We start from the raw sequence: 144,179 nt of genomic DNA, 5'->3' as shown, positions 1-144,179 counted from the left end.
TACCTACTGCAAAGCTGAGACCAGCTAATTAATGCATACTCTGTTATTTGTTCCCTTCTTTTCATTTCTTACTTTATTCTTCCCTCACTACTATGTTCCTGGGATTACACCACAAAAAAAATATATATATATAAAACATAAACTTCTGCCTTGAACCCAGTTTTTTAGGGACCCCAAAACAAGGAGATTGTGATATTTCTCCACATACCTATAAAACTATTTTTCTTTTCAAACTGAGTATATGCATGTTGATAAAAATAAAATACAGTTTAAAAAAAAAGATGGAAAGAAGGAAAAAAAAGATACTAAAGAATATCCTACATCTAAATGAGAAAGTACGCTGAGAAAGAAGAAATCTAATCCAAAAAAAACAGAATTCATCAGATGGGTGACAACAGGAAGTTTTGGGATGATACCTAAGGCATAATCTAGGAGGGTGGGGAGAGAGGGGAGAGAGAGAGGGAGACACACACATACACACACACACACACACACACACACACACACACACGGTGGGGAGAGGGGAGAGAGAGAGAGAGAGACAAAGAGAGAAAGAGAGAGACGGTCTGCATGAAAAAGGGCCGGAACAAAATGAAACTGATAAATTTTCTGATGTCTGTTCTTTTGAAAAATAAAGTCCAGAAGGTTTAACCATGTAGCTTTTAGAATGTTAGGGAAGAATTAGCTATATGTACATAGAGAACCAAGCGAATTTTAAAAAGAAGCAGCTATTAATTTCAGTAAAAGCAAATGGTGCTCATAAAGGAAAAGTAATTAGAACACAATGTAGCTTAAGAGTGCATAAGATTACATAATTACAGTAAATTGGACACTGAATGTGGATTAACCAAAAGTTGTAAAAATGTGACAGGCAATGAGCAGAAGGGACATGATGGAAGAGAGCTAAGTCCTCATCTTCTGTCACAGGAAGTCAGTGGATAATGTTTCATATGAATAAATGAAAAAAACTGCCACAAAAGCATATTATTGAGAAATATATAGTAAAGTCATGAGAAACTATTCAGTGAATTGAAAATAGTTGCCACTAGGACAAAGGACTTATGCTGATCATGGACCTGCTGCTTTTCATTTTAAGTATTATAGTTAGACTGATTTTTTTTCCTAGTCATCTAATTCATGTATACCATTTTTCTTTCCTTAAAAAGATGATTTTTAGAACAATTTAAATTTACAGAAAACTTGAGAAGATAATACAGAGTTTTCATATAGCCTGTAACAATTTCCCTTACTATTGACAATTTACTTTAGTATGAAACATTCCTTACAATTAATGAACAAACATTAGTATGTTATTATTAACCAGTGTCTGTACTTTATTCAAATTTTTAAAGGTTTTTTTTTTTTTTTTTTTTTTTTTTTCTTTTGAGATAGAGTCTCACTCCATCACCCAGGCGGGAGTGCAGTGGCACAATCTCAGCTCACTGCAGCCTCCAACTCCTAGGTTCAAGTGATTCTCAAGCCTCAGCCTCCCGTGTAGCTGAACTTACAGGGCATGCCACCACCCCTGGCTAATTTTTGTATTTTTAGTAAAGATGAGGTTTTGCTGTGTTGGCCTGGATAATCTTAAACTTCTGATATCAAGTAATCTACCCACCTTGGCATCCCAAAACGCTGGAATTACAGGCATGAGCCATTGCACCCAGCTGAAATTTTAAGTTTTACCCCATGTTCTTTTGTGTAACAGGATTCTATCCAAGACAATATATTATATTTAGTTGTCTTGTCTCTTTAGGCTCCTCATGGCTGGGACAGTTACCCAGACATTTTTGTTTTTCATAATCTTAAAATTATTGTTGTAGGAAATGCTGGGCAGGTATTTTGTAAGATGGCTCTCTCTTGCAGTTTGATGTTTTTCTCATGATCATGTTGGGGTTATAGGTTTCTGGGAGGAAGACCTCAGAGGTAGAGTGTCATTTTTATCCTATTATATCAAGGTTACACATTGTCAACATGGCTTATCACTGCTAATATTGGACTTGATCATCTGTCTATGTGGTAGTGTTTGACAGATTTCTGCACTGTAAAGTCACTGTCACCTATAACCCACACCCACCTTTTCCTGACTGTACCCTCCAATGACTTTTAGAATTACGTAAATGTATTACTTTCATTAAAACTAATGAAAATTTGTTGGAGTTTTCCAGATGCTTTATTTCTGAACTACGTGATATATTCCCAGAACTGTGGACAGCAGCATGCAAAAGTGTAAGACAAATAGCCAACAAAGAGCCATAGTCAGGATGGTGGAGCATGTGCCCAGGGAGAGGCAGAGCAGCCTGCAGGATGCCAGTATGACCTGGATGCAAACCATCTTCAGGCTCAAGCATAGCTATGGATCAGAGGTGCTTGGGTGGATTAGACAATGATGGGTTGTGTCCAAGGGTCCAGACAGAGGGAGGTGAGATAGACCAAGATGCCACAAAACACCAAATTAGATTGGGTAGAGATAGTTCTTAGGCAAAGGATTTGAGTATCAGAAAGTTGGAGATCTAACTAGATAATAGTGAGTCAAGAATTTAAGCAAAGAATCTTAATAATCAGGTTAGAACACTCCTGAGGAAAACAAACAAAATAAAAGTTGCTATTCTAAAGACATTTTGACTCAGGTCAGAAACTATTTCTGAACATAGAACCCAGCTTCCTGTATTATCTACACTGAGGCTTTCAGCTGGAGTCCTTGAGGCAAGACTGGATCCTTTGACTGGAGTAGAGAGTGTGGAAGCAGAATTCCTGATGTAGTATAAATCATATCTTGGTGATGTATGTCATAAAGGTTCAATAAAATGACACAGTTAACATTTTATGTGTTTGATAAATTGAAGCTGGTATTCCTCCATCTCCAGAAGTGTATAAACCACTATTTTGAGCCAGAAGGAATAAAAAAATCCATTTTCTTCTGGGATATTTTTCTAGAACTGATGGCCTCTACAACAATAATCAAAATTGCTTTCCTACATAGTTTGATAAGGGACAGTGAAGGGTGGCAGTGCTTGCTGCCAGACCTTTGTCTAATCAAAATTGCCCCTTCTGGGCTCAGATGTCATTCCTATGCAGAAGGAGACAAATAATCCCCATGTGATGTCCCCTCCCTCACTCCTAGTTCGTTCACCCACAGAAGTCAGAAACAATTTTTCAGACCAGTTGTCCATCTTCACAGGAGAAAAGGCTGGCTGTTAATTTAATTTAAAAATTAAGTAGTTATACTTAATTGGACTCTCAGTTGTCTTAGAACTCTATGAGGGATCAGGGGTGTGAGGTAAAGAGAGCTCAGAGCCTGCCCTCATAACTTCACATTCTAAAGTGCAAGAATGCAACCCTGTCTCCCAGTGTCATCAGTCCTCTAATTGGGATAATCACATTACATTATGAAATCCCTCAGAGGAGTAGCTAATGCAGTAGATACTCCTAGAAGAGTTACATAACCCAGAACTTGCTGGAGTAATGATATTGTGAAAGAAACACAAATCTGCTTAGATTAAAAGAGATTTTTCTTCAAAAGAGTTATTGTAACATGGAGAAGGGGACTATTGCAATAGTGAGAGTGTGTTGACTGTAAGATCTGCAAACATCTGAAAGGTCATGCAGGAAGGAACTTTCCTTTTACAGGGCGATAGAAAAGACTAGGAGGAAACAGGTATGGGGGAGTGGGATGAGCAGGTGGCATGATCAGACAGTTGATCGGGGAATGCTTTTTTTGTATCTGCTGATTAGATGGAAAGGCTGCTCAAAAGGGACTGTTCTGTGTTCCAGTACTCCATGGTGGGGGAAAGTTCAATAGTTTTGGGGAGGGAGAGAAGCCTGACTACATTTTGGTCAAGTTCAGTATTTTGTCCAGATTGGTCAATGTGGACAGCTTAGGCAAAGAAGGGGAATTGGAGGGTCTGTATCAGGCCTTGTCGTAAGTAAACAAGAAGGACCTCAGTGAGTTTTATCAAAGTCAAAAAAGTTAGTCTGGTTCTTCACAGTAAGGCTTGTCCTGGAATATAAAAGTATGCCTGGGGGTCAGGGAGTAGTAATTATCAATTGTAGCTGTTCCCCCAATAGCTCAGAGATCAGGGAACGTTCCATACTGTCGATATCTAAAATGCTATTAAGCAAATCAGGGATAAAGTAAGCAGCCACAGGATAGGACAGATATCCACAAGGTAGGATAAACAGGGCAAAATCAAGAAACATGAGAAATTGGTGCAGTTGCCTCCGAAGTAGGAGACTGCTAGCAGGCTAATGCAGCAATTTAGAAAGAAACATTCACTTGAATCGAGTGGTAGTTAAACACCCAGCTCAATGTTGTCCTGTGAGATGGAATAAAGCTGTCGTAAAGGGAAATCTAGGTAAAGTGAGCCATAAAACTGCTGAAGAGGCTTACCTGAGTTGAGGAAGCAGTCAAAGCAGTAATTAGATCAAGAAGTTGGGCATTCATTTTGCTATGTGACAGGATATCAGATCTTGATATCCAGAAGGCCAAGAAGTGAGACCACATGAAGCAGACAAATTTTAAGCCAATTAGATGATTGTGACGGCACTGCAATGTCATACTTCACTATCATGTTTATATTGTCACTATTAACAGCTTTGAATTAGGAAGCACATTCTTATGTCCAGTAACATTTAAAGAATTAACAAAGTATAATCAGCACTAATCCAGAGCTTTAAGTACATAGCTGGTAGAGATCAAATATTTCCCTGCCAGATTTCTTCTTTATATACAATCTGACAGTTTTCTCAATACCCCCATTCTCATCCTCAGACACTGTCCTTAGAGAATTTTTTCTAAACATTGCACCCAAGATATGAGCTTCCATTGTCCCAAAAGTACCACAAAATCAAGATTATGTTTTCCAAACAAGTAAAATGGATTTTCACCAATATCTGTTTAACATAGTTAATGTCAACAAGTATTAATATTAAACCAGTAGAGTTTTAGTTTGTTTTGTTTTATTTATTTATTTATTTTTACTATTTACAATAATGAAATTAACTGGGAAACTGTCATCTCTCTTACCATCGAACAGATTTTGCAAATGTTGTAGCCCCTAAGATTAAACTTTCTTAATAGACCTTCTCTCTTCCATCCATCTGTCCAATAGTTACTGAGTAACTGTGATGTGCCAGGCAATGTGCTAGGTTTCAGGAATACAAAAATGAGGGAGACAAGACACTATACTCAAATGTTTCACAAAGATAAAGAGAAGCATCCACATAGTTCTAATATAGTGTATATGTATTATGCACGAATTTACAAACTATGATATGAGCGCTTTCAACATCTAAAGTCAGATTGCACACTGGCTTGTTTTTGCACAGCTGGGGAGCAAGGAATGTTCTTTGCATTTTTAAGGGTTTTTTTTTTTTTTTAAACAACAACAGCAAAGAAGGTATGTGGCCTGAAGAAGCAAAATATTTACCAGCCACTTCTCACAGAAAAAAAATTTGCTTATTCCTGGGCTAGACCAGTAATTCTTTAGTGAGTATGTCCCTCAAAGTCATCTGTGGACTTCATTTGTTATTTTAATTATATATGCTACATGAGATCCTGGAATTGTTTTTTCGCCAGATTTGGGGGATTCTTATGTGATCCGTGGTTGAGAAGTTCTGCTTTACACACTTTCCCTTAGTTCTCAGAACACTTACCTGGGTTTATAGAGAATTTTAGCAAAGATTTTCTTCGTTAACACAACTTACCCTGTATATCATAGAATATTCCTCTCACCCTATTTCATGTGCCTTAGTAGGATAGTCCTCTTACCTCTTTTATAATAACATCTTAATATAGTTAGCTCTTTGAAAGGCATAAAACATTCATATCTGTTACATAATTTGATCCTAATAATAATAGGTCCTAGAATTACTACTTTACAGATAAAGAAACTAAAGTTCAGAGAAGTCAAACAGCTCAAGGTCATATGGAGCTTCTAACACCGACTCCATTGTTCTTTCTTGACGCTGTCTCCTACTTACTTTATCCGATTCTCCATTGAAATAGACTATAGTCTATTCTTACTACCCAGTAGCAAAATTTCATTACATTCTATAATCTGTTAGCTAAAGAATGTAATTCCTGTTTAACTTGAGAGCCTGTATGTCTTAAGGCAGACTTGTGTTACAATAATTCCTCTAATTTGCAAGCACTTTTTCACATATATTATGTACTTGAAATAAACTAGACGCTAACTCCTACTTGGGTATAAATGGAGAAAAAAGTATCTCTCTAGAGCATTATTCAACATAAAGCTCATGAAATAATTTGCAGAGGCACAAGGTTCATCCTGCCTAAGCAAATTAAACAATTTTGTTAACCCTGATGTCTTTTGTTAGAAGTGAAATTTATGATAACTGTATTGGCTCTGTATTACACAGCACCCAGAAGGCTTTGTTTGCTCTCAGCTAGAGCTATTTATACCCCAGGATATTGATATTCTGCTACTTAATCAAAAAGTACTACAACTAAAAATAAATATACATGCCACATTCTTTTGGGTATGCAAAGCGAAAACAAAGGAAAAATAATACTCAAAGAATTATTTTAAAACATTTTGAATATATTCTCCTTTTCTTCCCAAAAGTCTTTAATTTTTGACTAATCATTATATTCGGAAGATGTCAGAGGAGGTATAACTCGAACACATTCTTTATTAGATTGTATAATTTGTCCAATTTCACTTAAAAGTAAATTTGGATATTATTGATGGTGGGATTGAAGGAATAGCATATTTTAACCCTATATTGGCATATCCTGGGAAGATATTTGATACTGCTATGTAGGAAGTGTCACGATATGCACGTTTCTGTCCAAAGACGGGTGGAGGAATCATTGAGGAATAAATTTGGAGATTCATGTTTTTAGGGAAGCAGGAGCTTAGAAAAGCTAAAATAATGCCATTTTAAGTAAAACCCCATCTTAAAACTAGCAAGGCATATTCCTTGCCAGTAACAATCCATGGTCCTAAGATGTTTATAGCTAAGGAATCAGCTTAGTAATGCTTGCAAGGACAAACTCCTATAACAACAGAAAGTCCAGATGTTCCAATACCCATGACAACATATGCTTTCAGGATAATTATAGTTATGCTTTGATGTACTTACACACTAAAATGTCAAGGATATATTTTTTTTTTAATGAATAGAATAATAAATTTTGTCATGCTGTCAGCCCACCCGCATGTAGACACAGCTTAGTTTAGTTTTTACATTTTTCTTTTCTATATAAGAAAAACTTAAAACAAAGACAGTGCATTTCTCCCCTTGGTTCCTAAGGATGCCCTCTTCTGTAACAGAGAAGCTTTAAATAAACTGTCTCTTCTCACTCCTATGATGCCTTGAATTCCTTTCTGTGTGAGATCCAAGAACCCTCTCTTGCGGTCTGGATCAATACCCCCTTTTCTGGTAACGATGTCAAAGGACAGAGTGGAAAGACAATTCTGGAATGTCATTGTGTGCAGAACAAGAAGTTAGCTGGCCAGAGAATTGCTTTAAAAAAAAAAGACTATTTTTTAAAGCAATTTGAAGTTTACAGAAAGATTGTAAAGGAATTATACTCCTTCCCCCATGCTCTCCTCACCCCCACACTGTTTTCCTCTTATTAACATCTTGTTTAGGTGTGGTACCTTTATTACTACTGATGGACCAACATTGATACATCATTGAGTGCACTTTTTAGAGACAACAAATTCCAGGGTTACTTAAGTCAGCAAAGCTGTTCAGGGATAATAAGTAATTAATAACTGCATTTTGAAGAGCATACTGGAAGAAGTAAAGTATTATAAAGACTTTTTACTAATTCAAACCAGAGCAACATGAGTTTAACTTTTCTGGGAGCTTCTAGGAAAGCAGGTTCCTCCATTTTCCGTGGTATGTTTCAAAAGCTAGTCTTCTCTTTCTTTCTTTTCCTTTAATTTAATTTAATTTTGTAGAGACACAGTCTTACCACATTGCCTAGGCTAGACCTCTCTTTCTACAGTCGTTTTGCCAGGACAAGAGAAACGAACTTTAGAATGAAGATGATGATGTACAAGACAGAGAAGAGAGACCAACAAAACAACAAAAAACAAAATAAATCAATTTTATTTTGAGGTCTTTAAGTCATTGAATCAAACTTGTCCTGAAGCTTACACTGTACTACTTAACAATCTGTTGAACCAGTAAATCCTCTTTATTGTTTAAGCTAGTTTCAATTGGATTTTCAGTGCTTGCAACATAAAGCATTCTATATGATATATAATCATATTAAAGGTAACTGCATGGTTTTGTCATCCTCTTGAATGTTCCTATCAAACATTGTTATTGATAGACATCCAGATCAACTGCTACAATCAAAAATCTGTAAACCAGTGGCAGACTAGGCAAGCTGCAATCCATGTGCAAATTTCTCTTCCCTAATTGTCCATGTTTGTGTCTGGGTGTGCTGTCATATGTGTATTTACACACAGTTGTTGGCTGTGCTGGGAAAGATCATGACTTCTGAAGGAAACGTGGGAGTACAACCAAAGGCCCAAGATGTAAGGATATTTTGAACATTCCTTACACCACTTACCTTCACAAAAAGGCATAAGAGAGCTCACTGCCTACCACAATTTGATGTGAAAAATGGAGGTGATTACATATAGCATGATACTCTTTTTATAAAATTCTTCAACTACTATATATAAATTCCCAAAAACTACATAAAAAGAGAAACATTGGAATTATGAAATAGGATGCTGAATGATGGCTCTTTCCAGTTAAGATGGAACCACAAGGTTAGGTACAGGTTTTTGCCATGGTCCTGACTTGTGTCTTGTGTGGTGCTTTTGAAGATGCTTATTACATTATTATTTTAAAAAAATAACATCTTTAAAGATTAGAGGGTAAAGTTGTGTAAAATGCATTCATATATTTTGTTTCCCTTTTGGAATTAGACAATTTCAGAAATTAAACACAGTACATCAATAAAGGGTCCTAAGTAGAAGACCTGTTTCCAAAGAACTTCTCAGATATCCCATTTTCTGGTTCACAGCAGAAAATGTGATTTCTCTCTTCCTTCATTCACAGCATAAAGATTTTTCATTGATTTGCCTGTTTGCTTAAGTTGGAACATGACAGGTAATGGGTAACCACATTAGATTAGTCAGATCAAATCCCATGCATTCTTCCCTGCTCTACTGTCTCCGAGGGAGCCTAGGACCTTTTCAATGATGAATGCGTTGAAATTCTTTTATTCTTGGCAAAATTAACTGATGTAGTCATCTTAGTTCTCTAATTTACAAATTATAGGTCACTTTTTCATTTATAATGTCAGAGAACATTCTAAGAACAGTTTAGACCAAAACTTTTGACAAAACTAATTAGCTCAGTTTGTCTATACAGCAGATTAATTACAGTGAAGAATACATCTGGGTGTCTGTCAGTCTGGCCACTGTGTAGATGATGCCTGGATGTTAGCGTTGGTGGTCAAGACCTGCACTTCTTAGTGTCCAGACAGGGTCTAAGAGGGGAAGACAGCAGCGGGAAGACAACAGACATATAGTCTCAAACCAAATTTCATTCACCTATACTTCCACATGTGTTATTGGTATTGGTTATGAAATAGTCTTTTCAACCACATCTGCATGTGAGGATAGTAATCAATGTCGACATAACTTTCTTTATAACAGATAACTACATATGTACATTCATACACACACACACATACACAAGCATACATTTAATTTTTTTTCAGAAATCATCTTTCTTCAATAAATCATTCTTTTTTTGGCACCAAAATACCAAAAACCCTTTCATGTGATCTCAGACAAATTATTGTTTTTCAAATCTAGGGGGTAATAAACCCAGTTTTTAGTATTGTAATAAGGTCATATATGAATATTCATAAAGTCATGTCACATATTTTAGGCAAGCAAATGGCAGACTTGGGATTTCTCTTTTGACATCCAAGTATGAAAATTACTCTATTTCATTTATGAAATGGTTACTATTCCTCTAATGCTAACTTTTAATTTACTTATCAGTGGTGAAACTATTTTTCTTTTTTAAGTTAAGAATAAAGTTGTTGAGCAAAAAGTGGATTCTTGCTGAGAAATGTGGGATGTTCAGGAAAGACCTGCAGTGTGTTATGACTTGGTTTAACTACTAAACACCAATACAGTTTCAACAATAACTCTCAGAAGATTTTATTTCTTTTGAAATACATATGAGAGGTTTGGATATTTTCTTCTTCACATATATTTGAGTCAGTTATTTTATTTTAAAAAAGATTTACAGTTCAAGTACATTTAAACCCTTTAAAAATTGGTGTTTCAGAATGATAATACAAATTTAATTAACTTAAATGTAGTTTATTTTCTCACTTGTGGCTTGCACGTATGAAAGTCTTAGCATGATTATTAGAACTTAAAATTGAAAAAGGTGTTCTAGATTTGTACTGAAGAAAATGTGAAGGCCTTTTCAATATGTCTAGTTAATAGATGTGAACAATAGACTTGTACCTGCAGTGCATGAATGAAGGAAAGTAGCTTATGTGGGGTGCAAGAACAGGATCACTGAGGGTCCTGTGGGTCAGAAATGGAATTTTAAAAACACTCCACTGCTTCAGAGGAAAACCATGTAAAGAATAAAGTCAGTAGGATGTGTTCTGAGGCTGGAGAGTGAGCTAACAACCTGATGGCAACCGCCTTCAAAAGCTGTGGAGAAGTGCTCTCGGCCCACTCTCTAATGTATTCCAAGGCTGGGGCACAGCCTCTCCACCTACTGATCCTCCATTCGCACAAAAATACAGCCAAAGGACTTTGCTAACCCTGAAACTGATTTGGGGCCCCTGAAGTTAAAGTGTGAAGTTAAAGAAGCTCTAAGTCTAGACACCAATAAATAATGACCTGAGCCTCACATATCAGCATTTTTACAAACTGCAGCAGGATATTTTTGGTTTCTTAAACCAGCTAAAACTTCAGGCAGCCTTAGTTCACGGAAATTGTATCACCTTACCGCAGACTGACTTTTTAGAGTTGTTGAACTGGAATAGCATGATTACATTTAAGGAAGTCAACTTTTTTGTTTAACTATGGGGGACATCTTTTGTCCCTAATCAGTAAATTAATAATTATAAGTATTAATAAAAAATGATTTAGGAAGGATCTCCCTCATTAATAGGATTTATGTCCCACTGCTGTTCAAAATGCTTTGCTTATGCAACACTGTAACAGTTAGTGCTTCAGTGGGGGTCAAACAGAAGTATTTCTCAGTGATTAATAAATCAAAGCCATTAAGGATTTGAATAAGATCCCTTTAAACTTGGAGGAAAGACTGAAATGATCTGATGTGGAATCACTAAGGTCAAAGTTTAGATATGTCCAAATGTGCTGAAAATTAAATTAAGAGGAATAATTTAATTTCTTAAAAACATGAAAACATTTATGTTTGCCTGATAGTGATTTTAAAGTTAACCCTCACAGCGAACATTTGAGATAATATGGTATCTCATAAGAGTGATCAATAGCTACTGGTAAAATGAATAGCATAATCTAATTTCTGGCAAAAGATGCTCAAACATTTAATATTTTGTATTTTTGTGGGAAAAATACTCATTTATGGATTACAATTTAGTTTGGAGAGATCTTTGAAAAAGCAAAGTGCTTTCAATCATGCCTTGGGGTGTTATTTTGATTTAAAAAATAGCCCCTCAGGTAAAATTTAGATATATTTTCCAAGAAAGTCACATCAGAATATTTTTTAGCAAATTCAAACAATTGCTTAGAAGTACACTCATTGGTATTAGCTATTATTAGTAATAATGGTGAATAAGTTTTTATATGAACAATGAGTGCAATTATTTATCTTTAACATTTATTTGTAATCAAGCAAGCATACTCTTCACTTAATATTAAACTGTGCACTGGTGAGCAAACATTTTTTATTTAATATCCTTATTAACATTCTTGTTGATGCTTATTTGTATATTTCTATTGATGTAATAGTTTGCAAGAAAAAGAGCTCACGTCTCTGCCTGAAGGTGAAATCTTATGAATATGCAAATACAGTAATGTTTTGATGAGATAAAGATTTTTTTTGGGAATGGAACTGTTCTCTCTTAAGTTATGCTGAATATTAGCCATAGCTCAGGACACAAAGCACATGAAGACTTAGTTTTTAAAGAAAAATATCTAAGAAATAGTTGCTTTCTAGTTATAAAAAATGCTATGTTGTTGAATTGGTCTTCTCAATTTAGCTTAATACTTTGTTGTAAAAAAAATGCAATTTAATTTTCACTGTATAGAAGAGTAGAGAACCAGTAATATTAAAAGATACATGGATTGTCTGCCCTATATTTTATAGTGTAATTCTTAAAATGCAAATTCTGGAGGCACATCTTTTAACAGTTTTAATTTAACCTGGTATGATGTGTCCAGACGACTTAGAAATGTTCCTTTGGTGAACTCTTCAGAATAAACTCAGTTTTTTATAGTATCTTGTTCTGTAAAAATATTCTACTGATGTTCAATTTCAACTCTAGACAAAAATCTTGCACACAAACCCCAGTAAAGCATTAGGTTGAGAACTTAGTGAGATAGCAGCACTGGTCTCTGAAGCTATTATTGGTGTCTAGACAGGCTGATTGTGTTCTCTATTCAGCGTTAGATTGGCCCTCAGCTGGAGAGGACTGCCTCACTTTCACCTTTTCTCCAAACGCCATACCAGTGGTTCTCAAACTTTGGTTGGTATGAAAAACACCTGGGGATCTTGATAAAAATACAAAGGTCCATGCCCTATCCTAATTTAATGGGCCCAGGGCAGTGTTCTTTCTGGCTTCCTGAGATTCTGATATACACTGAAGTTGAGGAACCACTACACTAAACAAAAGCTTAAAGGAAAATATTATTAGGAAAATAAAAATAAATCTATGAAGTAGGTTAAGCAGTTCAAAAATATTTGAGGTATGGCTACAGTTAAATGCGGTGATTTTTTTAAAAAAGAGAAAGAATACTTAGTATAGTACTTTACGAAGCAACAATGAAGTCATGTCTTTCTTCCTTACATTAAGAATTTGGAATCCTACTGAGCTTTAAACTAAAAAATTTAAAGTTAAAGAAAGAGATTAGGCCCTTAGAAGTAATCCAAGATACTGAGTGTAAAAGTGAGGCGGAGTTCTGGAGAATTATGAAAACACCAATCAGGATAAATTAGGACAAGAATATGACCAATTAAAAAATGTGAAACCCAACTGACCATATTTCACCCTTAAGGAAAAACTGTGTTAAAAAGAAATGAGGCTAAAGAAGATATATAGATGGCAAATAAGTATGTAAAAAGATGCTCACCATCATTTGTCATTAGAGAAATACAAATTAAAATAGCAATGAGATACCATTATACATCTATTAAAATGGCTAAAATAATAATTTTAAAAAAACTATCAATACCAATTGCTGGCAAGGATACCAAACCACGGAACTCTCATTGATTGCTGATAGGATGCAAAATGGCACAGCTACTTAGGAAAACATTTAATAGTTTCTTATAAAGTTAGCATCGTCTTACCATACAATCCAGCAATCATGCTCCCAGGTATTTGACTGATTTGAAAACGTATGTACACACAAAAACTTGTATATGAATGTTTATTTGTAATTGCAAAAATTGGAAGCAATCAAGATGCCCTTTAAAAGATAAGTGGATAAGCAGACTGTTGTACATCCATACGATGGAAAACTATTTAGTGATAAAAAGGAATAAACCATTAAGCTATGTAAAGACAAAGAAAAATCTTAAATGCATTTTGCAAAATGAAAGAGACCATTCTAAAAAGCTATGATTCCATTTGCATAACATTCTGGAAAAGGCAAAACTGCAGAGACATTAAAAAAAATTCGTGGTTGCCAAGGGCTTTGGGTAGTAATGGTTGGGGGATGTTGATTAGGAGAAGCACAGGGGAATTTTTTCAAGTGGTGAGCTTCTTTTATATGATACCATAATGGTGGCTACCTGATTCTATGCATTTGTCAAAACCCATAGAATTAATTTTATACCAAAAAGAATAAAACAATGCATGTAAATTTAAAGATATTTCAGAGATTGGAGGATCTCAGAATGAAATGCAACTATGACATAAGAATCTAATTGGACTGCAATTATATGAAATAATCTCACTAAAGGTGTTGAAGAATCACTTGCTGACCTAAGGAATTTGAAAATGAGTGGAATCCATAAGACTAAAGGCAAAAGCAACTGTTCATAAGCACACTATTATAGTTGATCAGGTAGGTTTTTCTATGAGGGTATGAATACATATACACAGCATACATGTATACTGGAATTGAACAGTTCAGTAAATGCATGATTGCTATGGTTTGAATATGTTCCCTAAATTTTATGATTTGGAAATTTAATCCCAAATACAATGATGTTGAGATATGGGACCTTTAAGAGGTGATTATATCATGAGAGCTCTATCTTTACAAATTGATTAATTAATTCTGTTATTATTTGACTAGGTTAGTTGCCACGGGTGTGGTTTCCTTTAAAAAGTGAGTTTGGCCCTCTCTTGTCTTCTCTGGAACATGCTTCCTGGCCATGTGGTGACTTCTATTATATGAGATAGCAAGAAAGCCCTCACCAGATGTGGCCCCTTGGTTCTGGACTTCCCAGCCTCCAGAACCACGAGTCAAATGAACTTCCATTGTATGTAAATTATCCAGTTGGTGGTATTGTGTTATAGTAACACAAAATGGACTAAGACAATGATGGATGATAGTAGCCACGTTTCTCACCGTTGGAGTGGGAGCTTACAGATCAGCAAGGGCAACAGTCCAGAATGATCCATAGGGTAATTAATTACAGTTGGAGACTTCAATATGAAATCATGTTTAGCTTAACATGGACAGATGAAAAAAGAAAAATAATTAGAGGTACGTGCGTATACATGGGTTAGTATACACACATATATTTTCTCACTTCAGCTTTCCTTTTATCAAAGAGCCTAGAGGCAAGGAAACCCCAGAAGAAACTAGCACACCTAGTAGGCAGATCTTTTTTTTAAAAATACCATTCTCCAATGAAAGGAATCAGGGCTCCTTGGAGAGATGGCTGATTCTAGAACTGAGACAGAAAATATACAAGATGAGTATAGAGTATCTGGTAGTTCCAGAAAGTTAGGAAGTGCTCAAGAAACAAAATCAGAAAACCGCAATGGGCATATATCAAAGAGCCACAGGTACTAGTTAGAGAGGCTTCTGCAGGCTTTACAGGAAGCATAGAGCTGGCATCTGCTTGGCTTCTCTGGAGGCCAAAGGAAGTTTACAATTATGGAGGAAAGCGAAGCAGGACAGGCATGTCACATGTTCCTGCCATGTGATTTCTGGTTCCTTTAAAACATTAAATCCATGAATTGACACTTCCAAAGTTATTTAAAGAAATTTGTCATAGGCTTTGAATTATAAAGACAGCTCCAAAAATAGGGTAATTGCAACAACTTTGAACTAAGTGCCTTACTTCTTAAGATGAAAGCTCTGAAGGAAAACATTCATTTGATGTTTAAGTTTTGGTAAACTTTATTTTAAACAAAACAAAATGAACGTTATAGTGAACTTATGTAAGGTATTAATAAATGTATCTAGCATAAAAAAGTGAAACAGTTATCTAAATAATTGCTTTATTTGATCACTTCTGCTTGGGCTTATTTCTTTTGTATTTTGTAACAGTTATACATTCACAATGTAAAATGTAAAATATATGTATAAGCCTTGTTATAGAAAAATGGAGGTTCCTGCCTTCTATTTTCTGGTTCTATTTTCTCTTCCCCAGAAGCAGTTCTATCATTTTTGGCTGATATTTTGATATTTACCCTTATGTCTCCAAATGGGATGCTTGCATAGCCTCTTGGCTTTTTTTCACAGTTTTAGGTGTTATCTGTAGATCTATTGCAATCGAAGTTGAAGATCTAGCTTACTTCCCTCTTTATGTCCCTACAACACATACACAACTTTTCTGTTTCTTCACTCTCTATGTATTTTTATATCCCAACTTAGTGTTTACATTGTTATGACCATAGTAAATTATACATATTATACATTTGTCACATGTTTGCCTGTGTCATGTAGTAAATATCTGTACCACATAGTCAACAAGTATTTCTTTTCCTTTCCTGCACAACTTTTTGACCTAATTATTTTATATTATTGTTTGTTTTGGTTTTCTTCTGACTTGTTTATACCTAATGCAAGCCCAATCTCTGTCAATTATCTAAATTTCTCTCAAGTATATTAAGATGCAGTTCACATTCTATCAGTTTCTTCTCTTATTCTCAATTTCATCTTATGGAAGAAATCTTTCCAGGTGTGTTGCTTTGTCAACCCTGCATGATGATAGTTTGGAATCCTCCTTTACCTCAATCTCTGGATTCCCTTTGCCTTATTTTTATGTTAATTATCCTGTACTATTCTTTTGTTTTGCTTTCTCACCTTTTTAATAGAGCAAATCCTCAGGCATTCTTCTGGGAAAAGGTACATGGGCAATAATTGAGATCTTACGTATCTGAAAATGTCTTTATTTTATCCTGAAATTAGATAGGTAGTTTTTCTAAGTATAGAATTCAAGGGTAGATATAATTTTTGCTTTATAGTTTTAAACGCATTATTCTATTGCCTTTGAGATTAAAGTATTGTTACTTAGAAATTTAATGTCATTTCCATCTCTAATCTGTTTTGTGGCATCCACCCTCTTTTCAGAGTTTCCTGTAGCCAGTAGTTTTCTCAAAGTCTGGTGTGAGTCTATTTTCATTATTTATCCTGGCATTTCAACAAGTTATTTCAGTCTGAAAAGTTGCATGTTTCAGGTCTGAATAGTTGTCTTGTACTGTTTGTTTAATGATTCCCTCCCCATCTTCTGATAGCAGAATTCTAAGATCTCCCTCATGATTTCCACCCCATGCTATGCATGTCTTTATAGAAATTCCTCTCCTTGAGTATGAGTGAAACTTTGAACTTCTAACCAATAGAATACGGCAAAGGTACCACCAGCAGAGGCTGGACAACTGGCTAGCCATATGCAGAAAACTGAAATTAGACCACTTTCTTACACCTTGTAAAAAAAATTAACTCCAGATAGATTAAAGACTTAAATGTAAGACCTAAAACCATAAAAACTCTAGAAGAAAACCTAGGCAATACCATTCAGGACATAGGCATGGGCAAAGACTTCATGACTAAAACACCAAAAGCAATGGCAACAAAAGCCAAAATTGACAAATGGGATCTAGTTAAACTAAAGAGCTCTGTATGGCAAAAAGAACTATCATCAGAGTGAACAGGCAACCTACAGAATGGGAGAAAATTTTTGCAATCTATCCATCTGACAAAAGGCTAATATCCAGAACCTACAAAGAACTTAAACAAATTTACAAGAAAAAAACAACCCCATCAAAAAGTGGGCAAATATGAACAGACACTTCTCAAAAGAAGATATTTATGTGGCCAACAAACATATGAAAAAATGCTCATCATCACTGGTCATTAGAGAAATGTAAATCAAAACCTCGATAACATACCATTTCATGCCACTTAGAATGGCAATCGTTAAAAAGTCAGGAAACGATAGATGATGGAGAGGATGTGGAGAAACAGAAACGCTTTTATACTATTGGTGGGATTGTCAATTAGTTTAACCCTTGTGGAAGACAGTGTGGTGATTTCTCAGGGATCTAGAACCAGGGATACCATTTGACCCAGCAATCCCATTACTGGATATATACCCAAAGGATTATAAATCATTCTATGATAAAGCCGCATGCACATGTATGTTTATTGCAGCACTATTCACAATAGCAAAGACTTAGAACCAACCGAAATGTCCATCAATGATAGACTGGGTAAAGAAAATGTGGCACATATACATCATGGAATACTATGCAGCCATAAAAAGGATGAGTTCATGTCCTTTGCAGGAACATGGATGAAGTTATAAACCATCATTCTCAGCAAACTAACACAGGAACAGAAAACCAAACACTGCATGTTCTCACTCATAAGTGGGTATTGAACAATGAGAACACATGGACATAGGGAGGGGAACATCACACACTGGGGCCTTTTAGGGAGTAGGTAGATAGGGGAGGGATAGCATTAGGAGAAATACCTAATGTAGGTGACGAGTTGATGGGTGCAGCAAATCACCATGGAACGTGTATGTAACAAACCTGCTCATTCTGAACATGTATCCCAGAACTTAAAATATAAATAAATAAATAAATAAAAATAGAAAACAAATAAATAAAAATAATATGATAAAGGTGATGAAATAGCACTCCTCATGTTCATACGATTTTACTACTTTATATGGCAAAGGAGAGAAATTTTGCAGTTATAATATAGGTCCCTAATCAGTTAATTTTAAGTAAGCTAATTAAAAGAGATTGTCCTGGGTAGACCTGACCTGATCAATTGAACCATTTATTTATTTGTTTGTTTGTTTGTTTGAGAGCAGGTTTAGCTCTGTCACTCAGGCTGGAGCACAGTGACATGATTGCTGGTGCAATCATGGCTCACTGCAACCTCTAACTCCTGGGCTCAAGTGATCCTCCCCTTTGGGCTTCCCAAAGTGATGGGATTGCAGGCATGTGCCACCACACCTAGCAATTGAGTCTTTTCAAGGAAGGTCTAGAAGTGAGAGTTTCTCTCTTGCTAGCCTTGAAAATGCTGTCATGGATTCTAAAACGGAAAAGAAATGAATTCTGCCAACGAATGCATGAACTTAGAAGAGGAACCTTAGCCTCCAGCCCTAGCTAACTCCTTGATTGTAGCCTTGTGAGACCTTGCGCAGAGAATCCAAGTCAATGTATCTGGACTTCTTGCCAATGGAAACTGAGAGGCAATAAATACATGTTGTCTTAAGTTCTAGTTTGTGGTAATTTGGTAGGCAGTAATATAAGACTAACACATCCCCCGCCTTCACACACACTTTATTTTTGTTATTGTTCTCTGATTCTGAGACTCCTATTATTTGGACTTTGGATCTCCTAGGCTAATTATCTTTTTTTTTTTTTAAATCTGTTTTTAATATTCTACATCTCTATTTCTCTGTTCCACTTTCTGGGAAATTTCTTTAGAAATTTTTATCTTCCAACTCTCCTACTATGGTTTGAATGTGTCCCCAAAGTTTATGTGTTAGAAACTTTATTCTCAATGCAACAGGGTTGGGAAGTGGGACCTATAAGAGGTAATTGGGTCATGAGGGCTCTGCTCTCATGAATGAATTATTGTCTTATTTACGGAATAAGTTAGTTATCTTAAAAGTGGACTCCTGATGAAAGGATGAGGTTGGCTTTCTTCCTTTCTCTTCTGAGTGCTCTTGTGTCCTTCTGCTCTTCAGCCATGTGATGAACTGTGAGAAGGCCCTTTACAGATGTGGCCCCTCAGTCATGGACTTCCCAGTCTTCAGAACCATGAGTCAAAGAAATTTCTATTGTTTATAGATTACCCAGTTTCTAGTATTCTATTAATAGCAGCACAAAACAGACTAGCAAAATTTCTCATCTGTCTTCATTGCTGCTATTATACATATATTTTAAAATTCTAATAGATTTTTTCCTCTGAACACTCTTATTTATTAAATAGTATCTTATTCTTATGTTCTGGTTGAAATTTTTTTATCTTTCTGAATATAATAATAATGAAATTTCTGATTTATTTTGTTTTTAGGGATTTTTTTTTTTTTCCACGTAGGTACGCATTTGCTCCAAGTTGCATTTATCTGTTGTGTTATTTTGGTCCTTTTACCCTTCAAGATAAAGATTTCCTTAAAATTAAAAGGCAATGGGCCTCTCTGAGTGTTTTGGCAAGGGCTGGGAGTAATTGAGGCTAGAAGCGGGGAAGCAGCTTATCCAATAACAGTTTTACTTTGGGGCATTCTACCTTGGCAATTTTGTCGGGAACTTAGAATGTCTTGAAACTTTTTTTCTTAAGATGGTTGGATGGTGGGGAAAGACTTTCCAATCTCCAGGCTAACGGCAAGTCTGTCAACTAGTATTCTGAGAGCCGGGTAGGTAAAGGGGAGTAGAGTTTTTAGCATTTAACGTGCATTATTTTCCCTCAGTATCCTCTCCTCACCTTCAACCCCCACCAGCTAGAAGACTCTGTTTCTTACCTTGCCCAGAGACTAGATCTCTGATCCTTTGCCAGGGTGAGATGGTAGGGAGAGAAGGAGAGGAGAGTGGTGGTTGCCTGAATTCTGGGAGTTGGAGACATCACTGATGGCTCTCACTGCTGTTTTGGACTTTCAACCAATCTTCCTATTTTTCCGGAGACTTTCTGGTGCTGTCATTCCCAAAACCTTGTGCAGCCTTTGGTGTAAAACTGAATTAGTCCATAGCTTTTCCCTTTGCTGACTTTGAGTTCTGCATTCTTTTTTTTTTTTTTTTTTTTTTCTTTTAGATGGAGTTTCACTCTTGTTATCCAGGCTGGAGTGCAAAAAATTAGCTGGGCATGGTGGCACGTGCCTGTAATCCCGAGTACTGGGATTACAGGCACGTGCCACCATGCCCAGCTAATTTTTTTGTATTTTTAGTAGAGATGGGGTTTCAACATGTTGACCAGGATGGTCTCGATCTCTTAATCTTGTGATCCACCCGTCTCGGCCTCCCAAAGTGCTGGGATTACAGGCTTGAGCCACCGCGCCCGGCGGAGTTCTGCATTCTTAGAACTGTTATGCTCTTTTTTTTTTTTTTTTTTTTTTTGAGACACAGTCTTGCTCTGTCACCCAGTCTGGAGTCCAGTGGCGTGATCTCAGCTCACTACACCTCAAACTCTCCAGGCTCAGGTGATCCTCCCACCTCATGCTCCCAAGGCACTTGGACTACAGGTGCAAGTTACCAAGCCCAGCTGATTTTTGTATTTTTAGTAGAGATGAAGTTTCACCGTGTTGCTCAGGCTGGTCTCGAACTCCTGGAGGCAAATGATCCACCCATCTCGGTCTCACAAAGTGCTGGGATTATAAGCATAGGCTACTGCTACGTTCTTTTCACCACTAATTCACTTGCTTCTCCATTTCTACGTTGTTTGTCTTCTTGTGTCTTTGTTTCATTGTGTTCTTTTGTTCTCTCTGTCCTTACTGATTTGTGCTTCTTCAAAATGTGTCTTATTGCCATTTCTGGGGTTTGAGAAGAAAGTAAAAGTAGATGTACGTGTTCAGTTTGCCATATTTACTAGTAAGTCTGTTAATATTTTACTCAAATAATTTTTTGATTTTTCAGAGGAAAAGATACTTCAGAAAACTGCTTTGGTAAAAAACAAGCCAAAAACCTGCCCTGCGTTTTCTGGGATTTATATGAGATAGTATGTTCACTTTTTTTTTTTTCACCAAAGATTTGACTCAAGTCAGTAAGTAAGTTGATTAATCAATTTTAGAGAATAGTTATTTTCTCTGGAAAGATTTTTTCAAAATTGTCAAGAAATATATGGACTTTGAAAGAAGTAAATATCCTTTCATTGATAATTAATTTTTCATGCTCACATAAAATCAGTAACTTCCACCTGCAAATAGATTATTTTAGAAGACTGTTGCCTGAAGCTGACGTTTCTTTCTTTTAGCACTGGCTTCATCCCCTTGTTGACAGCCTAGTCCATCAAACTAGAAGAGCCTCTGACAAAAGTGACGAAGAACCAACATTGCGTCTTATTTTGTTTTTAGTACTTGTTTGCATAGAAAGTATCCAAGACAAAATTCAAGCTAATTTGTAGATGTGAATGAATGTTCATTATGTAAGACATTATCTCCCTAGAAATGTTATCATTTGTGTTTGGCAAGTTCAATGTTGAGAACATCATCAAAAAGATGATCACACTGCTATTCAAAAATTTATGTCTCTAGGAACATTATAAACATCTGTTGAAGTTTCCCAATTTTCCTAACCTTGGTAGAGATGACTCTGCAATATTTGTTTATGTTTTTGCTTGAAGAACTCCTATGAAATTCACCTCTCTGGGCAAAGAGTCCCAATATTGTTTTTGAGGGACACTCTCTAAGTTATAAATCTTCCGATATCTCCATGTAATGTCACTTTTTTCTGAGAGGCCTTTCCTGCGTCTCCTATCCAAATAGTTCCCGGCCTGAAGCCTACAATTCTCTCTTCTACTTCCTTTATAACACGTATCTGAAATTATGCTGCCTGTCATTTGCCTCCCTTTAACTGTCTAGATACCTTCTACCAGCGGTAAACTCCACAAAGGCAACGGCCTTGTTTTTCCTGCTTACTTTGCACCCCAGCTCCAGTATGGTAGTCTTTGCATTTCTTCAGCCTGACTGCTTTCCCCAGCTGTTCATATTACTTGCTCCCTCACATTCTTTCTGCCTCCGTTCAAATCTCAGCTTTTTGGAGAGACCTCCTTAACCCCAGTGTCCAAAGTCTAATGACTATTTTCTTCAGGGTCTTCAGTTGCAAGAGATCAAAGGCGGCTTCAGTTGGTCAAGCAGAAAAAGAGTAATAAAAGGATGTTTTGTTGGTTTACTGAATTGTTGAGAGGGCCAGAGAGCTAGGCTTGAGCTCAGCTTCCAGAGCAGCATCTAAAGCTATATTGCAGACCTGATGAAGGAGTAACTCTAGCTATCAAGGGGAAGTTGGCTGTTTTGTGCTGTATATTATCTTGTAGTCCCAGCTACAATAGTGGGAAGGAGAAAATGGGAAAGAGGGCTGGAGGAAAGGAAAGAAGGAGGAAGAGAGGGAGGGAGAAAGAGAAATTATCTGAACAATCCTTCCCTTTTGCATCAGTAGCCTCTGATTTAATTTCTAGCATGGCTATATTTAATTAGTGGAGACTAAGTCAAATACTTTTCTCTAGCTGGAAAAGAGACAGATAAATAACTCCTATAGGGGGAGCTAATCTTTGCCTAATACCAAAATTCATGCATTGGAGCATTCTCAAAGCATTAAAAAGTTGACAGATGAGTCCATTATATTCCCATTCACATTACTTCATTCATTTCCTTCCTACCTCTTATTAGAATATTTAAATGCCTTATTATTTATATTTATTTTTATTTTCACTAGAATACAAGCACAAAGAGGATGGGAATTGTATTAGTTCCCTATTGGCTGTTGTGATAAGTTACCACGAATTGAGTAGCTTAAAATAACACAAAACTTATTATTTTGGAGTTCAGGAGATCAGAAATTTGACACAGGTTTCACTGGGCCAAATAAAGGTGTTGTCAAGGCTGTGTTCCTTGTCTTATTGCTTCTCCCTTCACTTCAAAGCCAGCAACAGTGTGTTGAGTCCCTTACATTTTGTTTTCTTTTCCTTTTTTTTTCTTACTTACTTACTTTTTTTTTTTTTTTTTTTAATGTAGACAGAGTCTCAATATGTCACCCAGTCTGGAGTACAGTGGCGCAATCTCAGCTCACTGAAACCTCCACCTCCTGGGTTCAAGCAATCTTCTAGCATCAGCCTCCCTCGTAGCTGGGACTATAGGCATGTGCCACAATGCCCAGCTAATTTTTAGTAGAGATGAGATTTCACCATGTTGGCCAGCTGGTCACGAACTCCTAGTCCCAAGTTATCCATCCACCTCAGCCTCTGAAAATGCTGGGATTACAAATGTGAGCCACCGCGCCCAGCCTATTTTTTATTTTTAAAAACAGGAGTCTTTCTATGTTGTCTAGGTTGATCTCAAACTCCTAAACTCAAGTGATCGTTTCACCTCAGCTGGGACTACAAGTGTGTGCACTGTAGCCAGCTGAGGACTCTTGCCATTTAAGGTAACTATTCTCAGATTCTGACAGAATCGTGCACAGACATTTCGGGAGTCAGGATTCTGCCTATTACTGTGACCTTTTCTGTCTTCAGTGTTTTAGCCCCATTCGCAAACAATGTCTGCCACACACTCAATAAATATTGATGGGAAGAAAGAACCAAGATAGTAGCAGAGGTGGATCAGCTTCTCTATGCTCTCTGTGCCTTACACTCATTGGGACTTCTCTGGGGCCGTGTCTGATATTAGAGAGGGAAGTTTAGAAAGCAAAATTCTATCAACAGCCTATACAGGAATGGCTGGCAGGGATGCTTCATCCAGAATCATTTGACCTGAATGTTGGGTCCCATATTTTCTGCTTGTCCTGGCCATCTGAGCCAATATCATTGGCAGTAGATCATAGAAAAGTCCTTGGAAACTTGGAGTCCCAATAATAAATGGGAATCCTGAGACAGACCAATCACACTCTTACAAACCAATTCAAGGGACTCTCAGTTCAACGAAACCATGTTATTGTGACTGCTGAGACAACAGAACGTGTGTATGTAGGATCTTCCTCAACAAAACCCTATAAAACATCCTCATGCACTTGCCAAAGTGTGTGAGTAAACTGAGACCACACAGTTATCATGGCATATCTTCCCAGAGAGTCAATTTGAACCACAGTAATTTTAAAGCATTGCTTAAATGTAAAACAAACATGAGGTCAGGCACAGAGGCTCGTGCCTGTAATCCCAGCACCTGGGGAGGCCGAGGTGGGTGGATCACACAAGGTCGGGAGTTTGAGATCAGTCTGGGCAACACGGCGAAAAATTGTCTCTACGATAAATACAAAAAACAAAAATTAGCCAGGCATGATGGTGAGCGTCTGTCTCAGCTACTTGGGAGGCTGAAGTGGGAGGACAGCTTGAGGCTGGGAGGTTGAGGCTGCAGTGATTCATGATGGCGCCACTGCACTCCAGCCTAGGCAACAGAGCAAGACCTTGTCTGAAAACAAAAACAAAAACAATAAAAAACATGAACGTGTTATGGGGTAATATGTAATAACTGCTTAAACTTTTTTTTTAATTGCATTTTAGGTTTGGGGGTACATGTGAAGAACATGCAAGATTGTTGCATAGGTACACACATGGCAGTGTGATTTGCTGCCTTCCGTCCCCTCACCTGTATCTGTCATTTCTCCCCATGCTATCTCTTCCCACCTTCCCACCCCCTGCGCCTCCCCCATTTCCCCCAACGGACCCCAGTGTGTAGTGCTCCCCTCTCTGTGTCCATGTGTTCTCATTGTTCAACACCCACCTATGAGTGAGAATATATGGTGTTTGATTTTCTGCTCTTGTGTTTAACTGCTTAAACTTTTAAGGAAAACAACCACAAGATTTTAAATGCATTTCAGACTTCCTGCCTTGACTTACCCCTCAACAGTTCTCTTGTTCTCTATCACCACTGGTGTAATTCTGTTGATGGAGTTTTGGTACTCAAAACTTTCTCCTCTACTGCCAGTTAGGGGTACTTTGGGAAAAAATGTTTAAAAGAAAAAACAAAACTGTTCTAAACCTACCAAAAATATCAGCTATCTGGCTCATGATATGGTCTGACATAAGACAGTCTTTCTATCTGTTCTATGTCAGAACATATAAGAACATATAACAGTCTTTCTGTATTTTGGGGTCTAGAACTACCACTCATGAAAGGCTACTAAGAGGTGGTATTTTGTAGACATTATTCAAGGTTGATAACATTTGAATTCTTGCCTTTGGGCTTTCTGAACAGCACCCTGGTAGTTGGCAAGAATAAGTGCCTTATGAAAGGCACTAAAAAGGGAGCCAAGAAGAAAGAGTTCAATCCATTTTCTATGGAAGATTGATATCATGTGAAAGCACCTGCCATGTTCAATTTAAGGAATATTGAAAAGACAGTAGTTACCAGGAGTCAAGGAACAAGAATCACACCTGATGGCCTTAGGGGTCATGCATTTGAAGTGGACGTTGCTGATCTGCAGAATAATAAAGTTGCATTTAGAATATTCAAGCTGCTTACTGAAGATGTTCAGGGCAAAAACTGCCTAAGTTCCATGGCATGGATCTTACCCATGACAATATGTGTTGCTTGGTCAAAAAATGGTAGACCGTGACTGAAGCTCATGTCAATGTCAAGTCTACCAATGGTTATTTGCTTACTCAGTTCTGTATTAATTTTACTAAAAAAGGCAACAATCAAATACAGAAGAGCTCTTTTTTTAAAAAAAAAAATATATATATATTATTGCATTTTAGGTTTTGGGGTACATGTGAAGAACATGCAAGATTGTTGCATAGGTACATACATGGCAATGTGGTTTGCTGCCTTTCTCCTCATCACCTATATCTGGCGTTTCTCCCCATGTTATCCCTCCCTAACTCCCTACCCCCTGCTATCCCTCCCCTAGTTCCCCACTACAGATGCCAGTGTGTGATGCCCCCCTCCCTGTGTCCATGTGTTCTCATTGTTCATCACCCTCCTATGAGTGAGAACCTGTAATGTTTGATTTTCTGTTCTTGTGTCAGTTTAGTGAGAATAATGGTTTCCAGGTTCATCCATGACCCTACAAAGGACATGAACTCATCATTTTTTATGGCTGCATAGTATTCCATGGTGTATATGTGTCACATTTTCCCTGTCCAGTCTATCATCAGTGGGCCTTTGGGTTGGTTCCAGGTCTTTGCTACTGTAAACTGTGCTGCAATGAACATTCATGTGCATGTGTCCTTGTAATGGAACAATTTATAGTTCTTTGGGTATATACACAGTAATGGGATTGCTGGTTCAAATGGAATTTCCATTTCTAGATCCTTGAGGAATCACCACTGTCTTCCACAATGGTTGAACTAATTTACACTCCTACCAACAGTGTAAAAGTGTTCCTATTTCTCCACATCATCTCCAGCGTTTGTTGTCTTCAGATTTTTTAATGATTGCCATTCTAACTGGCATGAGATGATATCTCAATGTGGTTTTGATTTGCATTTCTATAATGACCAGTGATGATGAGCATTTTTTCATATGTTTGTTGGCCTCATGTTTGTCTTCTTTTGTAAAGTGTCTGTCCATATCCTTTGCCCACTTTTGAACAGGCTTCTTTGTTTTGTTCTTGTAAATCTGTTTTAGTTCTTTGTAGATTCTGGATATTAGCCATTTGTGAGATGGGTAGATTGCAAAAATTTTTTCCCATTCTGTTGGTTGCAGATTCACTCTAATGATTGTTTCTAGGTCTGTCCAACTCAGGAGAAGATGATGGAAATCATAAAGAAGTGCAGACAAAGGACTTGAAAGAAGTGGTCAATAAATTGATTCCATACAACACTGGAAAAGACAAAAAAATGCTTGCCAATTTATTTATCCTCTTCATGATGTATTTGGTAGAAAAGTAAAAATGCTGAAGTCCAAGTTTGAATTAGGAAAACTCATGAGATTCATGGTGAAGTTAATTGTTCTGGAAAAGCTAGCAGGGGCAAGACAGGTGCTAACGTTGAATGAGCTGACAGACATGAGCCACAAGTCCAAGAATCTGTTTAAAGTTCAGACTTTTAATAGTGGCAAATTAACAAGCCTATTTGTCTGCAGCCAATTAAGTTGACAAAGCTGTTTTCCTCATGGGAGCTTGGCGTGAAATGGCTGCAAACAGCAAGTTCCTTAGTATGGAGCCTGTTTCTCGTTTGAGTTGCCTCTAAGGGACCCTGGAGACAGCTCTTTTCAATGTATGTTCATGTCTCTGAACTTATGCTCTCCCCATATAGGCTATAGACAGGTAAGTAAGGTGCCTTTTGAATGCTTCAGGGCACTATAGCCTGGGTTCACATTGGCCAAGTCATCAAGTCCATCTGCACCAAGCAGAACAAGGATCATGTGATTGAGGCCCTTCACAGGGCCAAATTCAAGTTCATGGCTGCCAGAAGATCCACATCTCAAAGAAATGGGGCTTCATCAAGTTCAATTTGAATGAATCTGGCAACATGGTGGCTGAGAAGCAGCTTATCCCAGATGACTATGGAGTCAAATACACCCTCAACTGTGGCCCTCTAAGCAAATGCCAAGCACTGTACTCACGAGGGCTTCCACTGTGCAGCCATCTCCTAATGCTAACCAGTAAGTCCTACTTTCTATCAGGGGGTGGAGGTGGGAGTGGGGGAAGAGTCCTATTTGTGTGGGGAAAAAAAATCCAAATTCTTTAATAAGATTTCTAAGTTCACAGATTTCTGAGTCAATGAATTTGACACCCAGATCCTTAGGCAATAAGAATGCAACATTTTCCTTCATCACTCCTCTATCTACTTTTCTCTAGACACCCAAGTCCCTAACCAAGAGTTTTTTATGGTGGCAGCGTCATTCCACCATGGAATTCTCAGGTCCCTAATCCAGTGCCTGATAGGAAATGTGTACTTGATATTTGTTGGCATTGCATTCTAGGACACCCTCCCCAGACTCTCCATGTTCTAAAATGACCTCTCATTTTTTTATTGCTCCTCCTTCATTTTCTGCCCTGCAATCTCACCATAAACATAAAACTGAGCTATTGCTAACTAATATCCTCCCATAAGAGAGAGCCAAGAAAACTGATTATTCATTTAAATTAACTCTTACTAAAATATGAATGGCTGGAAAGTATATTAGCTTATATTTTGAAAGTAGAAAGATATTCAAATTACTTCATTCTACAGGGTAGGAATTACATGTTTCATTCATTCTCAGGTCTCTAATCCAGTGCCTGATAGGAAATGAATACTCAGTATTTGTTGGTTGACTGGGAGAATATTTGGAGATGGTAGCTCTGAGTAAGGAAGGTATCTTAGTAGTCAAGTTTTTCTTTCTCTGCCTATGTTCTTACTTAATTTGGCAGACATACAGATAAGACATACAAATAGTTTTGTATTTTTGATTGTTTTTCACTACTTCTAACTAAAGATTTCCCTTATCTATGTTGTTGCACAATTATAAATATATGTTAGGATTTTGTTTCTTTCAGGAATGAATGTTTTGACTTAGAAATTTCTCTTCCTGCAAAAGGTATTTTAAAATTTTTCTTCTAGACCTGTTTGGACATACCCTAATAAAAGAATAAGCTCATGAGTGGTAATTCCAATGCAATTCTTTATAGCATTTAAAACATGGCAAGTGATTAATAAACACTGACTGAAAGGAATTTTTTTTTTTTCGAGACAGAGTCTCACTCTGCTGCCCAGGCTGGAGGGCAGTGGTGTGATCTTGGCTCACTGCAACATCTGCCTCCTGGGTTCAAGCGATTCTCCTGCCTCAGCCTCCTGAGTAGTTGACTTACAGGCACCTGCCGCCATGCTCCGCTAATTTTTGTATTGTTAGTAGAGATGGGATTTCACCATGTTGGCCAGGCTGCTCTAGAACTCCTGACCTCAGGTAATCTGCCTGCCTCAGCTTCCCAAAGCGCTGAGATAACAAGCATGAGCCACCGCGTCTGGCTGAAATGAATTTGAAAGGCAATGTGATAAGGTACAGAGCCTAGAATAAAATTCCAGGTTTCCAGTCCAGACTGAGCCAATTGTGTGATCAAGTACAAGTCATGTAACTACTTTGATGACTGGTTTTCTCTCCTTATTTCCACATTCTGCTTCAAGCCTACTAACCTGTGAGGCTTCAAATCTTCAATTAAAGTTGTACTAACTTATTTTCAAAGAGGATAAAAATGTCAACAATTGTACAAATTATACAGGTTATAACTCTTCCAGAAGGAGATTTAAGATGCAATATACAAAATATCAGCTATGTGGTTGCAATGAGCAATGATAGAATTTAATTTTGTATATTTTCAGATGAGCTCATCCATGTTCTAGGTAAAAGCTAAACACAGAAAATAACATGGCCTCATGCTTAAGGGGAAATGTGTAATAGTATCCATAGGGGAAATGGAACGATCGAGACGTGGCTCTAACAGTGACCTTGCTTGCCAGGCCTTACCTGCCCACGTTCTCCTTCCTTTGGTCGTCTTCTTCTTCTGGGGGTATACTTTCACTGGCAAGGAGCATAAAGAGCTATGACAAAAAGAAACTGGTAAAGTAATAAAATACTGACCCAGTGGGCAAGGGAATGAATTCTATAACTATAGAAGGGTGTGTGGGAAAATATGTACAGACAGGAGATGAATAAAAAGAGGCACTGTGCATGTTACAAACTTGAACAGGAATTTTTAAAAACCTTATCGTCTCACTTTTTCCCTGCCTTATTTTTCTGGATAGATCTGACAGCTCAGAATTCCTCAGTGACTCTTTTTAAAATTTTCACGTATTTTTAGTTCATCTTTTTTTCACATCCTTTTGCAGTTTTTAAGCTCTCATCCTAACCTTAAAAAAAAAAGAAAGAAAGAAAGAAAGAAAGAAAAGAAAACCAAAGGAGAATCACAGGGCTGGGGCTTTCACGTAGCTCTCTATGTCAGAGGAGCCGCAACTTTTCTGCACTTGTTTCTCTTCGTCTGTGTAGGGGGCACAGCAATACCTGTCCCAACTATGAAATGATAACACGTGACTAGCAAGTGGGAGGACATGTGCAAACATTAACATCTTCAGTGGCATCATCACTATCTCTTCTCTCAAATCTCTCCTCAACTAGTTACAAGACTAGTTGCATTCCTTCAAGACCCTGGTCTTCTCATGCTTTTTCAGGGCTGCATCCTCTTACTTGCCCACCCTGTAAATATTATTTTGTCTGTGCTGCCATCCCATTTTATTTTTTCTGTTTCTCTCCTGCTTTTAGTTTAAATGAACTAATAGCTTATCAGTATCTACAGTCTCTGTATTAGTAATTTTTTAAAGCCACATATAATTCCATTCCTGTGTGAAATTAAAATGCCTATTCGAATTCTTTTTTTGTTTGTTTTGTTTTGTTTTGTTTTCGAGACAGAGTCTCCCTCTGTTGCCAGGCATCAGGCTGGAGTGTGGTGGCGGGATCTTGGCTCACTGCAACCTCCACCTCCTGGGTTCAGGCAATTCTCCTGCCTCAGCCTCCTGAGTAGCTGTGACTACAGGTGTGTTCCACCACACCCAGCTAACTTTTGTATTTTTTATTAGAGACAGGGTTTCACCATGTTGGCCAGGATGGTCTTGATCTCTTGACCTTGTGATATGCCTGCCTCGGCCCAAAGTGCTGGGATTACAGGCATGAGCCACTGTACCAGGCTAATTCTTAAATTGGAACCATGTAAAATTTTCTTTAAAACCCATTAAACATATTTACATCGTATTTTTAAAATTAAGCTTTCTTATTAATCATATTTACAAAGCGGAAAGCTTTATTTTAATATTCTTATATATTCACTATAGTTACTGACTTCCTCTTTGTTCTAACTGCCCTCTTTTGAAATTGCCCCTAAGAGAACACCGTCAGTGTTTACGGAAACAGAGTAGAATAAGGAGAACAAATTCCCCAAACTCCTAAGCATTTCTGTAGGAAACATGTCTCCTTCACACTGTCCACACCAACTCAGTATCACGAAAACATTTTTTTTTTTACTTTCATCTCTACAATGTGAAGAAAAAGTAAAAACTAAAAATTTGGTTCCCACATTCCTTCAAGAATATAAATTTTTTTTGTTGGATAAGGATCCTGAAAAACTTCCTACAACATAGTCCCTACTTTTCCTTGTTTAGCCCAGACTATCATTTTAAAGAAAGCAAATTAAACAAAGCAAATGGTGACACTGGACTGGAGTTCTGTGATGCAAAATTCTCGATCTCAGGGGATCTTTTAAATATGTCTTACCTAGTTGCTATTTATCATCAAACATACCCAAATGTTTGTAGTGTGTGAATATTTTAAAACGAACCTAGCATAGTGTCTGAACACAGAGTTAAGTCAATAGTTTGCAAACATCCCTTTGTTTCTTTATATGCATTTAGCTACTGCTATACCTTTTTCAATGAATGAAGTGGACCTGAGCACACACAATAAAGGAAAGCAAAAATTACCAGGTTTGGACTTTACTTCACAGCTGGAAAGATTCTGTTGAGGCTGCCAGCAGGGAATCTTGCGTATTAATACCCTACCTGGAAGAGCTGACATGTTGAAAATGAGATTAACACCTTCCTGTTTTACATTATCTAAGGCTAAAGTGTCATTTGCCTTATCAGGAAAAAAAATTTAATACTGAAATGATAGGGTTGCGAACAAGGTATAGTTTTGAGAAAATGTTAAAATATGAAGTAGGATTTTTGTAGTGGTGGTGGTGATTCTCTTGAGATAAATACCTTCTACAAATAAAAGCCAAAATTACATAAACACATGTAGCACAGCAACTCCTTTTCTCCTTTTCAGGCCAATGCTAATTGACACAGTAAATAACTTGTCAGACTGCTTAAGAAATAAAAATAAATAAATACACTATGTTGAAGAGTACTGATGCTTACGTATTTGTTGCCAGTTCACACTAGCCTAGAAACAGAAAAGCTAATATAAATGATTTATTCATTCAGATATAAGATAGCACTTTTTAATTCTCTCACTTCACAATTCATCTAGTTTTTTATTTACTAAAGATGAGCATTTAGATGAAAAAAATATTAAAAATTCTAATGTGAGGAAGCCTGAAAATCATTGTCATGTATAAGTGGAAGTGAGGTGGGAGAAGAGGGCCAGGAGTGGCTTGACATCTCCTTCATGCAGACATGCTCAAAACAGGCACTGGTGGCCTTTTCTCAGGCTCGGAAGGCTGAGATACCATCCATATGTACATCATCTTCAGTTGACAGAGTCACTCTGCTGTACCAGGCTCTCTTGTAGGAGTGGCAGAGAAACCAGAAAGTACAAATAAGTTCTTTGCGCTCCAGGCCTCCTGGTCTGGTGTGCAGACAGACGTCAACAGTGGCTAGAATATAAGACCAACTCCAGTGGGTGAGAGAGGAAAGACATAAACACCCTCACTAGGAGCTCTGGGGGAGGGAGAGTAACTCTTCTGGGAGGATCGGGGAAAATTTCCTAGAGGAGATGTGGTATAAGTTGGATCCCACATATGCGTAGGATTTTAACAGGTGAGAAAGAAAAATGGTGGAGAGGGCTTTCTAGATGGAATGGACCAATTTATTATATTTTGACACCACAATCACATAGAGAATTATGGTGAAATAGACACCCAAAATATATCAAAGGAAGATATGTTGTTATGGAGATTATAGTCAGTAATCCACTTTTCTGGTTTTTTTTTTGTTGTTGTTTGTTTTTTGTTTTTTTAATGAAACAGAGTCTTGCTCTGTTACCAGGCTAAAGTACAGTGGTGCGATCTCTGCTCACTGCAACCTCCACCTCCTGGCTTCAACTGATTCTCCTGCCTCAGCCTCCTGAGTAGCTGGGACTATAGGCACGCACCACCACACCCAGCTAATTTTTGTATTTTTAGTAGAGATGAGTTTCACCATGTTGGCAAAGATGGTCTCGATCTCTTGACCTCATGATCTGCCCACTTTGGCCTCGCAAAGTGCTGGGATTATAGATGTGAGCCACCTCGCCCAGCCTGTAATCCACTTTTAAAAAAACCAAACATGTATATTGAATATACAAGTCATAAGAAAGAGGAATAAAACCAGCCTTTATTCTGCTTGCTAAATGTCTACTATTCAAGTTTTAAGAATAACACACACTGGTAGCTATTGTTTCTATTCATTTCAGAGCTTCTAATTGCTGCTATGGGGTCTCAATGAGAAAGAAGGGAAGTAGGGAGGGGGCAATGAAAATGCATGAGATTTTCAGGAATGCCAACAATGTGAAGTTGGAATCCTACCTAACTACTTTTGTTCATCCTTCCAAAGGTGACAGTGGTCTGTTGTGTTCAAAGAGAGCTGGAAGAGGACAAGCAGTTTTGAGGTAGCACAAAGGAAGGCAACTTAATGCCTCCCTAAGGAGAAACCACACAGGCTGTACTGGTGGAGAGGATAATCATGGCAATAATAACAATAAAGAAGAGTGTAGAGGTGGGGAAGGAGTCCTGATAACTTGGAATGAGGTGGGAGGAAGAGGTGGAGGTAACCTTTGCAGGTGTTCAAGGAGGATTTGTAAGGCATGTAAAAATAAGGACAACTGAAGCTGTGAGGCGGGATACAGGAACATATCCAGTGAGCTCCCAGGAATAATGGAGAGCACACATTGCATCATCAGGATCACTGAGACCCGAATCCTCTGGGGAAGTCATGTCTTTTTTGTACTAGATGTTTTGAAGCTTGTGCTGGGGCGGTGGTGAGGAGGGGAGAGTAGAAGGGGAGGGGAAAATCACTGGGAAAAATTAAGCAGTCTGAAAGGAGGGTAAGATTATGAAGATAAATGTTTACATCTCTGCTGCATTGTATCTCTTGAAATGAAACTATTTTTGAATAGTGCTGCATCTGTACTGTAAGAACGTGGGCATTGTGAACAAATTGACTGTCTCAGATGATTTGACACATTTTGATTTCTGCTTAGGAAAATATCTGTTAATCCTATTAGATAGAGAAGGAGAGGGTCCTGAGCAGGAATGCAAAAGATCAAATCCTTCCCCATCTTGTGCACACTCTCCCAATGCCAAGGTCTTAAATTCTCAGCTATGTCCAAAAGACCCCATGCCTCATCCGTGACCTGCTTGGCGTTACAGCAAAATCTCTTCTTCTCCACCTTCACATATTTGCCTGGCACTAGCTAAAATCATGACAAAACTGGATGGCTGCCCTCTTTTTTCTGGCAAGCTAAAGCAGAAAAGAGATCTTATTTTATGGTTTCCTCCTCATGTAACTTTGCTTCCTTTCTTCCATCCTTCTTCCTATTCATTTCTTCCTTCTCCCTCTCTCTCTCTCTCTCTCTTTTTTTTTTTTTTTGGTCTTCTTTATGTGGTTTGCTGTTTGCTAATATCCAACTCCAGACCATTCTTTGTGTTTGGCAAAGGAAGCAGTTTTATTGTTTGGTAACTCCAGGGGGGATATAGTGTCTATGATGTTGTCTGGGCCAAACCTCCCCCAGGAAGGTTAACTACCTCTACCCTACTCTCAAAAGGGAAAGGATGGCAACCACACACTTGAGCACCAGCCATTATCTCTCGGAAGAAAGTGGATCTGTTCCTGCCCAGAAGTACCTTTTCTTCCAACAATGGTGTAACTCAGTATTGCAATGCAATTAATTTACTGGGACCTGGACCAGTTATCTGGAATCTGAATCTATAGAGTGCACATTAAGAATGGGAGAAACAGAAGACAATTTTTTTTTTTCCTAACTACTTTCTGAGAAAAGGTTCTTCTTGAAGCAACACCCAAGTCTGATCAAAGGGTCTGTTCATCTGTCTCAAGAGCCAACGCTGAAGCCCAGCATGGAGCTAAAAATATGCACTCACAGTCCTAGAAAATTGTATTCATTAAACTCTACCTACAGGTCCTCACCCAGAATCTGCTCCGTGCCAAAGCAGCGTGCCGCTGTTAATCCTCCTTTATAGATTAGGCAGTAAAATAAAGAGGGTGGGGCTGAAATGCAGGGGAAGTCTGCACACATGTTTGGAAAAGAAGAAAAGGAACAGCACAGGGAATTCTTGTTCTCTCCTTCATGTTCTGAGTTGCCAGGGTTGTCCAGACACCACCGAGAGACACAGGGCTTTTTAGCGTTTACTGTATTTTCACTTCCACCGGGTAAGTGCTACATGTAAAATGGGAATTTAGAGACAAGATCAAATAAATGCGTTTCATATTGTGGCACACTGCTATTTTTGGATTCCCCTCCTTCTTTGTGTGTTAAGAAGGAAATAATAATAATCATAGCTGACATTATTGAGCATTTACTATGTGCCAAGCACTGTGGTAAGTTGTTATTAACATAATCTCATTTTATTCTTGGAGATCTCTGAGCTAGGTGCTTGGGTTGCCACCGTTTTGCAGATGATGACATTACAGTTTAGAAAGGCAAAGGAACTCGAGCAAATAGGTGGCAAAGCTGGGATTTGAACCCCAAGCTTCCAAAGCCTTGCTCTTAACATCTATGCCATAAATATGCCATCTCTAAATACTTCCCTTAAAAGTATGTTTTCTGGTTTTCATTTATGATTTTGGTGACGGCTCCTTAATAATAGTTCTGCGATTATCTTAATCTTTACCATTTTCTGCAATCAAGTGATGTTGTTCCTTGGAAGCCAGAAGTATGTGCTTCCTCACCTTTGTATTCCCTGCAGTTCTTAAAGCAAAGTGTCTTGCACAGAACAGGAGCTAAGTAATTATTTGTTGAAATGCACTTTACATTATCTCTGTATCTAAATAAAAACCATCTAAACAAGTCCACTTCCCAAACATTGGGGTTTTCCTTCTCTTTGTAGCCATCCCTTTATTCTTGTTTTGTTTTCGAAAGGTTGGTTTTGAACTGGAGGGACATTGCAGTTGTCTTGTCACTTAGCGGGATTTGAAAGTGAGAGTCTGTGTAGTGTTTTAGCCTGCCCTCAGCAATCAGGCCTCACACTCGCGAGGCTCTGATTGTAGGAGTTGCCTTATTTGCATTGATGAGGATGAGCCAGCTGCTAGAGCATACAGAACTGCACCTGACACAATCACCGAGTTCAGGATTAGCACGGGGAGTCAGGAATCCACTGCGCTGGCTGCGTGGCAATCTCAGCCCTACATTAGAGTCACTCATGCAAAATGACCCAAATTTGCAATGAGCACAATTAGCAATCCAAAGATGCATGTTAATTTGGGGGCCTGATACTTTCTTACATTTCCCTAAATTAAAAATAATAAATACACTCTTTCCTAGGCAAGTCTGGGCATGAAAACAATTCAGGGGATTATGAGTTTTTTTAAAATGTGCAAACCCAGAAAATGTGGATTTCTTTGGGTAGCTAGCCACCACCTCCTCACCCCCAAGTATTAAGTTTGGCATCAAATAGGGTAAGAGCTTTGTGGTATCATGCCCCTTTTTCAATCAGTAGAAAACAGCTATTTATAAGGATAAAAATAACAATAGCTATAATAGGCAGAAGAAAAATTTAAGCATTAAAGAAAGGATGTGATATTTTATATTATGTATTAATATTTCTGAGACTATGTTTGGGTCACACAGAATCACAGATATACTCAACTATTTCAGGATTTACTAAAAGTACAAGAGATTGTGTTGAATTTTTATTAAATAGAGTTTATAAATCAAATGGAACATTCTCCAACTCTGGGCTGTGTTTCCATAGGTTTACAATCTATAGGTATTGAAATGCTCACCTATATTTTAGGAAATAAAAACCACAACATTTTGCAAAGATTGAATAAATGATCATTCGAAGCAAAAGCATGCAGTTCAAAAGCTAAACCTCCCATTGGAGAACAGAAAATTTAATGAGCTTTTAATGGAATGCAATGCTCAGAGTAGTAAATTATTTGTTAGTTGACGATGCAATCAGCATGCTGATTAAGGTTGCTTGGTTTTTTACTAAACATTAACTGAATGAAAACGGGTAGTCCTTGTTCTGCTTGGGGGGCTTTAAGGAAGCAAATGGACTTTCAGAACAGAGATTGTCAATAAAGGTGAGTGCACTCCAGGTGTCATTTGAATATGATGATAAAATACTAGTGATAAATATTTAAAAGCATTTTAAATCCACAATGTTCGCCTAGGGTATTATGGACTCTGTTTAAAGAAACAGTGGGCCTTAGCAGGCCTAACAACAATCCCTCTATCTCTCTCTAGAAAGAAATATCTAGATCTGCTTTCTTTTATTGCAAAAGAAAAAAGAGGGGTGGGTATGCTTTGAAAATATGAACCAGCATGGATGCAGAGACCAGGAACGTTTGGGAGTTTGGAATGTAAACCTAAAGAGAGACAAAAAGGACAAAAATCAAAACAAAGAAAAAATATTCTGACAGCAAATAAAAGAGACATCTGTTTCTCTGGATAGATTAAGATAAAAATTTAATTAAGCAGTTTCAGTATTCCAATGTTTAAAAATAATTGCTATTAGAGAATATATATTTAAATTTACAAATGATGGCATTCTGAGGGCAAGAAATATTGTGATATTGGAGTTATATTCTGTCTAGTTTAGAGGTTCTGAAAAGGAACAAAAGAAAAAGAACAGAACTTGGAAATACATCATGTAATGCTTACTTTTGTTAGGTTGTTGATACAGAATTTATTTTTAAAATCATTTACTATATATTAATCGATATGTATATTAGTCATAAATTATTGTTTCTGAGAGAGATTTTGTTACTGTTTAAATTGCCAGATTTATTTCTGTCCCAAAAGAAGGGTTTTTGTTTGTTTTTCTCCCTACCAATTGAAGAATCGTGGGTTTGTAGGTTAATTTTCTTTGAACAGCTACAAAGTTTTTTTTTTCTATAAATCCCAATTAGTTTCATCATCGGTGATTCTCTGGCAATGATCAGGTACCCTTAAAATCCGATAAATAACTACCTCTCACTTTTAACTATTCCTGTTTATGACCCAAGAGGTTAAAAGCCTTTGACTGGCATTTGACTTCTGACCTCATATAAATGTTATCTTATCAGTTCCTGCTTGTTAACTTGTATTGAGTGCTTGTCCCTGATGGCTTTTAGATAAAGGGTTGTGGGGTTTTTCCTTTTTTTTTTTTTTTTTTTTTTTTAAATATATTTCCTACAGGAACTAAACCATTTGCTTTGTTCTTTGCCTAGTGCAGTCAAATCTGCACAGTAAGCTGCTATCAATCTGTGAGAAAGAGCCAAATATACTTTTATTTATTTCCTACATTATTTTTAGTTTAGCTTTATGGATGGGATTTTATGATAGAAAATATATTTATTATAATTCATAGTGATAATTACTAGTGATCTTAATGTTTTAACATGTTTGTCAGGAAGCTGGTTAGCTTAGTATTTTCTCTTTTAAAAAATATCAAAAATTAAAAAAAAAAAATTAGTTTTGCATTTTGCACCAGCATGAGTTAGAGAGATAATTTATGGAAATCTTGTCTCCCCAGACTTCAGAAGTCTGGCTAATGAGAGAGTCATCAGTAAGATATATCTTTTTTAAAACATCGAATCCAGACCATGAAGAGTGAATTTTCTAACCTTTGGGGAGAAAGGTGGTGGCCTGGCGCCTTCCTCTGCCCTTCTGTCTGAAGAATTAAGAATGATTTTGGCCTTTTATTCCATTAGCAGCTGTGTGTGTTGTTCACACATTCAAGTGTGTATGTGTGTGAGTCCAGTCACTACATACAAACCTAAATACATTTGAATGTTTGCATTTTAATCTCTTTCCATACCTCGATGGCATCATGAGGGTATTCTAGGCAGATGTTGGTGCCTCAGAGACTGCCTCATTTGCAAATGACCTACAATGTGATTTCTAAACAAAATATTACATTAATTTTCATGTGGAAAGCAGGCAGTAAGGAGGGGGAAGAAGGAAGAGGCAGCCATCTTGGAGTCGTTTTGCCTTTTAGCCTCATTCTTTCGCCTCCTAAGGCTCGACAGTTAGAATATTATCTTTATTTTTAATTGGCCCTCAACATAAAGCAAGAGGCATATACAAGAGACCTTTGTATTCATGTTTGGTATAGAAGAAAAGTTGTAACCTCTTTGGACTTTAAATAATAACTGCTACTATAGACAAACTATGCCTATTATTCTCTAACCTTCTAAATAAATATACATATAAATGAAGCATATGCCACAGCTTGTAAGAGACCTGTACAAAACTTATTAAGGGAAACAAACGTCTATTTGGACCATTCATCTACTGCTATCTAAAGAATTAATATGTCAGTAAAGTTATCTGCCCTCCCTCCTCCCCATTCTTTCTTTTCTCCCCAAACAACACTCACTCACACACAAACACACGCATTCAGACACCCCCACTATGGAGAAAAGGCAAGCCTGGAAACTTTTCTTTAAAACAGGAATTCCCTTTCTCTTAGATCATAGGAATTAAGAAAGAATTTTTTTAAAAAAAAGTTTAAAAAGCTTTTACTTTTTATTTTATTTTAATTTTCTGTGTGTGGAGAGCTGCAATGGCTCCATAATGTCCCAATCCTGCTTTCATCACGCTCATATTCTGGCAACACACAGGTTTAATGCAATTTGTCCTAACTTTTCATTTCAACCATTGCTTTTCTGAAAGTGGCCAGAGTTTAAAGACTGCAAAAGCAGAGGGAAAAGAAATACCACGGCAGGGGGAAAAAACAAACCAACCCCCAAACTGGTGCTGGTATTCAGTGCATTGACACATTCTCAAATGTTTTCTCTGTAGTTATAACACAAAAGCGCTTTCTTCCCTGTTTTGATGTGTTAAAGACGGAAAGAGAGAGGACACTTCTACGTGGTAAAATAAGTATTTGGAAAGCACAGGGAAAGTATTTCTCCTTTGAATGTCTAGAATGTATCAATAACGTGTAGATACTCTACCATTTAATGTTAATTAAATTTTTAAAAATGGAAAAGAGATGAAAAGTTAAATTTAGGCACATTGTCTCTCAACTTTCAGCTATCAATGTTGCCTCTGTTTTGTGCAATTAGAAGTGCATCCAAAGCCAGTCACTTTCCTGTCTCTAAAATAGGGATAACAAGAACGCTCAGTCCCCCTGAGAAGGGTGTGAGTGGATCAATAATACATTATTGTCGAATTCTGATATTAGGCAGAAGAAACCATAAACCTTTATTCCTGTAATGTCAGAAATCTGAACTAATTTTCCTAGGCAATACTATTTGCAGATTGTTTTACTGGGTGAAACAAATAAGGATTTGAAAGACAAATGATGACCTGATTCTTAAACACTGTCTCCTATCTAGGACCAAATTCTCTGAGTTGAATCCCAGAGTCCTTTACAATTGTACTGTGTACCCTGGCTTTTTTTAAAAAACATTTTAAAATGTAAGCCAGATAATTTCAAAACTGAGGAAAGTTATGCTACCATTTTTATTTATATCTAACTCATGTTTTAATATACGGTCATAAGTTTTAGAATACCTAGAGTAGAAAGAAGTGTTTACTTAAACCAGTTTCTATATCAGTAAAAACTAACTCCCTCAGGACATTTTTGATGTAATCATTTTAAATCATTGTAATTAGAAGAACAATAAGATGACGAGAAATCAAGGCCCTCGGTTTTTCTGTATGGCTGTATCATCCAGCTTCATAAAGTTACTTAATGATGTATTTTAAAATATCATTTATATGATTGTAAACTTACCCTAGTTATATACTTAGAAATGTAGTCCATTTCATTTCTTCCTATTCTTTGCCTCAAAAATCAAACCTGCTCTGTTTGGAAAAAGCTGAGGCTTCTGTGCTATCATGGACCTTTCTGTAGTTCAGCAAGGAAGTTGAGGTCATAGAGTCAAAAATATCAAAATTTTCAGGACTCCAGTGATTGCTGTAAGGTTTTATCCTTTCCTTTGTGAAGGCTGATGCAGATGGATTTCTAATTTCCTTTGGTTACTGTCCTCTTGTCTGTGTGTTTTCTTTATTTGTATAAATTTCATTGTCCTTTCTATAAGAATGTTTGAGCACACTCTCCCTGATAGATTCTCATTCTCACTCCTCTCAGCTTGTTTGAGGTTTAGAATGGGGGTGCTTTTCCTTATTTTAAAAGCTTTGTAATTTAGACTCCAAGAGCCAGAACTGCTTTTCTATCCATCTGGACCTGCTCAAAGGTCACACTCAAGATCATAACCCATGTTCACTTCCTTCTTATGGGAAAATGATGAAATAATATCCACAGGCATCCTATACTAGGGGCATGGCCTGGACACACACCTTGCCCTCTTCCCCTGGCCTCGTCTGCCCTGAAGAATAAATGCATCCATCCCCAAAGTTGATGCTTCGAAGTGACCAGTCAGATGCTAGCAGGTCAGCTGGCTATCCTCTTGGCCAGAGTCCATAAATTAGAGAAATGTTGGTGTGGTTGAAAGAGGAAGGTAGTCCAGCCCAAGGGAAGCAATGTAAATCTCTCCTGGAGCTTTGTTCCCAGTAGGGAGTGGGGGTGAGAGTTGGGGTAGCTCAGGGCTGCGGGCTGTTATTGATGCCCTGGCCCTCCTGCAGTGGGTGCTAACTTGTTGTGTGTGAGAGCTGCCACCATTTTTCCCAAACATCGGGCTCTTGGAAAAGTCAAGCACAGTTGAGCCCTGATTTTCATTTAATAGTCAAAACCAAGATGCATTTGGGCTATGATGATAGGACAGCTCCCTTGAAAAGATTATTTGAACTACAAAGGCATTCATTTAGGGCTAGCAATGTTGCAAAAGGGCCCGCTAGAAATTAGCAGCCTGTCCTGGTATTTGGAGAGCAAGAGTGACAACTTATTGGAAGTTCTCAAGGAATCATTTATATTTCACACTCCACTAGGCAGCTGATTTGAGATTGTCTGTTAGCATAACAAAGGCTCTGAGCCTGTGAACTTCAGAAACCTTTCGACCTCTTAGCTGCTGGCATGAATAGCCCCCAGTCCTGCCTATAGAGATCTCCCAAAGCTCCCCTGTTCGTGGCTAAATTGTTAATCAGGGTAATTTAATATAGTTTTCAATATGCCTCATCTCTTATTGGGAAAGGTATTCACAGCTTCCCTACCCCTGAAAAAAAAAAGTTCTTTTATTCAAGTGTGAGAGGGGCAGCTGCAGACAGACCCCCACCCCTTGCTTCTCCCCCCACTCCTTCACAGCAGCAATATTCTGAGCAGCCACCATAGAGAAGGGCCAGAAAGAGAAACTCAGAACGACGATTCGATCCCCTGGCATGCACTCCACCCTGAACCTGAAACTCCAGCCTATTTATGCTGGGAACCGCCAAAACAAAAACCCAAGGATCAGCCATAACTACTAAAACCTCAAAACCTCAGAGTCACACACACACACGCACACACACACACACACACACACATGCCACACCCCCTTCTCCGCCCTCCCTTCACCACCACTCTTCCCCTCCCCCCTCATCTCCCAACTAAGCTTCTCTCGTGGTTCTGGACCAAACGCACCAGACCCCAAGGACTGCTAATTTTCATTTCTCTCACTCTGTCCAGGCAGCCCACACCGTCCTGCACGCTCCTTCACAGAGTAACACTCGGCCTGGCCCCTGCTTCCACTCCCGGTGTCATATACACTTGCTCTCGCTTGCTCCCTCGCACACTATCAATTCACATGCACATTAGTTAGCTGAAAAGAGCCGAAGCACAAATATATTCATTTTAATCCAGTTAAGACCTAAGAGGTCTCATAGGATATTATTCAATAGTTTGAAAACTAAGTATAAAACTCAGATTTTGCTACACTGTTTCATCTCACAGAGGCCTACAGTATGTCTTTCTTTCACTTTACACCATGTACGTATACTAAAATAAAATAAAATAAAACCACATAAAAGAACAATCCCAAGCAAAGTACCCAGCTTCAGGCAGGCACTATGCTCAAATATTATTATGTTATCTTTTAAATGGCTGTTTCTAGTACCCATGTGCGCGTTCAGAATAGCAATTTTATACAAAGAAGGAAAAAGTATGAAGTCACTAATTATATTTTTTAAAATTAAAAATGGAAGGATACAATCTCTTAAACTTATTTTCTCTTTCTTTTCCGTGTGAGGGTTTTAAGGCATCTCTAAAGCATATATGAGTGCTTCTGGGTTGCTTTGGTGGTGGTTTTCTGTGTAATTGGTGCTCTGTCTTTGTGCGAGTTGAGACTCTATGTCTTCCTTCTTTCTGGAACAGCCATTTCTCGCTTGTGCCCCGTTTGGATTGGTGTGTTTGTCTCTCAGCCTCCTGAAGTTGGATAAAGGCAGAATGTAGTGCCTGAAGTATTTTCTTTGATTTTTCTCTAGTTATAGTTGTCCCTGATGGGGGTTGGGAGATTTCGTCTCTCACTTGGGTTCCTAGTCTAGAATCTCAAAACTACTGGCAGGTTGGAGAGACCAATTTCTATTTACAGCATCAAGGAAAGAATTATTAAACCTCCAAAATTAGAAGTACAAATATAGACTTATACTTAATAAAATAACACAAAACAGCCCAGCTTCTTTCCCAAAATAATTTTTCTTGGAATTAAAAAAAATTAAAAAAATAGGTTTACTCCTCAATTTGAATATCTAAACAATGCCTAAAGGTGACATGTTAAAACAGAAAATAAAGTAAATGTATCTGGTGGTTATATTATATGGTAATCCTAAAGTCCGCATTTTCCTCTAAAAAAAAAAAAAAAAAAAAAGGAATCTGACAGTTTTAATTTCAACGTTGTGGAAGTTTTTAGATTATAAATGTTTTTGCCAATAATCTGTGTATTATTCATTTTAATGATGTGGTTTATTCTATTTTGTAAGTGGTGATTTTCATTTTCTTAGTGTTTTAAACCAAAATATTTTTAAAATATTAATAGTTATTATAAATTGGTGAGTAACTATGGCTGATTTCTTTTTTAAAAGTCCAATAATATGAAATTGTTCATATATAAATATCACAAATTTAATTTTCAGAAGGTGTTTACAGGAAGAAAAAAATATGGCTTTAAACCCAAGAAGGAAAAAATATACAATTTGCATTTTTTCAATCTTTTTCCTTAACATTTTTTTCATTAGACTTTTTCCTCATTAGAATTTATGATCCATGTCGATCATTACACTTTCACATCTCTGATTTCCCTTAAATTTTCTGACAGAGGTTAATAAATACAAAAGAGTAAAAAGGACTATTTGCTTTCATCTAAGGAGCTCAGTATTTTCAGATTATTTGTATTTGCATTGAAATATTTTCCATGTTCTTAATTTAAATGATTAAAATTTGACTGAAGTTAATTTTATTTAGAGTTAAGATGTAACAGGGTTTTTTTTTTTTTTTTTTAAGGGATTAAACAATGTGATTTTGCTAAATTATAACATTTTATTTGGCTTGAGCCATCTAACACCCTCTCCAACATGGCACAGTTTGGGCTTATATTTGTGGAACAAGAAGGGTTGGGGGGAGAAGGATGTATATTTGGAATGGTGTTTGACAGGGAGAATGAACGCAGACACCAGAACAATTATATTACAATCCCGTTGGGAATGCCAGCACCAAATTTAGCCAGACTGATGGGGTACTGTCTAGACGGCCCCTTTTGTGTATCAGCTGTTTTTTCCCTGCTTTATTGCACTGCCTGAATGTGTGAGTTGAACATGCATATGGATCCCAAGCATAACCATTCCTGCAACCATACATTGCTATTAAACTTCCTTTCATTTGGCTGAGAATCAAAGGTTGTATATTCCTACTATATTCCCTTTACAATATTTTGTAATTAAAATGCAGCTTCCAGATTAGTGGCTTAACAAAGGTCATAAGACAAAGTAGAAGGTGCCTAGGCTCTTTCTTTATATGAAAAAAAAAATGTACAAATGAACTAGGTAAACATTTCTATCTTCTTAACCATGTCCACCTCTTTTCTATATAAGTTAAAAAAAAAAAAAAGAAAAGAAAAGAATTAAAACAATGAGAGGAAAGAGGCATAGTACATGTAAATTACCACCTTTCCTTTTGAAAAGGGCAAAGGATAGAAAGAAAGAATATTTATTTAATGTTTACAATGTAATTAATGGCAGTGTGTGTGGTTTTCCTTTTTTTTTCTTTCCCCGTCTTTATTTGGTAAACAAAATGGAGTTCAGTAATCAGTTCTTGTGAAGTCTTAGAAATAGATTTTCAAACTCTTTTAAATACATGCTTACACAATTGCCTTTGTGTTGATGAGCATATAGGAAATCCTAGAGACATTTCAGATCTGGGCAACTGTCAGGATTTTGTTTTGTTTGTCAAGATGGTGCAGGAAGGGTAGGGCTTACTTATATATGAATGCAGTATCCACATAAAACATTCATTGTTCAAAGGAGCAGAAATGCACCCCTAAATAGGATGTGCACTCCAGCGATGGGTACTAAGGTTGGATGCCTTTGCTAACAACCAAGAATTTGAAACGAACTCAAATTCATTATTCCAATTAGAAAGTGAGAAATAGAATAATGCATTAATGCTAATGAATGTAGGTATCAGATCCGCCTCTTTCTGTAAAAGGTTATCGGCAACTTTTGTCTACAGTCACCAAAAATTGAAAGGTATGAGAAATTGGAGTCCCACAGGATGTAAGTCATTATAAATAAAATTATTGTCTTGTAGTAGGATCAAAAGTGAATCCACTGTTTCAGGAAAGAGGATTCCACATTTCATAGCACAAATAACTTTTGTTAATATGTACACACAAACTTTGTTTGGAAAAGGAATTCTACTTTTCCTTTGCTGAAATTGTTTTCCCTTAGCAAAGAGAGGAGGCAACAGTTTTACCATAAAAAAAAAAAATCAAAGTTAAATGTGATAAAAAATGTTTGCAGTTACATTCTTCTCTCATGCATCAAATTTTGTCTACTAAATGGTGGAATTCAGATTTTTTAAATAATAATTTTCAATGCTTTACTGCTAAAATTTAATAACTACCATCTACCATGGATAATGAAGATTTTATTCATTTTTTGAGAACTGAGTATTAAAGAGAGGTCTGTAGAAAAGAGAAATTGAGTTGTATTCTCAATTTTATTGAACAGGATAAGACAAGAAGCGATCTATTTTTTGGTTTCAAACATTATATCAGCAAATCAACAATCATAAAATATGAACAGTGACACAGGATTGGGGAAATTCCCTGTCTAAAAGAGAGGATGAGATTGAACAACTGACATTAAGCATGGAGACCTTGAGTAGGCACTTGTAGGCATTGGTATTAGCAATGTCTGAGGCCTAACTTTGGTACGACTGGGAAAAAAAATATAACCAAAGGCAGGGGCAGACAGCAAAAGAAACCAAGACTGAGAAATAGAGAAAGCAAGAGGAAAATGGTGGTGGGTGGGTGGGTTGGGGGTGGGTGGCACGCAGGGGTAGTGAGGGAGAAAGAAAGAAAAGGGGAGCAGAGAATGAATATTCTAAGCATTGTTTTAATCTAAAACAGAGACGCTTCCAGGAGAATGAATTTCAATGGAGCTGAGCCAAAAATAATTATAGAGATTTTCTTGTTTTGTTTTGTGAATGAAGAGCATCTCTTTTCTCTGGAGATGCGAGAGTGAGAAAGAACCAGAGCCAAGAGATTGAAGTGATGCCCCTCTGCCCCTTTACTTCCACACACCACAGTGGCAGACCTTTCTTTCTTCCCTTTTCCAAAAGCTATTGGCACCGAATTGTGCTAGGAAGAGAGGGACGTGGCAGCAGCCCTCAAACCTTAGCTGGATTTTCTATTCTAACAATAGCTTGTTTACTTGATAAGGCTGAAGTATTGAAATTGGAAGCAAGATTGGGATAGGGGGGCAGGGATACATATTTTAGGTTCTAGAAATAAAATTGAGCTATTTACAACTAAAAATATTCCCCTATTTGAGATACTTGAAAATTCCTTTGGGGTTTGTTTTACCAATTACATTTGTTTCCTTGTTTTTCATCATCAATAGCAAGCCACTAAAGGAAATAAAGTATTCTCTCAATTTTCCTCCATTTTCTCTGTGATGTAAAATCTTTATCTTGGAACCTTTTTTACAGGGAAAAATTGTCATTTGTTAAAACAGCTTGAGCTATGACTGAATTGTTGTGAAAGCAATATTATATACTCTTCATGAAAGCAGGAATAAAAGGCTTCATACTAATAGGAAATACACAGGATTGGAGGAGAAACCCACTAACATTAATAGACTTTTGTGACAGAGTAATCATAAACAACTCAGAATTAATACCTAAAGACTATTAATTTTCTTAAGTTAAATTGACTTACGTAAAAGTCACACCAGTAAGTACTGTCAGAACCTGAATATTCTCTCCAAATCTCTTATTTTAGGTGTTCTGTTGTGTTAAAAGACCTTGTTGTCATTTTTATCATTCAGAGATATTAATTCTACAAGTAGGTTTAAGGTATCATTTTTGTCTTTGTGTCACCTGAGTTTTTTTTTTTTTTAAAAGCAATATATTTCAGAAACTTAAGAACCAGTTCCTCTACATCATATTTTACAACTTGTAAAAATTAACATTTATTCTTATAAATATTTGACCCACTAAGTTTTAACAATTTAGTGACCCGGTAGAAGAATAGCAGAAAGAGCTGTAAACTTAATGGCTTAACACCAAAACGACCTTGATATGAATTAAAAACAAGAAAAAGTACTTATGTTATATTTGTAGTCAAGATTATCGATAGGCTTAAGGACAAACCTCCCAGAAAGTAGCAAAACTAGATATATTTTCCTTTAAAAGTTTTACATCTTAAAATTGTTCCTGTTTTTCTGTCAAGAACTATTAACATACAGAGTAGTTTAGCAGTAAAGATATATGATTTTATTACAGATACTTTTTTTATTTTTTAAATATGAAAAATGTCTTCATGTACATGGGACTTTATTTAGGGATTTCCAAACATGTCTTAAATGTCACTGTGAATATATTGTGTAAATCTGTGAATATGAGCTTTATGAATCCACATTTAATTTAATTAATCATATTGATTCACTTGACATTTTTCTCTTCCTGAATCCCTCCTCCCCACTTTTTTTCATCTCTCTATTAAAAGCATTTCTTTCACAGTGGTAGACTAATTTTTGAAGCAGATTTCACAAAATAAAACTGACAATGGTTTCTGAAGACCTTTTAAAAGCATTCAACTTAGATTTTTTTTAGAAGTGGTTAAATGAATATTTAAGATTCAAAGTACTTAATCACACTAATCTTAATATTATATTTAAAAACCCAGTCCCCCAAATGAGTAGATTGACTTTTTAAAGATAATAATTATTAATATTAAATAACCAGAATAATCACAACTATGCTGTAAGACAAAATAAATGTATGAAGTTAGCAACAAATATCTATTTTTCCAAGTTTTAAAATAAAACATTACCTTTTAAAAAATAAAATAGCTTGCAAAATAGCAACAGATTTTATAATATTTTTTCATCAAAAACCTCAATAGATACAATTTCATAATTTATGTTTGGTTATATTACATCATTAAAATTGCTAAGAGAAAATGTTAGTCTGCTAAAACATTTAGAATATGGTATATAATAATTTGTTATTAATGGCAATGTAATACATCTCACTAACATATATATTTATTATCAAGCTCTACAACTGATTAGAAAATGAGGAAATAAAGGTAGATTTACAATGAATAAATGTCCCAAAGATATTAATGATAAGAACTAAGCAAAAATGAATACAGAGTCTTTTGTTTATGCACCAAGGATTCTATATTTCACAAAAGTAAATAGATATATGTATACAGGTATGTGCAATATAGATAGATTTGTTGTTTTCTTAAACACTGATCATCGTAGAATAAAATGGGTTTTTAAAAGTTCTATCTTGACCAATTCTTTTCTAGCCCCAAATTACTAAATCAGTTTTAGAGTTTAGTAACTCCAAGTACTAAACGCAGAAAAGTTGCATTTCACTTGAAACAACCATGGAAATTGCCCCAAAGGTAGTCTTATTTGTTTGCTCTTTTCATTTTGTAGTTGTATGGAGTCCAGTATATGGCTGTAGGGAGCAGGAAGTAGCAAGAAGCAATTGAAAGGATTAGGATGGAAACTTCCTCGAGCTTCACGGGCCTGTTTGCTGGCCACAGATGCCATTATGGTATACAGATAAGATATGCTTAATATTAAGACTTTAAAAAGAGCCTCCACACTCCTGAAAATTCAGAGGCAAAGCTGAACCTCTTTCTTTAGACCATATACTTCATTCCCGTTGGCCCAGGAAGCCTGGCTAAAGATAGCCTCATCCAGCTCACACGCTTGGGTTTTGTCATCTCATGTCATAACCTCCACATTCCTTAAATGTAGTTTTAAAATGTGTTAAACGAAAATGCTGATATAAGCCTAAATGTGGCTGTACTTGCTGTTTCTGCTCTAACTTCATTCATGGTAGTGGATTTAGTTAAAAGGCCCAGAACAGCCATGCTTAACAGTAAGGAAGCAAAATCCTCTTGGCTTCAATGAGGGTTAGGTGTATATAAGAGCAGAATGAACACTGTAGATGTTTGAGATAAATACCTTCTGTGGAAATGTACACATTTCACTGATGTCCTCTCTAATGTATAGAAAAATATGCTGCATTATAAATAAAGCCCTGTTTGCTTTTTCCTCTATATTAAATGCTATTTTATATATCTTGAACACTTGGAATATGCAGTAACATTTATGATAGTAATAGCTGACACCAAATAAGAACGGTTAGTGATCCTTGGTGTCTATTTAATCATAATCAAGGACTACCTGGTAAGCATTAAGTGACAATAAAGGGTATTCTTTCTAAAATATTAGATGAATTGGTAATAGAGAAAATGGTCACTTAGACAGAAAAGTCAACAGAAAATAGCAGTAATTATATGTGCCTTATACATGAGCATACTGTATTACGCTCAATGTGCCATTGTACAATGTGCTATTAAGAAAAAAAAATATGGTACCTCTCTTTGGTGATACAGCTGCATTTGGAAGTTTCCCAGAGCATAACATTTAGCTTTTCCAAATGCTTTTTTGGGGGAATTTCCCCTCCCAGTTCAAAACTGGTTTTCATCACACAACTGCATAATTATTTTTCTGCAACTAACTATAATTACTTGTTTTGTGCACCTCTACTAGAGTGATTCAGTGTTTGCAGTTCTACCTCATAAAATGTATCTGCGTTAGAGGCATGTGAAAAGGAGTATTGACCTATATAATATATTGCTATATTGGTAGGGGCACACAGCTCTAATTCTTTGTAAATGGCACAAAAGTCTATACTGCTTTGCGTTTTCCTTTTTGAATGCTATTTGAGTTTTCTGACTAAAGCATAAAACTGGAGGTATCTGAAGACAAGAAACTCCACAACATAGAAATTATTTAGTACACAAAGAGACTCCCTCTCGTATAGATGTATAATGGGAAACTGAATAAAAAAGGCTGTTGGAGGGATTTGTTGATAGTGACATCATAGAAAACTCTGGAATCAGTGACTGCGAGATTTGTCAAGCCAGAAAATCAAACACAGATTTTTAAATCATTCAAGAGTATCTAATCATTTTATGTCATTCACAAAGCTCTCCACAAATAAAAATGAAAATTAAGTAAAGCCCCTCCTGCCAATTTTCTTTTATCTACAAGTTGTTCTCTTTGTCTTTTCCTTCCAACTCCTATTTGTCTATCGTTCTTTTCTCTTTCAAGTTCTCTTTAATCCTTGCTTTTCCATGTCCCGCCTTAGTCTTACTCCTTAGTGATGCTGATAAAAATAAAGACTATTTAAAACAGATGAGTCAAGGCCAAAACATAAATGACTGATGTGTGCCTTATCATTAATTTTTAAAGTAAAACTACACCTGTGGCATTGTCTTGTTTAAATTTTTTATAATTTTAAAAACAAACTACAAAGAAAATGGAGAGCTGAAGTATTGTTTAATGTCTCTGAATTTATTTGTAAACATACATAATGTTAAATGCAGTGAAGTCTTTATGGGACAACTTTCGTGCTTGCTGATCCCAGAGTTCAAAAAGAATTAGCTTATCCAGAAAAATTCAAAGTCATAATTAGTCTTGTGAGTTACAATAATGGGGGCTCATCCTGCATTTCTTTCTCATATGATACTTCCAGTAGGAGTTCTGCATGAAAAAGGACTACGGGATTGGGCATTAATAATGGTATACCTGTGAAATATGAGCATTTTCCTATAGTGCCAATCAGTAAAATTAGAAATCTGTCCCATCTTGGTCTTACACCCTTCAGTTAAAAGAATAACATCAATAGATTTTTCCAATTCAAAAAAAAAAAAATTCTTAGTTTTAAAAATATCTCTTGAAATTAGAAAATAAAAATGAGTCTTCCCCCTAACTAAATATATCTTTTACTCTTAGCTTAGTTATAAATATGACCGTAATTAATTTTTGTTTAAAAAAGTAACATCTAAGTTTTGCATAGTTTCCTCAAACAAATAGAAACAAAAGATTAAGTAAGGAAAGAATCAATGAAATTCAGTGGAAAACTATCTTCATTCTCAAGGATCTCAGATAAACTTGCAATCCTTTTTTCTAATTTGGCGATTCAGATCTCTCAAATACAACAGTATTTGAGATCTCTCAAATACAACTGACTAAGCTGACCAATTGTTTTAATATATAGACCCAGCCTAAATTAAAGGGGAAAAAAAAGTACAACAGCTTGCAAACCCTAAGATGTTGACATTTTGTGAAATAGAAATAGTCCTTTGAAGAATTACATTATGATGAACTGCTAACTAGGCTTAGAAAAATAGGCAAAATGCAGTAATAGTTGTACACTCATCTAAAGCTCAACACTGCACAGTTCTAATAACCCTAAAAATTTAGACAACAGTCCATCATCAAGTGAACAGATAAACAAATCATGGTATAGTCCAACAATGGAATATTACCCAGCAATACAAAGGAATAAACCACTCATACATTTCACAGCATGGAAGAATCAACGTAATTATTCTGAGGGAAAGATGCTAGACAAAAATGAGTACAAATCATTTATTTAACATTCTAGGAGATTCAAACTAACATATAGGGACAAAAACACGTCATATATCTTTTACTCTTAGCTTAGTTATAAATATGACTGTAATTAATTTTTGTTTAAAAAAGTAACATCTAAGTTTTGCATAGTTTATCTTTGGGGGCAGGACAGGAGGCAGGAATTACAAAGAGACATGAGGAAATTACAAAGAGGCATGGGGGTGGTGATGGACATATTCATTATCTTGATTGTGGTAATGGCTTCACAAGTGAATATATAGAGATACATTTAAATTATATAGTTAAATATGAGCAGTTTATTACATATCAATTTTAGGTCAATAAAGCTCTTAAGGCCCAGCATGGTGGCTCACATCCATAATCTCAGAACTTTGGGAAGCCAAGGTGAGAGAATTGCTTAAGTGCAAGGGTTTGGGACCAGCCTGGGCAACATAGCAAGAACCCATCTTTACAAAAAAAAAAAAAAAAAAAAAAAAAAAATAGCCAAGCATGGTGACACATGCCTGTAGCCCTAACTACTTAAGATGCTAAGATGGGAAGATCACTTGATCCCAGGAGTCAAAGGTCACAATGAGCCACGTTTGTCACTGCACTCCAGTCTGGGTGACAGAGTGAGACCTTGTTTCTAAAATAAATAAGTAAAGCTGTTAAATATAAATAGACCAATTAAAATAGATTTAGCAACAAATCAGAATAGATGCTAGCCAGTAACCAAAAATGTCAAATCACAGGTTTCAGAGTTATCTAGGCAACTGGGACGATGCATAGTTGCATGTAAACAATTTGAGGATTCAGACAGCCTTCTTGAACCCCTAGTTGATGTTTATGAACCCTGTTTTAACTCAAAACCATTTTCCAACTTTCCTTGTTAAAAAAGATAGAGTCTTGAATGAGGTGAGCATCACAAGTTTCAGATTCTTTCTCTAGCAGTACTACAAACTGTGTGATTTAGGACAGGTGATTAAAGTAATGTCAGAATATGACCAATTGTTTGAGGCAGAGGTAAATTGAAAGATACTTTTTTTTTCTAGAGAAAATAGGATCTCTCCACCAAGCGTTTTGACTTCATAATTGTGTGTTTTGTCACAACATCTCTAAAGATTTTTCTCTTCCCTTTCTTTACCACCACATGTGACAAAAATGGAATAGTGGTGTTCACTGGAGGATGTTGTTAGACAAAGAGAAGTTCCCTTAATATATTTTCCTCTGGTGGATATCACTACATACGCTGATAAATTTCAATTTCTTTCGGCAAAAAAATTATTAAAATCTATAATGAAGTGCAAAAACATCAGATTGAGACTTTTCTGAAATAAAACACTATTAATTGATTTACCTAACAAACTGTCTTATTTGGTGCAGAGCACATAACTGAGATAACTCCAGGTTGCATTTTTATTGTTCTATTTTTTACTTGCAACTAAGTTTTTAGGTGCATAACTTGAGTTAAACCAGTCCCCATCTTAAAGGAGGAGAAAATAACTTGTAAGAACCTCAGGGACTAAGCTAAAAGTCAATAAACATATGGGAAAAAAGACTGGAAGCAAATTGAATATATGTGCAAATTGACATTTTACTAAAAGAACATGCTTAGAACTTTGGGTTTATTAAACATATGTCAATAAAATTGAAACCAAAATCTATTTAGCAAGTAGAATATATTTATATTTGTGAATGCAGAAATGCCTGTGATTTACATTACCTGAAAAGCACATTTTTCCATCTTACCATATTATGACTTAAATGTATTATTCTGATTTTAGAGATATTATAATTAAAATGTGTTGATAAAAACATTTTTATTTAGAGAATTAGGTATATTTTTGATTTTTAAAATGTTTGTCTTTTTGCCAGGGTCAGTTCTCATACCTCTTAGTTAGGTTTCTGAATGTAAGATTTACAATAAGAAAAATGTATCATTGACCTTGGAAACAAACTTCTAACTGGTCTTACGTTGTTGTGTAACTAACTCCTGCATGTTCAACGTTTATTCAATAAGTATGGTTACAGTCTTTGTTCTGGATGTTTTAGCAAAGTGGAAAAAATGAGAAAGATTCAACTTATTTTACTTTTCCTTTGTCCTTTGCTCATGTTTTCTGTTTTTCATTTTAGTGTCTTCTTTCCTTTCACCTTCCTTCACTCCTGTCACTTCATTATTTAACTCATATTTTTTTTTCTGCTATTTATGTTGGTTAGTGACCCAGACATTGACTTAATTCTGAAGTGAAATTGATTTAGGCAAGTCCCTTCAACTATTTCTTGACTATGGTTAGGATTAAAGAGCTCTTCAGATTCATGAACTATTCCTTCTTGTGCAGTATCTGTGATATTGTTTTCTTTTGTTTAGTCTCTTTGCTCAGAATTTTAGTTTTAACTAGAACTAGTTCAGTGATGAAGGAATTCAAAAGACTTTCAAAAGATTACACCACTCCCATCCCACCTGATTTCCGACGTTCTGTATAATCTAATGAAATAAGTACTCTTTCTTTCCCTTCAGACTATGTGAGAAGGGATCCAAAATCAAGCAGTTTGGAAGCTGATACACAAAGAGTTTGCCCTGTTCTTGGCTTCCTAGAACTGGGGACTCTTCTGCTGGAAAAACTCAAAAGGTCTTTTGGTGTTGAGATGAAGATCTCTGTCCAAGGTGATTTCTTTTCTCGGTGGAATCATCTCTTGCCGCTCAGCTGTGACTTTCTGTTGCTGAGATGCTCAGCTCAGTTAACTTCTCATCCCTGCCCTGCTCCTAATTTGAGGGGAGATATGAATCAGTATTATATTTATGATATGTTATGGCCACATTCTAGAAGTCTGTGTTTCTTATTAGTATACATTGACAAAAATTTGCCCTACCCATCTCATTGTATTCTCTTTAGAATCCAATGCGATAATTTACGTGAAATCTTTCTGCAAACTATAATGTATGGTAAAAATATAAGATGGTTTTACCAAAAACAACAGAAGACTGGGAACTAATGTGGTATGTCAGTATCAACCAGGTACATGTTAGTTGATTCAGGTGCTTCATACTTTTATTAATAAATCCTGACATCACCTTGTTTGTGCAAATACACTTTTTATTTTATTTTATTTTATTTTATTTTTTTAGCTCATAGAGAATCAGATCATTAGGTAGTATCAGTGAGTTGCTCCTTGTGGTATTTTACCATGTTAATATGGAGGTGACGTTGGGATAATTGTCAGTGCCGAACCATTTGGATGTAGAAAATATTATAATTTAAAAAATCTTTTTTTTAATTTTTTTCTTTTTTTTTTATTGCATTTTAGGTTTTGGGGTACATGTGATGAACATGCAAGATTGTTGCATAGGTACACACTTGGCAGTGTGGTTTGCTGCCTTCCGTCCCCTCACCTGTATCTGTCATTTCTCCCCATGCTATCTCTTCCCACCTCCCCACCCCCCCCCCATTTCCCCCAATGGACCCCAGTGTGTAGTGCTCCTCTCCCTGTGTCCATGTGTTCTCATTGTTCAACACCTGCCTATGAGTGAGAACATGTGGTGTTTGATTTTCTGCTCTTGTGTCAGTTTGCTGAGAATGATGGTTTCCAGGTTCATCCATGTCCAAAAAATCTTGTCTTCTCAGAAGAAATGTGAAAAAAAATATCTGTGGTCAAGCCATTTAGATGATATATTTAACAGGTTTTATCCTCTATTAAATTTCCACATACCTACTCTCCCAAAAACATGAAGGCTTTCTGGCCAGGTGCAATTGCTCTTGCCTGTAATCCCAGCACTTTGGGAGGCTGAGGTGGAAGGACCGCTTGAGGATAGGAGCTGGAGACCAGCCTGGGCAACAGACAGAGACCCTATCTCTACAAAAAAAAAATTAAAAATTAGTTGGGTGTGGTGGCATGCACCTGTAATCCCACCTACTTGGGGGGCAGAGGCAGGAAGATCCCTTGAGCCCAGGAGTTCAAGGCTGCAGTGAGCTATCATCATGCCACTGGGTAGCAGAAAAAAAAAAAAAAACTTTCCTTTTTCTCTGATTGATCCATTAACATAAAGTCACTTTCTATTTCACTATTATAAATAATTATAAATAGAATGAATTTACTAGTTAATGGCTATTAAAATCATTATTACTCTTAACTGTACAACATTTTATATAATCTGTTCATAATTCTTCATCTTTGAAAAGAATTCAGAGTTACCCCTGAAAACAATGAAACAGACAACATGAGTTATGGACAATAATTAGAACCAAAATATAAAAGTATTTAGCACTTCAAAATGAAGAACTAAACAGACCTTGCAAATCTTTATATTTATTTTGTCTGGATCAGATTAAATTTCTTGAAATTGAAAAAAAAATACAATCTTCATATTCTATTGTGTACATTTTTTGTATTTATTAACTAGCCAAATAATGTGGTGACCCCATATTTTTATCTATACAAGTTTGTAACATTTGGTGAGACAAAGAACAATTTTATCTGCTTTCATTAAAATTTTCAAAAAAAAAATTAAGAGAAGGTAGTTTTCAGAGCCTAAGAATTGTTTGTAAGAAGTTATGATTGGAAAACAAAAAATTATTTTATTTTATTATTATTTTGTCTTTTATTTTTGTGGGTACATAGTAGGTATATATATTTCAAAACATGATTTTAATTTATGCCTAAAGAAACTTATTGTTTAGAATCTACTAATTTCCATGTGTTTACTTTAGCTAAAACGACATCCTTTGCTATACACATTATTTATCTGTAACTAATTATTTTTACAGACTGTTTACTATCTAAGGAACAACATATCATGTCAACATTTTGCCTAATACAATCACAAGCAGCAAGAACAAACTGTACAAAATCTTGTTTCAAAAGAAGCAAAATTATACTAAGGCGGAGACCAATGTAGCCTAAGCAGATATCAAAGCAGAAACGGATAGTTATATATGAGACAAAGGCAAAGTTCTTTGCCTTAAGGTCTCCTAGAATGAAGTTGAGGTAGAAGAGCTAAAAATGACAAACAATTAGACATACATTTTATCTTTTTCCAGAATAGTTTACTCAGTTTTTCTATTCTGTTGACCAATTGTGACTCAATGCAATCGTCTCTAACTGTGGATACAGTTGAAATATTTTACTCCACTTCTTAGGACCATGTATCTCAAGGAAGATGCTGCATGACATCTTTCAAGATGCCATTGTATAAGAACCTGCAAGTGTACATCTGGTTTATGAAAAATGACCTGGACAAAAATAAGAGATCCTGCAGAATCCTTAAATCCCTCTACTGCTGCTGCCTGGTTTCTGTCTATAATTCTGGTTGGTTTTAGTAGTTGCTAATCCTTGGTTTTTCTCTTGCCTTAGAATTTTGCATTTTCCTTATGACTCTTGGTAGTCAAAAGCTGCCTTTTATCACTCACCTGAAGTAAGGTCCCCTGGCTCTTTAGTAGTACTCTTACTGCCCTCTTCCTGCAGTCTTGCTGTACCTAGTTCCACGTTGTGCATTGTCTTACAGCTGTGTCAGGTGTCTTATCTATTTTAGCATACATGATTGGTCAGTTCAGGAAAATAAGCACTTATTTTTATACTTAGTTGACCACTTGGGAGGCCAATTAGGAAATAGCTGCATAAAGTAGTCAGATTATGAGGTTCAAAACTAAGGTGGTAGCAGTGAGGATGGAGAAATGAAGCATTTAAGAGCTATGAAAGACAGGAAATCAACAAATTTGATGACTGGTTGGGTAAAGGAGCAAAGGATAGGGAAAAATCATACATCATTCTTTATTTCTGGCTCAAAACATTGAGGTGATTTAAAGCCATTTATTGAAATGGCAAACAGAGGAAAAGCCGATTTGCAGTGAGGAAGATGTGATGAATTCAGTCACATAATCGAATCATAGGTGTGTCTGTAAGACATCTAAGTTGTGATGCCTGGTGTTTAGTTGAATATTGGGTCTGCAAATGAGGCAAGAAATTTAGGCTTGGGATAAACATTAGAGAACAGAGTATTTTTAAAAGGACCTGATGGTCAAACATGTTAAAGGAAGTCAAGAAATCACATGCAGTAAGGAATAAAATGGATTGGATTAACCACAAGATGCTATTGATGAATGTGGCAAATGGAGTTTTAGTGATATGGTGGGGGTCAAAGCTAGAATTCAGTGGATGGAGAAATAAACTGGAAAGTAAGGGAACCAAATGTTCTACCTTACAGTAACAAGCAAATTTTTTATCTCATCTCAGAATTAAGAACCAAAATTACTTACATATTTTATTAAAAAATTAAAATGAGATCTTCTACCTCTTTTTCACAACTATTCTCTATTTTTCCTGGCTAGGTATGTCTGCTGATGTTTATTTTAAAGAAATAACATATATGAAATGTTTAGCACAAAGCTTTACATAAGTGCTCAAGTAATATAACTATAGCCATTCCTAATTATCTAAATCTAATCCACTCTTGGAAACATGTGAGAAGGCAATTTTTTGCACAGCAGAAGCAAATAATTTATATTGTAAATGGGAAAGATAATAATGCATCCTTAGTATATGCAAAAGCCCCAATTTCTCTAATAATCAATAAAACTCTCTTAAACATGTATTTAATAATCTACTAAGAATTCATGCATTATAAAAAGCACTTAATACTTGATTATTTAACATTTAATGAACACATTAGTGGATACATTTGTGAAAATTATAGACAGCTTCAGATATGAACTGCATTTTCCGCCTACACTGCAATTAGAACATGTGTTCTAATATAGACAAACAAGAAGATAATATAAGATGTAAAAAATACATATTAATGTAATTCACATAGCAAAATAAAAGAGGACCTTTTTAGAAAAATTGTTACTTTCCTGAGGGCTAATGGTGAGAGAGACCTTTTCATTTAATAATATGTAGCTCCTTTAAAGAAAGAAAACATGAAGCACCATCCTATCCTGATGATTTTCAAGAAATAAATGCAATGTACTCAACATTTTCTTGTAAAACTCCCTGGAAATTACCCGGAGAATCCTTACAGCAAATTTAGATTCAAATGCTAAATCTGGGATACATGTTCTAAAAATTCCCTATTACTATTATGTACAACTATAGTGTAATCTGAGAGTGCAATTGTTATGGGATATGGGCAAAAACATAGAAGCAGAGTAGTGGTTCTAAATTGGGGATAATTTTTACCCCTGCCCTGGGAGACTTGGGAATATCTGGGGACATTTTTGGTTGTCACAAAATAGAGGTCAGGGATGCTGCTGAACATCCTACGATGCGCAGGACGGTCCCTCACAACAAAGAATAATACCGGCCAAAATGTTGATAGTGTTGAGGCTCACAAACCCTGAAAGACAATAATGTTCAAAGGCATGTTCTGTGTAAAGAACAATGATCAAGTAAATTTGGGTACAGGACAGGGCCAAGTTAGGGCCGTTAGGGCACTCAAAACTGATGTTAGCGAAATAAAGTGTTGGATGGAGGGGCAGTTGGTTATAATTTCACGGAGAGTCTTGAATGTAACACGAAGAATTTAGATTGAAAGCTTTATTTTTATTTTATGTATTATTTATTTATTTTAAGAGACAAGGTCTCACTCTGTCACCCAGGCTGGCAGGCAGCTGGAGTGGGTGGTGCAATCACAGCTCACAGCAGTCTCCAACTCTGAGGCTCAAGCAATCCTCCTGCCTTAGCCTTCTGAGTAGCTGGGACTACAGGCTTGCCTCTACACCCAGTTAATTTTTCAATTTTTTCATAGAGACGGGATCTCATTGTGTTGCCCAGCCTGGTCTCAAGCTCCTGTTCTCAAGTGATCCTCCTACCGTGGCCTCCCAAAGTGCTGGGATTACAGGTATAAGCCACTACACTAAGCCAAAATTGAAGGTTTCAATGAAAAAGAGTGATGTGATGAGAATGAAGTTTGAATATTTGTAGGCCACTTGAATATGTTCAGGAGAAGAGAGACTGGAATCACAAAAATCCATTTGAAGCTGGGAGTGGTGGCTGACGCCTGCAATCCTAGCACTTTGGGAGGCTGAGGTGAGCAGATCACCTGAACTCAGGAGTTTGACACCAGCCTGGCCAACATGGCGAAACCCCATCACTACTAAATATGCAAAAATTAGCCAGGCATCATGGTGCTCACCTGTAATCCCAGCTACACGGAAGGCTGAGGCAGGAGAATGGCTTGAACCTAGCAGACAGAGGTTGCAGTGAGCCAAGATTGCACCACTCACTCCAGCCTGGGTGACAAAACAAGACTCTGTCTCAAAAAAAAAAAAAAAAAAAAAAAAAATTAAAAATCCATTTGGAATGGGAAAAGAGCAGCATATGCCAGGACTGTCAATGGAAATACAGAAAAAGGATAGAACTAAACCAGTATTTCAGGGAAAACCTCAACTGGAATAAGGAATAGATTGAATATTGCAAAATCAAGAGTTGGAATAAATCAATATTATTAATGTGGGAAAATACACTACAGTGGAACTTTTCATCAACAGTATAATAAATATAAGAAAGGGAGATGGTTTAAGTGGGGGAAATGAGAAAAAATATATTACATTCATTTTTTACCATGTTACACATCAGGTGTAGATGAGACATCCAAGTGCATGAGATAATGTTAATTAGTACAGGAGCTTTTGCCTAAGTTTTCTAATTAATCCTTTTTTAAAAGTATTTAGGTACTCTTCAGATTATAAGTCAACTAACCCATCTAAGCATTAGCTCTGTGCAATGCATCATACATTTTTTACATGCAACCTCACCTTTAAATTTTAAGGAATTACTGGAGAATGATATTACTACTCCCATTTTATGGATAAGAAAAATGAGGCTTAGCAAGGTTAAATGACCAAGGTCCCACAGCTACCAAATCAGTGAACAGGAATTTAACCCATTGTCTTTTAGCTCTAAATCCTGGGCTTTTTACTAAAATAATTTTCTTTCAGTTGTCATGCCTGTTTCAGTTACTTTCACATAGTTTCCTACAACCACATCTTTACTGATTTTTCAATACGTCACTTCCTCCAGCTATACACTCTCATACACGTACATACTTTTAAAAAACCTTTTTTGTTCTTTCAAAAGTAATACTCACTAATGTAGAAATTTGGAAAATACAAAAAAGCACAAGTCAAAAGAATAAAAATCATCATTAATTCTACCATATAGAAATAGCTACTAATAAATATCTCTTAGGTTATGATATAAACTTTTCCATTTTTCTTTTTTCCTCTATTGATGGTTTTCATGATATACAGTGTTATTTCCAAAGTAAATCATGAGGAATTAGAAAGAGGATATTAAGGAGAAGCATGGTGCACAAGCTAGGGAATTAGCTCTCAAATCCATAAAGAAGAAACTTGTTCGAGGTGGGAGTGGGGAGAGAGAATGGGGTGAGGGTAATTTCCAGAATCTCCTTTTGCCCAAGGAGCACTAGGAACTTAATAAATCTTAGCTCATTTGCCATCTCTATGCTCCGCTAATGACAAGATTAAATTGAAGCTACACTTTCCTGAGTGCTTATCATTTGCCAGGCGCAATACTAAGAGCTTTACTCACATTATCTCATTTTATCCCTGCAGCACATTTCCAACTTAGAGAAGAAGAAACTTAGGCTTAAAGAGGTTTTAAGAACATCCCTAAGTTCCGCATCTAGTAAGCAGGGAAGTGAGGATTCAGAAACAAATTTGTCTGGGCATGGAGGCAGTATTCTTATTCTCTGCTATGCTGCCTCCTCTTGATGAAGAAAATCAGGTGTGAAGTATGGAATTCAGAGAGTAAATCAGAGAGGAGCTAAAGGAGATCTTGGGATCTTTAGTATAGAATCTGTTCTCATGGTTTCTAGCCTCGGACTCTCTTTTGTTTTCTTTTGTACGAGTGGGTGGACATTTTGGCCTCTGGGATGTGGTTCCAAATTTGAGCCCTGGGACAATTTTTGTCTGCTTCCATCAGAAAGGGTGTGCGAAGGAACACACATGAGATTACTGTGTGTCTGACATGTAATAGGCCCTTCATATTAGTTTGCTGAATGCTCCAAGGAAGGGAACTTCACCAAACTGAAGCTCATTTCTCAGGAGTAACTTAATAACAAGCTGAGGCACAAAATCTCACTAAAGTTTACCGGCTATCTATTTAGAATAGCTGAATTTCAACAGATGTTGACTGACTCAGGTAGGAACTTACTATTATCTACTACATTTCTTAAGGTCAGAATACTGCTCTTGGGAAAAAAAAAGAAAATAATTATTACAATAATATTGTGTGATTATAAATTATCACATTTTGGCTGAAATTTAAAATAAATAAATGTAGTCTTTTGTTTTTGAAAAAATATTTGGAAAACATAGTCTTTGGTTTTCAGTTTTACACTGTTGATGGAGTTGCTATGGAAAAGTAAAGACTTTAGGTAAATAAAGTTTGGGTGCATTTTCTCAGCTAGTCTTCCAGCTTGGGAATGATCCACATGTCTGTGGAAACATGCCCTTCCTGTGAAACTTGATGTTAGCCATTGATTTACATGAAGGCCTGTGTTAAGCTGGGTGCAGTGGCTTGTGCCTATAATCCCAGCTACTCCAGAGGCTAAGGTGGAAACATCACTTCAACCCAGGAGTTTGAGACCTGCTTAGGCAACATAGTGAGACATTGTCTCTACAAAAACTTTTAAGGATTAGTCAGGTGTGGTGGTATATGCCTGTAGTCCCAGAAACTTGGGGGGCTGAGACAGGAGGATTCCTTGAGCCTAGGAAGTTGAGGCTGCAGTGAACTATGATCACTCCATTGCACTCTAGCCTGGGAGACAGAGACAGATCTTGTCTCTTTAAAAAACAAAACAAAACAAAATTAACTAAATATGAAGCCATATATTGGCATAGTCACTCAAAAGCATTTTTATACTTTTTTTTTACATAAATAGCCACATTTATTTTAATGATAATTGCATAAATGCTAGTGTTCCCTGAGGACTTCACATAAAGGAAGATAATTATCTCCAGAATTTTAGCCACACTACAATTAAAATGTAATTAACAAAATATTAATACAAGTGTATTTGGAGATCAACTGCTTAATGGTTAGGTCTATATTATTCTCTAACTTCCTGAAAGTCAATACATAGTAGAGTCAATGAGTTAACTGGCCAATCAAAATCACAGTGTCTATCTAGTTGTGAGACTATCATTAATTCCTTAATAAAATGCATGACTTGATGAGAGTTTATGCTGCCTGGTCTTTTTAAAACTTTTAACCACAATGGGTTGCTACTCTGAAGTCTGAGATTATTGGACATTATGTTTTAACACTAGACAACAACTGTAATGCTATAGGAAGTAGACGGAATCATGGAATGTTAGAGCAAGAAATGACTGTCTAGATCTCGTCTCGCCTTTTCCCTTAGAGATGAGGATACTGAAGACCAGGAAATACAGGAGAGTTACTTAATGTCACCCAGTTAGTGGTAGAGCTGGGCCTGGAGCCCAGGGCTCCTGATTCCCAGGCCACTGTTCTCCACAACACCAAGTCACAGGATTTTAAGATCGAACCCAGGGCCTGATTTTGCAGATCTTGTGGGGAACCTGCCTTGCAGTCTGTGGACCCCGACTGTGTTCATTTATTTTTTTCTCTAGACAGGATAAAGTAGGAATTTAGCAAGTGAAGGCATAAAGGGGCAATTGAAGCTTACACAAACTGAAAATTCTCTCATCATGGCAGATGCCATGGTGATTTTTTGAAACTGCTTCTGGCAAAGATGAGCCACCCATCTCCTACTCAGAAGTGAGTATCGGAAATGGCTAACACCAGCTTTAATCTTAGAAATTGTCTTTAAGACCCGGGGAAATGGATAGGTTTCCTTGTGGCTCCTGCCAAGTAAAACAGAGTATTAAAAATATTGATATCTCAATTGCCATTATGCTGTTTTATGTTGGCAGTAGAAGTAAAAACAAAACAAAAAGCAGTGAATTATTCCACTAATTTTCTATTGTTACTTTCAATATGAGTCTGCTTTAGTTATTATTTTTACTTCATGCTGGATAATGAAAAGATTCTAAACTTTGGTCATTTGGGTAACTCTAGCAGCAAAGGGGAAACAAAGGTGAAAGTAAAGTTTTTGAACTGAAGTTTTACTTTGTGTCTAACTATATAAGCTTACTGCAAAAAACCACAAACATACAAACAAAACTATGAATAAGTACAGCAGAAATAGTTATTTATTTCAGCTTTTGAAAGATTCACTTTTACTCTGTGAATGGCTACTTGTAGTTACAACAAGTTATTACCCAAACTACATCAATTCTCTATTAAAATACAACTACTTGTCAAATTGATCCCAGCATTTGCCTTTCAGCTCTGACAAAAATAGTTTTGACTGATTTAATGATATTTTTCAATCTGATTGTTAGATAAAGGTCTTTTACAACAACCAAATCAAGTTGACCAGTTGGATTCTCATTCTTGCTCTTATTCACACTTCCTTATTACCTTTTCATGTCAGAACAAGTTACCCAGAGTCATGGAGTAGAGAGGAGTCAACTCTTTTCACAAGATGTTTGTGTTTCAGCTTTTTGATGCACCAGAAGAGAATTGTTCTTCTGTGTCTTTCGTGTGTCGGTAAACTGAAATTACTGATCTGCAATATAATAAACTGTTAAGAACAACATCCAGCCCATTTTTTTTTCTGGAATGAGGAATATGGATAACTAATGTGTACAGATAATTTTAGGAAGCATATGGATAGTGAATAACACAATGAGAAAATTAGTCTCTTTCAGGTTTTTTGAGACTTCTAATTATATCAAGAAGAAAGTCTCAGTCTGGTGCTAACAAAGAAGTCTCTAACACTTTTATCTTCCTTTTTGAGAAATGGAAGACAAGCCTCAGGCTCAGCTTCTTCTACAGATAACTATGTGGAGCCAGAATTTAGTAATACTGTATTGTTGTCATTAAAATAGAATTTTTTGGGTTACCAACTATATGGATGACACTTTCTAAAATGGCAGATACACAAAGCTTCCTTTTAAAACATGCTTAAAGTTAAAAATAAAAATAGAGTTAGTTTAAAGACAAACATTAAGTGAAAATTAGTGCAGTGAATACAGCAGTGCAAGTATTACATAATGGCTGTAGTCAGTGACATGGTAAAAAGCACAGGGCTGCTGTGGGAATGACTATAGCTTGGGGAGTTGGCAACCTACTCCCTCACTGGACAGATGGGAAATCCAAAGCCCAGAGAGGTCATAAAATCATAAAATCAGGGCTGCAGTATGTAGGCCACTTACCAAGTGGGTGTTTTCACTTTATTTGACAGCTTGAATCATTTTTTCAAAATGACCTTTTTCCCATCACTGTTTGAACAATATGCATTAAGTTTGAATTGGAAAAACAATAAAACTTTATTTTTTTATCCCTACATTATGACAAGATTGACTTGACAAGGTTATTGAAGAGGAACTGTAAGTATTAGGAAAACGAAGTCATTTGTGAGACTTGAGTTAGTGAGAAGGCAAATGGATAAGAATTCCTTCAATATAAAATTTAAATTCAAAACTAGAGTAGGGTTATTTTCTCTTTTGAGGTTGGTTTGCAAAAGTAAAAGTGCGTTTTGTTTTAAGCTTATGAGTCTTGAATTCTTGGAAACATGGCAAGACTAACTTAGAAAAATTAATATTTTTAAAAAATATACAGAATTTTACAGAAATGAAAAACCGAAATGCTCCTAGAAAAAGAAAGCTTAAATTAAGAGGAAATTCTGTGTCTTAAAAATATCATAATTAAATGCACTTGAGGAAATAAATCCACAGATTTTTGTGAAATCTTTGTGCTTCTGTGAGGTTTGAGAGGGATGCAGGAGCAACTTCCTCCTACTGTGCAGGGATTCCAACCACATTGGATGCTCCAGCCAAGTAAATAAACATTCCACAGGACAAAGAACAGAATTTCAGAATGACAGAATGGTTACTTCTGAATTAGAATGGACTTTTAAAAGTCAATCTTTAATTGACTTGAAAAATTAAAAACTTTCATGTTTGGCTGGGTGCGGTGGTTCATGCCTATAATCCCAACATTTTGGAAGGCTGAGATGGGAGGATTGCTTAAGGCCAGGAGTTCAAGACCAGCCTGGGCAACATATGAGACCCTGTGTCCATAAAACATTTGAGTTTTTTTTTAGTTTTTTGGTTTTTTTGTTTGTTTGTTTGTTTGTTTGTTTGTTTTTTGAAATGGAGTCTAGCTATCACTCAGGCTGGAGGGCAATGGTGTGATCTTGGCTCACTGCAAACTCCACCTCCTGGGCTCAAGCCGTTCTCCTACCACAGCCTCCTGAGTAGCTGGGACTAAAGGTGCCCACCACCACACCCAGCTAATTTTTGTATTTTTAGTAGAGTTGGGGTTTCACTGTGTTGGTCAGGTTGGTCTCGAACTCCTGACCTCAAGTGATCTGCCCACCTCAGCTTCCCAAAGTACTGGGATTACAGGCTTGAGCCACTGCACCCAGCCAAAATGTTAAAATAACATTAGTTGAGCATAGCAACAGACACCTGTAGTCCCAGCTACCAGAGGCTGAGGCAGAAGGATCTCTTAAGCCCAAGAGGTTGAGGCTACCCTGAGCCATTGTCCCACTGCACTCCAGCCTGGGCAACAAAGTGAGATCCTGCCTCAAAAGATTAGATTAGATTAAATTAAATTAAATTAAACTAAAAACGTTTATCACCTTTTCTACTTATCTATTTATTGAAGCCTGTCTCTTGTCAGAGTGGAGGGAATGAAGAGGTGGGCAGCAAAGTCAAGCTGGTTCATCAGTTGATTGGTTGTTAAAATCAATGTTGTATATGGAAAGAGGTGAAACTGAGTAAGACATTTAACACATTTTAAAATCCCAGCCAGACAGGAAAGAATTTTTTAGCCTTACTCTGCCTCAGTTTTCTTTATTCAAATAATGGGACCAATTATGTTACTGGATTATCTAAAGAAATAACAAACAGCAGCTAGGAAAGTACAAAACTAAGGGTTGAAATGGGAAATTAGGCTGTGTATCCTAATGTCTAAATCACTCCCAGGTTGTGAAATAGGGACAGAGAAAACGTTTCACCCTTTCCAACTAACTAATATTGTCTCATCTTGAGGATTTCCATTGTCAGGCTCCACCCTCTGGCTCTGACATGTTTATTTCTGATTCTGAGAATACAGCTGAATAGTCATTGGAGAAGTTTCAGTCCTTGGGAAATTCCAAGAACCATCATTCCATGCACAACATGGACTCTAAAATGGAGATTCCTGGGCATCAGCTCACAAGGAAAGGGAAGACGACTGTACTCTGTTAGATTTTCTTGCAGGGATTCATGAGCAGGCCTGTTTCTGATGCAGAATATCTGAACAGAAACAGAAATGACAATCATTTGAAATTGGGGATCATTTGTGCACCATTTTCACAAAGGCTTGAAATTCATCTTGACAGTTCCTTGACTCACTCATGAGACTGTCATTCATCCAATAGCATCAGATCATGCAGCCTACATCATTTGAGAGTTTGTGTCCAATCTTTAGAAATTTCTCTCCTGGGAGAGCATCACACACTGGGGTCTGTTGGGTGGTGGGGAGGACTAAGGGAGGGACAGCACGGGGGTGGGGAGGTTGGGGAGAGATAACGTGGGGAGAAACGCCAGATATAGGTGAGGGGGGGATGGAGGCAGCAAACCACCTTGCCATGTATATACCTATGCAACAATCCTACATGATCTGCACATGTACCCCAGAACCTAAAGTACAATAAAAAATAAAAATAAATAAAAATAAATAAAAAATAAATGTCTCTCCTGTAATCTCTCCTGAAAAGAGGATGATGGGTAGACTAGAAGCAACACTATTTGTATGTGGATTCCACAATGCCTCTTTAGCAATCCATTTCAGTGTTAGTTAATTTGGTTTATGTAACACACAAATTGTTTTTAGGACCTTGCTCTTGCTTAGAAGGGTCAACTGCTTTATATATATTGCAAATCTCCTTTGTTTCATCAGGGAGGAACCCAACACAAAGAGCTGTTTACTTATTTATCAACACCAAGTCACCTATAGTTGTGTCATAATTGGAATAGACTCCAATATTCAGTCTCCCATTTGGATGTTTCTTTTTATTTCTTTTTATCATCATCATCATTATTATTATTATATTTTGAGATAGGGTCTTACTCTGCCACCCAGGTTGGAGTGCAGTGGTGCCATCTCAGCTCACTGCAGCCTCAACCTTCCAGGACTCAGGCGATCCTCCCATCTCAGCCTCCCAAGTAGCTGGAACTACAGGCATGCCCAACACACCCAGATAATTTTTGTAATTTTTGTAGAGATGGGATTTCACCACACCCCTTCTGGTCTCAAACTCCTAGGCTCAAGCCATTCATCAGCCTTAATCTCCCAAAGTTTTAGGATTACAGGCACCAGCCACTGTGTCCAGCCAGATGTTTCTTTTGCAATGCAATTCCCAGTAGCATTCTCTATCTCGGCTTTTACCCTAACTGACTGAGTTAAGGAAGTACTGTTCCTTTAGGTCTACCTATCTTGGTCATTTATGAAGGATATTACAATGGTCCCACTTTACAGAAAAGAAAACAGTCTTCAGGAGAGGAAAGAATATACCCTAGTTGATGGAGGAAAAGCCAACTAAGTTAGTCATAAAGGTACTGATTCCTTTTGATTAAAAAAAAAAAAAAAGTCATTTATCTTTGCTTCCAGAGCTTCAGACTCAATGAACTCCCATCTTCATGTCATCCTCCATGACTGGCTTCTTACCTAGTTCTCCTGCTCATCAGGTAAGTGTTCACATTATTGGGCTTAATTAAAATCACTTGGCAGATTTTTTTCATATTGTCAATAGCACACACACCTTTGCTCTTTAAACAATCACAGAAGAATTTTCTTATTCTCTGTTATCCTTTAAGTACTTAAAAAGAACTTTAAATAATGTTCAAAGGAAGCCACTATTAATTGCAACTTGAATAATTCATTTATAAAAAAATTAAAAATTTGTAGTGAGATATTATAAATTGAAAATTGTTACTGAATCCTTTGTTTCAGAATATTTGCTTGAGGAAATGACCAAGATTTTAAAATCTGTTCTAACATTGACCTCTTAGAGACATAATAAACATGGAAAGAATGAAGAGGGTGGAATTGTTTGAAACTTGGTTTTGTCAAGGTAAATACCTTTACATTGTGTATATTTTCCTCTTCCTTATTCATGGTACAAGCAGATAATTGTATCAAATGTTAAATGGCTCCAGGAAAATGAGAATTAAACTGACCTTAATAATGTGTTTTGATTTTACCCACTCTGACAATATAAGGACATGACCTCCCTGGGAATGTTTGAATGAGAAAATATTTTTATCTTTCATTCCTCCCCAAATAGTGGCTTCTTTAATAATAATAAATATGAAATTTTAAGATGGCTTCCTCTATCATGACTTCAATTTATATGCCATTTTAGGGAGAAGTTGAAATGTCTGGGAGGTGGTTGCACTCATTAACTATTTACATTTAACCTGTGTTTGCTGAGTACCTGACATGTACCAGTCAGATACTCCACTAAATGCTAGGGACAGGCAAATGAGTAAGACACAGGCCTTGGGCCTGGACTGAGGAGAAATATGTGTCAGAAAAATTAATTAAAGCGCATATTTTAGTAAAGAAGTTAGGAAAGATTTCATGGAAGAGACCATATTGGATATGGTCCCAGAAGACTGAGTTGCCATTTGTTGCTTGGACGAGGTAAGAATATTTCACGAAGAGGAAAAAATTATATGAAAGTGCAGAAGTATGAAAGTTGGATATTTTAAGCTCAGGAGGTAAATATCTCAAAGTATTTCAAGATAACTGACAATTGAAATTAGAGTTCTATGAGATTTGAAGCCAAAGTTCATCAGTAAATTTTCTTTTCTCCAGTGCTATAAGAAAGTTAGTTTGTTATAACAGAGATACCACTTTAATCTGCTGCACTGTCTAATTGCTTCATTGACCAGACTTAAATAGTCTTTTCACAATATTCTTCATCCTAAATCTCTGGTGGGCCAAAGAGATGCCAGGAGAGAAGTGAGCTGAAATTAGATCTGAATGGTGACAGAGACTGGTCACTTTTTGCCGAAACAAGCTCATCAAAGAGCATGTTGTAAGATGCTTGAGCACTATAATCTAGATGCTATTCTACAACTTCACAAATTGGGCACCGAAGCCTAAAGTTAGTGAGTCTAAACCTTGGGATTGAAAGCGGCTTTCTAAATTCACATGGAATCATATATGTTAGGCAGGGGTGCAATGATATGAAGCTGGAAGCCGTTGTTCTGTTGTAAATGATTATATAAGAGAATGAGAAGAGTTCCTTATATTAGCAGACATTTTGGCATGGTTTGATATGGTTGTACATTTTAATTTTTTTTCACTTTCCTTATGACAGTAATTTTACATATAGGTGATGAAGTATCACTATACAGCAAATCATTCAATTTAGGTATCTCCATGCATTCATTCAAATAGACTTCTATAGAACAAATTCTTAAGCACTGGGGATGAGAAAGAAAAGAAAGAGAGAGAGAGGGAGGTAGGGAAGAAGGGAGGGAGGAAGGAAGGAAAGGAAGAAGAAACGAAAGAAAGAAAAATATCCCTGTACTTAAGGTGCTCTTATTGTGGGATTGTGAAGAGTATGTTAATGTGCTGAAAGTCAGTGTGAAGACTTTCTGAACTATGCTCATTTTTGGAAGGTACTGTAGCAATGAGTATGGTTAAGGATCAAGATTAAGAGACATCACTTCAGTGGAAATTATACCTATCTCCTTTAGAATGTGCAAAGTTTTTTCTCATCAAATGTAGGATCAGTTAATCGTCACATCTTCAGTAGTCTGGAAATGTCAGAATGCCATAAAAGTAGGTGTTCAAGAACATGACTGGAAAAGTACTTCAATCCTCAGCCCACTTGGATGAAGCCAAAGAACCCACTGTCTATCTTTCCTATTCCAGCTGTACCTGTCAAAGTAATTCATCAGAATTAGTGCTCTTTTTGATGATGCAATAATGAACTAACATCTAATTCTACTATATCTGATGAGTAAATTATTAGCTCATGTCAGAACAAAAAGGATGGACATCACCACTCAAAACTGACAATTTTACATAACACAGAGACCACCCATAGACTACATAGGATTTTGACAGAACTTCAGGAATTCTTGAATCACATTTTGAGAAACACTTTTCTATTGTACTTAATTATGGTGTTTGCTTGGATAGCATCTATTTGGGATGTATAGACAGAAAGTTTATGTTTCTAGTAAGGCCAGAGATGGAAAGTTGAGCTGTGTGGATCAGAAATATTTCAGAAAAGCTTCTGGCTAATATAGTCAGACTTTGCTCATTGGAATTGCCTGGAAGTAATTTTTGGTCAGTGTTCTGAACTGAATGCTTTTGTTCCCTGTGAGGCCACAATAAGAAGGTGGCAGTCTGCATGCCAGGAAGAGAGCCCTCAGCAGAAACCAAATGGGCCAACACTTAAATCTTAGACTTCCCAGCCCCCATAACTGTGAAAAAATAAATTTCTGTTATTAAAGCCACCCAGCCTATAGTATTTTGTTATGGCAGCCCAAACAGACCAATACAGTCAGAATAGGGAATTTGGGGGAAAAGTGTAGAAAGTTGCTTTTTTTTCAATGTGATGTTCAGCATTCCAGCCATATGTGCGTATCTTATAAGAGATGCTAAATCAATTTTTGAATTACTTTTCAAGAAGCCTAAAATGAGTTTAGGTTTTCTATGACTTTGGTAGATAAATATACAATAGAGAAAAAGTTCACCTCATTTTAATTATTTTCCCCTTTTTACCAGTTTCTGCTACCAAATATTTGTCATCACTGCAATAGTCTCCAGTTGGGCACATGCTTAAACTACACACAGATACATATGCACACACAGACAGACACACATATGCACACTCCCATGCATATACTCCCTGACCATGCCATAAATTTTAGGAATTTGCCCTTCTAATTACCACTGATTTAAATTCTGATTTAACAACGAAATGAAGCAAATTAAGTAATCTTTATATTTTATTTCATCCAATCACCAAGCAAAAACAGTGAGCTTAATTTGAAGAATGATGATGAAATGGCCTAGATTTCCTATCTAGCAAGGAGATTTATAGCATAAATGACACCAAAAAATGAAGCAATAGGATACTATATGTGATTCTATGTTAAAAAGGGAAAACATTTTACAGATCTCATGAACCATCATGTTAAATCCTTTTGTAAATATGATTTAGTTCATCATCTTTTCTGATTGTATTTATGTTCAGCTCCAAAGTACAGCTTCTGCTTCCTTTTTTGAAATGCTACCAACAGAAGTACCATTTTCATTAATACAACCAATGTTTACAGTGCCCAGAAATGGTGGCAGAAATATAGGAATCTTTTGTTATTCGTAAACTAGACATTCCTTAAAGAGGTGCCCTATTTAGTTCTGGCTTAGCTTTTTGAAGAAAATCATTTAAATATTATAATTCTTAAGTTCTTCATAAGATGTTCATATTTTTATAATAATCATTAAGTAGATAAAAGATTATAATCTTTTATTTCTAAAAAATATAATTTTCTTACCTAAATGTATTAGAAATTAAATTATAGATTTATAATACAAAACAAATTTGGTTGTTTAGGTCAGTGATGGGCTCACTAAATTCTTAGAAACATAACTATGTACTGAAAGTTTACCCTTAGAAGGATAAAATATTTTAACATGAAACATCTAAGCAAGACATTATTGTGTAGTGCTTAGGAAGAAGGATGTGGAGAAGACTACTGTAGTTTAAACCCTAACTTTACTAACTAATTACACACTTAAAAGTCATCCTAGTTTAAATCCTAACTTTACTAACTAACTACACACTTGGGAAAGTCACCAGGGCTGTCTCTTGTATTGTTTCCATATTTGTAAAATGTGGATAATAATAAATTTGATCTCACAAATTTGCTGCAATGATTAAATTAGTAATGATTTTGTTACAGAGAACAGTAAAATAAAAGTGTTCAGTCTTGCTAATGAGGTATTGTACAACAGCAAACAAAGGTTTGAGAAGGAAAAAAAAATGCACTGTCTGGCACTCCCAAATCGTAAGAAGCCCTTTCAGATCCTAGATTTTGATGCACACTGGTACATCCACTGCAGGAACCAGATATTAACTACAAATATTATTGGATATTCCTAATTCAGCATCTTAGTAATACCTGAAGACAATGTTTATAACACTTACAGATAATAAAAAGCTAACTAAGGATAATTAAGAACAACAGTATTTTGCTTTGAACTTCACCTTTATTATCTAGGGTTCGCTACTCTTCAGAGTTGATACACTTGACATTTGACCCCTTTTCCCTCACATTTTAAGCTATTGATCCATTTGATCATTCTTTCTTTCATAATTTAGCCCAAACTTGGATCAATGTCTTTCCTCTTTCTGTCCTACTCTTTTCTGTTTTTTCTCCTGCTCACCATAATCCCACTTTTCCCAAACTCAAGATTTTTTTTCAAGGAATAGGTGTCATCCCACCTCACCTGGTTGCTTATATCCAGCTGTCCTGCTTCTAATAGCATAAGAGACATACCATGTGTCATTGGATTGAATGATGGGTACTGCTATGCTAGTTCTTAATGGTAAAAACCCTAGGTGATTCCTCACCAGTACCTTCAGTCAAGGTAGGGAGGAACAGTTTTGTGATAGGACATGCCAGTTTAAAGATATTGGTCTGGTCTTCCTGCTTAAAATCATGAATAGCAGAAGAGAGAACCATATATTTTTGGATCTTAACTGGTGACCTAAACATAAGTTTCAGCACATGTTAAACACCCCAGAGCTATTCTAGCCCTTAACGTGATTTTTTCATTGCTCATTTGAAAACAAACATTAAGGAGGAGAAAAAGGACATGCTGAACATGAAGCACAAACTAAAGAACTTTAGAAAATCTCTACTTGTCCAAGCATGCTCCATGGAAGACTTGTCTTATTGAATTTATGCTTTATCAAAATTACTTCTCAGAATACACCTGTTGAAAAAAGTATTTGTTCAGAAGCAAGTAATTTAGATGATATAAGAAGGGCTAATGACTGATTAGTCCATGCCTTTGTATTAGTCTCTTTTCAAACTGCTATAAAGAACTACCTGAGATTGGGTAAATTATTGAGGAAAGAGGTTTAATTGACTCACAGTTCTGCATGGTTGGGGAGACCTTAGGAAACTTACAATCATGGCAGAAGGCAAAGAGGAAGTGAGGCACATCTTACGTGGTGGCAGGAGAGAAAGAGCAAAGAAAGAAGTGCCATACTTTTAAACTATCAGATCTTGTGATAAACCACTGTGTGGGGCAAACTGCCCCCATGATTCAGTCACCCCTCACCAGGTCCCTCTCTCGACATGGGGGGATTAAAATTTAAGGTAAGATTTGGGTGGCAATACAGAGCCAAACCATGTAATTCCACCCCCTGTCCCTCCAAAATCTCAAGTCCTTTTCACATTTCAAAATCAATCATGCCTTTCCAACTGTCCTCCAAAGTCTTAACTCATTCCAGCATTAAGTCCAAGTCACATCTGAGACAAGGCAAGTCCCTTCCACCTTTGAGTCTGTAAAATAAGAAAAAAAAACAAGTTACTTCCAGATACAATGGAGGTATAGGCAATGTTCCATTCCAAAAGGAAGAAATAGTTCAAAGCAAAGGAGCTATAGGCTCCATGCAAATCTGAAATCCAGCAGGGCAGCCATTAAATTGTAATGCTCCAAAATAAACTCGTTTAACTCCATGTTTCACATCCAGATCATGCTGATGCAAGAGGTGGGCTCCCAAGGTCTTGGGAAGCTCTTCCCTGTGGCTCTGCAGGGTACAGCCCCTGTGGCTGCTTGTGCAGGCTGGTACTGAGTGCCTATGGCTTTCTAAGCTTATGGTGCAATATGTTAGTGGATCTACCATTCTAGGATATGGAGGATAGTGGCCCTCTTCTCACGACCCCACTAGGCAGTGTTCTAGTGGGGAATCTGTGTAGGGGCTCCAACCACATTTCCCCTTCACACTGCCCTAGTAGAGGTTCTCCATGAAGGCTCTCCCCTTGCAGCAGACTTCTGCCTGTACATCCAGGCATTTCCATACATGTTCTGAAATCTAGGCAGAGGTTCCCAAAGCTCACCTCTTGTCTTCTGCATACCCACAGGCCCAACATCATGTGGAAGCCACAAAGGCTTGGGACTTGCACCCTCTGAGCTGTGCAATGGCCTCTTTTAGCCATAGCTGAAGATGGAGAAGCTGGGTTGCAAGGTGCCATGTGTCAAGGCTTCACAGAGCAGCAGAGCTCTGGGCCCTGTCCACAAAATTATTTTTCCCTCCGAAGTCTCTGGGCCTGTGATGGGAGGGGTTGCCATGAAGTCTCTGAAATGACCTGGAGACATTTTCCCCGTTGTCTCAGCTATTAACATTTGGTTTCTCATTAATTTTGCAAATTTCTGCAGCCAGCCTGAATTTCTTCCCAGAAAATGGGCTTTTCTTTTCTACCACATGGTCAGGCTGCCAATTTTCTAAATTTTTATGCCTTGCTCCCTTTTTAAATGTAAATGCCAATTTCAAGCCATCTCTTTATGAGTACATATGACTGTGTGCTTTCAGAAAAAGCTAGGTCACATCTTCATGCTTTGCTGTTTACAAATTTATTCTCTCAGATACCCTAAATCATCTTTCTCACATTTAAATTTCCACACATCTCCAGGGCAGGGGCAAAATTCTGCCAGTCTCTTTGCTAAAGCATAGCAAGAGTGAACTTTGATCCAGTTCCCAATAAGTTTCTCATTTCCATCTGAGACCACCTCAACCTGGACTTCAGTGTCCACATCACTATCAGTATTTTGGTCACATCCATTCAAGTCTCTAGGAAGTTCCAAACTTTCACACATCTTTCTGTCTTCTTCTGAGCCCTCTAAGCTGTTCCAACCTCTGTCTGTTACCCAGTTCCAGAGTCACTTTCACATTTTCAGATCATCTTTATAATAGTGCCTGTCTCCTGGTACCAATTTTCTGTATTAGTCTGTTTTCACACTGCTATAAAGAACTACCTGAGACTGGGCAACTTATAAATGAAAGAGATTTAATTGGCTCACAGTTCTGCATGGCTGGGGAGGCCTCAGGAAACTTACAATCATAACAGAAGGTGAAGGGGAAGCAAGGCATGTCTTACATGATGGCAGGAGAGAGAGAAAGACAGCAAAGAAGGAGGTGTCACACTTTTAAACCATCAGATCTTGTGAGAACTCACTCACTATCATGAAAATATGATGGAAGAAACCATCCCTAAGATCCAATAGCCTCCCACCAGGTCCCTCTCTCGACACATGGAGATTACAATTTGAGATGAGATTTGGGTGGGCACACAGAGCCAAACCATAACACCCTTCATCTCCTTATTTATTTATTTCATTCATTGAAATTCAAGCAAAATAACACAGAAAGTATAATATTGTGGTGTGGTGGAAAGAACTTTAGAATACATCATGAAGCCAGGGTGTGGGTTCAAGCTTTGTTATCTAGAAAAGTCATTGTCTCTCTGAATTTCAACATCTATTCATATGAAGATGTAATAATATCTACCTTACAGAAATGTTGTAAAGATTAAATGAGAACTTTATATGTTGCTTTAAAAATATTTATTTTATTGCTTATTGTATAAACAATAATTAATTTTGATGCCATGGATCTGAATAATTAAGATCCCAAAACGTTGTTTTCTATAAGGCAAGCAGATCACGAAGTCAGGAGATTGAGACCATCCTGGCTTAAAAGGTGAAACCCCATCTCTACTAAAAATACAAAAATTTAGCCTGGCATGGTGGCACACATCTGTAGTCCCAACTACCTAGGAGGCTGAGGCAGGAGAATCACTTGAACCCGGGAGGCAGAGGTTGTAGTGAGCCAAGATCATGCCAAAAACTGCACTCCAGGCTGGGCGTCAGAGCAAGACTCTGCCTCAAAAAACAAACAAAAACAAAACAAAACAAAAAACCTATATGGATGATATTTTTTACTTTTCTTCCCCAGAAATCTATAATCTGCACGTCTTCTGCTCTGCAGTGTGTAAGTGCAAAGAACTCAAATACTGGAACATAAAGATATGAATTCACACTCTGGCTAAGGCATTCTGGATTCACTTAGCAGTTAGTGCTAATCAAGTCTTGGATCCTTGGTTTCTCTTTCCATAATATGGAGCTAGCAACACCTGCTTTGCAGAGTTTTAGAAAGGATTATTGGTAATGTATGAAGATGCTTAGCATAGTCAATAGTGAATAGTAAGCAACCATTATATTATATGTTATATTGGGGTTCTTTTCTTTTTGGTATGCCTTCTTGTTATCATAAAAAATATGGGTTTGTCTATGTTCAGAACTTCTTTGTGGGTCATCAAGCATTGTGCTTAATTGGTGGTAAATACTGACAAGATTGTATCTTGAAAAACGAGAGTCATTTGGATTGATAAAAACTATGCAGCCATAGAAAACGATGAGTTCGTGTCCTTTGTAGGAACATGGATGAACCTGGAAATCATCATTCCTAGCAAACTGACACAAGAACAGAAAATCAAACACAGCATGTTCTCACTCATAGGTGGATGTTGAACAATGAGAACACGTGGACACAGGGAGGGGAGCATCACACACTGGTGTCTGTGTGGGGGATCTAGGGGAGGGACAGCGGGGGGTGGGGAGTTGTGGAGGGACAACATGGAGAGAAAAACCAGATATCGGTGTTGGGGAGGAAGGCAGCAAACCACATTGCCTTGTATGTATCTATGCAACAATTTTGCATGTTCTTCACATGTACCCCAGAACCTAAAATGCAATAAAATATATATTTTTAAAAAATGATTTAAAAATTAAATAGCTCAAAATTCCTTTCTTTTCAGGTAGTGTAGCTGGAAATTCTTTAGAAACTCAAGTTATGTAACTGATATAGACATTTTAAGTCATGTTTACTGCCTTCAAGAAACTTACACTCTTGTCAGAGGCATTGTTTTCACTAGTATCTGTGTCTAATGAAATGATGTCCTTGTATAGTGACTGAGTTGCATATTTTTTGTACCAGGAATACCCAGCTCCAGTTCTGAATATGTCCTCTGAGAAGTTGCCTGTGACACTGTCCACACCAGAAGTTGATGCAGATACTGACGGAAGGCATGGCAGCTAAGTGTGGACAAACTAATCACTGAAGTTCCTTGATGCAGAGCTGATAACCTCTCTGGAGTTGAATGGAGGCCTGTGCTGCCTTGAACCTCTGAGAGATGCCATGCCAATTCAAGGCAAGGCCTTTATCGTTGAAACTCTTGGATAATGACATCTTTATTCAGGTGAAAATACAGAAGGAATTTCAACTGTATGATATTGTTTATGTTCATCAGACATGTTATTTGTCTTTACAAAGTCTGGTTTCAATAAACTGGCTGTGTAACTAATATTAAATAAACATGGAATTTTACACATTCATAATATTTAGTTTCTTGTGATTTTGATGAACTATACTTTCAAGCATTGTCAGTTCATTCTTATTTACAAAGAAACATTTGCTTGTAGCAGAGTGATGTAGTGACTTGCTTAACTTGATTAAGTCAACTTTTCTATTCAATGTTTAATGTCAAACTGACTTAGAAATGTTCTTTTAGGCCCCATTTACATTTCTCTTTGTATAACATGCATTATCCTATTTTAACTTAATACTGTGGCTATATAAACCAAAGATGTTCTAATTCTGTTTTTAATTTATTGTTTTACAAGATAAATAATTTTTAATGCACTAATAAAGTTAGGGAGCTCATATTAAAAGATATATGACCTACTGAAGTTGATCTATGAAAATTGGCTATCTTAAAAGTAATTTTGTAAAATTATTTTGTATAAAATTGACTTTCTTATATGAATTCTTGACAACAAATATAAAACAAAAGGAAGGAGAAACTCCTACATCCTTTTACACACTGAAGAGAATTACTTTACTTTCTAACATCATCATTTTTGTGTTTCTTAGAAAAAGAAATCAGATGAATAGTAAACATTTTGGTTGCACATATCTGCTTCTGGCTACTGATTTAAGATGAAAATCTTTTTCAAAGGACACCTAGTTTTTTCACATCTTTAAAGTGATATCATTTTATTTGTGGATTTAAATGTGAAAATGTTCATGAAATGTTTTCATTTTGCCATCCAGGAAGAGAAATGTCATTGATCTTTTCTTTTTTTCTTTTTTGAAGGAGGGAAAGGCCGAAAATATGCAACCCTGAACCCATGCTCCTTCATCCTGTAGCCTCTTTCCATTCCAGGAACCCTACAAGCACTCGTCTACGTCTCATAAGCTAAGCTAAGAAAGGGCAAATAAATATGCCAAGCGTTAAAGTTCTTTTAACCTTAAAAAGGCTTATTTAAAACAGGCACTCCTGGCATATCATGACCAACTAAGGTCCACATGCTGGCATGTGTTGGACATGCTGCCTTTACAGGGAGGCACCAGGAAGATGTTGAGGAGTGGAAAGTCAGCCAGCTAGTTCAGAGCAAGTTTCAAATAACAGGGTAATGGTGTCTTCATACCTAGCATCTGATTTTTCGTTTTGAAATTGCAGTGGTGATGATGAGAAGGAAAAACAGTGAGGGAAGAGGGGAACTGATGAACCTAAAAAGCATAGTAAAAAAAAGAAAAAAAATAGAGAAAGTCTGTAGGCATTTTAGTGACAAAACGCTGATTCTTACAGCCACACTTCAAAGCATCCTAGGATGAGCTTGCAAGGGCCAGCAGGATTATTTAAAGGCTCAGAATTTGGAATATTTAAAAAAAAATATTTTAGAATATTAAAAAATCCTTTCTTTCTCTTTTATTTTTTCCCTAACCACTAGGCTACCAGAAAAAAGAAATACTTTCTATGCCATCTTTTAGATTGTGTTACTATGGTGGATGAGTAACCTCACCCATTCCTAGGATTCTTTTCTTTTGACTAGTTTCATTTTTCAGGCAGTGGCCTTTCCCTGACCTCGGCACCAAACTCCAGGTCACCTTGCTGTAGCCCTGGTATAGCACTGAATAGAGGGTTTACCAGATTGTTGGCACTGGATAAGTGATAGTGAGCACAATCGTCCTCTTTCATAAGCAGGAGGGAAGTTTCCTTTCCTAGGATTGAGAGAACTGTCTGACTTCTGCCCCCTTTTCATTATGTTGTCCAGTAATTTCCCCTCTGGCCATATCTGCAAACTGGTTGCCTTGCAGGAAGGTGACATGCATCACTGATGCAAAAAGAAAAACAAAAAGACTGTTTATTGGCATCAGCACAACTTTCAATGGCACTTCAAAACAGATTCATTTGATAGTGAAATTAAGTCGGTTATTTGCCCCAAATAATTAAAAATTTAATTGCTTAAAGCTTAATCTGTGTTATTTAAATATTTCTGTGCTTTTTTTTTTAAACAAATATAATGCTCTCCTGAATAAAATAGTTATGTGAATACCTAGTTATGCCAGTCTTTAATCCATTCCTAAATTACCCTAGGAAAATCTTCTTTTACCTCAACATGACCCTCAAACTACCCTAGGAAAGATCTCCTTTTATCTCAATATGAAAACAAGTTTTTCCCAAGTTTTCAAATAGTGGGAAAAACATCATTTGATTAGACCTCAGTAGGAGACCTTAAATACCCTTTATCATTTGGCATCCATGTTGCCACATAACCTTGGCCCTACCAACAGGATGGGCACTTCTGATGTTCTAAGATGTTCTGCTGTTTCTTTTCCAGGAAGAAACCTGCTTAATAGGCCTTAATGCTGAGATCCTAGGGCTACAGTATTTTAGTCCATTTGAGTTGCTATCAAAAAATACCTTCAACTTGGCCATTTATAAACAGTAGAAATTTATTTCTCACAGTTCTAGAGGCTGGGAAGTCCAAATCAAAGCACCAGGAGATGTCATGTCTGCTGAGGGCCTGCTTTCTGCTTCATAGATGGTGACTTCTAGGTGGGTCCTCACATGGATGAAGGGGCAAACAAACTTTTTTGGGTCTCTTTCATGAGGGCATTAATGTCATTCATGGGGTTTTTGCCCTTACGACCTAATCATCTCTTAAAGGCCCTACCTCTCTACTGTTGCATTGAGGATTAGGTTTCAACATAAGAATTTTGGGGGAACTCAAACATTTAGATGACAGCATGCAGTGAATGGCAAACTCTAGCATGTCACATTGTAATGCAAGACCAGTGTATCAGCCCATCTCTTTTGAATAAATCAGTGTGGTGATTTTGATGATTTCCAAAGCCACCCTTTTGTATTCTGTATTTGTTCCATTATAAGGATGTCAGCACTAAAAAGCAAAAAAAGAAGAAGAAAAAAGAGGATCTCAACAGCTAATGGGAAGCATTAAGCTAATCCCTTATCTTGCCATCCAACTTCATCAGTTTTTGGAAAAATAGTGCTTCAAGTTATTTTTCCAATGAATAGACTCATGTCTTATGTTTGGGCATTTAATTAGGCTCAAGGGGGAAAAAGGTAGAAGTTTTTAATACTATTTTGCCATGCAAAATGCTCATGAATATTTCTGCTATTCCATATCAAATATACTTGTGATTCTAAGCAGCCTGGCTTTGGTTCGGCAGAATGTGACCATCAGTCAATGTTAGCTCCATGCAGCCGCATTGTTCCCTGTGTGCTCTAAAGCAATCAAACGAGTCTGCAAATGTTCTTCAAAGAATACATCTAGAATGTTACTTCGTTAAACATCTCCTTGGCATACATTCTATTTTCCACTTTGAATTGCTGCATTTAGTTTTGTAATGACCTTCTATAGCTAGGAGGTTTTATTAACTCTTTGATCTTCTAGCTTTGGGATGAAAACAAAGAAAATATAAATGAGCACTTTGTGCAATGTCTTATAGAGGAGACCAGAAGAAAAAAGGAAATATGTTTTCATCAAAAAGATTGGTTTGTGTGGAGACTTTCAGCCCTTCCCGTTCTTTTCTCCCTTTGAACAAAATGCTTATCAATGTTGTACATGTGTTTGTTTTAATGTCTTCTTTATAACAAAGTCTTTGTTTCTCTTCTCTGTAGCTCTGGTAGCTGAGGTTAGGGTCAGATATCTCTTTATGGATTTTCTTTTCAAGACCATTCTCCATCCTTGGTTTCCTCTAACCCTGAGTATAATTCTTGGGAAATCTGTCATTGTATTTGTGAGATGCTGGAAGCCCTGCTCTGTTGCCAAGTATTCTTTTGTGTGTGTCTATGTGAGTGGTGAAAGGGAGGGCATTCTGAAGCTGGCAGTCACCTAATACTATGCTGAGAAAAAGACTGAGAACTCTTGGTATCCAAATCTCAATTCTGTAATTCATGGTAACTGTGTTTGTATATTCTGGAGCATTTGGAGTAGAACCTTACCATTTAGTTATCTTGCTTCCTAAGTCCTGAACTCATACCATTATTAACATATGGATGAAACATTGCCTTTCAAATTGCTGTATTTTTATCTTTGCTACCCTCCTGTTTTCCCTTTTTTTTTTTTTTTACATTCTTATCTGACTTTATCTTTTTTGGTCTTTATCACAACTTAGGAACAAAGCTTTAGATAAAAGATTAAAAAAATACTAAAGTCCTACTCATAGCTTGAAAAAGAAAAATAAATAAATATAAATAAGTAAATAAAATATTATAAAATACCAGCATTTTATGATAAAAATTAAACACAAAGGGTGGAAATAGTTACTCATCGGAACAAACCTTTACTTTTCCCCAATCTCAAAATCAGCCATTTATTATAACAAACACTTTCGTTAGCATCTTGAAATCTGAAACTCTTCTTTGTTGTTAAATCTAAAGCAGTCTCAACTAAGAGGCCAGGGATTCTTTTGATTTGCTTAATCTAGACTCTAGAACTACAGGTGAACTCGCTGTGTGCTGATAATACCTGGTTCTATTGCAGAGCCTTAGGTTGATCGGAAACGGAAAGCCATTATTCATCTCAAAGTGGCTTCATTTCATTTTGGCTAAGTTTTCCTTTTGTTTGACTCATTTAACACTAATTGTTGTGGTAGTGATGTGCTAAAATTATAAATTCTACCAGTCTCATCTGTTTTTCAGAGATGAAAAAATAATAAATGATAGTTTACTTAGAGACCTTGACCAAGTAAGGTAAACTTAACATTAGAACATGGGCCTTTTAATTTCCAGTCATCTTTAATTTGCTTTTCTGGGTCAGACAAAGCATGAAAGAAAATGATCAACTATTGATATGGGAGACACTCAGCTTTTCCTCTTGATGAAACTCAAATAACATTTTCACCTGAAAGTGGAGGGACAGCTAGCTTAGCAAACCTTTCCGATAGCCTCAATCGATGCCTTTCCATTGCTTTCTCCTGAGAACATCCCTTCCTCATCTTAGTAATTGCTCGTTTTGTTCTGTCCTTACTTGTCATGCTTTAAATTACAATTTCCCTAAGCTGAAAACTTGCTTATTTTTAAAATATGTTCTAAAAATATTTCATGATATTAATGACTATAAAATACTAAAAACTGTGAGGCTGCTTCTATTTGAAACAAATTATAGATAAAGAACTTACTTTATAAAGTGTCTCAGTCTGGCAATTGTGATCAGAAAGCAGTTCAAATTTACAAGCACTTTAAGAATGTTTCTAAATATTCTATTGAAAAGCCTTTTTATAACAAAATAAGTGATAGAGCAGTCAGTATTTACACACATGTAATACTTTAACTTTGGGTACAAGCAGATGACAAGCAAAGACATTAGCAGAGGGGTTACTGAATGAAAATACGATATAGATAAGAAATGCTGAAATTGAGATCTTGAAATAGTAATTATTTTAAATGGTCCCAAAGAGATATGATAATATTGGGAAGAAAAAAAATCAAGGTACTTACAAATTTCTTTCTATTTTTACCTTTTGGTGGTCCAAATAGTTTAATACGTATAACATATATTCAGAGGCTAATAGTATTTTAAACCTATTTGATATTTTACACTTCTTTAAAAAACTCAAAAATACCTTATTAAATAATAATATTTCAAAGGTTATACATGGGTTTATTAAACAGCAGAAAAAAGTGTTTCATAGTGGGCAATGACAATCATGTGCCACTTAACGATGAACAGTTTCTGAAAAATGTGTCGTTAGATAATTTTGTCATGCAGATCTCATAGAATGTATTTACACAAACCTAGAGGGTATAGCCTACTCCACACCTAGGCTGTGTGGTATAGCCTGTTGCTCCCAAACTACAAGCCTGTAGAGCATGTTAATGTATTGAATACTATAGGCAATTGTAACACAATGGTATTTTTGTATGTAAACATATCTAAACATAGAAGAGGTACGGTCAAAATATGACATAAAAGATTTAAAAGATGGGATTTTGTCCATTTGAAGCCTCCCTTCCTCTGTACAGGGGAGCCATTTTCTTCTTTCTTCTTTCTTGACTATTAAACTTTCTGCTCCTTAAAATAAAAAATAAACAAAAATTTAAAAATTAAAAAAAAATGATACCCCCTTATAGGGAACTTACCATGATTGGAGCTTGGTGAATGCAATGTGAAGGTCAAGGACATTACTGTATACTACCATATATATTTTATAAACAATATATGTTTGGATTACTCTAAACTTATTTTTTTAATGTCTCTCTTCAGTAATTAATTAACCTTGGCTTACTGTAGCTTTACATATTTTTAATTATTTTAAACTTTTTACATTTTTGTAATAAAAGCTTAAAACACAAGCACATTGTGCAGCTATGCAAAAATATTTTCTTTATATTCTATTTTATAAATTTTCTCTTTCACACACAAATAGTGATAAAAGTATACTATAGTAAATACATAAACCAGTAACATAGTCAATTATTATCATTGTTGAATATTATGTACTGTACATAGTTGTATGTGCTGTATTTTTATATGACTGACAGTGTAGTAGGTTTGTTTACACCAGCATCACCACAAACATGCAAACATTTCATTAGGTATTAGGATGCCTACAATGTCACTAGGTGACAGGCATTTTTCAGCTCCATTATAATATTACACATTGACCATTATATATATTATATATGCGGTCTGTTGTTGACTGAAATGCTATGCAATGTTATGCAGTGCATGACTGTATCTATTTAAAATTTTCACCATATTATTTGGTCAAAGCAGTAAATTTGTTTTCTACTATGCAAAATGTGAAAGAAAGATAATTTAAGGATCAAGGACTCTTAGGAAAAGTTCTGATTACCTTAATGCTTGTAAAACAAAAACAACACACAACAAAAAACCCTAAGGGACTTCTGGTTAGAAATGGTGAATTAATTATGAATAATTATGTGAGCTTATCTTTTCTCTTTTTGCTAACTTTACCAAAATGATAACAAAAGAATAACAAATATAATTGCCTATAAGAAAAGAAAATGAAAAAGGAAACAATAGTGAGCATGGAATATCTACAACTGTTTGGAAGACAGAAGCAGATGCAGAAGGCCAGGCAAAGCAGAGGGGCATAGCCAGGCAGGTGCCAGGAAGTCAAGAGACAGAATGTGGAAGGGAGAGTGAAATCCAGGTATGAAAGCTAGATGAGTGGGGAAATACAGACCAGGTAACTTACCAGATCAGGGTCCTTCCTACACACATGCACACACACACACCCAATGCACACACAAACAAGCACACATGCACACACTACTCTTCACCATCTCCTCAGCAAGAAGGAGGAGGTTATTCTTTGAAGAAACTGAAATATACGGGCTCTGGTTTCAAGTATCTCAGACGTAACAGAGGCTGAGGCTAAAACACAGGACTAAAATAAATGAAAGTTTGATACTGAACTGTAACACCTTCACCCACTTCTCTGGCTCTGCTCTCAAAATGCTGGCACCCAGGAACATGCTTACATAGGTAGGAGACTTCAAGATATTTTTCTAGAGAAACTGGTTACTAAAGAAAAACCTATACAAATTGATATTTGAGGTTCCCCTAGGAAAATGCTGGCTCACCACCCATTCCCCCTCCAGTGAAGTTTAACCATCAGTAAGCCCTATTAATACATGTATATCTTTCACTGGGCTTTATAATGTCTAACTCTTAAATATAATTTGGGCATCTAAGGATCACTAGACAGATAGAGAAAGCCTCCAATGTGAAAGATAGAGACCATAATCTAAAAGGAAGGAGAGTGACCCAAAGATCAGGAAAACAAAAATTCAAAATCCTTTATAGTTAATATCTTCAGATACATAAGAAAAATATTGTGTACAAAAATCAAGAACAGAATGTTATAAAAAAAGGAACAACAATAGAAGAAATAACTTTTGAATTTGAAAAATGTATAAACTTAATAAAAAATTCAACAGAAAAATGAAATAAAGTTAAGAAAATAATCCAGAAAGTAAGACAAAGAACTGGAAACCAAGAGAGAAAAGACATAGTTAAGAATGATTATCTATCTCAATATAATTAATATGTAAAGAAAATACATCCTTCCTGTAATCATCTTTATGAATTAATGACAGATATCTCATATGGCTGGTGTTATGACACTCATAAATTCTGTAATGGAAGAAAATGCCACAACTTACAGAGAAGGACCTTCAAAGATCTGAAAAACTGCCATGTTCAGTGTGGTCCAGCTTCGAAAAATCAGTTTCCCACAGGTTCAATGATTCCAGACTGATGTAGGTCACTCCTAGCACAGGTACTGAGCATTCCAAGGAAGGCAATCAGATAATCAAAAAGGCTACTAGAGGGACTGGTTTAACTTTGAGAGTCCTGGAGCCACCTGAGACCACTAAAGAGATAATCAAAATTGTAGCCTTCATTAATTTATCCATTAACTTATTGGTTCTTTCATGTAGTTACTATCATCATTTCCTCTTCCCATGCCATGAGACATTAGATCTTTAACACACACACAAAAAAAAAAACAAATAAATGCAGTTAATTGTCCTTGCAACATTTTTCATCCTTCTATACTCTCTCCACTTCATCTTCATCTCACCCCATCCCACCACCTATGCCTGAAAAAAAGTCACCCTATAAGCATTTCTTATATAGTACCACCTATATAGTGCTATTCAACTCAGAAATATTTGGGATAAATTTGTATACATATTGTGGCATCGGTGCTGTTCACCAGCTATTCGCCTTGTGCACACAGTAGTATTGTTTCCTCTCCCTTTTTGAAATTAGCTATGACAGTGCGACTAGTTTGGTCAATGGATTTTGAGCAAAATTGAGAAAAAGCTACAAATTGTTGTAGCTTTTCCCTTCTGTGGTGGTATAACTGGAAATGCACCAATTGTTATTCTGTTAGACTGAAGTTAGGATGATATGAAATGAGAATGATGTGGAGCAAAATACCAAGTCAACCCATGGATAAGTAATGTGAGCAATAAATAATCTCTGTTTTATAAAATCTGTACATTTTGGGATTGTTCATATTACAGCACAACCTAATATATCCTGACTGTTCCAAATATGATACAAATATATATGGCTTTTTCTCATAGCCAGTCATCCAACACATACGATGAGTTCTATTTTAAGCTTTTAGCCAGTGAGCATCCAGATATCATTCTGTGTTTTATTCAGTGGTACTTTGCTATATCATTTATTTGAATTTTATTATTAATTTTGCTCTGATCAATAATTTTGAGCAATAATAAATGTACAACTGGCTGTCCTGCAAGTTTCACCTAAATTTCATATCAGGCTAGACATTAAAGTGTGAGCCTTCAAGAAAATGGAGAAAATAGAGACTGAAGGCTAATAGGTAATTAGGGATTGGTGGAACACATTCGACATTATGGAAGGCAAGCATCACTGCAACCTGGGAGATGTTCCCAACGATCATATGAATAGTAGCTGGAAGAAACCACGGCCAAAGATGAGCCATAGTTCAGGTGTTTGAAGATAAAGGATGTTAGTTATCTCTTCCTATGTAATTACTCTCCAATCTGACAGATTAAAACAACAAACATTTTTTTATCTTAGAGATTTTATGGTCAGGAATTCAGAAGTGGCTTCGATGGGTGGTTCTGGCTCAGGGTCTTTCAAGTCTGAAACTGTTCCTTGCCACATTGATCTCACCATAGGATGCTTGAGAGTCCTCACAATAGCTATCTCCTCCTAAAGTAAATGATAAAAGAGAACAGAATAGAAGTTTCAATGTTTTTTATGACCTAGCTTCAGAAATCACACTCTGTCATTTCCACAATACCTTAGTTGTACAAGTCAGCCATATTCAATGTGAAAAGAATCAACATAGGACAAAGACAGGAGACAAAGATCACTGGAAGCCATCTCAGGGGCTGGCTACCACAGTGGAAGAGTCTTATTCAAGATAAAATGCAGGGATTACATCTCCAAAGGGATACTGCAATGATGGCTTTGCTGTTTGCTGATTTAGTGTTCTCATTCTAGAAACAAAATCTATCCCTTCCCATCTGCATCTATCCAATAAGATATAACAAACAAATATTATTCAATGGTATAAAATATGATTAAGACTTTTTATGAGCTACTCTATTAAAAAAACTTCTACTTTTTGTAGAGTTTCATTATTTTTTGCATAAAACTGGAAATAATTTAAAAGATTGAAATTTTTAGCATTTCAATTAAGTTCTTCTTTGTTGAAGATACTATTATCTATTATGTAAATATCAAGATACATTAACCAAAAAATTAAATTATATTTTTACTGAAAGCTAAATCTTTTTTAAAAATTTTGAGAAAAAAAACAATTTATATTGTGTAGCAATTACTATCGGTTATAACTCTACACTTTTGGAATAATTATTTCCTCAGATAATTGTATCATGATTGATAAACACCACCTGGATTTCCCTCCTTTTCTCATGTCTTCAAAATTTGAAAACTTTCTTGTTTTTTTAAATGCCAAATTCACTATGAACTTGTAAAAATTCTCATTTGAAGAAAACTTTGTTTTTTATTATTCCACAAGAAAGACAAATACAATGAAACATTTAATTTGCAATTTGTTAGTAAAGATATTACTTCTACCCATGTTTGAAATTAAATTAACCTTTAAGAAAGCATTTTTGGCCAGGCACAGTGGCTCAAACCTGTAATCTCAGCACTTTGGGAAGCTAAGACAGGAGAATCTCTTGAGGAATTTGACACCAGTCTTGTACAGCAAAGCGAGACTCCATCTCTACAAAAGATAAAAAATTATTCAGGCACGATGGTACTTGCCTGTAGTCCTAGCTACTTGGGAGGCTGAGGCAGGAGGATCACCTGGGGCCAGGAGTTTGAGATTACAGTGAGCTACAGTTGCACTGCTGCACTCCAGCCTGGCAACAGAGCAAGTCTCTGTCTCTGAAAACAGATGTTTAAAGATTAAAGTAAAAGTCATTTTTGTTTCTTTTTTCAGAAAACATCCAGCCTAATGGTGACAAGAACATGACCATCAATGGGACACCTACATTCCTTTCTTCTCCTCACCAAAAATATACTCTCTAGGCTCTCCAAGTTTACTGACGGCACTCATTTCAAAAGTTATTCTACTTCGGTTTGTTTATAATCTGTAATATACTTCTCCACTGAAACAATGTGAAGTATAATAGCAAGGTAATCAAATTAGTCCTTGAAAAACTTCTTAACCAGAGAATTCCTCAATTTAGTATTTTCAAGCTATAGAATACAATTCCCGGCCAGGCGCGGTGGCTTAAGCCTGTAATCCCAGCACTTTGGGAGGCTGAGGAGGGTGAATCACGAGGTCAAGGGATCGAGACCATCCTGGTCAACATGGTGAAACCCCATCTCTACTAAAAATACAAAACATTAGCTGGGCATGGTGGCGCGTGCCTGTAATCCCAGCTACTTGGGAGGCTGAGGCAGGAGAATTGCCTGAACCCAGGAGGTGGAGGTTGCGGTGAGCTGAGATCGTGCCATTGCACTCCAGCCTGGGTAACAAGAGCAAAACTCCGTCTCAAAAAAAAAAAAAAAAAAAAAAAGAATATAATTCCCTTATGTGGAAAAGCCTACAGATGAGGCTTTACTTCAAGGATGTGCCATAGGGTCTTGTGGTTTGACTGCGGCAAAAACTTGAAGTCTTCAGCTTTTTCCTTTTCTTCCTAGAGACCTAGATATACCTACTTTTCTTCCCTTTACTCTTCCCTTTCGTTCGGCTTAGAATTTATCTCCTTCCTTGGTTCACATAGACACACAACTTACTTCAATAATAATAATAGTTTAAAGTGCTTACCATGTATCAGATGCTGGTCCAAGCATTCCATGTACATTATTTCATTTCATTGCTAGGTGTAAAGCATTCTATGTTAGCCCTATTATACAGATGAGATAGATGAGGAATATAGAAGTTGAATAACCTGGTAAAAATGATGACATTAGTGGGTAGTAGAATAATAATTTAAAATATTTAAATCTGGGTAGTTAGACTCTGGAGCCTAGGTTTTGTTAACCACGAGAAAATAGATAAATAGATAATTGTTAGTTGGTAGATAGATTGCACACACGCACACACACACACACACACACACACACACACACAATTTTACCCCTATTAACATGAAAATGAAAATAAAACTACACCTATCTTATTTTAAAAATTTAGCCACAGAGGGAAAAGCAAAGCCTCGTATATCAGCAATAATGTGTGCATCTCATCTCCATTTCATGGAAAAAAATAGAAATATTTTCAAAAATATACTTTTTAGAGTTGAGGCAGTAGCTCTGAATAGACGAGGAAAGAAAGGAATGCACTCTGACAATGGATTCTGGCCTAAGTGTGGAAATCACAGCAATGTCTAAAAGAGATCTGAAGGGAGCAACCCTTCTTTCTCTCTTCACCAGATGGTCTCACAGACCTTACCCTGGACAGCCTTCAACCAACACTGGAGAAGATGAAAAGGAGGCCTTGGGGTACTGAGTTGCCAGGTAGGAAAGGGGCCCAGCATAGGAATACATTTAGGCTCACGTTGTGAAGAGCAAAGAAGGTAGGAAGAGAGAAAAACACAAAGTAGCACATATTTACTTCTGCCGTTTCAAATAATAACTAAATGTATAAAGTGAAATTTGTAAATGTACTGTTTTACACTAAAGTTAACACCGAAAAATCTTAAGTCAATTAATGCTAATGCTACTTCATTTCTTTAATCCATTGCTGATAGCTGGGAACAGAATCAAACATCACGGACACCTCTTGAGCTAGTCATGAGTGACTTATGAGACTAAGCTGTTCTCAGTTCCAGAAATTAGAAATCCTCTTCCAATGTACATTCTTTCATCCGTGCCAGGAAAAGGGATGCATTTTCCCACTAGGAACTGAACAAGGTCACCTTGGCCTAAGTTGTCAGGAACTAAAACAGTAACAAACACTTGTCTACAGAAAGAAGATGACACTCCTAATAAACATTTCTAACATTTCTTTAAAAAGAAAAGATACACTAACTTGTAGAAGTTTAATGAATATTTTACAACTATGAGATAATTTGGTTTATTAGTGCAGCTAAGTAATTCTGTTAATGAACGGATGAGTAAATAAATGATTAGTCCACCAAACAAGTAGTCAGTTGACTTACTCTAGATTGGCAGAGAGGCAGTGGTTTTAACAGCAAATTAAATCAAGGTGGCAGCCTGTTGGGCACAAATGGAGACTGGGCATGTCTTTATAGAAGGAGGTGCTGATGTTGGCCACTGTAGGAGAAACTAGACATTTATAATAATAATTTTAAAAAACTGGCCAGGCATGGTGGCTCACACCTGTAATCCCAGCACTTAGGGAGGCCAAGGAAGGTGGATGACCTGAGGTCAGGAGTTCGAGACCAGCCTGACCAACATTGTGAAACTTCACCTCTACTAAAAACACAAAATTAGCTGGGCATGGTGGTGCATGCCTGTAATCCCCAGATACTTAGGAGGCTGAGGCAGAAAAATAGCTTAAACCCAGGAGGTGGAGGTTGCAGTCAGCTTAAGATAGCACCATTGCACTCCAGCTTGGGCACCAAGAGCAAAACTCTGTTTCAAAAATATAATTAAAAATAAAAACTTTTCATGTACTAACGAACATTGTCATGGGAGTCTGGAATTTGGAGATTCGTAACTGATTCTGAAATGAACTAGTTTTGCGACTTTGTGAAAATTATTTTATTTTAATCTTTTTAAGTTTTCGCTTCTTTTGTAAAATTAGGAAGTTGGAAAAGAAAATAAACATTCCTCAGCTCTTTGAGAGAAATACACACAATTTTTTGTTTGTTTTTGACACAAGATCTTACTCTGTCACCCAGGCTAGAGGGCAGGGGCATGAACATGGCTCACTGAAGACTTGACCTCCTGTGCTTAAGTGATCCTCCTGCCTCAGCCTTCTAGACCCAAGTACCTGAGAGGACAGGTGTGTGTCACCACACCCAGCTAATTTTTTATTTTTATTTTTTGTAAGAACAGGATCTCACCATATTGCCCAAGTGGGTCTCTGACTCCTGGATTCAAGCAATTCTCCCACCTCAGCCTCCCAAACTGTTGGGATTATAGGCATGAACTACCATGCCCAGCTTTCTTTTTTTTTTTTTTTAATGCAAGAATTTCTAGTCCAATTATGTTTTAGTTAAGATTTCCTAAAGTTACAAGTGATAAAATACCTATCTCAAGCTAGCTTAACCAAAAAATGGTGTTTATCCTCTCAGATAGCTGAAAAGTCCAGGGGTAGAGGGGGCCATTGGCCTAGGTGATTCTGTGGCTTGAATACCATTAGTACCTGTATCACAGGAAGATTAATGCTCTCCTAAGGATGTTCATGCCCTGACACTGGAAACTGTAAAATGATACCTTATATGGCAAAAGGGACTTTGCAGATGTGACTAAGGGTTAAGGAGATTATCCTGGGCCCAATCTAATCCACAGAAGTGCTTAAAAGTGAAAAAGGAAGACCTAACGGTTGGTCAGAGAAATGGACATAATAAGGCCTCAGTCCACTGTTGTTGGCTCTGAAAACAAAAGAAAGGAACCACAAGCCAAGAAATGTGGTGGCCTTTAGATCTTGGGAACAATCCTCAATTGAATAGGCAGAAAGTAAACCAGGGCCTTGGTCCTACAGTAGCAACCCAAACGAGCAGAAATTAGACTTTTCTTTAGCACTTCCAGAAAGAAACACAGCCCTGCCCACTCCTTGCTCTTACTCTAGTGATTTATAACATAATCTGACTTCCAGAACCATAAGATAGCAAATTTGTGTTGTTTTAAGCCACTATGTTGGTGCTAATTTCTTACAGCAGCAACAGAAAACTAACACAAGCTAGTGCTTTTCGTCTCTGTATTCTGCATCTTCATCAGCTCCTTTCACAAGCCAGGTGCTTCCAAAATTTTCAATCTCCTTCTTACTGTCTTAAGAGCATTTTTGGAAAGAAAAGTCTTCTTCCCCGGTAAATTCTGGAAATGTTCTTGGTCTGCTTTCCATCCACTAGAAATGGATCACATGTTCACTCTAGAGCAGTGACTGCTATTGACATAAATCACATCCCTATTTCTAGAACTGAGGTCAGCTCCTTTCCAACCACATGCAGTGAGATTGGGAAGGAAGGAATTCCATCAAAAATACCGGGGATACAGACAGAACTAATGCTGGACAGCCAAAACAAGTGTCCACTAAGAATGACTTTGAAAAATTATCTGTGAAACAAATAGAAACATTTTTCTCTGTCAGGATTTCTTAGACCCTGTAATATACATAATGAATATCCAAGAAGGGAAATATGCTATTCCATATCTCCCAAATATTTAAGTTTTTGATTACTGCTGTAACAAATTGCCATACATTTAGTGGCTTAAAACAATACAAATTTATTATTTATGGTTTTGGAGTTCAGAAGTACACAGTAGGTATGTATAGCTACAATCCTTTTAGAGGCTTTGGGAGATAATCTGTTTCCTTGCTTTTTTCAGCTTATAGAAGCTGCCTGCATTCCTTGGCTAGTGGGCCCTTGCTTCACCTTCAAGGCCAACAGTAGAGCATCTTCAAATCTTTGTCTCGTTGACTGACTCTAGTTCTTCTGTCTCCCTCACTGTCTCCCTCTTATAAGAGCCCTTGTGATTGCATTGGGCCCATCTGGCTCATTCCCCCAAACTCAAGATCTTTAATTTAATAAGATTTGTAGTGTTCCCTTTGCCATGAAAGGTAACATATTCTCTGGTCCCCAGGATTAGGGCATGGACATTTTTGGGAACCATTATTCTGTCTACCACATCAAACTTATTTTATGATGTAAAGCAGCCTGCAGTAAACTATGGCCCATGAGCATTTTGTCTATTTTTATATAGACCATGAGCTAAGAATAACTACTACATTTTAAAGGGATTGTGTAAAAAATTACACGAGCACCAGGTGTGGTGGTTCACGCCTGTAATCCCAGAACTTTGGGAGGTAGAGGTGGGTGGATCACCTGAGGCTGGGAGTTAGAGACAAGCCTGACCAATACGGAGAAACCCTGTCTCTACTGAAAATACAAAAAAAATTAGCTGGGTGTGGTGGTGCATGACTATAATCTCAGCTACTCAGGAGGCTAAGACAGAAGAATCACTTGAAACCAGGAGGCGGAGGTTGAAGTGAGCTGAGATCATGCCATTGCACTCCAGCCTCTAAGGCAACAGAGCAAGACTCTAACTCAAAAAAAAAAAAAAAAAATTAGCCAGGCATGGTGGTGTATGCCTGTAATCCCAGTTATTTGGGAGGCTGAGGAGAATTACTTGAATCCAGGAGGTGAAGGTTGCGGTGAGCCGAGATCATTGCACTCCAGCCTGGGCAATAAGAGCAAAACTCCATCTCAAAACAAACAAACAAACAAACAGCAACAACAACAAAAATACAAAGAAGAACATACAACAAAGACCATGTGTGACCTGCAATACCTAAAATATTTACTATCTGGCTCTTTACAGAAAAAGTTTGCTTATGTAAACTATTTTACAGGATTGGTGCTTTTAGGAACAAAGATAAATAAATAATAGAATAAATTATTGTTTCTAGTTGCTTTCCCCTCTCTATCATTTTATTTTATGTGCTAAATGAACATTTATTGGAAACATTTGTTTTAGGTGCTGCTCTAGGCACTGGGAATATAAAAATATAAGTCACAACCCCTGCTTCAAGCTACTTACAGTCCATTAGAAAGAAAATCTATGGCCAGGAACAATGGCTTGCATGTGTAATCCCAATATTTGAGGGGTAGAGGCGAGCAGATCGCTTGAGCTCAGGAGTTTCAGATCAGTATGGGCAACATGACAAAACCTGGTCCTCACAAAAAAATACAAAAATTAGCCAGGTACAGTGTTGCACACCTGTACTTCCAGCTACTTGGGAGGCTACAGTGGGAGGATGGCCTGAGCCCGGGGGGCTGAGGTTGGAGTGAGCCAAGATCACACCACTGCACTCCAGCCTGGGTAATAGAATGTGACTCTGTCTCAAAAAATTAGATATAGTTATAGATATACATACAGATAGCAGTAAAGGCAAAAGAGTGCTTTAGGTTGCTTTAGCAGGCTGGGTTGGGTTTAGAGGAGTGCAGACGATGCCTTTTGGTGGGAGCTTAGCCCATGTCCTTTTCTCTGAGAACTGTCCACTTTGAGTACAGAGTTGGATACATAGAACAATTTCTGCAATGTGACCCTGCTCTGTGGTCACTGGTGAATAGGCTAGGGTTGACACCCATTTTAACCCAGACACTTTCTCCCAGGAATTTAAATTAGCAATCACATTGGATTTTAGCTTGTTCATAAACCACTAATTCCTAGCATTATGACTGGCACATTTGGAGACCTCATTATGTGTTTGTGGAATGAATGAGTGAGTGCTGCCATATGTTCTCATTGCTCAGGTGGCAAACCTAGCTAGTGTCAAAGGACTTTTAACTTTAAAAGACATTAGAAACACCTTAGTAACTGCTTTCACCCCTATAGAGTTGGGCTAGCACTGAAAAGTAAAAGTTTCTCTATAAAAGAGTGAGGCACAGAATACATGAGATTTAGACTGACTAGGGCTCTCTTTCCCTCTTAGTCATTGCGTTTTGGATTCAGGCCTACACTAACAGGCCTGGGTCTAACACTATACTGCCCAGATCTTCAATCCAGGACTCAATTCTCCACGCAAAGTTAATTCCTCGTTTGTGCTCCCATGCCACTGTGTCTATATTTTTATTTACCACTTAAACTGAACTGCAATGATCTCCTTACTAGTCAGTTTCCCTCACTGGCTTGGGAGTTCATATTGTGTCTCTGTATGATAAAATTTAATAATATCTGAAAAAGGAAGAAAAAAATAAACAATCTAATAAAGATGTTTAAAAAATTAGCAATCACAGATGCTAGTCAGTTTCTGTAGGTGTTGGAAAGGAATAGGAAGTTAGGGTAGCTACATTTGCCTTCGTGTACTTAAAGATACATAAAAGTCTATGGGAAAAATTAAAAATATGAACAGAAAAGCAGAGAGAAGAAGAGGTCTGAGACCATGTATTCCTGAATTTAAATAGAGTTTTTTTCCATGCTCTAGGGCCTCATGACCACTATCCATGGTGCTGGAGCAGATACCGGGAACCCCCGGTACTTAGTTTCTGTTTGTGCAGAGAGATCCAGGGAGAGTGGCTGCAGTGGCTGGATTGGCTGTTGTAGGAACACAGACAGTGGCTATTTAGCAACTAGTTAGCAAAAGCTTCAAGATTTTAGCCAATGCTATGGCTGTATCTGAGCATACCTGCTTATGTCTGCATTATAAAGCCTCACTTTCACTGAAAATAATTGAAATCCATTTTTGTTACTTACAAACAATCTTCAGGAAGGGTAGGGATTTTAAAGAAGAAGGGAATATATTCTACCTTGCAGGTCAGGAAAACATGTATAGTGCAAGTAACACCTGAGCTGACTCAGGAAGGTTGAGAAAATGTGTGCCAAAGGGAGGTTAAGGAATAGAGTTCAAACAGCAAGAATGAGGGTAGATGTATAAAATGGCTTATGCCTGCTATTGTGTTAGGGATCATGGGTGCAAAGACAAGTACAACAGATATGGTTCCTGCCTTCATGGAGCTTAAAGCCTAGTGCGTGAGACAGACAAACTTATAATTACAATACAATACGATAAGCATCTTTGAGAGAAAAGTTTCTATGACTGATTTCTAACAAAATATGTAAGAAGGGCACTTTATTCAGACTTTGAGGGTCAAGGAATTTTCCAGGATTAGATTACACCTAAGTCAGAAACTTTATGTTTAGTAACAAAGATAGCAGAGTGGCAGGAGTTGGGGAGTGAGAGAATGACTTCAGATGAAAGGAACATCATGAGCAGAGGCCCTAAATTACATTCCTTCTACTTAAGACACTTAGGTTACTATCTTTGTCATGCATCGACCCTTCATGGATGGGCACTTTTACATGGGCTCGTTCATTAAACCAGGAACATAGCAGAAAGAATATCTGAGGAAGGGAAAGATGATAACTTCAGTGTTGAACACATCAAATTGAAACTCTCTGTGAGCATCTGGCTGTATTTTTTTTTTTTCAAAAAAGACATTTAAGATTTGAGTGTGAAACTCTGAAGAGTGGTGTGGATTGGAGAAAAGACTTGGGAATAAACCCACATGTAGATCATGAGTAAAAGCCCAGAGCGCATGCTATTGCCTGAGTAGCAAATGTAGAGAAGAAAAAAAGCCAAGAACATGACTCCAAAGAACAATTAATGCAGAAAAAGAATTGAGAGGGAAAAAGTTTAAATGTTAAGGAAAATTGAGAGAGTAGAGAGTCACAGAGGCCAACCTACACAAACATTTCAATGAGGAGAGATGGTCAACTGTGTCAAATCCTGGTGAGTGGTGAAGTAAGACAGGGCTAATAGTGTCTATTGGATTTAGCAGAAAGGAAGTTTTGGGCATCTTGGAAAGAACAGTTCAGACAATTTATGGGAACGAGTGTCAGATGGCAATAGTTTCAAAGTCATTTGCAAAGAAATAGGAGCTGAAGCCATGAGCTCTGTATATCACTCAGGGAAATAATGAAACAGAGGTTGGCACATTTTTCAACTTCTGATTAAATTCTGGAAATGGAGAACTGTTAATTGGATATAATTTTTGATTCAAGATTAAAGTAATTTAATTCAATTCCATCAGAAAAAAATGAATTTCTACCTTTTAGGTTATCTGTTTTATTGAATAAAAAAATATAAATGAAAAAATCAAACATTTTCTTTCAGTCATCAAATTAGTAATATCTAGGCACATTTATTAACAACATAGAGGTAATTTCCTAATCTTTTAACCTTGAAATTTGCATAACACCTGAGGGTTCAAAAATATTTGTTCAGCCATAAAACTAAATTTCCAGGAAATAATTGTTATTATTATTTTCTCTGTTTTACACATGGGGAACGTGAGCTCCAGAGAGTTTAAAGTGACTTTTCTGAGGTCTCTCATCGCCTCAAAGCTTTATGGTTAACATCAGTCACTCAATTCAATGAAATATTCCCCCAATACCCTATTGTGACAAGTGTTAGGAGATGCCCCTTGTCACCACTGTCTCCACATTACAGCCATAGGATCTCCTCTACAACAGACAGTACTGGATAGAGCAGAGCACAGAGGATAGAGTGAACCAAAAAACAAGGGCAGCACTAATGCCTCGCTCCCAGAGCAACCTACTGCTTCCACCAAGGGCTGGGTTTGTGTTTTTCCTCACATCCCGAGATTTCAGTCTGCCGTAGGTTTTAGCCCAATCCTTATGTAGTGTAGTTCATGAGTTGCTCATTATTGGTATGTAGTGAGAAAAATGAAAGCTCAACTACAGATAGACCCTAGAAGCATCTAGAAGAAGAAGAGCCTGCGAAGAAAACTAAGAGAAACTGTCAGAACTTTGGGAAGAGAATCAGGTGACATTGGTATCAGCTTCACTAAGGAGGGGAGATTCATTCTGTGAAAGAAATCTCGGCATTGTCAAATGTCACAAAGAATTTAAATAAGATAAAGTTTAAAAATGTCTATTGTATTTTGCCAATAAAAGGTCATTGGTTACTCTGCCAAAGCAGTATGCACTGGCCAAATATAGTTGTGCAAGTTATTAATTGAACAAAGACACCAACCTACATTTCACTCATGTAGCCATCTTAGAGGAGGAGACACACTTTCTAATTGGGTCAAAGTCCTGTTACAAAGAGTTGAAAATGAAACAGAAGGAGAGCAAGAGGGCATATCCTAGAATCTAAGCTCAGTTCTGTTGGGCAACTTTAAACAGCCAGGAACAAGAATTTTCACTGTGGCAGAAAGAGAGTAATCAGAAGAGAGGGGCTGGAGGAATAAACGGAAAGGGAGAAAAAAGAAAAGAAACTGATGGAATGTGGGTTCTGGCTTTTCTTGCTAATACTTCCCAGCTGTGTATTCTCTTAATCCTATGTTTGTAGAGCACCACATAGTTTTACATTGCATTTGATTCTTTGAAAACCTTAGGAGATGAGTAATGAAGCATTCTTAACTCCCTTCCACATGAGGAAACTGATGGCAAGAAGTTCAATGCAAGTGGTGGAGACAGAATGTACGTTGTAATGGATCAAAGATGTGTCTTGCTTGCAAATTCAGGTGCTCATTCTAGCACAGTCACTAGGAGCAAGGTACATCAAACCATGGGGTCTCTGCTTGGCTAATTGTTTAATAGAACACATAATGCATATTACGTAAGGATGTGAGGATAAACCAAAAACCTAGGATAGAGCCAAGCACAATCAACATACGTAATCTCGCTTCTCCCTTCTTCACCTGGAACTCATATTCAGGTTATCTGACTCCAGGTTGATAGTTATAAAATTCTATGGCTACTATGGTCATTTACTCATTTATTTGTTTTAAAATCTGTGTAGGCTTCACTTTAATGAGTCTGAGAGAGTTACTCATAGAAATTAAGTTTCTAACTGTTTTTGAAAAAGAATCTCTCCAATTGTGTCATTACAATTTGGAATGTGTCTAAAAATTACCTATCTTGCTTCCTGCAGATGTACTCAGAGGACTAACAGAGTTTCATGGCTTTCAGGGAATAGAGAAGGAAGAAAGCATTATTTTGGTGTTAAACTATGGTATTATTAAGATGTAAGAATTGTTACAGATTTTATAGCTCATATTTTATTGTACATCACATACGATTCAACTTATGTGATTAGAGAACATGAATACTAGGGAGAAAATCAGCATTCATATAATATAATATATTGTCATTATAATTTTAAAATCCTTTGTAAAAAGCAGTAAATATGAGTTTAACTTATATAATGATACACAAGCTTTAGTGTATAAACATTGGCTGCTCGTGGAGATGTATTCTGGTAACAAAGAATATAGCACCTTAAAATTGATACTAGCATTGTATATCTAAATAGAGAGTAAATGCAACCAGAATATTTTTCGTATGTTTACTACTATAGTGTTGACATCATTATATATTATATTTGGTAATGTTAATCTCAAAATGCACAATACAGCTGTATGATCTGTAAAATGCAGATGTGATAATGTACAGCTTCATTTTGGTATTTATTATCAGGTTATCATCATGTGTATCAGTTTTAAAGAGTCTGATCTTGAGAACAATATGTACTTTTTCTTCTAATATTGTACCACAGGGTGTGCTAGATATGGCTGTAGAGAATTCTCTCTGCATTTCTGGGTCTATATAAAAACCCTCTTGCAGGTAACCAATGAAACAAAAAAGAGACATATAAACAGCTGGTTTATATAGATTTTTCAAAATGCTGGTACTCTGATCCATAGTATGTGTGGAATTTGTTTTAGGTTTTGGGAAAGAAAAATGGAAGTTACTACAGCTGTGAGTCAAGAAATTAATTCCAGAGAAAATAAAGAATACTTCCTTTCCTAAAAGATAGCAACAAAATATGTTTTTGGTTTGGATGTGTTTCTTGATTTTGTGTCATTGGCTAAGAAACATAACTGTCCAGAAGAGCAATAGCAACTACTATGACATTATTAACCTATTTCATAACTCTAATGGGAACACCCCTATTCACAATGTTCTAGTTTAAAAAGATGACTGACTACAGTGTTACTCTTCAAAGTAGTAAAGAAAGGATTCGCAAAAATGTGTGTGTGTGTGTGTGTGTGTGTGTGTGTGTGTTTCATACAGTTTAGTGTCCACTAAAATTGTATAGTAAAGTGAGAAGTCTTATTTATTGGGATAGAAAAAGCATAGAACAGTTTTACATACAATAAACTCATTAGAAAGATTCTTGTTTACTAACAAATTCAGATATTCCATGGTTAAAACCAGTTCATCAGTGATTTCACTGTCTCAGAAACTGTATTTATTTGGGTTTTATCCTTATTCCTTAACTCCAAATTTGAATAGTGCTCTAACACATCTTTCTGTTTAGCCATTGTTAACACCTGTTATAGCTGAGCAGTCTGTATTCCTTTTCTCTGTTAAAAAATTTTAATGTTTCCTAATTCAAGCTTTTTACTAAGTGTTGCAATGTCATATTTAAATTCACAGTTTAATCCAAGAATGGCATAAAAACTTTTTATTAGGAGCTTAAATGGGCCTATAACTTTTTGCCAGTTTCAAGTTAATCAAAACCCAACCTCGATGTCTCTGGTATTTAGTAGGCTATTAAAGAAGGTATTGGACCCCCATGACACAAGTTTACCTAAATAACAAACCTGCACAGGTACCCTTGAACTTAAAGCTAAGAAAAGGAAAATATTGAAACAAACTTTACAGATATAACTGAGAATAAAAACTTTCACAAAAAGAAATATGCTTGTTGTTCTAATAGTATGATTACATGCTAGAATCATAACTCAGGTTTTTTTTATATGTATATATTTTTATATATTTTATATATAAATATATATGTATTTATATATATCAGTTTTTTAGTAGATTGCAGCTAATTTGATGATTCATTCAATATTGTATCATGCTATGTCAAACTGACAAAAGACTCTTTTTATAACTTCTATAATGCCTTATTCTAATGAGCATATTTGCTCGTAAAAATAAAATAGATGCTTCATCCTTAATTATTTTTTTTCTTTACTTGGTATCCTTATTTGAAAAGACAAACAGAATACCAAAAAATAAAAATTAATGTGCTGACATTGTGAATAATTTTTAGAAATAAAACAGTCTGGAGCACTAATTATTGAAGACTGATTAAGTAAGTTAAAGTACATTCATATAATGGAATAGCATGTGGCCATTTAAGGAATGTTGTAGAACAGGCGTCCCCAAACTACTGCCCGCGGGCTGCATGCGGCCCCCTGAGGCCATTTATCCAGCCCCCCGCCGCACTTCAGGAAGGGGCACCTCTTCATTGGTGGTCAGTGAGAGGACCACAATATGTGGCGGCCCTCCAACGGTCTGAGGGACAGTGAACTGGCCCCCTGTGTAAAAAGTTTGGGGACGCCTGTTGTAGAAGAATACTTAATGAAATGGGAAATTGGTTCTGCCAAGAAAAGTATAAAAGAATATATAATATGAATTTATAATAAAGATATGCCAAGATCTTAGCAGGGATTGTATTTAGGTGGTCAGATTAGTGGTTACTAAAAAATATATTTTTGTAATCTTTTCTTTGTGCTTCTCTGTAGTTTAAAAATTATCTTCATTGCTATTTAATATTTTTTAAATTAAATTAGGAGGATGTTATAAAGATATCCTCATTTTTTTAAAAAAAGGAAAAACTATTAAGTTCACTCTTGCCAGTGATCATAATGTTGAGTTCATGCCAATCCACCATCCTCTGCCATTAAACTCCCTTAGTGACAAGGATCACCAAGACTCCTTAAGAGCAAGGAACACTGGTATTAGTGACAACAGACCAACAAGAAATGTAATGCATGACTTTGTTCTCAAGCTACTTGTTATGAGTTTATACCTAAAATATTCTCAGGATTGATTATGATTGCTCAACCTAGTTGAAGAAATTCATCAACTGATTATCAATATTTAGTTTTTCCCCAAGTGTTGGGGCTTAAATATCTACCCTTACTACTAAACATATACTGATCAAAATTGCTGTGTGATTATCAGGTGTGTAATGGTGTTTTTACAGAGTGCATATAAAAGACACTATCTTCATTTTAAAGTCATATTTTGTAAAGTATTTTACAAAGGCAAAAGCACTTTTAACTTATTTTGTGAACGAAGAAGAAAAGACCATTTCTGTTAACCTTTATCTTTACTCGATATTAAATCATCTGGCACATTTGTCATTTCCCCACATTTGGCATTTTCTGCATATTGTGAATGCTGATTCTATCTGGTCATCTGCCAAAGGGAAATCAGGTGTCAACAGTTACATTTGTGTTCGAGGCCCTACAGGAAATGAAAACATATTCTTTCAGGCCCCCAAAAAATCCATAAAAAGTGACAAATTCTTATAGCATATTTAAACATGTTTTTTTAAGGATGCTGAACTTACAGGTGTAATTTTTTAAGTGTACGAGTTCTTCCATACTTGCACGAGCCAAAGAATAAAGACAGAACGGGAGCTCAAGAATACTTCCTTCAAGTATTCGGGTTTTAAAAATCAAATCATCATACATACGGTGTTGGAAGACGCGGCCTAAACTTCTTGCCTTTTTCCTGACAGGTACTTTTAGAAGACAACTAAGAAAGTAACTCAAATAGTACTGAAAAATTTTTAAATGATACTAAAAGTAAAAATTACTTGATAGAGAAATAATCTATTCAAATAGGTCTAACCGATTTGGTTTGAATTACCTAATGATACAAACGGAGATGTATGTTTCTTAGGGGGCCAATACTCTTGAGTCAAGAGCCATGCCAGTTCCGCCTTCCATCAATAGTGTGACCTTGGGCAAAACCCAGGACCTCTCAGGGCTAAGGTACCTTAGCCACACTTTACACAGCAATTTTGATCAGTATATGTTTAATGGCAAGGGGAAGAATATTTAAGCTTCTAATAATCTATCAGGTGCATTCTAGCTGAAATTTATTTGTACACATACACAAACATACACATGCACAGACACACATATGAGTGTGTGTGTGTGTGTATATATATATATATATATATATATACATAAAACATTTATAAATTTTAAAACATAAAGCTATACTAGAAATGAAAGCTTATATACTGAACTGCCCACCCTTTCTATTTGCAGCCAGCTACCAACCAGGACTAATGTTTCACTTTATATAAATTCATTTATTCTTTTATTCATTTCAAATATGTGATGATATAACTATAAAATCAACATTTAGTTGCTCTGCATAGCCCAAAATAGCAAATAATTTAAAAATCACTTCCACTTGACTTTAGAATCTATTACATGCATTGTTTTTCCAGAAAATTTACCTCATAATTATGTTGTGTGAGAATGAAATGAGTTTCGATTCCAAATTCACACACTGAATTCTGACTGCTGGGTGATGAGGAGAAGCGTTCCGGGGTTAACATTTGCCATGTTGCCATGGATAATTAGGACTGATTGCATGTGTTTTTAACTCTAAATTTGGCATCAACTCTTAGGAGTCCAGGTTACCATTTACTGTTTTATATACTTTTCGCAAACTTTGTCAGTATCTCATCTTTTCCTTTTACAAATTTTTTACAATGTGTGAATTCTGCAGACTTTTCATATACTCCATATAAGCATTATCTTCTCCATTTTTTGTGACAGTTACCTAACATAATAAAAAGGTAGGAAATTCTTTAAAGAGAGAGCTCTCACTAAGCTTATTGTATTTATAAGATGTTATTACATAAGAATAATTCTTAACTGCACCCCACCTCTCTCAACCTTCATTGTAAACTGAACTCAACTCAATTCAGGTCCACCCAGGTGAAGTCCACTCTTCCCACCTAGTGACTTTCTCACTTCCGGGCTCATCATTCACCATCAGGACTTTGGACAACTCTCACTCCACTCACTCTGTGTGTAGGTGCCCTTGTCAGCCTCTTTTACCCTATCCCTGGATTTCTTTTTTAATTTTAGAATTCCTCTCAATCAACAACCTCAAAAGGTTTGCTTTGTGTATGATAATACTTCAAAGACTCACTTCCCAGAGGTAGTATAATGTATTTTGACTACTGAAATACTACCACCTGAATTTATTAGTCCCTTTGTAAACTGAAACATTAATAATTGATTATGCCACAAAGGTTCAGTCTAATGTTACTTTTAGTAATTACTGTTATGAATTGGTACATTTCTAAATATAATTTTTTTAATGTCTGGGGCTTCATTTGTGTATTCATTCAACAAATATTAATGACTGCTTGTTATAGACCAACACTATTCCAGCTGCTATGGGAACAGTGGTTAACATAGCAGACCAAATGCCTATTCTCATGGAGAATATTTTCCAGTTGGTAGAGTTGAACGATAAACCAAAAGGGAAAATGTTAGATTATGATATGAGCTATGAGGGAAGAAAAACAATAAGGTAATGGATAGAATGTGTGTGGATTGATTTAGATTAGGTGGTCATGAAAGACAGCTGAAGAGGTGACATTTAAGCTGACTTCCAAATGACCAAAAAAAAAAAAAAAAAAAAAAAAAAAGGCAAAGCAAATGATCAAGTGTACGATCTGGGGCATTGGAGCAGATGCAAAGTCTGTAAGGAGGTGTGAACTTGGCTTGTTAGTGGTCAGACTCTCTGGTTGGAACGCAGTGAATAAGGGGAAGAGTGGGATGAAATGTGGTCGAGGAGAGAAGCAAGGTCTCAATCACATAGGGCACTATAAGCTGTGGAAGAAGAAAGCAGGGGAAAGCCATCACGTGATTTTATGGAGTGAGGCACACTCTAATTTCTATTTTTAAAAGATGATTCACTGAGTGGAGACTAGACTGTGAAGTGGCAAAGGTGGAGCAGATAGATCAGTTTTAGGTCTTTGGCATCACTCAGGTGAGAGACAGTGGTAGCTGTGGCAGTGCTGAGGAGTAGACATATCCACGATATGCTAGGGAGTAAGGGAGCTAGGGGAGGGATAGCAGGGGGTGGGAGGATTGAGGAGGGATAACATTAGGAGAAATACCTAATGTAGATGTTGGAGGGCTGGATGCAGTAAACCACCGTGGCATGTGTATACCTATGTAACAATCCTGCACAATCTGCACATGTATCCCAGAACTTAAAGCATAATAATAAAAAAGAGAAAGAAAAAGAAATAAAAACCCCATCAAAAAGTGGGAGAAGGATATGAACAGACTCTTCTTGAAAGAAGACATTTATGCGACCAACAAACTTATGAAAAAAGCTTATCATCACTGGTTATTAGAGAAATGCAAATCAAAACTGCAATGAGATACCATCTCACACCAGTTAGAATGGCAATTATTAAAAAGTCATGAAATAACAGATGCTGGAGAGTATGAAGAGAAATAGGAACACTTTTACACTGTTGGTGAGAGTGTAAATTAGTTCAACCATTATGGAAGACAGTGTGGAGATTCCTCAAGGATCTAGAACCAGAAATACCATTTGACCCAGCAATCCCATTACTGGGTATATATCCAAAGGATTATAAATCATTTTACTGTAAAGACACTTAAAAACATGTTTATTGCAGCACTGTTCACAAAAGCAAAGACTTGGAACCAGCCCAAATGCCCATCAGTAATAAATTGGATAGAGAAAATGTGACGCATATACACCATGGAATACTATGAAGCTCAAAAAAGGATGAGTTCATGTCCTTTGTGGGAACACGGATGAAGCTGGAGACCATCATTCTCAGCAAACTAATACAAGAACAGAAAACCAAACACCACATGTTCTCACTCGTAAGTGAATCTTGAACAATGAGAACACATGGACATGGGGAGGGGAACATCACATACCAGGGTCTGTTGGGGCATGGGAGGCTAGGAGAGGGATAGCATTAGGAGAAATACTTAATGTAATGTAGATGATGGGTTGATGGGTGCAGTAAACCACCTTAACACGTGTATACTTATGCAACAAGCCTGCACATTCTGCACATGTATCCCAGAACTTAAAGTATAATAAAAATAAATAAATAAATAAATGGAAAAATTAAAAAAAAAAAAAGAAAGTAGCACTAATACAACTTGCTTCAGGATTGATTGAACATAAGGAAAATACAAAATTAGGCTGATTCTGAGATTTCTTGCCTGGATAATGGTGCAGTTTGCTGCAGGGAAGATGACTATAGGAAAGGAGCATTGTTGGAAATTATGGGGAACCTCATCAAGTTTTGGTTTGTTAACTTTAAGGTGCCTATTAAACTTCTAGATCTCAAGCAGGCACTTTGACTTCTTTAAGTCTAGACGTCAGGTGAGGTCAGGGCTAGGAATGCAACTATCGAAGCATACATGAGATCAAATAACATAATATACTTTAAAATATTCCAATTTTAAAATAGTACTCATGTGATTCTCTTGTTTTCTCTTTCATGACGGGAGAGAATCAGAAATGGAGGCTAATTGTTCCACTCTGAAGGTGGAGGTGTGTGGAGAAAACCGTCTCTTTTTGAGGTAGTCTTTTTCCAAACGCATTTATTTTTTAATTCAATTTTTTTCTTTGTTCGGATGTTTTACTCTTTATCTTTCCATTTCAATAGATTTGGGGTACAGGTGGCTTTTGGTCACATGAGCAAGTTATTTAGCGGTGATTTCTGAGATTTTAGCACACCTGTTACTGGCGCAGTGTGCATTGTACCCATTGTGTGGTCTTATCCCTCACCCCCTTCCCAACATTTCCCCCACACACACTGAGTCCCCAAAGTCCATTACATCATTCTTATGACTTTGCATCCTCATAGCTTAGCTCTCGCTTATAAGTAAAAACATATATTTGGTTTTCCACATCTGAGTTAATTCACTCAGAATAATGGCCTCCAGCTCCACCCAAGTTGCTGCAAAAAGGCATTATTTCATTCCTTTTTATGTCTGAGTAGTATTCCGTAGTGTGTATATACCATATTTCGTTACCCATTCTTTGGCTGATGGGCACTTAGGTTGGTTCCATATCTTTGCAATTACGAATTACGCTACTGTAAGCATGCATGTGCATGCATCTTTTTCATATAATGACTTCCTTTGGGTAGATACTCAGTAATGGCACTGCTAGATTGAGGGGTTGTTCTATTTTTAGTTCGTTAAGGAATCTCCACACTGTTTTCCATAGTGATTTTACTAATTTACACTACTACTTGTAGTGTGAAAGTGTTCCCTTTTGACTATATCCATGCCAATATCTATAGTTTTTTGACTTTTTGCTTATGGCCATTCTTGCAAGAGTAAGGTGGTGTCTCATTGTGGTTTTAATTTGCAGTTCCCTGATGATTAGTGAGGTTGACCATATTTTATAGGTTTACTGGCTATTTGTATATCTTCTTTTGTTGGTTCACACCTGTAATTCCAGCACTTTGGGAGGCCAAGGCAGGTGGATCATGAGGTCAAGAGATCGAGACCATTGGCCAACATAGTGAAACCCTGTCTCTACTATAAATACAAAAATTATCTGAGTGTGGTGGCACACCTGTAGTCCCAGCTTCTCAGGAGGCTGAGGCAAGAGAATCACTTGAACCTGGGAAGTGGAGGTTGCAGTGAGCTGAGATCACACCACTGCACTCCAGCCTTGAAACAGAGTGAGACCCTGTCTCAAAAAAAAAAAAAAAAAAAAAAAAAGGCTATTCATATCCCTTGCCCACTTTTTGAAAGGATTGTTTTATTTTTTTTTTCTTGCCTATTTGTTTGAAAAGCTGATTTAAGGATGAAAAAATCATCATGGCAACTTCATTTTGATGTGTTTATATGGTCAGAGAAAACGCACCTTTTCCTTATCTTCAGATTCTTACTTAAGCATCTGTAGGAAAAGCTGTTCATGCAGTAGCTGCAAATATTAATGACATCACAGTATATCATCCAAGAACAAGAGTCAAATTCCACCAGCAAACATTCTTGTGTGATTTCCTGGAAGATGTTAGAAATAGAAAAGTTTACTCAGAATTCCAATAAGCAGATAAATATTTGCATGGTCTTCTGCAGGAAAAATAAACACATTTTATGTCTTTTAAATTGCTTCTTTGCTTACTATCACTAGAGGAGTGCTATTGCAACCTGGCTTCCAAAAGATGTATGATGATGTAGTAAATCAATGGATGACCTCTGTCGTTCCTTGACACTTTTTAGTGGAGTCTCTTAAGTATTGCAGGGATGTATAACGTGGTTATCCTACATAATCATACAAAAGATCATCATTCCATATTTCAAAATTCCACAAGGATTTTTGGGTGTATATTATCCAGGTTTTTAAAATGCCAACAAAGTGAATATTGCCATATTAAAAGTTTTATTTATTTATTTATTTATTTATTTATTTATTTATTTATTTTTGAAGAAGTATTCTTTATTATTTACTTGCAATGAAAAGAATGGTTGAACAATGACAACTACAGTGAGTCCAGCAATAATTCAATAATTAAAAGAATGATTTTCTCACCCTAACTATTGGATTTATAGTGAAGTGTCACAAATTTGTCTTTAATACATAAGCACAGTCATACTTGGGAAAATAACAGGACACTTACATTTGGAGAAAATCATTAAACAACATTCTGCTTTAGTTCTAAGATTGTTTTGCCTTTTCTGCTTAATTCTGTTACTTCATAAATTCAGCTCCCAATTTGTCACAGTATATACTCCATTTTTTTCCTCTACTCCTTTTTACTGTTTCTTTTTTTTTTTTTCTGCCACCACATCTGGCTAATTTTTGTAGGTTTTTTTTTTTTTTTTTTTTTTTTTTAGAAAAAGAAAAAGAATAATAAGAAAAAGAATAAAGAAGAGGAAGAAAGAGAAAGAGGAAGAGGGAGAGAGAATGGCGGTATTGCTTTGTTGCCCAGGCTAAAATGCAGTCTAAATATGGGTATGCCTATATTTGTCCTTAATAATGGAGACATGAAAGAAAATGAGGGAAGAGAGTAACAAACAAGGAGCCAACCAACATTTCATTTAAACTTCTAAGTTGATATGATGTGGTACTGATAAGAGTGTATATTTTGTGTAAAGTGGAGAGTTCTATAAATGTTAATTATGTTTACTTGTTCCAGATCTGAGTTCAAGTCCTGGATATCGTTGTTAATTTTCTGTCTCATTGATCTGTCTAATATTAATGTTGAAGTCTCCCACTATTATTGTGTGGGTGTCTAAGTCTCTTTATAAGTCTTGTATGTCTGGGTATTCCTGTATTGGGTGCGTATATATTTAGGACCTTTAACTCTTCTTGTTGTTGCATTGATTCTTTTATCATTATATAATGTCCTTCTTTGCTTCTTTTGATCTTTGTTGCTTTAAATACTATTTTATCAGAGGCAAAAATTGTAACTTCTGCTTTTTATTTATTTATTTTTGCTCTCTGGTTGGTTGGTAAGTCTCTCTCCATCCCTTGTTTTGAGTCTTTGTGTATCCTTGAATGTGAGATGGGTCTGGATGCAGCATACAGTTTTAGTTTTTTGTCCAAATTGCCTGTCTGTCTTTGAATTGGGGAATTTAATCAATTTAAATTTAGAATTAATAATGATATATGTGAGTTTAATACTGCCATTTAATATTAGCTGGCTATTTTGCCCATTAGTTGATGTAAATTCTTCATTATATTGATGTTCTTTACTTTTTGGCATTTTTTAGAAAGGCTGATACTGTTTGTTCCTTTCTATCTGTAGTGGTTCTTTCAGAAGCTCTTGTAAAGCAGGCCTGGTGGTGATGAATTCTCTGAGTGCTTGCTTGTTCACAAAAAACTTTATTTTTCCTTCACTTATGAAGCTTAGTTTGGCTGGATGTGAAATTCTTGGTTGAAAGTTATTTTCTTTAAGGATGTTGAATATTGGTCCCCACTCTCTTCTGGCTTGTAGGGTTTCTGCTGAGAGATCTGCTGTAAGTCTGATAGGCTTCCCTTTGTGGGTAACCTGACCTTTCTCTCTGGCTGCCCTTAGTATTTTCTCCTTCATTTCAACCCTGGTGAATCTGATGATTATGTGCCTTGGAGTTGCTCTTCTTGAGGAATATCTTTGTGATGTTCTCTGTATTACCTGGAGTTGAATATTAACCTGCCTTACTAAGTTGGAAAAATTTTCCTGAATAATATCCTGAAGCATATTTTCCAGCTTGGATTCATTCTCTTTGTCACATTCAGGTACACCTATCAAGCATAGATTAGGTCTTTTCACATAGTCCCATATTTCTTGGAGACTTTGCTCATTCCTTTTTATCCTTTTTTCTCTAATCTTGTCTTCTAGTTTTATCTCATTGAGTTGGTCTTCGACCTCTGATATCCTTTCTTCTGCTTGATCAATTCGGCTGTTAAAACCTGTGCATACTTCACGTAGTTCTCCTATTGTGTTTTTCAGCTCCATCAATTCACTTACTTTCCTCTCTAAATTTTGTATTCTTGTTGACATTTTGTCAAACCTTTTTTCAAAATTCTTAGTTTCTTTAGATTGTGTTAGAACAAGTTCTTTTAATTCACAGAAGTTTCTTATTATCCACGTTTTGAAGCCTGCTTCTGTAATTGGAACACAGTTGTTCTCCATCAAGCCTTGTTTCATTGCTGATGAGGAACTGGGATCCCCTGCTGAGGAAGAGGCGTTTTGATCTTGGGTATTCTCAGCCTTTTTTGACTGTTTTCTTCCCTTCGTTGTAGATTTATCCATCTGTGGTCTTTATAATTACCGTCTTTGTAATTGGGTTTCTGAGTGGACGTCCAACTTATTGATTCTCAGCGCCGAAATCTGAGCAACCCACTGCACCAACTAAATCAGCGGCGTTAAGATTGATGGTGCTTTTCTGACTCTGCACCAAGAACCGACGCTCGGAGGCGCCAGCAAAACCGCCTCGCCGGTCACAAGAGTCACGCTGGCGACCCGTGGGCCTCCTCCGCTGGGAATCTCCTGGTGGATGAGCAACAAGAATTCATGTGAAGGTGTGGTGTCCTCTCGTTCTTTGCATTTTCACTGGGAGCTACAATCCCGAGCTGCTAGTGATCAGCCATCTTGGATCTCTCCCCCCCTCCTTTTTACTGTTTCTAATGTCATATATCGTTTTGATGTACGTGAATGAACAATGTTCCTCTTTATTTATTATTTTTTTAAATTGCATTTTAGGTTTTGGGGTACATGTGATGAACATGCAAGATTGTTGCATAGGTACACACATGGCAGTGTGTTTTGCTGCCTTCCGTCCCCTCACCTGTATCTGTCATTTCTCCCCATGCTATCTCTTCCCACCTCCCCATCCCCTCGCCCCTCCCCTATTTCCCCCCAACAGACCCCAGTGTGTAGTGCTCCCCTCCCTGTGTCCATGTGTTCTCATTGTTCAACACCCGCCTATGAGTGAGAATATACGGTGTTTGATTTTCTGCTCTTGTGTCAGTTTGCTGAGAATGATGGTTTCCAGGTTCATCCATGTCCCTACAAAGGACGTGAACTCATCCTTTTTGATGGCTGCGTAATATTCCATGGTGTATATGTACCACATTTTCCCTATCCAGTCTATCATCGTTGGGCATTTGGGTTGGTTCCAGGTCTTTGCTATTGTAAACAGTGCTGCAATGAACATTCGTGTGCACGTGTCCTTGTAGTAGAATGATTTATAATCCTTTGGATATATACCCAGTAATGGAATTGCTGGGTCAAATGGGATTTCTATTTTTAGGTCCTTGAGGAATCGCCACACTGTCTTCCACAATGGTTGAATTAATTTACATTCCCACCAACAGTGTAAAAGTGTTCCTATTTCTCCACATTCTCTCCAGCATCTGTTGTTTCCCGATTTTTTAATGATCGCCATTCTAACTGGTGTGAGATGGTATCTCAATGTGGTTTTGATTTGCATTTCTCTGATGACCAATGATGATGAGCATTTGTTGGCCTCCTGTATGTCTCCTTCACCCATTTTTGAATGGGCTTGTTTGTTTTTTTCTTGTAGATCTGCTTTAGTTCTTTGTAAATTCTGGATATCAGCCCCTTGTCAGATGGGTAGGCTGCAAAAATTTTTTCCCATTCTGTTGGTTGCCCATTCACTCTACTGACTGTTTCTTTTGTCGTGCAGAAGCTGTGGAGTTTGATTAGGTCCCATTTGTCTATTTTGGCTTTTGTTGCCATTGCTTTTGGCGTTTTGGTCATGAAGTCCTTGCCTACACCTATGTCCTGAATGGTTTTGCCTAGATTTTCTTCTAAAGTTTTTATGGTATTAGGTCTGATGTTTAAGTCTTTAATCCATCTGGAGTTAATTTTGGTGTAAGGTGTCAGGAAGGGGTCCTGTTTCTGCTTTCTGCACATGGCTAGCCAGTTTTCCCAACACCATTTATTAAACAGGGAGTCCTTTCCCCATTGCTTGTTTTTGTCAGGTTTGTCGAAGATCAGATGGTTGTGTGTATGTTGTATTTCCTGTGAGGCCTCTGTTCTGTTCCATTGGTCTATAGCTCTGTTTTGGTACCAGTACCATGCTGTTTTGATTACTGTAGCCTTGTAGTATAGTTTGAAGTCCGGTAGTGTGATGCCTCCTGCTTTGTTCTTTTTGCTTAGAATTGACTTGGCTATGTGGGCTCTCTTTTGGTTCCATATGAAGTTTAAGGTGTTTTTTTCCAGTTCTGTGAAGAAGGTCATTGGTAGCTTGATGGGAATAGCGCTGAATCTGTAAATTACTTTGGGCAGTATGGCCATTTTCACGATGTTGATTCTTCCTAACCATGAACATGGAATGTTTCTCCATCTGTTTGTATCCTCTCTTATTTCATTGAGCAATGGCTTGTAGTTCTCCTTGAAGAGGTCCTTTACGTTCCTTGTTAGTTGTATTCCTAGGTACTTTATGCTCTTTGTAGCAATTGTGAATGGCAGTTCGTTCTTGATTTGGCTCTCTTGAAGTCTATTACTGGTGTATAGGAATGCTTGTGATTTTTGCACGTTGATTTTGTATCCTGAGACCTTGCTGAAGTTGTTTATCAGTTTCAGGAGACTTTGGGCTGAGATGATGGGGTCTTCCAGATATACAATCATGTCATCTGCAAATAGAGACAATTTGATTTCCTCCTTTCCAATTTGGATACCCTTTATTTCTTTTTCTTGCCTGATTGCTCTGGCTAGAACTTCCAGTACTATATTGAATAGGAGTGGTGAGAGAGGGCATCCTTGTCTAGTGCCAGATTTCAAAGGGAATGCTTCCAGTTTTTGCCCATTCAGTATGATATTGGCTGTTGGTTTGTCGTAAATAGCTTTTATTGTTTTGAGATACGTTCCGTCAATACCTAGTTTATTGAGGGTTTTTAGCATAAAGGGTTGTTGAATTTTGTCGAAAGCCTTGTCTGCATCAATTGAGATAATCATGTGGTTTTTGTCTTTTGTTCTGTTTATGTGGTGAATTACATTTATGGACTTGCGTATGTTGAACCAGCCTTGCATTCCCAGGATGAATCCTACTTGATCATGGTGGATGAGCTTTTTGATATGCTGATGCAATCGGTTTGCCAGTATTTTATTGAAGATTTTTGCATCTATGTTCATCATGGATATTGGCCTGAAATTTTCTTTTCTTGTTGAGTCTCTGCCAGGTTTTGGTATCAGGATGATGTTTGTCTCGTAAAATGATTTGAGAAGGATTCCCTCTTTTTGGATTGTCTGGAATAGTTTCAGAAGGAATGGTATCAGCTCCTCTTTGTATGTCTGGTAGAATTCAGCTGTGAACCCATCTGGACCTGGGCTTTTTTTGGGCTCTTTATTGCTGCCTTGACTTCAGACCATGTTATTGGTCTATTCAGGGTTTCGGCTTCTTCCAGGTTTAGGCTTGGGAGGATGCAGGTGTCCAGGAATTTATCCATTTCTTCCAGGTTTACTAGTTTATGTGCATAGAGTTGTTTGTAATAATCTCTGATGATGGTTTGGATTTCTGTGGAATCTGTGGTGATATCCCCTTTACCGTTTTTTATTGCATCAATTTGGTTATTCTCTCTTTTCTTTTTTATTAATCTGGCTAGTGGTCTGTCTATTTTGTTGATCTTTTCAAAAAACCAGCTCCTGGATTTATTGATTTTTTGAAGAGTTTTTTGTGTCTCTATTTCCTTCAGTTCTGCTCTGATCTTAGTTATTTCCTGTCTTCTGCTAGGTTTTGAGTTTTTTTTTGATCTTGCTCCTCTAGCTCTTTCAATTTTGATGATAGGGTGTCAATTTTCGATCTCTCCTTTCTTCTCATGTGGGCACTCATTGCTATATATTTTCCTCTAGAGACTGCTTTAAATGTGTCCCAGAGATTCTGGTATGTTGTGTCTTCGTTCTCATTGGTTTCGAAGAACATCTTTATTTCTGCCTTCATTTCATTGTTTATCCAGTCAACCTTCAAGAGCAAGTTGTTCAGTTTCCATGAAGCTGTGCGGTTCTGAGTTAGTTTCTGCATTCTGAGTTCTAACTCGATTGCACTGTGGTCTGAGAGACTGTTTGTTATGATTTCTGTTCTTTTGCATTTGCTGAGGAGTGATTTATTGCCAATTATGTGGTCAATTTTAGAGTAGGTGTGATGTGGTGCTGAGAAGAATGTATAATCTGTGGATTTGGGGTGGAGAGTTCTGTAAATGTCTATTAGGTTTGCTTGTTCCAGGTCTGTATTCAGGTCCTGGATATCCTTGTTGATTTTCTGTCTGGTTGATCTGTCTAATATTGACAATGGGGTGTTAAAGTCTCCCACTATTATTGTGTGGGAGTCTAAGTCTCTTTGTAAGTCATTAAGAACTTGCCTTATGTATCTGGGTGCTCCTGTATTGGGTGCATATATATTTAGGATCGTTAGCTTTTCTTGTTGCAGTGATCCTTTTACCATTATGTAATGTCCTTCTTTGTCTCTTTTGATCTTTGTTGCTTTAAAGTCTATTTTATCAGAGATGAGAATTGCAACTCCTGCCTTTTTTTGCTCTCCATTTGCTTGGTAGATCTTCCTCCATCCCTTTATTTTGAGCCTTTGTGTATCATTGCATGTAAGATGGGTTTCCTGGATACAGCACACTGATGGGTTTTGGCTTTTTATCCAATTTGCCAGTCTGTGTCTTTTGATTGGGGCATTTAGTCCATTGACATTTAGGGATAGTATTGTTATGTGTGAATTTGATGCTGTCATTTTGATGCTACCTGGCTGTTTTGTTGGTTAGTTGATGCAGATTCTTGATTGTGTTGATGCTCTTTTACCATTTGGTGTGTTTTTGGAGTGCCTGGTACTGGTTGTTCCTTTATATGTGTAGAGCCTCTTTCAGGAGTTCTTGTAGAGCAGGTTTGGTGGTGATGAAATCTCTGAGTGCTTGCTTGTTCACAAAGGATTTTATTTTTCCTTCACTTATAAAGCTTAGTTTGGCTGGATAGGAGATTCTGGGTTGAAAGTTCTTTTCTTTAAGGTTGTTGAATATTGGCCCCCAATCTCTTCTGGCTTGTAGGGTTTCTGCTGAGAGATCTGCTGTGAGTCTAATGGGCTTCCCTTTGTGGGTAACCCGACCTTTCTCTCTGGCTGCCCTTAGCATTTTCTCTTTCATTTCAACCCTGGTGAATCTGACAATTATGTGCCTTGGGGTTGCTCTTCTTGAGGAATATCTTTGTGGTGTTCTCTGTATTTCCTGGATTTGAATATTGGTCTGCCTTGCTAGGTTAGGGAAGTTTTCCTGGATAATATCCTGAAGAGTATTTTCCAGCTTGGATTCATTCTCTTCATCACATTCAGGTACACCTATCAGACGTAGATTAGGTCTTTTCACATAGTCCCACATTTCTTGAAGATTTTGTTCATTCCTTTTTGCGCTTTTTTCTCTGTTCTTGCCTTCTCTTTTTATTTCATTGAGTTGATCTTCGACCTCTGATATCCTTTCTTCTGCTGGTCAATTCGGCTGTTGAAGCTTGTGCATGCTTCACGAAGTTCTCGTGTTGCGTTTTTCAGCTCCATCAATTCACTTATACTCCTCTCTATGCTGTCCATTCTCGTCAGCAGTTCGTCCAATCTTTTTTCAAGGTTCCTCTTTTCTTTGCGTTCAGTTAGAACATGTTCTTTTAGCTCACTATAGTTTCTTACTACCCACCTTCTGAAGTCTGATTCTGTCATTTCATCACCCTCCTTCTCCATCCGGTCTGGTTCCCCTGCTGGTGAGGAGTTGTGATCCCTTTTAGGAGGAGAGGTGTTCTGGTTTCGGGAGTTTTCATCCTTTTTGCGCTGGTTTCTTCCCATTTTTGTGGGTTTATCCACCTGTTGTCTGTGTCTGTCCCAGGGAGTTGGAGCTTTATGAGTTTCTGTTGCACTACTGCCTTTTTTGATTTTTCTTTCAGGTCTGACCCGCCCAGCTAGCAGCACGCCTAGCCACTGCCTGCCCGCAGGGGCTTTGCTGAGCTGCTGTGGGCTCCGCCCAGCTACCCTGAGCTCTTCCCTGTAGTCCTTTTTATATGGGCATAGTTAGAACTATCTGGGCAACGGTGGCCCCGCCTCTGTTATGGTGGACTCTCTCTGTTGTGGCAGGTTGCCTCGGCAATGGCGGGTTGCCTCGGCAACGGCAGCCTGCCTCCGTAGTGGTGGAGAGTCTCAGTAATGGCGGAAGCCCCTCCCCCACTGAGCCGGACTGTCCCGGTTCAGCTGTGCTTGGTTTGAAGGGCTCAACCCAGAGGGTTTTCAATTACTGTTTTTGTTTTCCTTGTTGGGGGTGGAGGGGTGGGACCAACCGAGCCTGATCACCTGGCTCCCTGACTCAGAGTCTTTTCTTTTAAGTTGAATGACCCCGCGTTCCGGTCGCTTGTTGAAAAGGCGCTGGGATCTCCCGTGCTGCGACTCACGGAGTCGGCTCGAACTGCGGCGCCGGCTCCTGGCGGATTTTTTGCCTAGGAATCTCCTGGCCTGACTCGCTGTTTCAGATGAATGGGCAACTCTGCCGTCTCAGGGCTCTGCTCACCAGCTAAGAGGGCTCCCAGACCAGTGGCTTTTGTATGGAGAACCGCAGCAATAGGGAGTGGTCACAGCAGCCGCGCGGGCGGAATCAGCCCTGCGGGGGCCAAAACAGCCACACCGGCTGGGACTGCGACGCTGGCGACCCCTCTGCCTGGGTATCTCCTGGTCTGTGGGCAATAAGAGTTCATCTGGAAATGTGGCGTCCACTCACCCTCTGTACTTTCACTGGGAGCTGAAGTCCTGAGCTGTTCTTAGGCGGCTACCTTCCCAGCATTCAAAAGTTTTATTTATTTATTTAGAGACCTAGTCTTGCTCTTGTCACCCAAGCTAGAGTGCAATGGTGTGATCTCGGCTCACTGCAACCTCCGTCTCACAGCTTCAAGCAGTTCTCCTCCCTGAGCCTCCTGAGTAGCTGGGATTACTGGTGTGCACCACCACACCTAGCTAATTTTTGTATTTTTAGTAAAAATGGGGTTTCACCACGTTGGCCAGGCTGGTTTCAAACTCCTGACCTCAGGTGATCCACCTCCTCAGCTTCCCAGAGTGCTGGGATTACAGGCTTAAGTCACCATGCTCCATGTAAAAGCTTTTTAGAATATGAAAATGAGGTTTTATCTTTCCACGCATGCTTATTAATTTTAATGATTAATAGATCAGAATCACTTTAAAATTCTCATTTCCCCTTCATCATAACTGTAGATGGAGATGGATAAATAAATAAATGTCCAAGTCAGTGAATTTATCTAATGGTATGTATGGACAGTGTTCTTTGTTGTTGCTGCTGCTATTTAAAGTTTGTTTTGTTATGCTTTGTTTTCGTGTAGTAGGAACTTCGTCCTGAATGGATCCACTTGTGATCTCTGAGGATCTAGGAAGCTATAAAGGTGTCTAGCACAACCCAAGAAAATTGTCTTCATTCTCTCCTCCAGCGATATGCAATCACTTTTGTAAAATGTCAGATAATAAGCTTTGAAGTTACGGCGTCTTCTCCCAATAGAACCACTTCTACAGATTCACTATTCTCTCCTTTCTTTTAATGCATATAAGCTATTACTCCATATCAGGCCCTGTTTTAGCCTTTAAAAAATCATATTTCCCTAACAATCTCACTCATCAATGTTTCAAATTCCAGGAAAAGCATTCTTGTTATTACTTGACCCATGTGCCACATTTAATGTCTATTATTTAACTGCTGTTTATTTGCTCTTTGCATTTCAAATGAATTGTGACATTTTCTTTTCCATTGTCTTATTAATAATGTTCCAAATGCATTATGGGGAACATAGTCATCCTTAACTATAAGATAGCAGAAAAATTCCAGTTTTTATTGCACAAATGGAAGTTCAGAATGAGACTAATAGATACGTTTGGTAAGTAATTAAAATTCATTCATTCAATACATTTATTAAGTCCCAGTTATTGTACTATTGATTGGGGATATAAAGACGTGTATGATACAGTCTCTCTCCAAAGAGGCTTACTGTGTGGTGGAGGGAACCGTACATAGAAAAGAGTAAGCACACCAAAGTGTTACCTGAAAGTGAGAGTAGTATGGGGAGGAAGAAAGAGAAGCATTTTCAATTCTGTGTAATAGATGTCACAGAAAAGTTATCTTTCTAAAGCTTTATGTTATTAAGGAAAAGAAACCACATTATCTGCATAATCCTAATTTCTTTTATTGAATAACTTCATTTTTTAAAAGTTATCTCTAACAGTATTTTTGCCTCTGTGATGCCAAAACAATCTTTTGAAAAATAAAAATTTGAACAACTCATTCTTTGGTTTTACCAGGATGTACTCCTCAAACCATTTGGTTGATAATTACAATAAATATTTTGGACATAATTTTGACATAGCCCAGACTCTTGCCTAGAGGCTTCAAAGTTTTTGAAGTTACAACCACTGTCCAGTCAAGTGATTCTCCAAATATGATTAAATTCAATTCAACTATTGTTTGAGTGCTCACTTGTTGCCATGAAAGTAAGTTTACGTTTTGGGACACAATGTAAATTCTACTGCATTTACTTTCTGTGTAGGCTTAATTATTTTCATTGCGGATTTTTTTCTTCTGAGTTTTCTTTTTGGAGAATAAAAAACAGAATGTCGTTAAGTACTAAGAGGACATCAACAGGGTTTCCAAGATAATTGAAAGGAGAATTGAAAGGAGAGTGGATACAAGAAAGGGTGAAAGTGAATTAACCTATTTTGAAAAAGAACACAAAATAAATTCTGGTTATTAATCTTGGAATTAGCTAAAAAATTGATTTTCTTATTTTAAAGTTTGATAGTCCTCTCTCTCACCTCTCATTTACCCCTCAACATAAAGATTTCTGTTCCAACCAGTTCATTTTAAATTCCACTTGACAAGGCCACAATAACCACCTGAAGTAAGTTCATTTTCCTTTTATTTTGAGTTTCTGGCAATATTTGACATCACTGCCAATACCCACATTCTTGAACATTGTCATCCCCTGACTATATAATTCTAGATTTCCTTTCACCTATTTGGTCACTCTTTTAAATTTTTCTTTTAAGATTATTTCTTAAATATTTGCATGCTTCAGTGTTTGGTCCCATGCCCTCTTCTTTTTTTACTTTAAACTAGTAGTTCTCATTTTTTTTTTTTTTAAGCTACTGATGCTTTTGAGAATCTGATAAAAGCTATGGACTTACTCCAGAAAAATACACATAGATATGTACCAAAAAGTTTTGTGCATTATTAAAGTTGGTTTATTAGACAAGAAACCTCTCTCTGTTCTACCCAATTTCATAATATAATCTTCTCCACTTACCATCAGTACTATTCATAGTTCTCAAATTTATGCTTCCAGCTAAGATGTGTTTGCACCATGTGCCAGTTTCACGTATCCAACTGTCCAGTGGATTTCTCTCATATGTTCCTCAGATACCTAAAATTCAACATGTTCAAAATGTAACTCCTTATTTTCTTCCTCTAAACACATGAGTTCCTCTTCCTTTGTTCCCTGTCCTAGTACGTGGTACCACCATCAATCCAATTATGTACAGAAACCTCTTCTTTAATCCCCCATTGCTCTTCATCCCAACGTCTGCCATCCTCACCAAGGGCCACCATTTTCTCTCTTACCTCCTGTGATTGCCTACTATCTGGTTCTCCTACAACCTCCAGCTTGTTTCTCCTACAATGTATTCTATGTGTTCATGCAAATGAAACTATGATTGTGTCACTTTCCTCAGAACTTCACATCATTATTAGGAAAAAAATTCAAATTTCTAGGCATTTGTTCACCAGCAACTAGAACAGTCCCCAAAGCATTGTAGATTCTCAGTACGTGAGTTTCCTAGGCCTGCTGTAACAAAGTGCCACAAACTGGGTGGCTTAAGACACCAGAAATGTATTCTCTCACAGTTCTGGAGGGTACGAATCCAATACCCAGGTGTTAGCAGGGCCATGCTGCCCCTGAAGTCTCTAGGGGAGGATACTTCTTTGTCTCTTTCAGCTTCTTGCCACCCCAGGCACTCTTTAGCTGCAACCATTCCCTCCATCTTCACATGGTGGTCTTCTCTCTGTCTGTGCATCCAAATTTTCCTCTTCTTATTAGGATATCAGTTACCCTGAATTAAGGCCCAACTTAATGACCTCATCTTAACTTGATTACATCTGTAAAAGTCCTATTTGCAAATGAGGAGCCATTCACAGGTACTGGGATTAGGACTTCAACATATCTTTTGGGGAACACAATTTATCCCTTAACAGTAAATAGGAGGAATATTTGATTTATTAATATTATTTTCTCACAATGATTTCCTTCTTCAAGTCATATAATGTTCTAAGGACTTTAAATGTCTTAAGTACATGTAATGGTCACAATAAATCTGTGAGTGAGATACTGTTTGTCTCTATTTAACTAATGAAAAAGAAAAAAAAAAAAAACTGAGGCGGAGAGGTTAAGTAATTTGCCTAGGGTCACATAGCTAGTAAATGACACAATAGGGACTCCAACCCATGTAGTAAATATTTGTTGAATGAATGAATGAAATAATAAAGTACTTTCTTACATAGTCTTGTAATTATAAGTTGGATTATGAATGAGGACTTAAAAGTCTCTTGATGCCTGTTTGCTGAATGAAAGAACGGATGTTTTATGAGGCTTTTTAGAAGCTACCTCATACCAGGCCTTCTGTTTTAAGGACTCTGTCTTTCTTCTTCCTGGTTCCTATATCAATGCTATAGTCATTCTGATCTTTTGTTTCCTTGAACTATTCTCACTCACTTTCCATTTTTCCCCATTTTCCCCAACTCTTATGCTTAATAAAATCTGCAGCTCTAATCTTCATTATTCTTCTGGCCTTTTAATTTGGTGTTTGAAATTGACGGCTTGGTATTTGACCTTGACTCTAAAAGCATTCTGCTTTGGCTTCCTGCTAACTCTTAGCACTCTTTCTTAATTCTAACCTGGTATCTCTGATCCCCAACCTGACTATGTGGCTAGCACCCAGCTTCTCCATAAGGTGTTGGTAGACTGAGGTAGGTAGATACTGAGCCAGAATGATCAGGCATTGGGTTTAGTACGTGCTCTGGAAAGAAGCATCAAGAACTATACAAAGGGAGGGGACAGTAATTAGAGTTCACAATGATGCCCCAACAGCCATTCTGGGGATGCAAGCCTCTGTAGAATGAACTGGAACCTTAAACTACAAGCAGAGTCAAGCACAGGCTACAAGAGATGGGTGAAATTACTGAGTACCTCAAACACATGTCTAAGACTTCAGTTCTTCTCACGCAGCTTTAACTGGGTCACCTACAGGTATAGGGTTTTTTTCTTCTGGGCATTTTAAAGGGACCACTGGCCTCTGACATTTGTACAGAGGGTAGACAAAATTCTCCTTATAGTCTTAAAATGTTGATAAAACTACTAAAATGTATTTTTAAGAGTTTGTGTTTACCATAGACATATTATTTGAACTAAAATATTTGAGATTAAGAGTTCTGGTGGTAAGAGAGAGAGAAGAGTTTATAACCCTGCATGTTTATGTATATAAATAATTTTTTAGGATGATAAAGAGCAAGTTGAAGATAACTTAAAATGTTTCTAATCAAGAGAGATACAAATCTGAGTTTTGAATCATCAGTAATTTTTATTCAAATGATTTTTATTTATTCTTTCTTTGCAAATTATTTTAAATATGTTTGTTTTGTTGGTTCTCATTGCTTAGTAATGTTTCACTGCACCAGTCAATTACAATAAAAATTTTATATTTTTAAATAAATTATTTGATCAAATTAATACAGCGATGTACTTTCAAAATTCAATTATTGCCTGGAGATTTTTAATAAAACATCTCTCATAGATGTATCCACTTTCAATTCTTTTAGCTATTTTAGCCAACATCTAAACATTTACATATTTCTAAATAAAATAACATGTATACTATCTTTTGCTTCATCATTTTAAGACACTATCTCTTGACGTTCTATTAATATATATAATGATTTAACATTTACACTGTCCTACTCTTTGTTTCTCCTCCCTATCTCCAGATAGTACAATATTTGGTACTTATAATGACTTTCAAATATTTTCAGTTGAGTGTCACAGAGTACAATGCAATTTCTATATTCCCTTTCTTATTTTCATGTGTTTCTGAAGTTATTGGTTTTTTCCACCCGTTTAATTGTCTTTGCACCTATTGCTAATTTCCCTTACCTTCTAATAACTTTTTAATACAGGTTTCTATAAGTTCAATCATATCACAACATTTCTAAAAGTACACATTATTTCTTGAAGCCTTCATTCCTGGAACCAACATTCTACTTTCATCTGGTGGCTCTTCATGCCCATTTCTTAGTTGTCTTTCTGTGCTTTTTTTGTTATTTATAGAAATTCCTTTACCTTCTAGATTGTTACTAATTCCCTGGATCTAATGTCTTCGTTTTCTGGATCTCCTCCTTTATTTTATGGAATCTATTTTTTAGAACTGTTTTTCAGGTAGAAAAGAGACAAAGAGTATGAGTATGAGTTTTCAGCATGCCTAACTTTAAAGTCACACAGTCAATTATGGACATGTTGCCTTCCATATCTGGTGCACAATTTTTATCTTGATATGTCCAGGACAATCAACATTATCTATAAGATTCTGTTCAATTCTTTCTTGTGTCGATATCCTGTTTTTTGTAACTCATGTAATTCTTTATATGAGTGTGTGGGGGGGTGTAGAAAGAGATTTATTTTAAGAGATTGGCTCATTCAATTGTAGAGACTGGCAGATCTGAAATCCAGCAGGCTGGAAATTCTGGCAAGATTAAATGTTGCAAGTCTTGAGTCCAAAGTCTGGAGTGTAGAGGCAAAATTATTTCCTCTTGATCCTCAGTCTTTACATATCTCTTTTTTTAAACATATCTTTTAAATTGATAAGTAAAAATTACATATATTTATGGTATACAACATGATGTTTATACACACACACACACACACACACACAACGTGGAATGTTTAAATCAAACTATTTAACATATGCATTACTTCACCAATCATTTTTTGTGTGATTTTAAGAACACTTAAGATCACCCTTTTAGGAAATAGACCTAAGATGGCCAAATAGGAACAGCATCGGAGTGCCATTCCCAGAGAGAACAAAACAGAGGAGCACCTGGGAAAAGACACAGTTATGAGTTCAGCTGCATCAGACTTAAAGGTGTCTGCACAGCAGCTCTGCATGGAGCAACAGAGCTCACAGCACAGCACTTGAGCTCCTATAAGGGACAGACTGTCTCCTCAAGCAACTCCCCAACCCCCATATACTCTAAGAGACACATCATAAAGGAGATCTCAGGACAACATCTGGTGGGGACCCTTCAGGGACTAGGATAGCAGAGGAAGAAACTAGCGGCAACCCTTGCTGTTCTGCAACCCGCATGGGTGATCCCCAGGTAAGCAAGGTCTGGAGTGGACCTCCAGCAGTCCTGGAGCAGTGGGGCCTGACACTTAGAAGGAAAACTAAGAACCAGAAAGAAATAGCTTCAATATTAACAAAAAAGATATCCACTCGGAGACCCCATCTGAAAGTCACCAACTACAAAGGCCACAGGTAGTTAAAGCCACTAAGATGGGAAGAAACCAGTGCAAAAAGGATGAAAACACCAAAAACAAAAATTCCTCTCCTCCTTCAAAGGATCACAACTCCTCACCAGTTAGGGATCAAAGATGAATGGAGAATGAATCAGATGAATTGACAGAAACAGGCTTCAGAAAGTGGGTAATAACAAACTTCTCAGAGCTAAAAGAACATGTGTTAACCCAATGCAAAGAAGCAAAAAACCTAGAAAAAAGGTTAGATGAGATGCTAACTAGAATAAACAGCTTAGAGAAGAATATAATAGACTTGATGGAGCTGAAAAACACAGCACAAGAACTCAGCAAAGTATACACAAGCTTCAATAGCTGAATCGACCAAGCAGAAGAAAGGACATCAGAGATTGAAGATCAACTCAATGAAATAAAACGAGAAGGCAAGAATAGAGAAAAAAGAGTGAAAAGAAATGAACAAAGCCTCCAAGAAATATGGGATTATGCAAAAAGACCTAATCTACATTTGATAGGTGTACCTGAATGTGACAGAGAGACTGAATCCAAGCCGGAAAACACTCTTAGGAAATACAGAGAACATCACAAAGATATTCTTCAAGAAGAGCAATCCCAAGGCACATAATCGTCAGATTCACCAGGGTTGAAATGATGGAAAAAGTGCTAAGAGTAGCCAGACAGAAAGGTCGGGTTACCCACAAAGGGAAGCCCATTGGACTTACAGTGGATTTTTCTGCAGAAACCCTACGAGACAGAATAGAGTAGGGGCCAATATTCAACATCCTTAAAGAAAAGAACTTTCAACCTAGAATTTCATATCCAGCCAAACTAAGCTTCATAAGCAAAGGAGAAATAAAATCCTTTATGGACAAGCAATTGCTGAGAGATTTTGTCACCATCAGGCCTGCTTTACAAGAGCTCCTGAAAGAAACACTAAACAAGGAAAGGAACAACCAGTATCAGCCACTCCAAAAACATACCAAATGGTAAAGAGCATGAACACAATGAAGAAACTGTGTTAACTAATGGGTAAAACATCCAGCTAGCATCAAAAATGGCAGGATCAAATTCACACATAACAATATTAACCTTAAATATAAATGGACTAAATGCCCCAATCAAAAGACACAGACTGGCAAATTGGATAAAAAGTAAAAACCCATTGGTGTGCTGTATTCAGGAAACCCATCTCATGTGCATGGATACACACAGGCTAAAAACAAAGGGATAGAGTAAAATTTATCAAGCAAATGGAGAGCAAAAAAAAAAAAAAGCTAGAATTACAATCCTAGTCTCTGAAAAAATTGACTTTAAACAAAGATCAAAAGAGACAAAGAAGTGCATTACATAATGGTAAAAGAATCAATGCATCAAGAAGAGCTAACAATCATATACATATATATATATATATATATATATATATACACACACACACACACACACACACACACACACACACACACACAATACAGGAGCACCCAAGTACATAAAGCAAGTTCTTAATGACCTACAAGGAGACTTAGACTCCCACACAATAATAGTGGGAGACTTTAACATTCCACTTCAATATTAGACAGATCGACGAGACAGAAAATTAACAAGGATATCCAGTACTTGAACTCAGATCTGGACCAAGCGAACCTAATAGACATCTACAGAAATCTCCACCCCAAATCCACAGAATATACATTCTTCTCAGCACTGCATGGCACCTACTCTAAAATTGACCACATAATTGGAAGTAAATAACTCCTCAGCAAATGCGAAAGAATGGAAATCATAACAAATAGTCTCTCAGACCACAGAGCAATCAAATTAGAACTCAGAATTAAGAAACTAACTCAGAACTGCACAACTTCATGGAAGCTGAACAGCTGGCCCTTGAATGTTGACTGAATAAACAATGAAATGAAGGCAGATATAAAGAGAGCTGGCATAGCCAAGACAATCCTAAGCAAAAAGAACAAAGCCGGGGCATCACACTACCTGATTTCAAACTATACTGCAAAGCTACAGTAATCAAAATAGCATGATACCAGTACCAAAACAGAGATATAGACCAATGGAACAGAACAGAGGCCTCAGAAGCAATGCCACACATCTACAACCATCTGATCTTTGACAAACCTGACAAAAACAAGCAATGGGGAAAGGATTCCCTGTTTAATAAATAATGTTGGGAAAACTAGATAGCAGTGCGCAGAAAGCAGAAACTGGACCCCTTCCTGACACCTTACACTAAAATTAACTCCAGATGGGTTAAACACTAAAACATAAGACCTAACACCATAAAAACCCTACAAGAAAACCTAGGCAAAACCATTCAGGACATAGGCAAGGACTTCATGACTAAAACACAAAAAGCATTGGCAACAAAAGCCAAAATAGACAAATGGTACCTAATTAACTCCAGAGCTTCTGTACAGCAAAATAAACAATCATTAGAGTGAACCAGCAACCAACAGAATGGGAAAAAATTTTTGCAATCTACCCATCAGACAAAAGACTAATATCCAAAATCTACAAAGAACTAAAACAGATTTACAAGATAAAAACAAACAAATCCATCCAAAAGTGGGAGAAGGATATGAATAGACACTTTTCAAAAGAAGACATATATGAGGCCAACAAACATATGAAAAAACGCTCATCATCACTGATTATTAGAGAAATGCAAATCAAACCACACTGAGATACCACCTCATGCCAGTTAGAAAAAAATCTGGAGACAATAGATGCTGGAGAGGATGTGGAGAAATAGGAACAATTTTACACAGTTGGTGAGAGTGTAAATTAGTTCAACCATTGTGGAAGACAGTGTGGCGCTTCCTCAAGGACCTAGAAATAGAAATTCCATTTAACCCAGCAATCCCATTACTGGGTATGTATATACCCAAAGGATTATAAATCATTCTATTATAAAGACACATGCATACATATGTTCATAGAGGCACTGTTTACAATAGCAAAGACCTGGAACCAACCCAAATGCCCATCGACGATAGACTGGACAAGGAAAATGTGGCATGTATACACCATGGAATACTATGCAGCCATAAAAAAACGATGAGCTCGTGTCCTTTGTAGGGACATGGATGAATCTGGAAACCATCATTCTCAGAAAACTGACAAAAGAACAGAAAATCAAACACCGCATGTTCTCACTCATAGGCAGGTGTTGAACAATGAGAACATGTGGACACAGGGAGGGGAGCATCACACACTGGGGTCTGTTGGCGGGGTAAAGGAGGGGCAGCAGGGGTGTGGGGAGGTAGGGGAGGGATAACATAGGGAGAAATGCCAGATGTAGGTGACAGGGGGATGGAGGCAGCAAATTACATTGCCATATGTGTACCTCTGCAACAATCCTGCAATGATCTGCACATGTACTCCAGAACCTAAAGTACAATAAAAAAAAAAAAAATCACCCTTTTAGTAATTTTCAAGTATACAGTATATTGCTATTTAACTGTAGTCACCATGTTGTACAACAGATTCATAAAAGTTAAAAATTTTGAGGCCACATATCTGAAAATATTTTTCTAGTAACTTCATATTTGATTGAAAGTTGAGGGGAATATAGAATTTTAGATGAGAAACATTGGGTTTTTCTTTAGAATTTTGAATACATTCTGTGCTTAATCCTGATCATTTGAGTGGTCTATTTTTCTCCCCTCTGAAGGTTAACAATTTTTTTTTTTTTTTTTTGTCCTCAATGCTTTCAAATTTCAGAGACTTGGTGTTGTCATCCAGGCTAATCACTGGAACTTTATTAGTTTGGAAAATTATGTCCTTCAATACTTGGAAATTTTCTTAAACTATTTCTTTGATGATTTTCTCTTCTCTTTTTTAGGGACTATAGTACTATATTTTTGGAGGTTGTACCACCTGGAACAATATTCAAATTTTTCTTCTTTTTCTTTAATACTTTCCCTTTCTCTATTGTTTTGAACTTCTTTCTTGGGTATTTATTCACCTTTAGCTTTCAATCTGCACTTCTATCAAGTTTTACATCGTAAACTTAGAATGGGAGACTCTGTAAAAAGAACAATCAGCATAAAAATATTAAGAGCACAGTATCTTAAATTTAAAAACTCAATAGAAGTTTAGTCGAAAGTTAAGTTTCTTACTTTTCTTACCTCTCTGAAGTTAATAATAACAGTTTCAGAAAATTTCTTCTCCCTGTAGAGCCTTTCCTTCCTTAAAATGCTTTTTTGCTTTTCTTCCTTCTGTTAGATTTCATTAGATGTCCGGTAATCCTTAGTTGTATGGCCATGATTAAGAGTTGAAGACTGAAATATTATGGCACTCTGAAAATGTAGGTGGAATTTCAGATACCCCTCTAAATACTCCAGCAATATCCTTCCTAGAGTGTGAATTTTTGGCTTCTAGAGATCAGGGGGTGGAGTAGAAGGAGAAAACTAGACATCTCAGTATTTAATACACTGCTTACAGAGCATAGGTATAACTTTATTCTCATGTTTTTGACATGATACTTGTGGCCCTAAATATATCTGACATCCCTCAATCTAGAGACCACCTTCTCACCTTCTACAGAGAAACCCAGTGACATGAATCTAGGTATTTAGTATTTCTAAAACAAGTTTCCATAGATCACAAGACACACTATCATTTCCTCTCTGAGAAAGAATTATTCTAGTTCTAATAGTAAATGCCATCAGCTGAAATGTGCATACCCATTTCAAAGATGTAAAAAGGGGAAAAAGCGTACACCTTAGCAATGAATAAAATAATATATTGGCAGCCCCTCCCCTTCAAACCCTATTCCAGAGGTACCTGGTACTGCTACCTTGTAAGCCTTAATTCTTCATTTTCCCCACTATTACCTTAGGATTCAGTTTTGTTGTATCTGCTAAGGCAGGCATACTTATCTGTTTGCTTTCCAGGCTCCAAATTTCTGTTCCTATAATCTACTGTTGTTCCTTTCCACTTTTGCAGTTCACATATTTTAAAAAATCATTCATAACAGTTATAGCAAGATTTAAAAGGGAGTAAAACTTGCACTAGAACAACAATTTAAGAGGAGGACATAGTCATAAATATATATGAAAAGAGTTAGATACTAGTGACACAAAGTAATACAAATGTGGGCAGATCACACTGAAGAAACCTTTGCTCCAGTTGTAGCTAAGGAGCATCCAATAATGGTGTAGTTAGAAAAGAGTTGATGCAGAGCATGCCTAACTGACTCTCTAATGCCCAAATCATTCACTGAAAGGACACAAAGTCAAAGTTTTCTGGTCTTGCCCCGACTTCTTTAAAAAGAAGAAGTTTATATCTTGAGGGCTGTGATAACACTTGCCTTTTTCTGGGATTTTATGAGAAAATATGAGACAGTGACAATCCTAATAACATTTTTTTTGCATAGTGCTTTGCAACCTACAAGATGCTTTCATATGTGTCTACTTTTAATAAATGTGAGAGTACTTTGAAACACTGAAACTACAAGAAAAATAGAACATTTTAAAATTTCCTATATAATATTTCATATATGAAAATCACCTCAGGGCCTTTTATATATGAAATAGTATATAGGAATATAATGTTGTATCACCATCAAGATGATTGGACAGGAAAGAAAACTAGTGTTTCTGAAGTTTGAACCTCAGTAAGCTCTTTCCAAATGACACAGACCTATGTGTTGTTGGCGGTCTTCCTGGAGGTCCATTGCTCTCTCCTGCCTGCAGATGGGCTAGGTAATTTTATTGTCTGGGTGTCTACACCAGCCCTTGAAAAGTCACATTTAGTAGAATCTTTAAAAAAAGAATCCATTTTGTTTAGAAGCTATTCAATCTGGAATATGATCTTTCTGTGACTTCCCACTACTTGTGGCGGTAATTTTATCTTTCAGAAGAAATCTTGCAATAATATTATGTCCTTGGAGGAAAGGGGGAAGGGGAGTCACCACATCACAGTGAGTGACTCAAAAAATATTAAAAAATAATAATTTAACAAAACCTTTAGAAAAGACACAGAAATGTATGTACAAAACTGCTCTTTTTCTTTTTTAAAGGGCTTTACTTGTCTTTTGTGGAAGATTTTGAAAAGACCAAGGGAAAAGTCTTTCTGCTTGTCTCTAATCTTCTTGAAGCTGGCTGTTTGGAGTAGGCTGACTTTGTAGTGGGAAAACATGGGCCTGGAATAGTTTAATCCTCCCCTTCCTCTATAAAGTCTGACCACAGCTTCCTAAGAGTTCTTGAGGGCAGTTTGTACCTAAGTCCAAAAGAGAAGCAATTTATGTTACCACCAAGAAAATCCACAGGGTCTTTTCATGAGAAACAGTAGTTGCAATTGAAGTCACTTGGTGTTGTAATACAGTAAGTACAAGCTCCACTGAAGGTCTATGAAACTGCTGTGATATTTAGACAAAGATGTAACTGCTTCCACAAGGCTCCTCCAGCTAGTTGCAGAGTCGTTTTGGGGAGTGAGTAGAAGACCCTTTTGACCCTGAGACTTAAAATCACAGAGATCTCAAATTCAGACTTTGGGCATTATTTCTAAATGAGGTCACACATACAGCTGCAGAGCTAAACTGGCAGGATTGAAAGAAGTTTATTGTGCCACTTTAAACTCATGAAAAGACATCACTGCTGACAGCCCAAAGCAACCCCCCTGCATTTCCCACCTGAATTACTGCAGGAGACTCTGAAATTGTCTCCCTGCTTCCACTCTTACACCCTACCTATTCTCCATAAAGCAGACAGAGTGATCTTTTTGAAGAGCAAATATCATAACCCTGATCACAACCTTCTGATTAATTCCCGTCAAACATAGAAAAAGATAAATCCTAAGTTCTTAGTATAACCTATACCACCCTACATGATCTGAATTTTAGCCATCTCCCCTACTTTATTTCAATCAATTTCACTGCATTCCAAGCAAACTAACATTCTTTTTTTCAACATGGCAGGGATGTTTCCATCTCAGGGCCTTTGCACGTGCTATTCCCTTTACTTGAAAACTCTTCCTTTTATTTACATGACTTGCTTCCTCCTTTCATTTGGGGCTTTCTTCAAAAATAGTTTCCTTAGAAAGATTGTGCAGAGAACACCTTATTTAAAAGAACACTTTTGTCACTATTCTTTCAGGATGCTTTAATTTTCTTTACAGCACACACATATATACACACACATTTATTGTGTCTATTCACTTCTTGTCTTCCTCACAAGAATATAGACCCCATGAAGTCAAAGCCTGGCTTTGTTCACTGCCATGTGCCTAGACCACTATGTGAAATACAGTAGGTGCTCAGTAAGTATTTGGTGAGTGAATTAATGATCATTGAATCATTCTGCATGTGGTGTACTAAGAATCAATCTATTTCTTGCCTAAGTTTTGTGATAAAACCACTAACCTGGTACATGGAAACTTAGGGAAAGTTGCACCATTTTCTGTCTTATATCCAGCTTCCTATCCCATCCTCCTTCACTTCAAAACATCTCCTGCACATGTATGGGACACTCAGCTACATGTATAAGACCTGTTCATGCTGTCTCTACTCAGACACTCTCTGCCGCAAGCTGCCATTACCTGGACACTGCTTTGGTATAGAACGTGCACACCAGCAACAAGGTCTGTCCTTGGGAAGATAGACCAGGCAAGAAGACCAAACAGGCCAAGACGTGAGTGCAGAGTGGGTAGGACATTCTGGAGTTCTGAGTAACTGCAGCCTGGTCTGTAGGGGGAACATGGGCTATCGTGGACTGGTCACCTGGCGTGGAAAGGGACGTGGTTGAAGGATGAAACCTGTCTAGCCACTAGTCACTCATGGCTATTTAATTAGAATTTGAATTAATAAGGTTTAGTGAAATTAGTAATTCAATTCCTAAGTTGCACTAGTTACATTTCAAATGTTCAATAGCTCATGTGACTAGTAGTTATTTTATTATCCTGGATGCAGATATAGAACCCTTTCACAGTTGCAAAAATTTCTATTGGATGACACTGCTCTAAAGCATAGTGCCCTGGACCCTCTTGCCCAGTTTTAAGTGTAATACTCTGTAAGCTTTGTTAAATCTACTTCATTTATTCAGAGAACATTTATTTAGCACCCACTATGTTCCATGTGCTATATGAGTTATTGGGAAATCAGAAATCAACAAGACACAATTTCTGTCTCCAAAGAGTTCACCACTACTGACACAAAGTAATATGAATGTGGACAGATCACATCGATGAAATCTTTGCTGCAGTTGTAGTTAAGGAGTCTCAAGCAGAATGTGGGTATTACACTCATGGAAATGAGATACTGGAGAAATGGAGATAAAGAAACACAAAAATCATCAAACAATATAGAAATCAAAGGAGCCCTTATTAGCTTGGAGACCCAGCACCTCTCACATAACAGAAACTTCTGCCTTTTGAATTATATTAGATGTTACAAGCGCACAGAAATGATAAGTGGCTCGTCTTACTTCAGGAAGGTTTTTAAATTTTATTTTTTTTATTTTTTTTTTTTTTAGAATAACTGAAGTGATTTGGTTTTTTAGAATAACTGAAGAGTTTTTTTTTAAAAAAAATCTACATCTTTAAAGTTTTTTTTCTCTGTGGTTTACCTTTTAAAAAAATGACCTATTTGTAATTCAAAATTTTCTCCACTATATACTTCAAGATTTCTCAATTTTTCTATCAGTTCAGAACACACAGAAAATTAGAATTCAACCCTAATCATGCATTTTTCTGCTCAAATTGAAAAAAAACCGTTTTAAAAAATTACCTTAGAAAGTTAAGCCTGAACTAATTTTCTGAATTGGATTCATTTCATTCTTGCAATTTTGTTCATCTCACAAATATATAGACAGTTTTGTATAGGTGTTGTGTGACAATAAGCACAAGGTTTTTAACAAAGTGCTTACCTAACTTCCAAAATTGTTTACAGTCTTCCTTCTTACTGTTGCCTGACCATCATATCTGAAAGCTAAAAGGCCCTCCCAGGAGCTTTTCAGAAATCAAAACTAAGAAAATAATACGTTTCTCCAGGACCTCTGGGACTTTGGGACTTTATTAAGTACTAGATCAGTTAAACTTTTGATAAGTGGCAGCTGTCAGTAAGGCAAGTTTGAAACATGTTATTCTGAAAGTGTAAAGACATATTTTCAAGTACACTTTCTCCCTTGGGGAGGATTGCCAAGGCTGAGAGATCAATTACCATGCCAATTGTTTTAAATCTCCCCTTATTATCAAAAATGCAATATTTCATCCAAAGATATTGTCTAAATAAACTAAATTGCCATTTATAATCTATTAACAATTCCACCTATGTTTCCTAGAATGCATTTTTGCCCTTGGCTGGTCTAGATTCTAGACTCTGAAATTTCTTCATGCTTCATGGTGGTACATATTGTATATCGTAGTGCTATATGTCTGTATCACCTTATGTATTTCTAGTACATCAATATGCACATTTGTATTATTGCAGAGTATTTACTCATTCTCAAAATGTTTATTTTCATAAATTTTAAGTATATTTAATATGCACAGGCAATTAAATCCTTTAATATCATTTTCTAATGGGCTGACTATAATGAGTTTATTCTGCGGGAAAACAAATGGAAACATTATATATCAGTTTAATTCTATTTATATGACCTATAAGGAAGATTTATTTGAGGTGAAGAGAAATCGCCTTTGGAGAATTGGTAAATGTATCTCACTTTCAGTAGAATATCAGAAAGATAATCGTAATAGTTCCATGGTGAGTTCTTTTTGGAAGATTCATAAACTTCTCCAATTGGATCCTTCTTCATAAATCATGTAGATCCATAGAATATAATTGTTACTGTCACATTCTATTGAGCACATATTTTAATTTCCTTTCAGTATGGCATCAAAAGTTGAACTGATAGCCAAAATTGTCAGTTATCCTGAGCTCCAGTCTATATGATTCATAAAAAGTAGCTACGCACAAAAAAGACATATTTTCTTGTAACATTACCTCTCATAGAATCAAAATGAAACTTTAAAATTAAAAAGTAAACAGTTGAGAATATCCTGTTATCTTAGTCTGTCTCTAGACATACTGGCTAGATGAGTTTCAGGATTTTTTAACTGATTGCTCAAACATCAACTTCTAAGAATTTAACATACATCTACATTTATAAGAGAGGTTCAGTATGTTGGTGAAAGAAAGCTTTATGTCTTAGCAGAAAACATCGTACCAATTTTTTCAAGAAATAAATTCCATCTTTGTCTACCTGGTTGAATCGGTTTATCAAAATTTATTATATTTAAAAATCAGTTTTGTCGTCTACAGTACTCACACAGTGTGCTAATTAGTTCTAAGATTCTTGTTTTCAACCTTGACACATCCAGAATTTTTATTTTTTAAAGAACCCATACTCAAGAAATATAATGCCTCTGCTTTCCTATTAATGTTACTCTGGGTAACAAGTCTACTAGAATTACCATTAGAAATGAATGCAACAAGAATTGTTCTGTCATTTTTTTTTTTTTGTCTATATTACACAAATGAATGTCAAGCTTCATCTTTCAGTACTCTAGCATTCCGATGTTACTACTTTATTTTGTTTAGGAGAGGGGGATTGGAAGGGGAAAAAAGTTATAATTATTATGGGAAAATACAAATGAAATAAAGGATTTTTTCAGGTGTTTTAATACAGTGGAACAGGGCCTGCCTAATACATAGAACACGCTTATTACATCTCAAAGAATGGAAACATAATACACAGTGTTTCCAAAACTTATTAGACAACAGAACTCGTTTTCTGAGATGTTTCTATTAATATTTTTTAGAATAGGTGCTTAGCACATGGTAGATTCTCAAGAAGTGTTTGAATGAATGAACAAATGAACAAATTGAGTTTGAGAAGTGCTAACTGATGAGCATACAATTTTATGGAATTCTCTAAGGTCAGACAGCATTTCTAATTTATGTTTTCAGATGCCTGCTGCGTCCAGTAGTTTCCTGTAACCTGTGAATACAAAATAAATATTTGCTATTGTTACTGAAAAAAGAAATTAAGAGATTTTTTTTTTAATAACAATATTTTTTAAATGGCATATGAGGAGAGGCTCACTGCTCTTTAAGCTTGTTCACACACAAACTAGTTTTCAAGGGTATATAAACATATGTTCACAGTTACCACAGAGAAGTGAGTTTGATTAATGGTACCAAAATGAAAGTGACGACTGCATCTGGATAGTATATTATTTATGGCTAATATTTTAATTATCAAAAATATTACAGAAACACATGATCATAAATGGGCTGCTGGAAGGATCTGATATACTGAAACATTCTTATTGAGGCCCTCCTTGGTGGAGAATAGATAGAAACCCCCTCAACTTCATGTCCATATTCTCTCTTTGGTGGCAAACATGAGTACCAGCTTCGACACCCTGCATCACTGCTCTGAGAAGACCATAGAATGGACCCAAGTGGATATTTTCTGGCCACCTCTATCTTTCCAGGAAAATGCCCTGGAGTGCACATGCTTCATTACGGCCTTGGCAAAACACCAGCATGCACCAGCTGCGTGTGGACTGCTCAGCCCCTGCCTGGTGGAGAGGAATAGAAGTCATCAGTCTTCCTCTGCAGGTTTTCATTAACTCTCTGCTAATCTAGAGTATTAATTCTTGGACTTCTGGGAAAACAGAGTTGTCTAATCCTAAAATCTTAAAGGCAAACATCTTTCTTTTCAAATCTACTCCTGGAATTTGTGGGCATTTGAAAGTAACATTCACAGCAGATTTGAAATATCCACTATTTGTACAGGACAAGTCAATAATGGTGTGAGTTCCATCTATTACCTGTTATCTGAATGCACCAAATTAGAAGGAAAACTAGAGGGAGCTAGGATGGGGGGCAGGGTGGGAATCTGTTACTTCAGTTAGGTTTACAGGGAGTCCTTGCAAACAGGGTGCTAAAAAGTGTGTTGGTTTTTTTTTTTTTTAACCTTTTGTGACACACAACAGAGCTGTGAAATCAGTGAATTAAATAGTTCCAGTCCCCTGGGCACACATGAGCAATAGCATAAAAATGGACAGCACCCATTATAACATTACTGTTATGGAGCAGATGGACAGCTTCGGTTTCAGTCTTTTGTCCTTACTTTAGAATGGGAAAGAACTGGGAAACGACTGTAAATTTTCTCAAAAGAGATGAATAGGAAAGCTGTTAACTTTTTTCTTATTAAAAAAAAAGAAACCTGGAAAAATTCCAAATTACACATTTTGCAGCTCTTTGACTACAATTCTTTAGCTTTTGATGCAAAACATCTGTAGGTGGTTAAGCATTTCCCACCCTCATTCCCCAAAACGGAATATCTCATTCCTGGCAAGACATCCAATGCCTGCAAAGACATATGTTTACCAAACCAGTTCATTGCCATATGTGTGCCAGTTTCTTCAGAGCGTGCTGCCTATGAGTTGATTGGCTTAGCTTAAGAGTCTCAGAAAGGAGAAATAAGCAGGAAACAGAGGTCGAGAATGAAGTAAAAGATGGGAAGAGAGCAAGATAGAGGAAGAAAAAAGGGGGAGGGAAAGAGAATTATTTCCTATTATACTTTGAAAATGTAATCTCTTCATTTTTCAGTAAATGTTGATAAGCCATTTTTCAGTCATATCACAGTTACTTTTCTACTCTTAGGTAATTTCCCAAAACATTGAATGTCGAGAAAGTGCCAAATAGGTGAGCCATCAGGTTTGAGATATGTGGATATCTAGTCATCCCCAAATGTAATTCTATGATGAGTGCCAGAATTAGCTAATGAAACAAACATTAATAACCACTTGAGTTCAAATTTTAATTTTGGGTTTAGAAAAGCTTAGCATATTTTGAAATATTCCATAATAAAACTTTAAATAGAATCTTGCTAGACCCAATGAGTAGTTTTAGTGACCAATGAGGGAGAAAATCGTTATTTACATAATACCTATATTCATTGAAATAATTATAAGTTTTAAAATAATTCTGCAGAATAAGAAAAATTTACCTCTTTAGCAAACAAAAAAGGAAATTTTACATTTTAATTTTCAAAAGTTTCTGTCCTGTACATTAATTAAAATACTCTAATTAAAAATATAAAATATAAATAGGAACAAACTGTTGGTCATAAATGCTTTTAAATGCCAATTGACCAATATGTTAATAATCTCTTGGAGCATATAGCAGTTTTCTTTAAGAGAACTTTACATAAGAAAGATAACTCGAAGCTTTCAAAGAGGACCAGTGTTGGATATAAGTATTAGGTATGAAACTGATATCATTAATTATTCAATTTTGACCCAGCCAAATTAGATTATTTGTATTATGAAACTATCTGAGAATTGGCAAAGTTTTCTCTATTCCAATTTTTGTAACATTCATAACTATTTATAGTCAGAATGGACCTGGGTAAAGCTTTGAAATAGCAGAAATGTATCACCACAAGCAACCTTTATATGTTCCCATAAAGTTTATATTTTATCTTTGAAAAGCTTCTACTGTTTAATAAGATTTAGCTTCTTGCTTTTAATCTCATATTGCAGTTGCAAAAAAAAGAAGAAGGATCTAGTACTGCTCTGGCATGTGGCAGTGTTGTCATGGATACATGAGCATGGTACATCACTTCCTCCAATAGGTACACAAGATTCTCAAAGAGCACTTGGGAGGACATACTAACTTTGTAGTATTGCTGGCCACACAGAACTTAAATAAGCAAATGGGTGGTGGTTTTAAAACATCGCATTTTATTAGAAGAAAAGAAAGACTAATAGGCACTTTTTGTATGTATTTGTTCAACAATTTTAAAGGAATTTAAAATCGTGTAACTTATTTTCAACTTTCATGTTGCCTGTCAATTGTTATATTATTAATAGATAATGTCATTAAGATGACCACTTCCTGCTTTCTATGGCTATAGTAGTACTTCACAAGTACTAATTACTTATAAAGAGAACAATAAGATGTTCTTTATGTTATTTGAGAGACAGTAGGTATTTGGAAGATTACTTTAAACATCACAGCTTTTAATGGTATTTTATATTCATTGCACTTTTTTGCTTTGTTTTATTTTTTGTTTCTTTCTTATTGCCCTCAAATCAAATTTTACTATGCGTTGCAGTCTAAGATGTTAAATTTTCCTTACAACGATGAACATGGGTTTTCTTGATTATAGCAAATTAGTGTCTTATAATGATGAAGGAATAGTGATGAAAACCTTTAAACTTATTTTTCAAAAGAGAAGAAAAATACATAGATTATTAAGAATGGGCTATTTACTTCTATATATGAAACTTAGCAGAAATGAAAGTCTGTCCCATGATTAATTTTACCAACTCACATGATGGAGAAAATCCTAACAATGGAGATAGCTTAAACTTTAAATACTTTTATCAGACAGAGAGAATAACGTGCAATCACGTCTCTGTACATCTTGGAAAAAAAACATGCACAATATTTTCATTTGGAAAGTTTTTCCTCTGTGTAGTTATAGGAAGGTCCTAATACAAGTCAGTTTACATATATGGATTTCCACTAAGTTTGTTTGTTTGCATAAATGTATCAGCAATTGGCAAAATTATCAAAACATTTATCTAGTAAGTTGCATAAACTTTGTTTAAAATAATGCATAAAGTTTCACAGATTAGCAAAAATATTGTATTTTTTATAGCCAAGATTGAAATGACATATTAGACTAAAATAGTTTAAATTTTGTGCAACTTTAGAAATTATCTAATTCTAAATCTCATAGCAAAGAATAATCTGAGGGAGTAGGAAAGGGAATGAGGTTAGTACCCTGATAAGGGTTAAAACCTAGCTGACACATAGATTACAAATGAAAAGACTTTGCAACAAATCTGGATCCATACAAAAAATTGAATGAGAAAATTAAGACCTGTTTCTAGTCTTTCCATATAGATCTTCCTAAATTTAATCTGTAAAAGGCTGTTTCACTGCAGGCCTGTATGAGAAGCACTGCAGTCCCTTGTGGGGACTATCTTATTTCCATTTTCCAGACACATGTTTTCCCCTTTCTCAACTATTTTAAGAATTACAAGTAAGCAGGACTCTAAAATTCAAGTTCAGTGTGCACAGAGTTAATTTAAATATGATAACAAATGGCGCTGCTTTTGAAATGAATGTAGCCTGGCAACTTCAACTGGGAACCCTTCGGAGGGCCTCAATTATGTATGCAGCTTCTTTGAGAAATAGTTTCACACATCTGACCCAAGGACCACTATGTTGTTGCCATGAAATAAAACTGTACGTAGGCATTGTTTCATTGCTGCACCCTCCACACTGCCAGCCTCCACTCCCTGCCCCCACCCCGCACATGCATGTACACACACATACACACACTCATACAAACTCCTTTATTGTCATTCCTCTTCTATTTTTCTAGTAGAGTGAATGTATCAATATAATTATCATGAGCATAATGGCCCCTGGTTACTTTTATTTCCTATAAAAATATTCTGATTCTAACTGGCAAACTGTTACAGTCAAAATCAGGAGTGGGAAACCTCTAAGATAAGTAAAGGGTTAAACCACCCACACCATTTCAATTTTTTTCAAAATGGCTGCTTTGTCTGTGTGCATACACCAATAGCAAATGTCCTTCTGTTATTGTACAGCCAATTTGATGTGTCAAGTATTCATATGCTAATAACGGTACAGTTTCTCACTTTTTCACAGATAAATGGTAAAGATTGTTACAGACAGTGAAACACAAGAATAAACAGCTTTTATTTCAGACGCGATAAATTACTTTCCATTCAAATAACATGCGACACACGCTGCTGACCATTTTGTTTCTATTCACTGTTAGTTTGCCTTCTGGGTGTGTTTTTTTAGAATAGTTTGAAAATATTTAACAGATATGGACAGAGTTGTTACTAATGACTTGATTGCATTAATTTGCTTTGTAGTCATTTCATCACTCGAAGTTCATTTTTATGCTCAGTTATTACAGTGAGAGAAAGTTTGATGGAAAATCTGACACTGTTTCCCTAACATGGTACAATCAAGTCTTTTTAAAGCTTGGTAATGACAGTATTTGAAGAATGGATATCTTCCTTTCCAGGTTAGCAGAAATGTCATTCAGTAAATAAAATCCCTTGCTAAGAGTATCACCTAAAAAAAGACACTTGAATGAAATGTACGTTGTTCTGTCAGAACAAAGTGAAATCACTTTGGTTTTCCAAGACATAAATATGTCCTTTTAGAAAGGCTGAGTAGGTTAAATATATATGATTAAGGCATACACTTATTGTTAGGCTAGACAAATTAATGCAAAGATGAGGGTGGGGGAGGGGAGTGAAGTATCAGAGATAATTAACCAGTCCTTAAAGAAATATTTTGAAAAGAATGTACCCCTGAACATGCATGCATTCATGACAGTTATAAATCAAAAGAAACCTTTCTGATTTTTTTTTTCTCATCAACTTAACAAAATGCACTTATCTATTCTCGAGTTGCAATACTTTCAGAGACAAAAATTAGAATCCTTGGAAATAAAGCTAATGATTCTTCTAGCTACTTCCTAAATTCTCCTTATTGTGCCTCATTCTTTTGTCTAAGCTTTACATATGACCATTTTTTAGTTTATATTTGGTCCCCTCTGATTGTTATATATACTTGAATTGCCTGCTTGGATGGGAAAGCATACAAAATAAATAAGCAAACACGAAGAAAAATAACTTGATTCCTTGCTAGACTGAAGGATCACATGGAAAAGTTTTTTTTTTCCTAATTGCTCAAAATTAAGTACAAACACACACATGCAACATGGGTATACAGAGATGCAGACAAAATCAAAAGTAGGGAATTTTTAGAAGCACTACCCTGGATCATGCCTTGAGACATTAAGGATTCCAAAGGTAACTATGGCATCAGGTCAATGAGGCTGCAGCTCCCTAATAGTGTAATCAGCAGATTGTAAATTTTCACATAATTCTAGGACAAAAGCTAGCTATTTAGAAGTAGTCTTATAATCTCGGCCTTTTCTCTGAGCTCCAAAATACCAGAGAAGACTATTGTATCATATCAATGAGGAATAATAAATGCGAGTGACCAGTTTTATATTAAACATGAACAATCAAGAGATTTTTCTACTAGAAGGCTACACAAATAAGCTCATAAAACTTATTATCCTTTCTTCCTCTCCAATGCCATTGTTAAAAATACAAATTAATAGGATCAACTTCAAATATCTATTTTCATTCCTGCCTTTTATATATGTTACCTTTTTTTCTACAGGAAGAGTAGTTAATGGCAGATGAAATACTAATTTTTACTTTATGGGACACCCATCAAAAAGAGACTGTAAGTTAATTTATCAAAATTGAAATAAAGTAGGACACCAGTAACTATTTCAAGAATTAATTTAAAATGTGCTATATGCCACACATGCTGCATTACTCAGAATGTGTTATTAATTTAAATGTTTCTTAACTAATTATAAAGACTAAATGGAGAACTTTTTACTCGTTGTTTCTTTTCTTCTCCCATCTAGTCTCTTTATCTGTGTAAACACAATTAGGCCTCACTCAGAGCTCTGGGTCTTTGTCTTTTCCCTTTTAATTCCTGTCCTTAGTGTAATTAGCACCTTGGGCACAAACATAGGAATACACACAGGGAGTTTATTTTCACTGACTGTTTTGATATTGCTCCTATCGCTTTACCCTCAAACACCATTTTCACTTGCTTTGGGAACTTTGTAAGTGCAGAGGTTTAAATCACTAACTCAAATTTTCTACTGTGGACAGTTAATACACGAACATACAGAACCTATTTGGAACATGACAGCTGCCTGTGATATTTGATCTTTCATCATACACACGTGCCCATTAACTCCAGGCAAACTTATCTGGGTTAAAGCAGTTGCATCCTACCTTCACCCACAACTGTTTAATTATAACTGAGGTTTCAATTAAAAATAAATAGAATGGAGTGCCAGAATGCCGAGGTGCTGCTGATGGGCTGGAGGAAACAAGGCTTAGAAACGAGGTTTTTGTTTTCTTGCCTCAAAAGGTATGGGTTTTAGGTGTATGTTACGAAACATCCTGAAATGTACACTGACTGACTAATTTTGAGAGAGGAATTGTAGTTTTCTGTTTCAAGAAACATGAGAATTATTAGTGTTTTGAGTTTTTGAGTTACCTATACACAACTTTTCTAATTCATTTATACTCTCTGCCAAAAGTTTTCGGCCTGTTATTTTAAAGGGAAAAGTATTCCATAGACAGTGTGAGCAAGAAATGAAGGGATGGTTCGGTGCCACGCAAAGTCACTGAGTTTCTCAATTCCACCAGTAAAATGACGTTCAAGAACTGTGGATGCACTCTCTGCTTTGAATTGCTTACATCTGTCTGCTGCTACCAGCTGAATGGGATAGTGTGACACACTCACTTCTTTTTCTTATAATCAAATCAACCATGAGGTGTTTCATGATATTTTGGTGTAAATGACACTCCACAAAACTAAATTTTACATACTCACGCTGTCTTGGGTTTTTGCAAAGGTAGCAGTGTTTCTGAGTATGGTGTCAATATGTAGTTTAGGCTACTATTCAGCATACAAAGGAAAATGGAGACTCAAGGCAATGATCAAAATAAATTATGTGAAAAAACCTTACATTAGACCTAAAGTATTGCATATTTTTAAGAAAGCAACTTATTTTGCCTTTATCTAGAAATCAATTTAAGTTTGAATTCTATTCCTCCACAGGCTCTATATTACTAAAATATGATGAAATTGTGAATGCTTAATTTTAAATTATGTCTCAAATAAATGAAATGCAGTGTGAATTTTAGTCCCTGAATATTAAGATAAGAAAACATAACCATTAAGGCTGAGTCTACATGTTACATGAAACAAAGAATTGAAGCATTATTTGAATTTTGAAAGCACCAAATATACTTTTGAAATATGCAAGGGGGCCCAAGTTATCAGGATAAAGCTCTTACATATTCACTTGATTTGTATAGATACAGTCTGACTGCCTGCATCCAA

The 144,179-nt window shown here is 36.6% G+C and overlaps 1 long non-coding RNA gene and 1 other non-coding gene across 3 annotated transcripts; both read left to right on the top strand.

Annotated features, from left to right (window-relative positions):
* The first annotated feature begins 27,321 nt into the window (after positions 1-27,321).
* Positions 27,322-27,452, top strand: LOC120365739 (small nucleolar RNA SNORA70). Its single transcript, XR_005580608.1, has one exon. It is a non-coding gene; the product is annotated as a small nucleolar RNA SNORA70 (small nucleolar RNA).
* Positions 27,453-37,088: 9,636 nt separating this feature from the next.
* On the top strand, positions 37,089-80,717 carry LOC141580843 (uncharacterized). Of its 2 annotated transcripts, XR_012513224.1 has the most exons (4): positions 37,089-37,235; positions 68,890-68,966; positions 78,314-78,575; positions 79,473-80,717. It is a non-coding gene; the product is annotated as an uncharacterized LOC141580843 (long non-coding RNA). The 2 variants fall into 2 exon arrangements; XR_012513219.1 differs by having other exon boundaries at positions 37,099-37,235; positions 78,314-80,717.
* Positions 80,718-144,179: the final 63,462 nt, after the last annotated feature.

Source organism: Saimiri boliviensis, chromosome 1, assembly GCF_048565385.1.
Source record: "Saimiri boliviensis isolate mSaiBol1 chromosome 1, mSaiBol1.pri, whole genome shotgun sequence".
Lineage (NCBI taxonomy): Eukaryota > Metazoa > Chordata > Mammalia > Primates > Cebidae > Saimiri > Saimiri boliviensis.
The sequence above is the reverse complement of the archived record's forward strand: the minus strand, read 5'-3'. Positions and strand labels throughout refer to the sequence as shown.